This window comes from Sinohyriopsis cumingii, chromosome 14 (genome assembly GCF_028554795.1).
Source record: "Sinohyriopsis cumingii isolate HCF-2022 chromosome 14, ASM2855479v2, whole genome shotgun sequence".
NCBI lineage: Eukaryota > Metazoa > Mollusca > Bivalvia > Unionida > Unionidae > Sinohyriopsis > Sinohyriopsis cumingii.
Window position 1 is genome coordinate 101,992,080 of NC_142974.1, and position 128,940 is coordinate 102,121,019.

Below are 128,940 nucleotides of genomic sequence, written 5' to 3' on the forward strand. Positions count from 1 at the left end.
CTTAAATAATGGCTCGCGTTGGATGCAGGATCGCTTGATAAATTAGTACGCCATGCATTATCGATGGCATCCTGATCGTGATAGGGGGGTTTAACAAATGGGTGATAATTTGGCATTTAAACCAATGCTTTGTGTAAATTAAAAATAAAATATAATTGCACTATAGACTGTATGTATTGCCATTTAAAGCATTTGAGATGACAATTCGTCGTGTCATTCACTGAATTCAGATTTTCCCTGAAATGAATGAGGCATCAAGCAGTAGAGTTGAAATCGGTGACTAAGCAAAGTTATTTAAGAAAAGAATATAACAAAATTATGCTTGCAAGTTCGAAAAATTTGAGGGATGCGCACACTTTAAAAACGATATATTTTGTGCCAAGGACAATTATCGTGTCCAGTCGAAAACTCGTGGACGTTCTGTCACTGGAAAAGCCTCGGGGTGTTACGATTTTGGATTCTTCAATTGTTTTTGTATACTTTGTTACTTTACATAGAGAACACAACGTCACCAAATTATTTCACAATGTCATTGACAAATAGAAACAGATCCAGTTGTAAATAAGATTGTTGCTTGTGGATTTAAGTAGAAACGGAAAACTCGTTTGCCAAATGATGTATATTTCGTTGATTTTTCCCCAAATCCCATTTAACTAGTGCATGTTTGTTTTGTTTGTTTGTTTTTTTTTTACCTAATTCGAACACATAGTAAATTCAAATTTTATTGATATGATGTGCGGTACAAACAATAAATATACCTTTCCATAAGTTAAAGTCTCACAAAACAATAAACAAGCATAAATACACAAATACACAGGAATATCAGCATGTATGTTTGCACGTGTGTATCAAGAATGAGCATACTATATGCATATAAATATTTATTATTTTTACAGACTGGACATATATTGGTCTGTCCGATCAAGCTGAAGAAGGACGCTGGGTGAGCTGGAATGGAAAGATAGTTTCTCCCGTCTGGGCTCCAGGACAGCCAGGCTCCATAAAGGAGGATTGTGCATGTATTGTTGACAATATAGGAATCCATGACGTCAGCTGCGACTGGAGACTTACTTTTATATGTCATAAAAACCATTTCTGATCCAAACCAAGCTAGGGGATTAGCTGGTCGCTACAACAGCACCTGATATTTAAAAAGGACCAATATAACTTTTTTATATTTTACACTACTTTATTTTAGCTTTCTTGGAGGTAAAGTGATGTCCATCTTGTATTTTCTCCCGCGAATTGACCGTCCGTCCACAGTTTCTATATTTGCTTCTCGAAAACCATTGATTCACATTTTATCAAACGATGCTCTAATCTGTATTTGGTTGAACTACATAGGAATAGCGGTTTCAGGGGGTACAACATGCTTGCACCTTCTCCAGATCGACTAAACCAATCCATTTATTGTGTATCTTTACTACAGGTTGTTTTACGTTCGTGTTAAACTTTCACTTCTTTGCCTTTACAACTGAACAATTTATGATCAAACATGACAGTATTTCTTTTACAAAAAAGAAGTCTTATAATAATGTATCTGAGATGGAGTCTCCATCAGTGGTGCCGATTCCATTATAGCAAGTGTAAAAGGTTTTTTCCTATTACTTCTTCTCTTCAACTGTTTGATAAAACCTGAACAAGTATACTTTAGAAGTTTTATCATTACAGCACGGGGTTTGATAATAAAAAATAACATTAAAATTACTTATAATTAAACGCCGCCCAGCCATTTGGACATCAATCTGACAATGAATATCTTTGTGACTTAAATTTTTGGTCATGGTCTGCCAGATTAATGATATTGCGCACCATTTTGTCTATTTGTTTAAAAAGATAAAATGCGATTTATCCATAGCATCTGTGTTGTTGTTTTCTTTTTCAAACTTAAAGTAAAAATAACGTTATTGCAGATTATCGTGTGATTTGGACAATGGTTATACGTGTGCTGTATGCGACGTACGAAATATTTGAACATCCGAATTTCTCGGTTTGCTTCAGCACAGTTTTGTTGTATATTTCTAAAATATTTTATGCAGATATTTGGTACATAATATATGTCATTGGTTATCTGATAGGTAAAAATAGTCATTAGACACCGTTTGCTATTCTCAGAATTGTTAGATTTTCTTTTATATTGTTCGATCCGAAGAGCACGTATGTATTGTGTAGTGTATGAATTGCCTTTCCGCCTCACCTTTCGAGAAAGGAACATATATTTCGTTTATAAATTAATGTAGATCTGCCTTGTGTTTTGCAAGTATTGTCCCATCTATTGATTGCTTAGCACATTGAGAAAATACTATTCTAGCAGACATCGTGTATGTTTGTTTGAGGTTTTGTTTCTTCTTCTGGCTTAGAACACGTTTTTGCGACATTAATTTCTTATTTTTCTTAACAAATTGATGTTAAGAGAATTCCATATTTTATAACAATACTTTGAATTGTTTGTATTTCACAAATTCAAAAAGATACTGTTTTAATTAGCCAAAATGCATAACAATGTAAAATTGTGGTATGCTTAAAATTTGAGTACCCCACGTAACTTAAAAGTGCTGCATTAGCAAATTAACAGCTTCCAATTAACCGTATCTCATTTCGAATATTGCAGAGGATTTTAAATTGGCTCTTCGCTAGTCAAGGTTCCAGTATGTTAACCCTATTTACACCTTGACGTATCGAACATATATTTCTGTGCTTCGGGTCTGTGCATTTCATTGGAAAGCCACCGCATCCAATCAAAATTAAGTTGTTCAAATTTAAACACTGTGTTCCTACAAGATCGAGACAAGGAGAGCACACATCATGAATGGACTCGTACATAAGCAATTTTCTACTACCGGTTCGTGCTTGTACACATACCTTTCACTCAAATAATCATGTAATGTCTTCTCTTCTGCTACGTAGTGATATTTTCTATGTTGAACTTACAAAGTATCATTTTATGTCAATTGCCTCCACTATCTTCGACCAATGCACAATGCACAGCTGTTACACGCTATTGGACACAACACTTAAAATATACGTTTGATCCGCCTATCTGTATATAGGTTTAACATATCGGAACCATGGCAAGCGAAACTGTTTATAGCGTGGATATAGTAAACCTATCCTTCTCAAAACGGCTATCAAATACACGTTCTTAGGTAATCTGTTGCAAAATTACTATACCAGCTCAAACGTTCAAATCCGCCGTTTCATTGTGGATGCGTTTACAATTCTGCTGATTTTATCACATACTGTTGTATAGTGATATATCGTAAGCCACTCATTGTCCGCTTATATATGTCATTAGATGTGCACTTCTATTCCACTGGCTATTCGCTTTCTGTCTATCTGTTTATATACTTAATGGAGAGTAATATGTTTATGGTGTTTAGGTGGACAGATCAATCGTTATTGCATAAATGTCAGACAATCACTTGATGTTTTTGTTTAACACGAATTGTATTGTAAAAAAAGAGCTAAAGCTGAATATAATTATACGATGGGAACGGAATCCTTAAAATGCTAAACTATGTAACATAATTCTATCATTATTTTTCATTTTGATTTACTTATTTATGATATGACAATTTCCCGATTGATTAGTCTCCAATATCAGTTGTGCTTTCCAGCTAAAGTTCACTCCTATTAAGGTTTAGGTTGAAACATCAAAGAATGAACTCCTGTCATAGTATAGGATTCACCACATTTAGTTTACCCCAAAGGGATAAATAGAATACAAACAAGTATCTCTTACTCCTTTCCGCCCATCCTCACTTCAAGTACCTCAACCACCAAAACTTGTTAGTAAAGAGAAGATGATACGCTAACAAAAACGCTTTTTGTTGTTGTTAATGATTGAGTATCATTATACAGGATTGTAAGGGCTTAAAAACTAAATTATATAATATACAAGATAATTCTATATAATATACAAGATAACTCTATATAATATGCAAGATAATTCTATATCATATACATGCAAGATAACTCTATATAATATATATGCCATATAAAGCTATATAATATATTTGATAACTCTACATAATATACAAGATGATTATATATAATATACAAAATAACTATATACACTAATGAACAGTGTCATTAAACAGCGGTGTAAAAGCTTGCAAAATAAATAACATCATATTCAAAACAGCAATATACACTGTATAATATAGCGGTGTGATACTTATAAAAGCAATAGTTAATTAAATAATACATTTGTAATGGTTGTATGTAAGGTCCTGTTCAAATGTTATCTCATACATACATACATACATACATACGTCTTTAACCTCTGTTTATTGTATTCTTCTGTCTTATCACATAAAGTCTTTTCTTCCTTGCTAATTCCAAAACATTTCACATAGACCCCGATCCATTCACCAACCACTTCTCCTATGCATCCATCAGATGCGGCGTTAGAAGTAAGATGGCCGACCATGACCGCGCGGGGCCAGAGTATCGGTATCTCGATTGGAATACTACTGCAAACACTGATTATGTCTAGACTAGATCAACTTTCGCGATTTGGAGGAAAATATAGCTTGACAAACGTAAGGACGACCTTAGGCCTAAAGCGCGGGGCCCCCTCAAGAGCAGGTCCTGGGCCGGTCGCCCCACTTGCCACCCTCAAACGCAGTTCATGGCATCCATTTATCTGTCACTTCTTCTTTCGATCCATTCATCTGTCACCTTCCTTTAGATCCACTCATCCGTCACTTCTTCGTTAAATCACCTCAGCTATCACTTATCTTTAGGTTCATTTATCTGTCACCTTCCATAGATCCCTTGCGTTTTCTGTTAGATCCAGTCATCCGTCTCTTACTCAGCAGTAAGTGAACCATATATATGTATCAATTTCTGAAACCATTGTACATTTTACTATGCGTCCACGGAACATTGTTAAAAGTAATGATTTTAATCATGTGATCAAAAAGGTATTATTATTGAAGTATCGAAACACCGTTTTGGTAAGGATTCATAAAATATAATACTAAGTATATACATTACACTTAGGCTCACCGAGCTGCAAACAGCGCATGACCAGATCTGACATCAAATAATGTGTCGACAGATCAGGATTTAAGATGTGCTTTTGAATACATGCGAAGAAGCAGGCGAGGAAAGTAAACCAACCGTGTAAAATGAGGCTCCACTTTTAATAAACTCTTCAATTTCAGTACGTACTCAACTCAAACCTGTCTTTTCTCAGGATAACCATTGTACAGTGTGTTTAGCTTGATTTTCTGGACATTGTTTATTCATGAATAAGGATGCAACGCATGAGATGATTTTTCACTCAACGCTATGATGTTTTATGTAAACGGAATCTGATTTAACCGGTGTAGCATCGGCTGATCTAGTCTACGACTGGACTAGCCGCTTGCGTTCATGCTTCAGCAAATACGGTATTTGATGTGTTTTAAAAAGCTAAGGCGATCTAAATCATTCTTAGATGGTTGTATTTTTGTGAACATTTCAACTTTATGGTGACTATTTCCTGCACAATATCAAGGGGTGAGGTGGAGTGGGCGAACTTCCTATCTACTGGTTCTTGCGTGTATGAGGAAGCCCCACCCGGTTAGGTACATTATTGTTAAGCTAGCCATACATCAATATGTGTGGTTTCGTTAGATTAAAGTTGCATTACTCGGTCCTCATCTTTGATCGACATGGATATGTTCACTTAACAATGAACACTGTAAGGGTTACAGCAAATTAGATCTGTCATTAGTACAAGAATAGATACATGAAATTAACAAACTGTAGTACATGACTTGGTACCCAACAAAACGAACCCCATCCCAACCCCATCCACCTCACCCAACCCAGGGTACCGCACACGTAAAATTGACATAATCTCCTGATGTGTTATATATATATATATATATATATATATATATATATATATATATATATATATATATATATATATCATACTAGATTATTCAAAGATTGACGTTATAAACCATGTATATAACAAGTATGAAGGACACTTAAGGAATTTTCAGAACCCGGATCTAATGTTGCGGATAAAGTTTTACTGCATTCTGAACAACATGTTTGACAAATTTAAAAACAGTCCACCGTACTTGCAGAGGGCTATGTCATGGATTATTCATGGACGTTCGGTAGACGCTAGAAGATAACAATATGAAGAGGCCCCCCCCCCCCTTCTCTCTCTCTCTCTCTCTCTCTCTCTCTCTCTCTCTATATATATATATATATATATATATATATATATATATATATATATATATGCTTTGCCTTCATTAACGTATATGAAAAGAATTTCTAGGTTTCTAAGTAGATGTAAGGAAATAATTTCACTCAAGAAGTGGAAATATCTTTGCATTGTCACTCGTGGCTTCGTCATTAGTCACGATATCATGTTTCCACTTCGCTTGTGAAATACTGCTTTATGTCTACAAATAAATGTGTATATCCAATAAGCATATGCAAAGCCAGCGAGTGTAATGTTGAATCTCTAATGAGTTCCCTTCCCATAAGCCCTATCGCGTGTGCTGTCTCTAAAGCTGGCAAATTATGCAACAGTATTCACATTAAGGCAGTATGGAAATAAAGGCATTAAACTTCCTTATTAACAGCTGATTTCATGAGCAAAGAGCATCTGAGTTATGTAAAAAGGAGAGTTGAAAATAAGGTAAAGGCAATGAAATAGTTACACGCTGTGAAGAAATGAAAGAGATAAATGGAATTGGAAACAAGTCTTTCGCACTACAAGTGAACGTGTTACCCACTTGAATATGGCCTCTGGAAATTCCCAAGTACAGGATCTCTATTAAAAGAATAAAATATTCTACATGATTGCGATGAGTCTATTGTCAAGCAAGTGCATCACTCGTCGGAAATTAGTTTTGATTACAATTATTGGTCAATATACACATCTAATGATGAGTGCCATAATATCTACTATATTTCACACAAATCAACTGTAAAGAAAAGAAATGTAGGAAAAGATTTTTTGAATATGTTCATCTTTTGATGACGACTATAATATTTATCAAGTTTCACAGTGAGTCATAAAAACGAACCCTGTATGACAAGTTGCATTTATAAGATACTTTGTTATTTTGAATTATGCGGTCGGATAAAAAAAAAGACCTAGAAGTATTAAAATAATTTGAAGGTACACAATGATTTGTCGATATTCATCTTCAGATGATGACCAAACATACAACGGTTTTTGGCAATCAATTGGAAGCTGTAAAACTACTAGCTTTCTCAAGATTATGCACTCCAGCTACAAGTTTGGAAAAAATGATCACTCTTAAAAAATAAAAAATAAAAACGAATAAACAATGCTTTGTCAATGTACTCTATTTTCATATATATCTCAGATGTCTATAATATTTAATATTTTTAACAAAGTTCCGTCTAAAGTTTGGGACCAGTCGGGTTCAGTAGGTTCTGTCATTCATGCATCCAGCTGTAAGACAAAGCGTGCAATAACTCCAACAAAAATGACGGTAGATTTGGCATACAATGTACACAATCACCAGCATTATTTATTTAAAGGTTTCTCCGGTGTTCGACGATGAATCGCAAATCCCTTACCTTGAAGTTGTAAATTATCCAGTCGAGTTTAAACATATCGATGTATTTTGACTGACGCAGTTTTCACATGAATGCTTAATTTAGCTTATTTCAAACTTATTATAGTCAGGTTATATCCAGGTTTTAGACAAAATAACTTTTAACATTTTTGGCCCAAGCACCTTATGCATTATTTAGTAATACTAGTTGGTTCGAAATACGTTACTGTGGATAAAGATCTATAGAGTCTAATTGCTGAAAGAACTAAAATGAACTGACATCCCTTATTGACTTACAGATATCGAATATTAATTTTTAATGCTTTAAGAATGACAATGCAAAATGATATTCTCTTGTTAAGGTGCCAAATTGTATAAACTTTCACGACAAAATCTTTGTTTAAAATGTATATTTACTCATAAGAGAAAGCCATATAAAAGCTCACACACATAGAAATATGGAGAGATATACATTTCACATTAGTTTTAAATGTGGCGACACTTTGAAAACGTACGGGAAATGCTATGTTAAAACTGTCCATCGGGTTAAAATTTGGAAGACACTTGATGGACCTACGAATATGTGCATCGAGAGGATATAGTAAAAAGCAACATTGTTAGAAGTGGTTGACCTCAAATCGGTCTACATTGTTAGATTGTTAGAGTTGCCTTCGATATGCTGCACTCTGCGAACGTACCAGAAATCCTTTGTTAAACCTGCCCATGTGTTTAAAATGAAGGAGACACCCTGGTGACATATGGGAAAATCCTGTGTTAAACTATTTAGTTAGAGACCGTTTCCATGTTAAACAAATTTTGGAGACGTGTCGGAAATATAATACTATAATTGTCTGATTCGAGTCCGAAACACACCCGACTATTTAGTACCCGCTTTTTATTACAATACAACACACACACACACACACACACACACACACACACACACACACTATTATCCAACAGAAAGTTTAGGAGTGATAGTAGACACACTATACAAGTATACTATATCACACGCTATCCTTAACACCTGGAGTGTCTTTCGGTTAATATTTGAGAGGATTTATTTATTTAAATTATTCACTGGAATTACAAAGTGTGCACAAAAGTGTACCAAGAGTGCATATTCCTACATCTTGGACTAGATCACTATTTTGGGATAATTGTGAATTCATTCAGGGACATTTTCGATATTATCATTGTGACAGGAACTAGAGGAGGTACTGCCGCTAGACGGTTTCTCCTACTACTTTTACTTCTTCTTCGTTCATGGTGGTGCCTTGCAAAACTGATTTAGGACCAGTGTTTCCTAATTTGGGGAATACATTAAACCCATTTCTAAAGAAATATCTGCTTCTCCGGCAATGTTTTTTTTTTCTTCTTTTGTTTTAGCGACTACTACTGCAGCCATTAAAGAATCATCTCATTATACTGATCATGTGTGTTACATAGCTTACTGTATTTATCCAAATAAAGACTGACAAGATTTAGTCCGTTGAAAACACCTCAGAGTTGAGTGGTGTCCACAGTGAAGTTGATCCGAGAATCAGTGTTGATGAATTCCAGTATAAAAAGGTATGATTTTCTTGCACGATACACTTCAGTGTTTTCGCTCCAGCAACAATGAAGCCACCAAGAAGTTCACACCATCATCATTAAAGAAACAACTTTCATCAAAGAAAGGGCACGAAAGGAATCCCCTCCTCATTTATCTAACAAATGAGATGATTTTCATTCCTGATAAAATCCAATTATCTAATATATAAATAAATCATTCAAAGAGTTTGTTGTTACATGAAAATAATCTTGACATCAGGTACATCAAAGGAAAGGACAATTTAATAGCAGACGCACTTTCAAGTGTATAACAAGGTATTATTTCGTGTACACTTGGTGTAATTTATATAAGTTCTTTTTAACCTCATGTATAATTAGTCTGTGGTAAAAGGAAAGCTTTATCATATAAATGTTTCTTTTCTTTATAGGGGAAGTGTTATGTATATTTGATTTAATTATATCTGATTTAATATATATTTATTTCAATTTAATTGTTTGCTTGTCAGTTTTTTGTTTTAAATTATTTTTCATTACATGCTAATGTAATGTAAATGTATTCAGTGGAGATGATACTTTTTCCAGAAAATAGTTTGACCTTGACTGTTGGTTTTAGTAAACACCAGGTGTTGACCTAGATCCTGGCCTTGTTTCAAAATTAGTAGCAACCACGAAAATAAATTTTATTTTCATTTTAAAATGATTGGTTATTGTCGAGTTTATGATGGGACTCCTGATTAAAGATGTAAATAATTTAATTTTATTTCTTAGAGTAAAATGATTGATTTCTGTCAGGGCCACACTGGGTGTACGTGATCTTTAACAAGTAAATAATTTCGACGAGGATCTGGAACATGATCACGTGACCCCCTTTTGCGTTTTAGAATATGATATAACCTTTGTTTTGGAGAGATGGTCTCAGTGGTTGGGATATTACACTTGAAGTTCTATGTTGTGCTGTTTGGAGTTATTTCAAATAACTTGGATTCAAAAGGATTGGTTCTTGTTTTCCTGGAAAATAGTGTGCTCATATGAAATTGTTAAACAAGGACAGCTTTTATAAACATTTCTTTAGATTTCCGAAACCGGAGTGATATTTCTTGTTTCTACAAGGAACTGTAGACTTCAACCCTTCAGGTTACAGCATACGTCATCAGCTTTCAGCTTGGATTCTTCGTCGGGACTCGAACTGGAAATCATTAGAACATTTTGTTATTACGACTTCTAAAATTGTATTTGTGGATTATTCTTGGGTTATTTTTGGATTTGATTCTTAAAACCGTACATTCATATTTTGTTCTTCATGTTTACAGAATTTTTCCAGGGAAATAAATTATTATATTTTTTCAAAACTTGTTGTTTTCACTCTTTCTTACGTTACTGGTTATTCGAGCCTAAACACGTAGCATAAGAAAAAAAAAACTCCAAATAAATAATAGAAACCGTATCTGAATGTTGTTTGAGCGTTTTAAAAAGGAACTGTACCTTTGTCCAAGATACAGAAAAGCGGTTAGGAAAATATTGGAACGTTTCTCGTCAAACGGTGAAAGAGAAACTATGCATGATCCGAAATAAGACAATATTCAACGACAAAACTTTCTACCCATACTTATATAATCGACTGATGGACCTCTTTTAGAAAAGGTCATGAGATGAGGAAAAAGAAGATAGAAAGGACACATTGTTATGGAAAGATATCACTCTTGTTACTTTGGACTTTACGGAAGGACATACAGTAAGTTAGTTACCTTAACACGATGGGTAAAACTCCATCGTTGGTACGAGACACCATATTTATCTCCTAATCCTATTCTCACCAAGATGTCACAGCTAAAACAAGAATTACGATTGGTGATGGATAAAACTGATTTTGTCAGAAAGAGAAACATTTATTACGGACACTTATTGCAACGTCTTCAACCGCTTCACCAGAAAGATTTACACGAGACAGGTAAAAACCTACATTGAGATGTCAAGAATATCACGAAAAGTGAATAACAGCAACATATGGATGTAAAAAATACTGGACAAGTACTTATATATGATCAGTATGTCTATAAGGTGGACAACATGAATGGAGAAATGTTAAAATGAGCCTTGCACATGCCTCGGTTACAACAAGTGAATTGTCACACGTTGACTTCAGGAAGTAAAAGTTAGATGGAAACGATATCCACCTTGTTTCAATTCATGGCTTGCGTTGAATGCAAATTGAATACCTCAAGGAAGGTAATGTAAAATACAACTTGCATTGTTATATAAATGGCATAACATTTACCTGTAAAAAGACGAGAATGAAACAAAAAGTATTACCAACACTGTTTACCTTACAGCACTTAAATATGTTCTCACACTTGCCTACAGCATGATTTTGTAGACGGTTTTTAAGATGCCAATAAGTCCACAATAAATAATTGATATTAGGAAAGTTTTAAAACCAGTAAATCCGCCATTAAACACTGATATAACGAAATTGTAAAATCAGTTACACCATTTTCACTCAGTTGTCACAGTACATGGGCTCTTGCCAGAAAATATTGTTAACACTATACTGGCTCAACATCAAATGAAACCTACAACACTAAAATTACGTAACCATTTTAGCCAATGAACGGTATAGCTTTTACAAGCAGACAACTGTCTAGTAACAACAACAACAACAAAAACTACTATTAACACAGTTTACCATTCCACAATAAACGCTGGGGTTTTTTTTTGGGGGGGGGGTTGTACAGCATGTTTAACGAAGCTATTAAGTTGTAAAATTGGTCCACCATAAAACATGTATACTGTAGAAATTGTAAAGCTAATTATTCCATTATGAAATTACAAAGACAACTACTGCAGTCGAGTTGTGATCCAATTACCCAAATAAATTATGACTTCATATCCTCACCCCCACTAGAAAAAAAAGATAAATAGCTTTTCCATTTCTTAATATCTTTACTGTCCAGTTAGTCACTTTTAAAAGGTACATACCGAAAATGTCCACATCTGATTATTATATTTTTCCATATTAAAACATACCAAAACAGCTATGACAAACAACTTTTAAAATGGGTGACCCAAAAATATTTCACGCTTTACATCCATGACAAATGTTGACATCAGAGTTCAGTTTGCCTCCTTATCTCTTTATTCCGTTTACATAACGCCCAAAAATATATTTTTGTATCTACATATATTTTGTTAAGTTGTACTATGTATTCGCAGGATTAGTCTAAACCTAAATGTCTTAGAATGGTATTCGCTCAAATAGCATAAGTTATATGTTAGTAGGGTATTTATAACACTACTGTTGTACAAGTCAACAATATATTCAAGATGGCTTCTACCTTGTATACAGCAATGTTTGCTAAATCTTTTAATCAAGTTATCTCCAGAAGACTAGCATTTTCTCTTGTGAGACGAACACTAAGGAATTATTCTCAAGTACATGTACGTATTGCCTAACATTTTTCCAAGAAGGTATGCCATGTTTGTTCCAAGATTTACATGAAACAGCAAGTAGATCCTAATTTCGGGCTGTGAGTCCAAATTTCGATAGAATAAATGCGGTGTCGGTATGCACAAGGTATTTTGAAAAACGCGTTTTAAAGCTCTAACGTTAACTTCTTTGCATTTATCATGGTCTCATTATTCCATATTTTTCTTTTCCCAACATTAAGATATTACGCCAGGAGCTGGTCAAAATTTGAAATCTAAAAATCGGTCGCAAATTTTTTTTATAGAGATCGACATTTCTTATTCAACAAACGGGAATTTGCAGAAATCTATTTATAATACCTTAAACTTTTTATAATACCTTAAACTAAATAAATGTTAAGATATTAATGAATTTATTCGAGTAAATAAAAATAATGTTTAAAACGTATTTAAATTTTTTCCCATGTACGGTATTGGAGCAAATTGCCTCTGATCTGAATTAGGATTCATGTCACTTTGATTTACTCCAAAATATAAGTACAATCCGAGTGAATCAAAAATGCAAAATGCACATTACTCTACATTGTTTCAATTTCATGGATATATTTTCCTAAACACTGAGAAGCAAATGTATACTTAATGACACTTCATGAAGATGGCGAAGGGTTAAGTCATATTTGTGTAGGTTGGTGCTGAATATCACCAAAGTAACAGTCCAGTTCATAAGCTGATGATCAGTCCTATAAAAATTTCATATCCGGTGTTTGAAAAGTTATGAATTTGCTATATGGTATGCATCTTTCAGTCAACAAATTTATATAAATTTGCAGTGTAACATATTTTTGAGTCTTGGGAACGATGTCGCTAAGTACCGTTACTACTTTCGTCATGCTGGCAGTGCATCTTCCAGTTTGGATTATATGTCTGACCCACTTAATTCAAAACTCAATTTAATGCAATGTGCGTGATCTCAAATTTTCAAAAATATCTTTAAAAATAGTTGCTTTTTATATAAATGTATGTGTAGAACAAATATTTGGCTGAATAAGAGGATAAAATGCAATCTAAATACTTTGTAATACCTTTACTCTCCTTAAAACATGCAATACAAATAAAATAATGTCAGATACACAAGATTTGTTTTTTTTTACTTAACATAAAAACCAATAATTCCATGAAGACGTTATTACTTTAACACAGGGTATGGTGTTCTGATCTCTGGGCCAAATGCTAATTTCCAAAAGCATATTAGAGTTATCCTTGGCTGCGCATAGCTATGTGGTGTCCTGTTAGTACTAATATTATTACCCCTAATTAATTCATGGATGGGGTACTAATTTGATCATATATCTTTCAACAGAGCAGCCAGGTGTGATTAACACCCAGTTGTATTTTTGCAACAATTTTTGCTCATGTTCATGTCAGTGCATATTATAGTCACACGGGTCATATATAATTCATTTTGTTTATAAATTTAATCATGATATGGTTATAACAAACTTTATTCAGTCATGATTTTTGAGTGATCTACAGGTTAATTGTCTTAATAAAATTACCAGATGAAAATTATCAGTTGCTGTTGACTTTTACAATGGCAGTTTGGCATTACACTAGGTCAAGAAAATTGATATTGGATTGAACTATTATTAATGCAGGGTGAATCTAGGTATGATTGCATGAACAAGTCGTGTGCAAATGCATCTCCTATATGGATGTTCAACTTTGAATGGGATAGAAGAGTAACATACAGTAAGTTTTATTCTTAGCTTGTACATGTAACATTTCTTCAAAATGATAATTAGCATAATGTAAAATTTAATTAAAATGAATCGGAACTGACAGCCATCTTTTTAGTCCTTTACTTGTATGAAACAACATATTTAAAGGATATCAGATACCATACAGAAGATATATACAAAGTTACATAATTGCCTCCAATTTATTGGACTTGTCTGCTAATTTTTGTTTTCCATTACCTAATGGAAAATAACCTTCTATAATGATCCTGATGTTTGCATACCTATGACCTGGATGATGTATAATTCACTTTGGACTAGATAAACATATTTACCTTTTCGATTAATAATGATCTTGATATTAAGCCCATACAAAGAGAGAATAATTTAGCTATGTATTAGTTGCTTACAATGAAAAAGGTCAATCAGGTCAGGCAGAGATGAATTCATTTTAGGACATGATCAAGTACACCAAACAATGTTATATTACAATAGCATGTAATGAAATATTTTTAAAAAAAGATTTTAAAACTAACAAACAATTAAATTAATAATACATAACAGTGTTGAAAAACAAATTACACTGCCCAGCTATTTGTTATGACAGATTCAAAATCCTAACTCCATAGTGATCAGTAATTTTTGTCTGGAATTATGATATTTATGGTGCACAGCATGGAACAATCAGGATTCAATTAAATTTGATGAAATCATTCTAGTATTAATTTTTAAGAACACCAATTAATATTTAATTTAATGCACCCACATGACCACATTAACATACACCTTAAACAATTGCAAGGTCTTATCCAGAATTACTCTAAGTATACTTTAAACAATTGAAGCACAATAGGTGACCATTTAAAAGAAAATATCTCATTGGATGAGCATGGCATGGATTAGTCCTACAATATAAGACATCAACCCTGATATGTTGTTTGTGTCAATGTCTTATCTCTAAATTAAATGGCATTGTATAGTGTGTTCCCGGTCGACTGACAAGAGAACTCGATTATACATTTCAGGAATATCTCACACACTTGCCAGCCCATATTAATACATTTTCACAAATTGAAGTTTTATTATTTTAGTCGGACTATATTTACACTTGTGTCTTTTTCCTGATGGAATCCAATTTTAACACAAGCAAGTGCCGTGTTTTCAAGTTCTATTAACATACGTTTCATTTTATTAAAGTTGATAGTAGCCAAGGAATGATGAAGTCACTTGAAGTTTTAATGAAATTAATAAAAACATAATAATGTTGACAAATATGATTAGATAGCTTCGCGGTGTTAAAGAAACGTAACTCTCATTTAACTGACTTTGTTTCATCAGTTATGTATTTATAAACATATCTATGTTTACTTACAAGTATGCTAGGTACCAATCACTGTGAAACTTAGAAGACTGAATTTCATGAAAACTGATTATCATGGGACTGCCATATTTTCTTACTGGTCTGTCAGGTCCATCTGTAAGTGAGATAGACCCAGATCTCACATTATGAAATGGCAAATATGGAATAATCAGAGGAACTTGTTATTACATTTGTTCTGAAGTCAGAATAGTTATTTGACTGGCAGATGTATTCAGCGGTTTTCAAGGGCTCAGTTTTTGGTTGTATAAAGAAATTTTATTATACAAATGATTATTCATCAATATGTATAAAAAAAATTATCTTCTTTGTCAAGAAAAAATAATTAATCCTTTGCATCATATTCTCTGTTGAAATTATAAGAGACAATAATTACATATCAGTGTCATAATCTGATGTCTTTTCTGTCTAGGTAGAAATAAGTAATACATTAGAACCTGTATTAAAAGACCACCCCTTCTGCCAAAAAATAATGGTCTCTCAAGACAGTTGGTCTCCCGTAACAGGTCATAACACTATATAATCAATAAATATGTGCATGGAGATTCTGGTCTCTCAGAGTAGGTGGTCTCTCATAGTAGTGGTCTATCCAGAAAGGCTTTACTCTATACTCATGTATAAATGAAGCTCAACTGCAAACAACATAAAGCATTGGCAGATCAGGGTCTATGTTGTTTGTTCTACTATTATTCCTTGCAGTCTGCCTTGGCCCATATCTGACAGTGCATTTTGTAATGGCAGATATGGATCAGTGCAGTTTGATGAACTCAGCATCTGTGGGAGTATATATAGTAAGTGAAAACATTGGTTTGACTGATTCAAAGGTGAAAGACATTAATGAATTACTTCAAAGATACATACGCTATAGGATTTGTTGTTTTTATTTCCATATATTTTATTCTTAATTGATCCTTATCGCTCAAAATACAATTTTGTTATTTGTCAGTAACCTTTGGTCAAACTTGCTAGGTGGAAACTCAAGTTAGCCATCATCATAGATTAACTTAAATTATTAGCATTATTTACTTTCCACTTATGCATGTCTTTTCTAATCAAATATACTGCAGGCCTGATAAAAGTGTGTCTCTTCTTTTTTAGATAGCTGGTCTTCCGTCTTTTGTCAAAATTGTTGAAGTTGGTCCAAGAGATGGATTACAGAATGAAAAGGTAATCAAATTAATTATTATAAATGCATCTCGGCATAGTATATGCAATTTGAGAATTTGATATTCATTTGTGATATACTGTAGTATAATTTATTTTCGTTGGGCTAAATTTGTCATGGTTTTGTAGGAAAAAAAAGGGTATTTTCATGGGTACTTAAATTTGTGGTTTTGCCTTTCAAAGTTTGCATATTAGTAGGTTTTTAATTTCATGGTTTAACCTCTACAAATACCCAAAATAAAGAATACAAAAGAATAAAACAATGCTGATACAAACAGCGGTAACTTAAATGTTTAAAACAATACTGCCACCTGTATGAGCACAAATCAAAGACCTGGCAAGTTCAGTAATTGGGGCCCCGAGTGGCCGAGTGGTCTAAAGCGCTCTCCGTTACGAATCACTGCCATCTCACCTCTGTCTGCATGGGTTCGAGTTGAGGATTTGGCTAGTGTGGGTATGTGAGAAAGCTTGCCAGTAGCTTCTCGTGGGTCGGTGGTTCTTCCCAGGGTTTTTCTGGGTTCTTCCTCCACCATTAATACTGGCCACCATGCATAGCCTATCATGTGCTAAAATATGGCGTTAAACCCCACAACAACGACAAGTTAAATAATTACACTGTCTTTTCGACAAGGTGAATAACATCAGTCCAAGCTGACGCAGCCAACAACACTAAAATAATACGTCCATCTCAATGAGTGCAAATAAGACACCTGTCAAGATTAATGACTTTCGCCATGTTTTGTTTGAGTGCTCAACATCAAAGGAAGCCGACGCAGCCAACAACACTAGGCCAGTCAATTATTAAAGTACATATGAATGATCTCTTACTTAAACCACTGTCCATCAAGTTGTACCATCAGTACTTTCTGACGATCATGGCATTAACACATTGGCTTAAGAGTGGTAAAATTCAACTTAGACCCCCGTCGGTTCCTGGACTTCCTAACCCATCAGAAGCTCCGAACACGTCTCAGGCACTCACTTGCCAGGCAATTAACGTTTGGGCCTGCCTCTTCTACAGACCGACTTCAGCCACTAGACTTGATGGTAAATAAAGAGTACAAAGCAGAATTAAAGTCACACTTCCACAATGGTATGCTAAACAGATCATGGATGCCATTATGGAAAAAGATGTTACTGATGATGATCAGTGCATGGTATTAGTAAACCTTGCAACCTCATTAATTGAGCCAATTCATGCTGAATCAATAATTGCAGCTCACGTGACAATGAATGAAAGATCGGACCTAATTATAAGTGGTTTTGAGAAAACTGGGCTTATTTAATTCAGCAATTTGGGGATTATTTACCTGAGAAGCATTTCTGGGTACCGTAAGACTTGTTTGACATGATGTTGATACAGTGGGTTTGTCAAAAAAATCTGTGAAGTGTGAGCTTTAATACTCTGCTGTAATTAGTGTATACACATAGTGTTTCATTAGTAATAGTGTTTGGATTAAAAATGCATGGATAAAATGAAATGTGCTTTCACAAGGATTTAAACATTTCAGCAATAGTTGTACTCGAATGAAGGATGGATTTGAATAAGTATTAAATTTAATTTTCATATACTGTTATTTTGTGTTATTTTTTCTTTCATTTTCAGTATTATTATTGTTTGAATACCTTATGGTTTTTCTCTATTTTCTCTTTATCCTTACTTACCTCACATATCGATTTAAGGCAGTCAGTAAAAATTACATCTATCGAATACCTTATCAAATGTAAGCATTGAAACAAAATAAAATTATTTATAATTCTTGTTTCAAAAGGTTCAAGTAAAAAATTAAACAAACACATGTAAAAGCTAATATTTAATTACCAGATGGACGTCATTACATCAACTAGAGCAGCCATCTAGAAATTCTTGTAATCACCAAATTACCTGAATGAATGATCATATTGACATGTGGTTTTCACTAAAAGACTAATCATGATGTCTAGTTGGTCCTAAATAAAAATGGTGCCAATTTGACTTCCACTTTGGCTTTCACAGTGATCATCTTGAAAATATTGTTATTACAAACTCCTTCTGAATGAATGGTCATATTGGCACAGAATTGTTACTAAAGACTTCTTAGAGTATCTAGTTTGCCTCAGTGAAAATGGCACTGATTTGAAATCCATTATGTCTATCACGGTAACAATCTTGAAAATCTTGTTACTGCTAGCTCTCAATGGATGATGTTATTGAAATAATATTTTCACTAAATGAAGTGCTCAAATGATCCGATAGCATGATTCCCAGTACCCCTCTAATTTCAGATTAATCCCCTCCTTTATTATAAGAGAAGTGTCCATCCGGCTTTTTTTTTTTATAAAGAAAGAAATAATTTGCTTGAGAATATTTAAATTGCACTGACAAAATGCATAAAATTTTATTCTGAAGTTGTTGGAGGTCTAATAATTTATTTATATTTATTTCCAATATGTTGCCTTTATTTTTGTGGAGATTGTCTACTTACCAAACATATGTCAAAATCTATGTTCAAAGCAGATTATGAATGGGGAACATATTACCTGGATGACCAAAACAAAAATTAATCCTCACTTGGCTTTAACATACAGTTGATTCTACTGGCAGTAGGACACAAAATACTGTTTTCACGGGCCTATATCACACATATTGTTTTACTTCTGAAATCTGCTGCTTTGAAATTTAAGATTTTGTTATAATAATAATTACTATAAAAGACTATTATTACAAGTTCTGTCATTGCAAACACAGAAAAGAACCACACTATTGTGGACCAGACTTTTTAACAGTCATTGTGACCAGTTCAGTGGTACATGTTTGAGGTACAGAATGAAAGCAAACATGTGTAAACATCAAGCTATTAATTGATTACCTTACTGTGTAACCTGGAGAGTCTAGGCCAAATATGGGATGGCTTTTCTTAGGTGTTAAAAGTAATACATGGATACAAAGTGATCAGTGATGGTTTGTGAGTCTTTGATGAAAAGTCAGCCTTTGGTAGTGGTGAGATGGAAAGGAAATACTAAACCAAAAATTGTATCAGCAGAAAGTCTTGATTTGTTGTTGTTGTAGAGTTTAACGCCATTTTTCAGCACGTGATAGGCTATACATGGCAGCCAGTATTAATGGTGGAGGATGAACCCAGGAAAACCACGGAAAGAACCACCAACCCACGAGAAGCTACTGACAAGCTTTCTCACATACCCACATTGGCCGAATCCGAGACTCGAACCCACGCAGATAGGTGAAATGGCAGTGATCCGTAACGGAGAGCGCTTTAGACCACTCGGCCACTAGGGCCCGAAAGTCTTGAGTAAGTAGTGCAATACTGCTTAAACATGTAAGGTAGCACCTGTAAATAACGTCAGAGGTGCTGATGTAGTGAGTAAATATGACCTTCATAGGATAACTGGACAATGATTGACATCAGGACCTGAAGAAAACATTGCTTTGTGTAAAATATTTTGAGATCTAAATAAACACACTAGTCAATTTAATAAAACAAAAAAATCACATTTATTGTACAGCAGTTCCGTCATTGTGCAACAAAAAGTAGTTAAAAACACATGGAATTGGAGTTGGGACTTGTGGAATTTTACTGCAGGTTTGTGATATATTTTTTTTGAGTCACCATTCCCGGACCTGTGTCTGAAAAAAATTATCTTTGAGCACTGAAATGACCTCACATGGCATCCAGTTGGTCTTAATGAAAATGGTACTGATTTGACACCAATATGCTTTCCATTGTACCCATCATGAAAATCTTTTTAGCATTACCCATGTTGAATGGATGGACAAATTGACATGGGATTTTTGTTGAAAGATTTATTATGATTTGTAGTTGGTCCTAAATGAAAATTACACCAATCTGACACTAAATAAACAACAGAGTTTCCCTCAGATGTCCAGTATAGCTGCCATGATGACAGTCTTGCAAACAGTCTTGCAAATCTTGTTATTGCTACTTCTCCTGAATGAATGTCATATTGGCATGGAATTATACCTAGAAGACTTGTTATGGTGTCCAGTTGGTCCCATGCAGTATGTAACTAGCTCTAGAGAAATGTTGCTCATCTGGTATCCAACCAGGATCTATAGCTGTCTTTGAAATTTGTATCTGTTCCTCATGCATGAATGATTGGATTAACAAAGGGGTTTCATTGCAATACTTATTGGAATATATACATGTAATTGGTTTTGAATGAAGATAGTGTAGATCTGACCAACAACATATCAACACATTTGTGAAGAAGTTCTGAAAAAGATGAACCAATTGATTTCGGGATCTCCACATCAGTGGTCACCTCCTCTTCATGGCCAGTTCATTTGGCACTGATGAGTCTGCATCCACAGGAGCCCACCCATCTGATGCTGCATTTTAGGCCCCCAAAACATTAAATTTAGCCCTTATATGCAGCCACATGTTATCTGTGTTGGGAACCAATATTTAATTCATACACTAAGGTAAGTAGTCTGATAATCTCCACCAATGTCTGTTTCCCAATGTCAGGATTGTTACTGAAAGAAATGTTGGCCATTGTACGGTCGATTATAATATGGTACCATCAGATTTAATATTATATCATTGTCTATAAATACTTATGTTTACAGGCGATGGGTTTAACAATGTTGTGATAGAGTTTTGAGCCTCACACAGCTGTTGAGTTCTTGTCCTTGATGATTGTGACTGAATATAATTGTCATATCATAAAATGGTCAACATAAGCTAAATATAGGCTTTCTGGATTCACACGGAAAAGACATTTACCATGAACAAAACATGTACCAGACAAAGACCCAAAACTAGTACTTGTATTACTTTTTTATATAAACAAGGCATTTTGTCTACCCTACAAAAGTTTTAACTGCATCTTAACAAAATTTTAACATACATGTATCACTTAAACGGAAAATTTTACTTTAGAAAAAACAGGAAAAGTCTTTCTACTCATCAGCAATGGGGTGAGTTCAGGAGTTCTTGCCCAAAAATATGATGCTGGAAAGACTCAAATAAACAACATCATAACAGATAAGGTGAATATGCAGCAGCAGTGGGAAAATGGAGCAAGTGGAAAGATGATGATTCTAAATGCCAAGTAATATTTGTACCAAGATTTAAATTATGTGTTTTAGTGGTTTTGGAATGCACATGCCAGCAAAACCCCACTTGCATTTCATGCTTAAGAATCAAGAACTATTGAACGATGTACATGTATGTTCACTTGCAATAAGTCTTAATCTTAAGTGAAAAAGAACCTTTCATTAATTAATATTACTTTTAATAAGGCCACCTTACTGGTGAAAAACGGGTGGCCATATAAGAGGAGTCCACTGTACAAATAAGTTTGATGAATTTTTGTCACAAAACCCAGTTACTTTATTTACCAAGGAAATACCCTGAATAATACTACTTAAGTGAATTTGTATTCTTTTCCAGAAAGTAATACTTATGGAGTTTATTAAACTTAGCCTGTGGTTACATTGTGACAAAGTCTGAAGCAAGTTTATTGATTTTCAATCCAGGACGTCAAGTTGCAGGGTGGGTGGGGGGTGAAGTCCATGATAAAAAATACTGTACTGCACTTACATATATCTAGTGAATATTTTATCTTAAATATAAGATACTAGCATTTAAAGGAAGAAATAGTCTTATATTGGATTCCTGGAAATTTATTGTTGCCAGTTGAGCATCAGTGCCTTCAAGAGACTCTTGCTTATATTGCTGTGAAAACATTTGAACCACATCATATCATCCAGAATATTTGGAATTTGTTTCTATTTATTCTAATGCAGCCTTTCCTTGTGGAAAAGGTCAAAATGATGATTTGATTTTTAATAGAGTTTTCACATTGGTGAAACATGTACACATATGCATATATATAGTTTGCTGAACCATGACTTTTTTCTTTTTCAGAACACTGTTCCAACTGAAACAAAAATTGAATTTGTCAACAAATTATCAGAATCTGGTTTACCTGTGATAGAGGTCACAAGTTTTGTTTCTCCAAAGTGGGTACCACAGGTAACTGAAAATCTAATGAATATTGCATTTCCATTACCTTTTTATTGATTTTATTTACAAAGTAAAATATTTACTTCCAGTACAAGCAAAATTATTTTTGTTTTCTTAAGCATTCAGGTGCCATTTCATCAGGAAAATTTGTCGTTTCACATGGTTTCATGGGTATTTCTCATTTAAAATGCATGTATGTTTGTGACACATGAAATGCACTGCATTGATTCCATGTGTAAAATTGCACTACCTTAACTCAGTATGTAAAAGTACACTACATTGACTCAGGATGTAAAATTACACTATATTGACTCAGGATGTAAACTTGCACTACATTGACTCTGTATGTAAAATTACATTTCATTGACTCAGTATGTAAATTTACACTTCATTTACTCAGTATGTCAAATTACACTACATTGATTACTTATGTAAAATAACACTACATTGACTCAGTATGTCAAATTACACTTCATTAACTCAGTATGTCAAATTACATTTCGTTGACTCAGTATGTAAAATTACACACCTTGACTCAGTATGTAAAATTACACTTCATTGACTCAGTATGTAAATTTACACTACACTAAGGATGTAAAATTACACTTCATTCATTCAGTATGTAAAATTACACTTCATTCACTCAGTATGTAAATTTACACTACACTAAGGATGTAAAATTACACTTCATTCACTCAGTATGTAAAATTACACTACATTGATTACTTATGTAAAGTTACACTAATTTGGCTCAGTATGTAAAATTGTAGCATCTATTTAGTAGAATCTTCTGTCAAATTCTGTGACATTCAAGAATAAATATTATGCTACTGGTTCTTATTTATTGAATTTTTATTCTTCTCTGCATTCAGCAGGGCCAGTTTGAATTGGTATGGTCATTCCATCCCTACATCATTTTGTAAGGCCCTCCATCTATCCAGAAAAGCTAGTTTGCAAGATTGAATGCGAAAAAATGTTTGACATAACGAAATGAAATTTAAGTAACATACTTATTATGTATATATATAGCTGACCTGATTCAATTTTCAGGCCATTATAGCAATGTTTAGCCCTACTGGTCATATAGTATAGGAGCTGATCAGATGACCTGTGGTTTGTTGGCTGGCTGTCCATTAGCACACATATATAATGCAACTGTATCTGATCTTAAACTACTTTGAGAAGTCCCAAGAATCTTCGCACACATATTCTATGGTCTGGTTGGTCCTAAATTAAAATGGTACATATTGGTAATCAAATAATTACTTGAAAATCTGTTGATCTTAAATGAAAATGGTGCCACTTGGTTATCCAGTATGGTCAATACTGTGGCTAGCTGTATCGAATATGGCCACTACTATGGCTAGCTGTATCCAATATGGTCACTACTGTGGCTAGCTGTATCCAATATGGTCACTATGGTGGCTAGCTGTATCCAATATGGTCACTACTGTGGCTAGCTGTATCCACTGTGGTCACTATTGTGGCTAGTTGTATCAAATATGGTCACTATTGTGGTTAGCTGTAATCAATTTGGTCTCTACTGTGGCTAGCTGTATCCAATATGGTCACTACTGTGGCTAGCTGTATCCAGTATGGTTACTACTGGGGCTAGCTGTATCCAATATGGTCACTATTGTAGTTAGCTGTATCCAATATGGTCACTACTGTGGCTAGCTGTATCAAATATGGTCACTACTGTGGCTAGCTGTATTTAATATGGTCACTACTGTGGCTAGCTGTATCCAATATGGTCACTACTGTGGCTAGCTGTATCCAGTATGGTCACTATGGTGGCTAGCTGAAAAATAATGTTATTGCTTCTCCTCCATGAGACTTCTTGTGATGTCTAGTTAGCGTAAAGTAAAAAAATTGTGCCAATCTGACATTCCATTATGGCTGCTCACTTAAAAATATTGTTATCACTATTCCTCCTAAATGGAAATTCATATTGAAATGGGGGTTTTATGACAAGACTTCTTATGATGTCTCCTTCGTCCTAAGTGAAAATAATGCTGGTCAGACATCAAATATGGTCACTATGGGCTGGGAGCAGTCTTGAAAGTGTTGTTGTCACTACTTGTCCCAAGTGGGAAGTCTTGCAAACATCAGGTTTTCATAAGACTTCTTATGGTACCTAGTTAGACCTAATGAAAATTATTCCATTGTAATATCCAATATCTAATGTAATATCCAATACACCACTCCTATGATAACTTGTGCCCTGATAACTTGATGAACCAACTTATAATGTGTGGTCAGGCATGGATCCCATTTTTTTAAAACTAGAAATTACCAAAACAATTTACTCCATCTGTTGAACTTAAAGAAAATTGTGATAACACAAACTTTGATATGCCGCTAGTTTTATCATCGAAAACAGTAGATAGGACCTGGAAATTTCAATCAACATCATGAAATTGTTAACTTTTAATAAAAAGTCAAAAAATTTTAACATTTTATTTTCAAACAACATTCTTAGTATATGATAAATAACAATATTCAATGAAATTAACTCACTGAAAATGTCACTTATGCCTACTGGAGGCAGTACTTTAAAAAATAAAAACCAGTTAAATAATTTTTTATCAAGTGAAATTTCTGTTTTAGTTACCATTTAGCTAGGTTTAAGTGTAATGATCATAAACACAATGTGCTCTCTTGTATTCAAACGTAAGAACCTAATTAAGTGTCAACACTGTTTTGATATCTGACTTGCAGAAGTATTTGTTGTATTGTTGCACTGAATTAAAAGCTGGCCTTATATGTACTATCACTTTAGTTGTGTCTTTTCTATCAAATAAAGGATGTTTTGGTTTTGTCAAGCAGAGATGGTATAACATAATGTTTTCAGAGGTCCCTCAGTAACTCCCTTCCCTCAGTTTTAGTGTGGTATATGTTTGTGTGCAAGTTATCGAAGGAATGATGTATCTTGAAAATCTTGATTTCACCTACTGAATAAACAATCATATTCACATGGTAATTTAAACAAAACACTTCTTATACTGTCTAGTTAGTCCTAAATGAAAATCTTGTTAATTTTCCATTCAGTACTGCATCTGTAATGACTAATTTGAAATTCTTTTTATTGTGAGAACAATCAGAGATGGTTGAAACACTCAGCATTTAAAAACTAGAAATGGTATTATTTTGAATTCCTGAAAACTCTTTTCAGTCAGTATTTGTGTACATGTACTATGGAATAACATTTATCAGATGTAGAGAAATGGAATAAAAGGGAGTCAGTGTACTATTGATGTGTTTATAGATGCAGTTTTTATCCCTCTTCTTGTGTCAGGGTTGGGAATGCAGGGCTATATGTGTACATTTAGATTCTGCATTATTGGTTATGTTGTACAGCTTCTGCACAAAGATTGAATTAAGGTCAAAATGTATAAATACTGCAACTAGTTAAGTAAAGAGTAAAAGTGAGTACATGAAAAAAATCCTTTACTCTTCTCTGCAGTTTTTAAAGTGGTTTTGATGTTTTGTTTTCATGTTTATTTTCTTTATTATTTCTTTATCAATTCATTTATTTTGTCAGATGGCTGATCACTCAGAAGTTCTAGCTGGAATCAAGAGGTATCCTCATGTAAAGTATACTGCCTTGACTCCAAACCTCAAGGGTTTTCAAGGGGCTGTAAGTTGACCTTTCTTAATTGTTACTCAAGCGAAGCAAGCTTTGAAAATTATGTTTGTTAAAATTGGAAAAGAAATGCCAAAAAATATTGATATTTTATAATGGCAAATATAAATAATATCTGGATCTTTGCAGTTTGTTAGGATTAAAAATTACATTAAACAGCATAGACCCTGATCTACCAGTGCATTATGTGATGGCAGATCCTTTTCTGTATTGTTTGCAGTTGAATTCAACTTATATGCAAGTATATACAATAATAAGCAAAGGTTTAATAAGTATGGTTGGTAATAAGCAAAAGGCTAATTGGTATATATGGTAATAAAAGGTTAATTAATCAGTATAGATGGTAATAAACATAGGTTAATCATTATATACAGTAATAAGCAAAAGGTTAATCTGTATATATGGTAATAAATAAAAGTTTAATCAGATTATACAATAGTAAGCAAATGGTTCATTTGCATATGTGGTAATAAACAAAAGATTAATCAGTATTTGGTAATAAACAAAAGGTTAATCAGTATAGATGGTAATGAATAAAAGTTTAATCAGATTATACAGTCATAAGCAAGAGATTAATTGTATATTTGGCAATAAAAACAAAAGGTTAATCAGTATATGTGGTAATAAACAAAATGTTAATTAGTATATGTGGTAATAAACAAGGTTAATCAATATATGGTAATAAACAGAAGGTTGGTCAGTATAGATGGTAATAAACAAAAGGTTAATCAGTATATGTAGTAATAAACAAAAGGTTAATCAGTATATACAGCAACAAAAGGGTTAATCAGTGTATGTAGTAAAATTCAAAAGTATAATCAGTAATGACACCATGGTAGGAAAGTTTCTGTTCTAAACATATCATTTTTGCCTAATTAATGACCATGTAGTTGTAATTTTTTAATATTGTAAGCATCTAGATCATGTTCAGTTAACTGTAGGTAAAATCTTTAGAATTGTTTTTACAAGGAACTTTTTAACTCGCACTGAATCGGCCAGTTTTAAGCATATCTGTGTCTATTTCTTGCAGTCACTGGTAAATGTAAGATATCCTTACTAGGAAAAGAGTTTACATTTAAAAAGAGATTTCATTTAATTTGAGAAGTTTTTAACGGAATCGGTCATTGACCAGAAGAGCGTATGGGATGGTCTGTGCTCTGTCGTCAGTTAGTTAGCATAAGTTTATTATCAGTACTCCTCATAAACTTCTTGCCTTGAAACTTTATACTCGCATTCATTACAGGGTCTACTTGGTCCTTAGGGACAATGGTGCTGCTTGGACATCCAGTATGGCTACCACAAATTGTAATAATGGCCATCTTTGAAAATATTTTTATCCTAACTCTTCCTGAATGAATGGTTGTATCATCATGGGCTTTTATATAAAAGACTCATGATGACTAGTTGGTCCTAATGTGCTGATCTGATGTCAAATATGTCCACCATGGCAGCCATCTTGAAAATCTTCTTGTAGCTTCTACTATGAATGGATAATTGTATCAACTTGGGATTTTAGCTAATAGATTTCTTATAATTCTAGTTTGCCTGAAGAAAACGTCATCTATCCAATATGGCTACCATGGCAGCTATCTTAGAAACCCTATCACAACTCTATTTAAACAGAATGTCATAGTGATGTGGGGTTTTCAATAGAAGGCTGCATATGATTCCAGTTGAAAATTTTGCCAAGCTGATGTGAGGTATGGGCATAGCAGCAGCCATCATAAAAATCTTGCTATTGCTACTCCTCCTGAATTTAAAGTCATGTCTTCAATCACTTTTTGTCTCTAACAAATGATGATATATCTCTAAATGGATGGTATTGTGTTTTCACCAGTAGACTCATTATGATGCCAAGTTGGTTTGAAGATGGTGCCAGTCACAAATCCAGTATGGTGGCCATGATGACTGTTTTAATAATCTTTCTGCCGCCTGAATGGATGATCATTATGATAGGGATTTTCATCAGTCCTAGATCAAATTGGTGCCACTATTCAGCCAGAGTGGATGATCATAATGACGTACGGTTTTCTGCAAAAGACCTCTAATTTCCATTTTGCCCTAACTGAAAATGGTGCTAAGCTGCTATCCAATATGTCTACCACAGCAGCTAATTTGAAATTCTTGTTATTTCTCAAGAATACCAGAGCTGGTTTCAACACTCGACAGCTAAAAGTAAGAAATGATCTTGACTTAAATACCTGGAAATTCTCTTATGCCCAATAGAGCATGAATGCTTTAGAGGGATTCTTGTTTGCTTGTTTTTGGACACAGTTATGCCATTTATTTTGCAATAAACTTGAATCAGAAAGGTTCATAAGCCAACTTTCAGTCAGAAATTTTGGAGGAAAGAATGTGTGTTGCACCTCAAATTGTCATTTTTAATTTCAGTTCAAAGCTGGTGCAGATGAGGTTGCTATCTTTGGTGCTGCATCAGAATCATTTAGCAAGTAAGTTGCAGTGATCCCCCATGAAACTGGTGTTATGTATATTTAATTTGTATTGTGCATTGTCTTCGCTTCTTAATTACATTTGGGCCCCGAGTGGCCGAGTGGTCTAAAGCACTCACCGTTACGGATCACTGCCATCTCACCTCTGTCTGCTCGGTTTGAGTCTCGGATTCGGCTAATGTGGTTATGTGAGAAAGCTTGCCAGTAGCTTCTCGTGGGTTGGTGGTTCTTTCCGGGGTTTTTCTGGATTCTTCCTCCACCATTAATACTGGCTGCCATGTATAGCCATCATGTGCTGAAAAATGGCGTTAAGCCCTACAACAACAACAACATCAATTACATTACCCAATCATAATACCTTAGGAGAACTACCACTACCTCACAAATCCAGCCGTGAGCTCCCAAATACTACTTTTAGCTAAAGGGAGCTTCCAGGGGTTTTCCAGGGTTCTTCCTCCACCAATTATACTGGCCACCATGTATGGCCTATCTTGTGCTGAAAAATGGCATTAAACCCTACAACAACAACAACAACAACAACAACCAATCTGGGGACGAGGACAAATCTGACCTAGTACCCTCCCAACAATTGTTTGTCTAGAAATGAAGTTCAATAACAGGAAAACATGGTTCATCTTCTCAGGATCAGGCATTGAAAATCTACAACATAGTGGCTTCTTTACTCTTGGAGAGAACCCTATCAGCATTGAATTCCTTTGCCACCTAGGTTTACTCAGTGCGGCAGCAGACCTCCTTTTCCTAGGTCATCTTTTTATGCACCCATTACAAATGCTTCTTCTGTCTCAATGGAGACCCTAAGTTTGCCTTCTGGACCAACCTCTAACCAACTGCTCACAACTGAGGCACCATCTGCAGCCTTGGGGCAATCTTTCTTGGCTCACAGCGGGTATACTTCTTCACTTACCACCACCCGAGATTACAGTTTGTACCAACACCTGTACAGAGAGCTGGAGAGCCCACCTGTTACCATCATTTTGAGAAGCTAGCAGTGCATGGTCTCCCCATGAACGTCTTTTGCACATCAGTCTTCTGGAAATGATGACCATTGTGAAAGCCTTTCACTGATGGCAGTTAACGCCTCTCTGGCAAGGGAGTCCTGATTCTGTCTGACAACTCTACAATAGCTACTTATCTCAAATGACAGGGAGGAACCAAGTCCCCAGACCCATGGTGTGGGACTTTATAAACTGGTGTTGTCAGTAACAAATCCACATACGTGTTCGCCATATGCCAGGATGCCTCAATGTTCCAGCCAACTCATCACGAAACAGCCAACTGATTCAGCCAGAATGGTCTCTTCATTCCTCGGTTTTCACCCAGATCTGTACCTGATGTGGTTAACCATTGGTGGACCTATTTATGACAAGGTGGAATACCAAACGCCCAACCTTTGTCTCTCCCATCCCAGAACCAAAAGCATAAAGCACCAGACATAACTGTAAACTGCCACATTGCAGATATTGTAGTGATATGACTGAAAGTGTTTTAAAACTACAATAAAAATCCAAATCACACACACACGCATAGTATGCAATGATGTACTTAATAGCTTAACTAATACATGGTGATAACAATGTTGTGAACTTATGGAAGCATAGCAACTTAAACCTTTGAAGTATATTTAAATAATAATAGCTGTTTATTATGGCATTATGGGCCTGCATTCCAGAAAGCTGCTGTGGAAAAAAATGAATTTAATGTGTGATAAATTGTGGTTTTTAAATTTATCATGAATTACTTTGTCCTGTCTCGTATTAAGACAACTTTACAGTGCTGTCTCGTGGTCAAATATTGTCATTTTAATACCATATATTCTAGCTTGGAAGACTTATATAAGTCAAACCTCCAGCAACATAATGGATAATGCACCAGAAGTCAGGAAATGTATCATTTGTTCTATTAATTACTCTTAGAAAACTGTGGCCTCTTTAATTTTGGCAATATATATATTCCATAAATTCAGAAACATTTGACCCAAATTGCATGGCAGCAACCTAAATTCCTTACAGTGCTATTTATATAATTTTAAAATCTTTGTAAGTTAAGAAATTTACCAGAGGACTGTAGATAAGACATGTTAATGATATGGGGAGAGATATCAGTCTGGTCAACAATATAAAGTTACTGATAAATATTATTGATTTTAATCAAGCAATTTTCTCATTTTTCAGGAAAAATATTAACTGCAGTATTGAAGAAAGTTTAAAAAGATTTGAAGAGGTCATGACTGCTGCAAGGATAGCTAAAATTCCAGTCAGAGGGTAAGATTAACACTACCAGGCAATAGAGTGTGTATTTCAGGGCTTGGTCAGAGGGTAAGATTTGTAATAGCCAGGCAGTAGAGTGGGCATTTCAAGACTTGACCCATGCAATAGAGTGGGTATTTCAGGGCTTGGTTGGAGGGTTAGATTCACACTAGACAGGCAATATATTGGGCATTTCAGGGCTTGGTCAGAGGGTAAGATTTACAATAGCCAGGCAGTAGACTGGGTATTTCAGGGCTTGATCAGAGGGTAAGATTTACAATAGCCAGGCAATAGAGTGGGTATTTCAGGGCTTGGTCAGAGGGTAAGATTTACAATAGCCAGGCAGTAGAATGGGTATTTCAGGGCTTGATTAGCGTGTTAGATTCACACTAGACAGGTAATAGATTGGGCATTTCAGGGCTTGGTCAGAGGGTAAGATTCACAGTTGCCAGGCAGTAGAGTGGGCATTTCAGGGCTCGATCAGAGGGTAAGATTCACACTAGCCAGGCATTTCAGGGCATGGTCAGAGGGGAAGATTAACAATAGCCATGAAGTTGAGTGGTCTTTTCAGGGCTCGGGAATCAGAACACTAAGGCCTCTTCATGTTGTCTGATAGAAGCTGTTATGTGACAAAATTTGCTAATTTGATGAGTGGATCGAACGTTTGGAGACAATGCTTTGTGTGACTTGGTGTCATTGCATCCTTTTGGGATGGAAACATTGGGGTTAGGAAAGTGAGATAAGTTTGTGAGAAAAATTATGGGATAAATAACCACAATCAGACTATATTTGAAAGTGTTGAGGATTTGACCTATGCTTTGGATTAACAAGATTATTTTTAAAATTACAGTTGATCAACTTGACAAGAATTTGAAAGAATGTCCATTTCAGTTCAGTCTTTTATGTCAAAAACTGTAGAGAGTCCAAATATTTATATGTCTGGAATTTACTTCTTTTTAAAGACAAAAACATTGTCAACTTGATGTTCAAATGAGTCATTATTTTCAATTAGATATCAGTTGAACTTCCTAGCAAAGAATAATACTATTGCACATTTTGAAAAGAAGACACTGCTGTGTTTTGGTGTGTATGCCACACACTAATGTATAAAGAGCACCTTACTTGTGATGCAACACGTCGTGAAAATGTTTTGCCATATAACACATGCAATATCTTGCATTTCAAAACCTTTATGATTTTGGTCCATTTTTGTCCTGAAGTAACATCAACTGATTTGGATGCCATTTCTAACATGACATTTTATTGGTTTTCAGTAAAATAATGCTTGACTGTATATTTGTTCCTATGTTTTTAATACTTTTATGCTGGTGTAATGCTAGCTTATCTTCTGTCAGTATCTGAGTTTCTTACATGGTATTTTGTCATACAGTATTTGTTTAGATTGACGATCAAACACAAGATGCTATGTGAAAGTACAGGTCAGGCATTTATACTTTTGGACTGGCATGACATCTCTGAAATACATCAGTGTTCAAGCAAATTTACCCAGATGGTGCAGCATAATTATGATGAACGCATCAGTCTTTAGCCAGTGCAAATTACCTTGAAAACAACATGCCAAGTCAATAAAGCATTGATCTTTGTTTAGTCGCAAAGAAGTATGAAGCACTATGATTTAAGAAATAGAACAAGGAATCAAGTTTAATATCTGAAGAAAATCAGTAACCAAATCTTTAGTTTCACAGTTGTTACCATAGTGTGTTATTTTGCACAATGTGAAAGTATTCATGACAGAGAATTTGAACAAGTTATTGGCCTCTTGTGTGTATTCCTGGTTGAGTTACAGAACAAGAATTAAACAGTGAAATGAGTTTTTTAACATTAGCAATCAAAGAAATAGACAATGTAGGTTATTAAGCACTATTATTTATTTCTTTTAAAAGGTTAGTAACAGTGAAGTTACAATGTAAGTAATTAGTATTTCATAAACAGGGATAGTAAGAGTGTAATCTATGCAATTAATTCAGTATTTTACATAGAGTAAATGTAATGTATACATTTAATGCCATAATTAGAATGACCTGGTTGGTTTTTTTGGTTCTACCGAATAAACAAGAAAAGTAGGTTTTAAAAGTACATGTTATACATACCAAAATATGGTACTTTTCTTCATTACCATCAGTCCATAAACAACAAAATAGCCATGCCATATGTTACAGCTTTGAATAAGATCCAATATAGAAAAGAGAAAACACCTAAAATCTATCACCTGTTGACTGGTAATGACACCTACTGTACATTGATTATGATCACCTAATATGGAAATGCTACTGTGATCTATGTATAGCAGTTCGTTGTAAGGATGTCATTGCATTATGGAAATGATACTCTGGCCTATTTCTAGCAGTGCCTTGTAAGGATGTCATTGCATTATGGAAATGACAGTGACCTATTTCTAGCAGTGCCTTGTAAGGATGTCATTGCATTTTGGAAATGACAGTGACCTGTTTCTAGCAGTACCTTGTAATGGTGTCATTACATTATGGAAATGATACTGTGATCAGTGTATAACAGTGCCTTGTAATGGTGTCATTGCATTATGGAAATGATACTGTGACCTATTTCTAGCAGTGCCTTGTAATGGTGTCATTGCAACATGGAAATGATATTGTCACCTGTTTATAGCAGAGCCTTGTAATGGTGTCATTGCAGCATGGAAATGATATTGTCTGTTTATAGCAGAGCCTTGTAATGGTGTCATTGGAACATGGAAATGATACTGTGACCAATCTATAGCAGTGCCTTGTAATGGTGTTATTGCAATATGAAAAACAATAAAGACCTTCAGGTTTTGAGTATAAAGTCTTATCTCCAGCAAAAGCTTATCTTTAGTTTTTGCTATGGCAATATTTGGGATGGTTTAATAAACATTGATTTTGTTTTCTAAAAACCATAATTATGGAAACTGAATATTCCAGACGTTAACTCCTGTATTCAGTTTAGTGTTTGAAGACAGTTTTGTCTTTATATTGGTACATAATTTACTGAAAATACCATTTAATTAAATCTCGTTTATCGAACTTCACCGAAATAGCTCCTACAATCCCCTGATTATACCGTATATTTATGATTATACAAATTGCATATTCAGTATGTTTTCTTGGTCTTTTTGTGTAACTGTCCTGTTTCATCAGTGTTCTTTTAAATGCCTGGAAAACATTCATGTTGAGTATATCAATTTAGGAACTTTATAATGATGTACCACCAGTGGAAAAGAAATGGACTTTTTGAGGAAATGCGTTTTTTTTTTGTTGTAGAAATAAAGTTTTGACAATACATTTTAAGGATTTATATTTTATACCTTTTTATTATATTTTACATGGTTATTACTTTTTATATGCTTATTATACTTTATTTACTTCTTATACAATTTTAAAGACTTTACATTGTGTATTTTTATTTCTGGAATGGTTTATGGTTCCAGAGGTTTGTATAATTCTTCATTTTTACATTTTTTATAAGTCTATTTTATATAGGCACCATGTAGCCATTATTGTGCTATGATCATTGATATATACACACATCGATTACTATAATGCTGTGTCAATTTGGAATTGCAACTGATTGCATGGGCATACTTGTTTATAAAAACTGTAAGATGTACATGTATGGTTCACTTAAAGTACTATACCTAGTTTATTGGTAATTAAAAGTAAAACATAACATGTACAGGCTTTCAAATAGAAAATTTGCATTCATTCACTGTTTCAGCCCCAGAACTTCTGGGGGTCAGCATATCTTGGAAACATAGCAGGAAAATTCAGGTGGTTAGCTAATTAGTTTTCCTCGTTTACCATTATGTGATATTACTATAAATTGGTGATAATAGGAGTGAACACATATTTTATTCCTGACAATGGAGCATATTCTTGTCAAGTGTGTTAACTTGCACCATGTTTGAGAGAAATGTTTTCATGTGAATTCTGTTAAGGAACTTCATGTCGATGCACCACTAATAAAGACCTTTTGAGGTAGCATTCCATATCAGGCAGTCATACGCAGTCAGCATTAGGTGTGAGATGGCCAATGAACATGATATAATTAATCTGATTGGATGTCTGTTGATGCAAGGCCAATATTGCTGGATACAGTGCATGTCCTGAGCGACCCATCATAGTTTAAGGGCAGAAGATAATTTAGTTAGTTAAGTAAATCTTGAAGCCACTTTCTCTCAATATTTTGCATAGTTTGGGAAATATTTGTCCTTCACTTCAGGTATGTGTCATGTGTCTTGGGATGTCCATATGAAGGTGATGTTTCTGCAGAGAAAGTGGCTGAGGTAACTCTTTTTTTTCTTAGATCATCCAGCATTTTGGTCATCTGTATGTGTGTGTATGATTGTGTATATGTTTTTGAGGTGGTGTCTGTTGACAGTTTTGGTAATTCACTTACCATCTGGAATATATAATGTACTCCCTTTTCTCAATGTCCCAGGGGCTGCCCCCTTTGTGGAGTCATGGGGTTAGGAATTATAATTTGGAAAATGGTTTAGTTTTTTATTTCATCACATATATTTCCATAAATCCTAGTCTGATTCTCATCATATTAAGGATATAATATATTCAAATACTCCAGTTGTCTCAGTATCTCTCGTGCCTCGTAATTCTGCTTCATGTTAGTACCATGGGGTCAAGAATTATTTTGGGAACACAATTTTATTTATGGTGAATGTTTTCCTTTATCACTGATGTTTATGTAGCCCCCCTTATGTGATTCACTTTTTATTTTGTATATATCATTACATTCTCCCTTCTACCAGTGTTCTCCCCTCTACCAGTACCACTCCTGATTCAGGGTGGGCAAGTGGGGTCAGGAATTGTAAAGTGGAAACAATTTATTTTATGTTTTTTTGGGGTTTTTTTGTTTTGTTTTTTCTAGTTCCATAACCATGATCACTTTTATATTTGGAATATAACATCAGCACATACAGACCTCATGGATTTTGCTGCTCCTACTCCTGTGTCAAGACCCTGTGGTTAGTAGAGCATCAGTCACTTTATGGGTATTATTTAAGTAGATGGTATAATGCCACATCAGTACGGTACTGACAGTATGGTGCAACTGTTCTGAAAAAATTATTAGGTCCATATACATTTTAGTAAAAAAAACATCTTACCTCAGTATCACTCAATATATCTTTGATTCCCTTTTATCCCCACATTTCAGTCTTGCTGCAAGATTGGGAATGTAGAACAGGCCCATTGTCCCCCCCCCCCCACATGTCATTAGAGGAAAATGATTTGGGCAGCCTGGTTGCTTTGGGTTGCATTTCACATCATTTGAAGAGATGATCCAAGTATCTGAGCAAATGAGAGGCCAGTTGTTACCACTCCTGTGACAACACACTTGTTTGGCCATAGTTACAGATGGATGGGTGGTCAGAAAGGTTCAGTCTAATCAATCAACTAGCTACACCAAGCTTTAGGCTAATTGTTAAAGACATTCAGTTAAAGAAAGATTCAGCTTTGCTAATCTTAATACACTTTAAGAAGCATACTGTTATGCATGGAACCTTATGAGGGATGTGGATTCTGTGGGTTCTGCTAATGGTCAGTCAAGTAAGGTTTCTTCTTTGCTCAAGTATATCACTTTGTGTAGCCCAGGCATGAGAGTTGCAACAAACTACCCCTAGCAAACAAATTAGTGTAAATAAACCATTCATACACTTAGTGAGATTCCTATTTTATAACTATGCATACACTTAATAGGATTCCCATTTTATAACCATTCATACACTTAGCAAAATTCCCATTATGTAACTATTCATACACTTAGTGAGATTCCCATTTTATAACCATTCATACACTTAGTGAGATTCCTATTTTATAACCATTCATACACTTAGTGAGATTCCCATTTTATAACCATTCATACATTCAGTGGGCATGGATAAACAGATTTATATAAGGATTTAATATTCAACCCAGAAACCATTCCCGACACAGGGACTTAATTCCTGAGTTATAACTTGGAAACTATTGAGATCCCCAGCCTATAACTGTATAATATACTTTCTAGCAGTGGAAAGGAAAATTATACATACAACTGGAATTTATCTCAGGGTCTATTCATACTTAGTCATTGGGTTATAATGTGGAATCTACCAAGATTCCCAGCCTGTAGTGATTTATACATTTACTGGACATCAAAAGACAGATTTACACATGCAACTTTCATTGGCCTTAGGGTCAGTCTTCAACCACTAAGGGTCTATGCCTCTGAGTCAAACTTGGAAACTTGATAGCCACACCATATATGCATGCATGTCAATCCTTATAGGACATGAAAAGACAAATCCATGCACTCAGCTCAAAATAAGGAATGCAGGGAAACATATTTTAGCAATACAGAATTTCAGTCTTTGCTGTTTGATGACACTCTTGATTCTGCTGAAAAATAAAATGGAAAAAATCCTGTACAGTTGTATAAAACAAAATGCATGCTATATTATACAAAATTGAGTAATAAAGTCAAGTACATAATGATAGTAAAACTATGGAAAAGGAATTTTAAAAGAGTTGTACATCTATATGCAGTTTAATTACATACATAAAGATAATTTTTACAGAAGTGTATTACCACAAATAGTCTTCTCACATAGGTTGCCAAGGCAATGTATGACATGGGATGCTATGAGATTTCCCTGGGTGATACAATTGGTGTAGGCACACCTGGAGCCATGCGTCACTTAATCAACACCGTCAGCAAGCAAGTCCCTTTGGAGAAACTGGCTGTGCATTGTCATGACACGTATGGCCAAGCCTTAGCCAATATATTTGCAGCTTTGCAAGTAAGTAATTATTATGGCATATGTTTAATATCATATTTCTCCTTCGAATACATTCCCAGATCACATTAACGTTACGAATATAAGCCCTAATGTCTCCATTATCCAGTCCTCCCAGTGACCAAAATTCATCTTTTCTCTCGATATTAGGCAGTGGGCAATAACTCTTGCCCATTACATCCACTTGCTATTGACAGGTGGTGCTAGTTTTAAGCTTTTGCTGTGAACTGACAACATTGTTCACATCACCTCCTAATATCACTGGGATAGCATTACATTGCTGAAATAGCCCCAGTAATAGACATCACTGTAAACTGCCACACTGCAGACATCATAGCAATATGACTAAAAAATTGTTAAAGCTACATTAAAAATCCAAATCACACACACACTATTGTAATAACATCAAGGGCACATGAATTTGACATGGACTTTCTTGTTCTAATCACTAGGACAGCATCACGATGCTAAAATATTATCAATGGCACATGATATTGACATGGACTTTCTTGTAATCACTAGGACAGCATCGCGGTGCTAAAATAGTGTCAATGGCCCATGCTATTGGCATGCATTGTCTTGATGTAATCACTAGGACTTCTAGTGAGAACAAAAGCTTAATGACGGCAATCACAATGGTAGGCAAAATTATTACAGTGGAAGTAAACTTGTATTCCTTTTGTCATGGATAAAAATGATAACTGACTTTTAATTGGATCATTACCTTTTGTCCAGAATGAAAATGATGAGTGACTTTTAATTCAATCGTTACCTTTTGTCATGGATGAAAGTGATAATTGACTTTTAATTGGATCATTATCAAGTTGTACTCTAGACATATAAATATGTACCACATTCTCCAGGTAGATTACTTCACTAAGGTCCAATACTTTAGAAAATTTAGTAGTTTTATCTTTGCATTTTATAAATTAATTTATGGTCAGTAAAAGTTCAATCAAGTATACATTTTTACTCTGAAAACAAAAACCTGCCATTATGTTTTATGTTTTCACTGGCTAATATGTATTGTGCTGCTGCCATGGTAATCACTGTCTAATTTGTATTGTGATACCTCCATGGTAATCAGTGGGTCATTTGTATTTAACTTCTTGCATGGTAATGTGTGATGTGTGATTTAGATATTTAATGTTTCTTTAACAATTTTCCAGTCATATAGCTACGATGTGTGCAGTGTGGTAGTTTAAAATGATACTGGGGCATCATGCTGCAGACATGTAGCATAATGTCCCACCCAGTCATATTATCCTGACACCAGCAGCAGAGGGGGCGAATCCGACATTTTGTCCAATCGTTATTTTGCTTAATTATTACTTTCTGCACTCAACGATCTAGTGTCGTCAGCGCCTGGTAAAAAAAAAACGACGACGTCGTTGGGGGATCGTCCAAACGTCATTTGGTTTAATTAACACCTTCTGCGCGTCGATCCCCAGCGTCGTCAGCGTCCGGTAAGCACGTCGACGACCGCGTCGATGTCATTGCCCCCTCTGCTGCTAAGTGGTTATTTACAATGAAAGTCTTTATGATCTTACAAACAGAGTGATCACTAACTCCTCCTCTTGCAGATCAATTAGGTTATTTGACTGATCGGTAATTTTAAAATTAATTCTCGTTAAAAACCGATCATGGCATCGCATATAGACCGGATTAATCGGACTCTCAACGATTAAAAATCCCGGAGGGGCTGTTGGTGAAAACGAATAAAGGATATATCCCTGTTGAGCCTGATTTGATTGCTTGGTATCTACCTGGTAACTTCCTTCGATAGCATCACACACTAGATTAATCGCTATCACCGATGCAATATTTACGTTGTATGGAGCAATATGCCTACCACCATCTCCGTTATCGTGTCTGAGGATAGTTGATGGGGGGGTGTCCGCGGGTGGATTCTCAGGCCATCCTAGTATGGTTCTTATTGAACTGTTATAAATATCAACCATATACCCCGGTGTGCTTATTTCAATCGTCGACGATAACGTCGGTTCATGAACCGTAATAGCGATTTTTGATTCCTTTCCTGTGATCGATTTTATCCTGCGTTGAAATTCTTTATTGATTTGCTCTATTTGGTATGACCCAGTTGGTATTGTAACCTCCTCCCAGTCTGGGGTCCCATCGGGTTTATTTGTCCGTGCAAAAACCAGCGAGTTATTAGGTTGTTGTCCGTTAAATGCGTCCGCTCGGATATTAGGCCAACTGTGATATACTCGCAATTTTGCCAGTGCTATTTCCTTTACTGGAACCGGTGATGGAAAGTTTACACTGAATTCGGGTTTCGTTGATGTTATCGATATCATACTTGTTTGTACCGGAGTGGTGTTCTCCGCGATCCGCTGAAGTAATTGAGACCCTTCGGGGTTCAGCGACATTATTATTATTCGTTGTCTTTAGTGTCTAATTTCAACAACCAGGTGGTTCCGGCTTCCAGTTGAAAATCCTCGATTTTTGACATCGCGGAGCTATACAACTGGACCATCGTGGAGAATTCAACATCGGATACGAACAAATTATCAATCGATAACGAGATCAACCCGGATAATTTCGAGTATGCGTCGGATACTATTTGATGTTTTACTGTATACTCGTTGAGTTTTTTCTGAAAACACGATGATATCTTCCTAGTGATTGCGTTGGCAACTCCAGCAACTGTTGTCATTGCGGAGACAGCGATTGGAACAGCGATCGGGGTTATCGTGGTCACCGTGGATAAAATAACACCGGCGCCGGCTATTATACCCGACACCGAGTACACGACCGCGTCGATGGCGGTTATTTTACGACGGTATTTTTTTATTTTTACACGGTATTGTTCGGAAAGCGTTTTCAAGTTCGCGGAAAATTCTTTTGCGGTATCGAATCGATATTGATGTGACGTCGGTGATACCTCTGATTCAACTTCCTTGGTGGTCATTTTTATTTTAAAAGAGCTAGTGTTTTTAATTACTTAGATTCGCTGCAAATTCCACATACCATGTAATGTTTGCCCGGGCTAGATTTCTATCAACGGCATAAATTGTAAACTGTTCAGTTGCGTTCTTGTCTATAATTGTTGATATTGTATTGTTAAACCCGGATGAACTCGACGATAATATATTAAACTGCATCATTGAAACCAGTGTCAATCGATAAATACCCTTAACAGTTGCGGTAATATTTACTGTATTCTGTGTAGGAGTCCAATCGAATGATCCATGCCGAATTGTGTATACTGTGTTGATGATGTTCTCATGAGGGATTTTTATTTTTTCGAATTGCTCTGCTACTCTCGGTAGTCCGTCTTTAATCGCTTCAACATCAGTTTTAATCGTTCCTATTTCCTGTATATGCGTGTCCACATCTTTTTTGTTCGCTGCAACCCTAGTAATGAGTGTATTTATTTCCTGTATATGCGTGTCTATACTTTTTTTGTTCGCTATAACATTAATTTTGAGTACTTCTATTTCCCCTTCATGCACGTCTATACTTTTTTTGCTCGCTATAGCATTAGTGTTAATTGTTTCTATTCTCTGTCTATGCGCGTCTACATTATTTATGATCGTTACAACATTAGTTTTGATTGTTTCTATTTCCCGTGTATTCTCGGTCATACTTTTTTTGTTCGCCGCAACATCAAGTTTGATTGTTTCTATTTCATATGTATGCACGTCTATACCTTTTTTGTTCGCTGCAACATCAGTTTTGATTAATCCTATTCCCCGCCAATACGCGTCTACATTTTTTTTGTTCGCTTCGACATCAGTTTTGATTGTTCCTATTTCCTGTGTATGCGCGTCCACACCCTTTTTGTTCGCTTCAATATCAGTTTTGATTGTTCCTATTTCCTGTGTATGCGTGTCCATATTATTTATGATCGTTGTAACATCAGTTTTGATTGTTTCTATTTTCCGTCCATGCGAGTCTACATTATTTATGATCGTTGCAACATTAGCGCCGATTATTTCTATTTCCCGTTCATGCGCGTCTACACTCCTTTTGTTTGTTGCAACATCAGTTTTGATTGTTTTTATTTCCTGTCCATACGCAGTGATATCATTTATAGTTATTGTAATCTCATCCGGCTTGGTATTTTTTTTACCAAAGAATTTATCAAAGTTGTCATCGATCCTGTTAACATTTTTTCGCAACGGGGGTAAATTGGCCGACATCTCCATAAGATCCGAAATAGCATTTTTTATTTTTACAAGATTTGGTTCGTCTGCCGTCGGGGGTCCCCGAAAAAATCTTTCGACAATGTCTCGCATTTCGCCGATGTGCGTTATTATCGACCTGAACTGTTCTCCCTGCAAGTTAAATTCACCACGTAAACCCTTTAACGAATCCGACATGGTTACATAATTGTTGCCAAGTGTACTTATTTTTCCATTTATCGTCAAGATGGATTCACCCGGTTTGAGTCGTCCGTCGCTGGTATACAGCGCGATAGTGTCCTCGGCGGCATCACGCTGTCGTATTAAAACATCATTCAGTGACACATTACCGGATTTCAATTTACCCTGGCGGTCTTGAAATACAACTATTTCGCCCGGGTCAACACTTGTTAGATTCAACATATCAGCGATTTCATCCTCAATTAGTTTTTTTATGTCGGCGGCGGTCGTTTCCGTGGATTCTTTCAGCGCCGAAACCGGTCGCCCCCAGATATCAATCATTATTATTGTAAATGTTATTCTCTAAAATCCGTTGAGCTTCTACGACCCCACTAGTGTATTCGTTTACAACCACATGAGGTGGTTTCCGCGATGATGAAATCGCCGCAAGTACGTTCAATACCTCGCGGCCACATATCGGTGGGTCACTTAATCGCTGTGTTGGCAGCGTGGAATAAAAAACCCGGGCTGAACACGCCCGGGCTGAACACGCCCGGATATACCGCATGAACTCTTTCGGCGGGGCTAACCCGTATGAATCAAAATAGACGATCGCACGCGGATCAATCGCGTACGCAACCCAATGAGTTCCCGCTCCGGAGGATCCATCGAGGTTAATTATGCCGGTTTCAATATTCCTTGGTGCCGCCGGTAATTGATCCCTCATAAAAACACCTCTGAAGTTTTTTATCGCTAGCGCGTTTGCGGCGTCTATTAAATCAAAATTAGACATTGGAGTCATTGACTCAGGAGTCATTGACTCCCGAGTCAATAAACGGTTCCCGGTAGTCTTAGACCCTTTCCCGAGTACCATGAATACGGGGTTCCCGGTAGTCTTAGACCCTTTCCGGCCACGGGTCGTTTTTTTTTGTAGCCTTTCCCGGTTGCCTTCTTTAATGCCATTCCCGCCGCGGTACCAACGGCTCCTAACGCCGCCGCCTTAGCCACTGCTGGGGCCGCCGCGGCAATCAATGCCGGAATCGCAGCTAACAGCGGAAATATCCCACCGGTCTTTTCCATGTTTTTAATTGCTGCGGCTGAAAAATCTATTTGAACACCTTTTTTATTCTTAATCGCGTCATTGAAATGTTTTATTTGACGCGCCGTCAACGATATCTTATGATTACCACCCGCCATCTGTGACGGCTTCAGCGTTATTGTGGTCCCGCATTGTTTAGCCGACTTTGATCGTAATTTCTTGACTTGACCATCAGTCAACTCTACACTGACGACACTATACGACATTTTATTGTAAACGCGTTTGTGTTTTCAATTACATGTTTTCCACTGGCGCATCAACGATTCTCATTCGTCCACCAACACCTTCTAGCAGCATTGATTTATCGCTGAGAATGACGGCAACCGCTCTATAATTAACACCACCCGGGGCTATACGAGCTCGGAAGTGTATATCAACGACGGATTGTCTCGTTAAATCAAGATGTTCCAGCGAAAAATAATAAATCGGATACAGGTTTTTAAAATCAAGTTGTGATATTTGCAAACCAGTGTCGACGTTTTGATCACGACCCATATATGACAGCAATCGATGATACACACGTGCGATATGGTTGTCGCCGTAATTAAGCTGTATATCCTCGGATGGTTCCTGTTGTCCGTTTATTCTCAGCGAAACATCCCTGACTCCTAATTGATCAAATATCATATGGCTGCGTTCTTGACTGCCCAATCGTTCCCTATTCTGTAGCGCTATGAATATATGACGCGGGGCTGAAACACCCTGTTTTGACGCCAAGTGCCATGTAAACGTATCGGCGACGTTATCCTCTTTAGCATCAGTTGTTACCGCTAGCCAACTCAACAGCGATTTCCCTCCCTGTTCCATAAATGCTAACAATCGTGCTTCCGTGGTAACTGATGGAGTCAGCACCGGCATCCACAATGCCATTTTAGTTAAAACGACTTTACCGGCAGCGACGCCAGCAGCACGCCATATTGCATTGTTATCATCGCCCCTTCGCGTCAGCGCGATTGTATGCTTAGCCCCATAGACAACTTTTCTGACATTTCTGCAGAATCCAAATATGTGATGGAGTGGAATCGCGCATGAAAACTGTCGGCGTGGTCCTTGCAACATTCCTACTCGTGCTGCGAATCCTAGATTGTAATCATTGTTGGTGCTTTTTATAATATTGAAATTAGCGCCTGGTCTTGCTCTGCGGTCTGGATTGGCTGCTTCAGCCTGTGGGTCAACTGCGGTATCTCTTTCCGCCAGCACGTTAACGTACTGAAGATGGTCAGCGTTATTGGTGGTATCCTTCGAAAACATCATAGATGGGCCCGCCGATCTTGTATAATCATCCGAGTATCTCGCCAACCCAATTATCGTTGTTGCAACATCAACCTCGCGTTCTATTGATTCAATTTCTCGCCCGTCAATAAGATATCTGGCGCTCTCAAATAACGCCATGATACCGTTGTTGACGAAGCCAACTCGAACACGATGGTCATCTGCGTATGGTGCATTATCGGCGGCATTTGTCACGAGTTCTCCCTCGATTTCGATAAACGCTTCACACGGCAAAAAATATTTACTGGTATCTTGGACTTGAAGTTCAATTCGCGATCGTAGGTCAGGTTGCGCTGCATAATAAGAATAATATTGATAATCACGGACAGAATCATCCCTGCGTACTGGGGCGTCCATATCAAACGCGGGATCAGCGGTACGCGCAAACATTCTATTATTTATCATGTTGATGTTTTCAATTGCGATTTTTTCGTCGTAAATTCTTTGAATTTAAACCACTCCCCGCTATCGCGTTCATGAGCGCGTTGGTTGCCGCATCGGCGGATGGCGAAGTCGTCGCCAACGACTCTAATTTTTCTTCCACGGCGTTATTTATTACTTTACTGACATTTGCAGGCATCACTGTCGTTGATGGCATTACCGGTGGTTTCTGTTTTCTTTTTGAGAATCTCTTGGATTTTACCAACGACATTAGTTTGTCTCGTGCGGCAGAAAACGCCCTTCCGGCAACATCTCCAATGGCACTAATACCCTTATCACGAATAACATCAATAGCCTTCATTCCTAATTGTTTGGCTAACGGCGCTACTTTTGGAGCCATTCTTGTAAATAACCCCGCAATGGTGCTACCGAGACCATCTCCATAGTACGCGCGGTAAACAGGCAATCGCGAGTTTACCACGTAGACGAGTACTGGTTTATCATGGTTGTAGTGTATGATCATCCTTATTAAAAACACCAGTTTTCCAATTAATCATCCACGAGTTCGTCTATGAGCGTTCGATATGCATTAATGTCCATAATACCGCCTGCAAATAACCGCTTGCAAATATCAGCGGCCTCATTGATTATTTCCGTAGAGTTATTTCCGGCTCGTTTTCCTCCAATTAATACCTCTAGCCGTGATATATCACTGAGAACACTATTAGGGCAGGTAACGCCGTAGGATTCTTTACCAACAGAGTATCCTTTTCCTTTTTTTGGTGTTCTACTCTTAACTTTCTCGAGGAATTTATCGTAATCGGGATCACCACGATGTGGTAATGCTTCTCTATGTTTACTTGCTAAATACACTATTCTTGCCCAGTTCTCCGTCGAGGTTATTTTTTTCTTGTAACCTTCATTGATATACTCATCTCGAATGTTCTTAGTTGATGTTGTAGCAACAAAATTAACTAATTCTTCATCGTCGTCGATGTCTCTAATTTGATCTATTGCGGACTTTTTAAGAACATTACGGGGTATATTTCCCTCTTTCTTTTTTTCTTTCGATGTTTCTTCGGGTGTTTCTTCGGGTATTTCTTCTTCTGGTTCTTTCGCAGTAGCACCTAATTCTTCCTCGTCGGCCATTGTAACATAAGGTTCTTGTGGTTCGGTTATAGCGAGTGGTGGTGGCATCCGTGTTGTAGCAGCCGCTATTTTTGCAGGGAGTGTTTCTAAGGACCTTTTTGTTTGTTTTGTCTCTGCCGCTATCTTTTCAAGCGCACCAAGAACGGGTACAGTTGCCGCTGTAACATCCTTAGTCGCTTTAGTTACCGGGGCAAAGAGTTGTTCGCTTCCAACAGTAAAATCGGTTTGCATTTGTTGTCGCGTTTGAAGTTTCTCTCTCACTCTGTCTCGTAACGGTATAAACTTTTTAAGCGCTGCTAGCCGCTCTCTGGCTAGCCGAGTAGTAAGTGATTCACCTACCATTATTGTAAATTGATCCGCAATTTTCTAATTTTCCGCCGAGTGTACCATCGGGGGTTCCACGGAGTTTTCGTCTATAATCCTTCTAATGTTTTTGATCTTACTAGAAATCTCCCGGCGTCGTTCATAAACACGTCCGAGTTTTTTTCGTATTATTTCAACGGCAGTGAATAGTCCAATGAATGCATTTGCGTCATTGTGGTACAGGTTCTCATTAATCGTATGTTGTAATCGTTTTATAAAAAAGTACTCGCGGGCCAGGGTAAAACGCCCCCGTTTCGACTGTTCGTTAATAATCTCATAATCGGATAATATTTTTTCACTGTCGAGACCATCAGATAATTCAATTCCTTGATTTTTTAATTTTGAAATCTCAGTTAATATATTATTGATGTCTTCGATATTCATTATTCTTATAAAACATCTTATTTCTAATATCAAAAATTTTAATAAAATTTAAGTTAAAATTTATTAAAATTATTGGGGTCATTTTTGACCCCGTTTTTTGTATGGACAGTACAATGCCGTAAATCTCCACTCGAGTGTTGTGGCAGATTACAGGCATACATGGACAGTACAATACCGTAAATCTCCACTCGAGTGTTGTGGCAGATTACAGGCATACACATATACTTAATTAAGGACATTCACATCTTGGAACCCTAAACATACATCTCCGGGAGGGAGGCCTAGGGTGACAAACGTCATCGTAGACCTCCCAGAAGATATGTTTAGGGACATCACTACATGGATAAATATATTTACAATGAAATGATTGATGGATGATGGGACGGCACAAGACAGCACAAACATAAAACGACGGGGCGGAACTCTACGGCCAATTCAACCAATCAAAAGCAACCCAATTAAATTAACCCGGTTGCATGATTGTAAACAAAAGACAACCACACGCCCGGGTTAAGAGCGTGGGTTAGTTTTGATTAGTTGAATTGGCTTTCGAAAGCCCCAGGCTTATAACGAGTCATCTTATATATAAAGTGACTAATACAGTGGCGTCAGTCACAAGGTGTGTGTTAATTTGAATCCCCTTGAATCGTTAAACCCTTAAATACTTATTAATGGTGTTTCACGGCATTTAAATGAAACCAAATACTCAAATAAAACATTAAAAAAAAGAATACAGCTGTTAGATAATAGCGTGTATTTTATTAGTTTTCATCGTAAAATGATTAATTAATCGCAACATTAATTGGACTTCAAGGGACATAACTCTTGTCATGAGACGCTATCACAAAACGAGTTATCTCCCTTTGATGTTATATATGAAAATCGAATTCTGTGACCCGTCTTTTTTGAGATCGCTGTTTTAGTTATATTCTCCGCAACATCTAGAACTGATTTACTACAAATATCGAAGTATTTACCAGCCGCATTCATAGAGCGAAATATTTTTTCCTCGTGCGTTATTGTATCAAATGACTTTACGGGTTTTGCCTTTCTCGTCCCTCCTGTTTTTCCAAATTTGGAATTTTGACTCGGTGTAACAGCTCTTAGATTACACAGTCTGTTATTTTGAGGACATCCATCAATGTGATCAATAACGAGACCGTCGTTGATCAGTCCGTTAAACGCTTCATACACCATCCTGTGAATAAGACAGATTTTTTTCCCAGCATTAAATCGCAAGTATCCGTGATTATTTACGGTACCAACCGGCTTCTTCAGTCTGCGGTTTCTAACAATACCGTCGCGAGATGCCTCGTAATTAACAAACACAGGGTGAGATCTGAACTCTTGGTCCATTTGTATAATAATACTACTTGTCTAATTTATTATTTGGTTTAATTATAAACCTTGCAATGTAGTCCTGAGGAGTTTTGATGACGAAGTCTGCGGTGGGGTCAATGACGGCGTTTTTAATTCGCTTGTCATAATAGCGTTTTAGTTCCCTGTATCGCTTTCCGCCACAATTGATACACAACTGCGATTTTCCTCTTACACCGACGTGGCAAACCAAGCACGGTAGGGGGCCAAGAGAGCCATTACGAACGCTTTGTAAATGATATCCGCAGAATTCACCTCTACATGATTTATTGCACGGGGTTGTCGACCCAATCATCAACCATTTGCATTTATTCATTATACTATATTCTTTCATTTAAATACTTGTTTTAATTATATGGATGAGTTCGAGAGATTAGCAGTAATTAAGCCCCGGAAAAATATTAAGTTCAATCTCGATAGAGTCCTCAAGGACACACCAAAAGCGTTAATAAACGATAGAACCCTGTTGAATAAAATACGCGATTGTATCGATGAATTCAAACGTGATGGTGCATCTCATAGTTGGTCAACATTTCGAATTGATGGCGTTGTTGATGCTACCATGAACGACAACCGCGCAGCAATGATAATATCACAACTTGACGGTAAAAAGTATTTCTTCAGAGTAAAATTCATTGTCCGGGTGGAATCAGGTGATTGGATCATACGTGATAAATTTGAACCAGTTCTCAGCGACAAGAAAACAGTCACTGTCAGCCGCGACTCCAAGCCGGGGTTGTTAACCGGAATTGACAGACCATACTATGAACGAGCGTATCCTGAAACATCAGTTGTTTATGGAATATACCCGTTAAATAAGAAACCTGATATCGGAAAACTGAAACCGATGAAACAGTCAAAGGGGATAAATTGTGTAGCAGAACGAATAATAGAACATTTTACAAATGCATGTCGAGGAATCAAATTGACTGATTTACGACGTAGCAAAATCAACCAGTGGGAACTAACCGTAAAAGAGCGTGGAGCGACCATCAGCGACATAGCGAGATTAGAAACGTCGTTGAGATTTCCAATAACCGTTACAACGATAACCGGTGAAGTATTATACGAATCAAAGTACAAATCAAATGGGGCCCCAATCAAAATTATTGATCATAACGAACACGCATGGACGCCCGCGATCACAATATTTCCACGGGATAGAACAGTAAAGTATATCCCGGGGGAATTTTTAGGAGAGGACGGTTTTCTCGCGGAGAGGAAACTATTTGATGCTATTGCTTGCTTGTGTAAAAATGACCCTGTATCAGTGTGGTTACTTCGCAGCGCTGAAAACGACATGGATACCTTTGATCAGTTTGTAAGACCAAACGGCGAATTATATCGCACTGAAGCATTTCACAACAGGATGAAAAAAACCGCCATGGAATTTGAAGAGCATGATGAACAACTGCTAACAAATTGTTTTACGATTCCATCGGTTGTAGCTCATGTTGCAGCAAGGAAAAATGCGTGGAGACCAACGCGCAAGGAATTTCTACCGGATGTACAATCCAGTTGTTTGGAATACTATCACGGTGGACTATGGAACACTGAATACAACCGCGACGCTATGATTTCGGTTGATATGGTTGCCTGTTATCCAGCGAGTTTTCTCGGGTATGGATCCGCCGTTGAGTATTTCAAACGATTTGGACACCCCAGACATGAAATGACTCGTGTTGCTATTAATGGACCACTGCCTGATTTTGATTTAACCGGATTCGCTCGCATAGTATCATTTGAGTTCGCGGCAGGACTTCATCGCTGTTGTTATATTTGGATCGGTAGACACATGGCTGAAAAGAAGTGGTTGCCAATAGCGCTGCTACGGTATATGATTGATTGTAGCATGCTAGTTTCGTTGATTGTCAGTGACGCGATTATATCATACCGGGCGCAGACTGAAGTCTGGTTACCAGAACCGGAGCGTCTAGATAGCATAATTGACGAGTCCAGAAAAAACATTGATGCCGACGAGGAATATATCATCGAATGGTCCAGGAGGATATTTAACCAACGAAACCGCGAGGCAAAAGATCTCGGTAGAAGAATAATTGGTAAGTTCACACAAGGTGGAAGAAACTGCGACTACAAACGATATTGCTCACGGCTGATTATAGATGACGCAGAATATGATTTCGTAATCAAGGACGCAGTGGCAAAAAATAGATACGTGAACTGCAAAACAGCTTTCTTGTCCAATGGAACGAGGTTGGGTACAGTTGTTACCTACAGCGATGGAGACAGCCCAGCATACCCGCATTTGAGGGCGTCTATGCTGGGTTATGCCGCTATCAATTTATTCTCGATGATAAATAGATTCCCCGATACCGCGGTTAGAGTAGCAGTTGATTCGTTTTATATTGACGTAGCGTATAAGGGAAACGTAGCCGAGTTTACTAGTCCGGACGAGAGTTGGGGTACATGGAGAATTAAAAATGAAATACGACGCGATTATTCCCCGTCAGCAGATGTCACCGTTGAGAACAACTACTTACGCGGTGATAAATTGTCAGAATGGTCTAATGCACCATCGTGTTCTGATCCAATTTGTAGACACAAGACGGTTTATTTAAGCGGCTGTGGCGGGTCAGGAAAGACGACTCGGGCAATTGAATTATTTCGAACGCGGGCAAGTATAATCGTGCTTACACCGACCCATAGACTAGCGCGAGAGATAAAACAACGAAATGTTGACGCCGTTACTTATCACAGCTTTTTTCGATACAGCGGCGGTGAGTGGACCCCTGATCGAATGGGTGAAAAATTTATTCCCGATATTATCATCTGGGATGAGATATGTACTGTTTCGTTAGATACTTTACAAATGTTTCTTGAGTGGTTGCTGCGCGCGAATACAGCGGTAATCATGTGTGGCGACCATGGCCAACCACCACCATTTGTCGGCGAGGGTCCACATGATTGGTTAAGGGGTTTTGTGGACTATTATGAAGAAACCGATACTGATTACCGAGCACTTGATGAACAACTGCGCGAGGTTAAAAAACTAATCAGATTACAGCCGGATAGAGTTCAGTGTGAAATAATCCGCGAGGTAATTCCGGAAACGCCGTTGAATGAATTCTGGGAAACATGGAGACCAAACGATTTAATTGTAGCGAGTAGAAAGATAGTCAGAGACACACTTCAGCGGAAGTTGTTTACGTTGCATAAGGAAAAGTTTCCAACGCGTCCAGTACCGTTATGTTATAGACCCGCGGACACACGGCGGCAGAACATTGAAGTTGAAATTCCAGCCCCGACAGCGTCGGGGACAAAAAAACAAATTCTCGTGCTGAATGATATCGTGCTCGTTGATATCGGTGTCGTCGAGGACGCGCTACGTGCTGATAAATCCCCGTGGACGCTAGGATACGCAACAACAATACATTCCTCGCAGGGACTAACCATCACGGACACAATTGTTTGGATGGTTGATAATCGCATCGAATGGTCGAATCTAGTCTATCTTGCAGTGTCCCGAGTACGAAGGATAAATCAGCTTCGAAGAATTGTTATTGACGAAGCCAGTGACGGAGTCACCAACGACAACGACATTATCGATGCAAGCGTCATTGATAGAAAACTCTCGGGTTACCGCCAACAGGATAAAAAAAAACAGCGGCGTTTTGATATTGATGCCGAATTAATAATTGCGTTACGACAACAACAGAATAATCACTGCGCGAGTTGTAATTGTGTAATGCGCTGGCGTTATTCGGATAAAGACGCTCGCCAATTTACCGTGGACAGAATCGATAACAGTCTCGGTCATGTTAAAAACAATGTGAGGTTGACATGTCTTGAGTGCAATAGACGCAACGGCGCTAGTTAAGACCACGCGGGGGTAATTGAGTATCGTCAGGTATCACTTGTAGTTGCTCGCGTGTAAATCCGCGCTGAGGAGCAGTTGAATCCAGTCTGTAGATCGGTGGTCTACCAGTTGATCGTGTTATCGTTGATATGTTATGTGTGGTAACACTCCAAATAGGATCAGTAGCTCTTTTTTTACCGCCTTCAAGCTCTCCTGGTTCATATAGATATCTAACAGTGACATCGCCAAGAATCGGCTTGGAAACGCTATTTATTTTTGATTTTCCGGGTATATACTCGTATTTAATCGCGTCGCTGGGCTTCATGTTGATTGCTCGGGTAATCTCGTTATTTAACGCTGCAATTACGCCTGGCAACCTTTTAACCCATTCACGAGATCGTTTTTCTTGGATGAATTCCTTCGCGTATTGATATCCAAATAACCGTTCAGCGAGAGTCCGATTGAATCGTTCAACAATTGCCTGATCACGATGTAGCGCAGTATGACCTCGTCGTACCGCGACGCTATGATGTTTCAGCGTTGATAAAACAGCGCCGCGAAATTCACTACCGGGATCAACTTGTAATAGATTTGGCCAGCGCAGAGGGCCTCTTCGATAAATTCTTTCAAACGCAGCGGCTACTTCAGTTGCCGACTTTGTTTTTAACGGTTCCGCTTGTTTGTATCGACTCGCAACATCAACTACGGTTAGCGCGTATTTATAACCGTTGTCATGCGGCAAAAATAGTATATCAGCCTGATGAACTTCATTAGGTACGCTGACATCAAAGCGCGAAAAGTTGATTTGTTTAGGTGGCGGTAGATAGATTTGCCATATAGCCTGTTTGGATAACCAATTAGCCGCAGTGGTCTTTGTTACCTTTGCAGCGCTTGCAAGCTTACCAATTGCGGCCTTCCCCTTCCAGTATCCTCTCGGAGAATAATAGATGGATTCCATGTTGTTATTATAAACGCTATCGTTTTCAATTACCAGCGCCAGAAGCTCCGCTTCCAATCATTAATTTACCTTTCATAGCCGATTTTACCAACCATGAGGCCAATTTTTCTTTGACGGATTTATCAGGAATAGCATTTAATGCGTGAATTAATTTTACATCCGCGATATGACGCTGTTGCAGATCGCTACTTTTGTAAGCAACATCATGAGCATGACACGCCTTATCGATAGCGTTTATTGGATACTCACCGGGTTTGGGCTGATTTTGATCATCGAGTCTAATATCTAATCGTGTTCCGGGGCCACAGTAGTTATATCCTGGGAGGTGTTTTTCTCCTGGATACTTTGCCCACGGTGTTCCGGGGAGTTTTGCCAATTTGGCTGCGATGTCACCTCCTCGCTTTTTTTTAAAACATCTCCGGGTCTAATAGAAATAAATCTAAATTTCTTTGTACCGCATTGTACACACTTGCCAGTAAGGGCCGATCTGTTATTTCTTGTTGTAGCGGTTGTCATATCATTTGTGCCAGTACGTACTCTACACTTCACACAATATAGATCCATAATTTATGTATAGAGATATGAATATAATTGATTTTTCGGCGACTAAAACAAGAGAACCAGTTAAGCATGTTGCAGCGTTACCAAACTCGATCCGGATGATTATCATCGGACCATCTGGATCCGGCAAGACGCAATTGTTACTCAATTTAATAATGAGATGGATGAAGTGGGATAAGTTGTATTTGGTTGCTCCTAGCGTAGATGATCAACGATGCTACGAGGTGTTGAAAGATTTCAACGAGAATGCATCAGCGATCGCTAAAAAAAATGTTATTGAGTTTATTACGGATATCAATGATGCACCGGGTATTGATGATATTGATGGCGACGTTAACAATCTAGTCGTGTACGATGATGTTATGTTAGACAATCAAAAAAACCCAGCTAGGATATTTTCCAGAGGCAGGCATAAAAACACTGACGTGATATATGTCACTCAACGATACACTCAGATTCCAAAAGTAATTAGAGACAACTGTAATATTCTTGCTGTGTTCAACGGTGTTGATACACACACGCTACGAAATATTTGGCAGACATGGTGCGGCGGTGACATGGACTTTAATGTTTTTCGAAACTTTTTTAGTCATGCTCAGTCGACCCCACATGGATTTGTAACGATAAATTTACATGATCCTCGGACACGATATCGTATCGGACTTGACCAAATATTCGGTTAGTTGTAAATAATTTTCATTGTAAATAACCACTTAGCAGCAGAGGGGGCAATGACATCGACGCGGTCGTCGACGTGCTTACCGGACGCTGACGACGCTGGGGATCGACGCGCAGAAGGTGTTAATTAAACCAAATGACGTTTGGACGATCCCCCAACGACGTCGTCGTTTTTTTTTTTACCAGGCGCTGACTACACCGGATCCGCTGAGTGCAGAAAGTAATAATTAAGCAAAATAACGATTGGACAAAATGTCGGATTCGCCCCCTCTGCTGCTACACCAGGCTGACCAATGCTAACCTCTTAATGTTGAATGCCAAGCGAGGTAGCTGTTATTACCATTTTTAGAGGTCTTTGTTATGACTTGGTCAGGGTTTGAACCCACGAACTACCACATCCGAGGTGGATGCTCTAACCACTAGGCCACTGAAGTGGCCCCCCTCCATGGTAAAAATCACAGGATAATTTGTTTCATGGTGATCACTGACTGCCATGGAAAGCAGTCTATAACTGTTGTTTACACATAATTAAATTTGTTAATAATTTCCAGTTTATTCAAAGTGTCACAAATAATTGCTGAAAATTAATTTATTGTTCAAGGCATATCTAAGGACAATCGACAGTGAAAAGTAATTTTTTAAAATTTATATCAAAACTTTGTTACACTGACTGATTAGAAGAAGAAAAAATTCACATTTGAGAAGGTGACTGATGTCTCAGATGTATGTTCAATAATGTTGCATGCATTCATTGCGAATGAAGATTTTTCCTCATATGTTTTTTGTCATGCTTGGGTTATTATAGATTCATTAAGGAAATTGTTCTCTTTTGGAAATTGGAAGATAAGGATTTTGGTTAATTGTAAATTAAAAATAGAAACTATTTTCCACCATTACTGCTGTTCTATTGAAATGTTTTACCCAGGGAAGGCATTTTTTAAAAACTACATGCCAGGGTACTCTGATTATTTTCATAGATCATATCAAAATGATATAAACTTCTAAATTGCATCAGGGGAATATTACATGTTGAAAGTTCCTTCCCAGGTCCCAAATATGTTTTCACTGGATTATCCCTTTCTTAGACTATATTTGCTATAATTTAGTAGTGTTTTTAGTCATAGATTCATCACAATTTCTCTACATTCTTCCTTGTGTGTATAAATTGCTTAAGAGCTCTCTGTAGCAAATATCCTTGCTTATGAGACCAACACTTTCTTATGGATTCTCAATTTTCCAAATTTATTCAACAGTTTTGGCCCTAGACTTACATTTTAATAATTTTACAGAGAGCTCTTCCCATGCAATATACAAATTTAGCATCATATTTTTGAAAAATAATTTTAATGTATGTTGTTGTTGTTTCCCCAGCTTGGTGTAACTGTTGTTGACAGCTCCACAGCAGGACTGGGTGGCTGTCCCTATGCCAAGGGTGCCAGTGGTAATGTTTCCACTGAGGATGTGGTGTACATGCTGCATGGACTAGCAATAAAAACGGTAAGGCCTTAGTTCTTTAATACAGCCATCAACTTGTTTTGTAATACAGACCAACTTAAATATGTGATCTTTTCCACAACAGTTACATCTCAAATCTAGCCATGTGTTGGTATTTCCACAGGTATTTTTGTATGCTCACTGTAAGATGGAGTGTATTATGTTATGATGTCTGTTCATCTGTCCATCCATCTATCCACCCTTCCATCTGTTACCAGTTTCATTGACCCACAATAATGCAAGTTGGTGATCATCGACATTACCAAACTTTGTAGTCAGAGGTCAAGGTCACCTTGACCAAAAGAAGAAAAATCGTTGTTTGCACAATAATGTGACCGTCTTCGATTTCCAGACTTTGTGGATAGCTTGTTCTGGAAGTAAGGAAGAATCCTCTTTAGAGTAAAAAGATCAAAGGTCAAGGTCACCAACTAAAAGGAAAAAAATGTTTTCTTTTCAATAGTTCAAATTCTCCACAGTTACAAAACTTTTTGGATGGCTTGCGCTTGGGGAGAAACTTAAAGGTTATGGAGTCTAAAAGTCAGAGGTCACAGACATGGTAAGTCTAAAATATATAACGGTTTTGACACATAGTTTTACTTCATGACTGCATACCGTGATCAAAAGCTTCTAGCTCTTTCAGACCCTTTGGTCAGTTATATCCAGAGTCAATCATACCCTCTTAGTGCCTGCCAAAGGGGAGTGTTAAGCATGGATTGGCACATGCGCCTTTCATGGTGATCTTGGTTGCTGCATATTTTATATCACCTTCATGGCTCCCTCCAAATAACAGATCTTTTCCTTTTAAATGGACAGCTTGTTGAGAGGGGATGTAATGTACTTAACACATTAACCCCTGGATGTTTTTGTCGTTTCCGCCTGAATTTCGAGTAGGAAACACATTTTGAAAGCTATTTCTGAATACATCCGAAAACACTAAGTCCCAGATGATCTTTCAATAACATACTGCCTAGTTGTGTTAGAAACATCGATTTTCATTGGCTATTTGGTTTGTGCATGAGCAGATAGGTAAAAGTTGGATTTTTATTTTTATTATTATTGAATTTTTTGCTAAACGGAGCCATTATTTTTGTATCGAGACCACTCTTTATTCCAAATGCCCATCTTATCCTACTTTTTGCAAAGATTCATCTGTCTGTTTGCAGTTCATACCAGTTTGCCTTAGATCTGAAACCAAAAAGTCTTAAATCCGAACACAAAATCGGATTACGACCACAGGCAAATTTCTGGTAGAAAAAAAATCGGGTCCAAAATATGAGGTTTTTCCATATGTATTTTGTAGTGCAACTAGAACTTTCTATAATACCTCCCACTTTAGTGTATCATGATTGACCATGACGTTACAGAGCTCGGCAGTAGGCTACTACCTCCTGCCATGTTAATTTGTTGCCAGGTGTTAATGTGTTAAACTGTATTATATATCCCACTGTAGTATGGACAGGAGATGCAATGTACTTAAAGTGTAATATATTACCCACTGTACTGTTGACAGGGGATGTATTGTACTTAAAGTGTAATATATTACCCACTGTACTGTTGACAGGGGATGTAATGTACTTAAGTCTACTATATTACCCACTGTACTGTTGAAGGGGGATGTAATGTACTTAAAGTGTGTTATATTACCCGCTGTACTGTTGACAGGGGATGTAATGTACTTAAGTCTACTATATTACCCACTGTACTGTTGACAGGGGATGTAATTTACTTAAAGTGTAATATATTACCTACTGTACTGTTGACAGGGGATGTAATGTACTTAAAGTGTGTTATATTACCTACTGTACTGTTGACAGGGGATGTAAAGTACTTAAAGTGTAATATATTACCCACTGTACTGTTGACAGGGGATGTAATGTACTTAAGTCTACTATATTACCCACTGTACTGTTGAATGGGGATGTAGTGTACTTAAAGTGTAATACATTACCCACTGTACTGTTGACAGGGGATGTAATGTACTTAAAGTGTAATATATTACCCACTTTACTGTTGACAGGGGATGTAATGTACTTAAAGTGTAATATATTACCCACTGTACTGTTGACAGGGGATGTAATGTACTTAAGTCTACTATATTACCCACTGTACTGTTGACAGGGGATGTAATGTACTTAAAGTGTGTTATATTACCCACTGTACTGTTGACAGGGGATGTAATGTACTTAAGTCTACTATGTTACCCACTGTACTGTTGACAGGGTATGTAATGTACTTAAAGTGTAATATATTACCTACTGTACTGTTGACAGGGGATGTAATGTACTTAAAGTGTGTTATATTACCCACCGTACTGTTGTGAAGGGATGTAATGTACTTGTAGTGTAATATATTACTCACTGTACAGTTGAAAGGGGATGTAATGTACTTAAAGTGTGTTATGTTACCTACTGTACTGTTGACAGGGGATGTAATTTACTTAAAGTGTAATATATTACCTACTGTACTGTTGACAGGGTATGTAATGTACTTAAAGTGTGTTATATTACCTACTGTACTGTTGACAGGGGATGTAATGTACTTAAAGTGTAATATATTACCTACTGTACTGTTGACAGGGGATGTAATGTACTTAAGTCTACTATATTACCCACTGTACAGTTGAATGGGGATGTAGTGTACTTAAAGTGTAATACATTACCCACTGTACTGTTGACAGGGGATGTAATGTACTTAAAGTATAATATATTACCCACTGTACTGTTGTCAGGGGATGTAGTGTACTTAAAGTGTAATATATTACCCACTGTACTGTTGACAGGGGATGTAATGTACTTAAGTCTACTATATTACCCACTGTACTGTTGACAGGGGATGTAATGTACTTAAGTCTACTATATTACCCACTGTACTGTTGACAGGGGATGTAATGTGCTTGAAGTGTGTTATATTACCCGCTGTACTGTTGACAGGGGATGTAATGTACTTAAGTCTACTATATTACCCACTGTACTGTTGACAGAGTATGTAATGTACTTAAAGTGTAATATATTACCTACTGTACTGTTGACAGGGGATGTAATGTACTTAAAGTGTGTTATGTTACCCACCATACTGTTGTGAAGGGATGTAATGTACTTGAAATGTAATATATTACCCACTATACAGTTGAAAGGGGATGTAATGTACTTAAAGTGTGTTATATTACCTACTGTACTGTTGACAGGGGATGTAATGTACTTAAAGTGTAATATATTACCTACTGAACTGTTGACAGGGGATGTAATGTACTTAAGTCTACTATATTACCCACTGTACTGTTGACAGGGGATGTAATGTACTTAAAGTGTAATATATTACCTACTGTACTGTTGACAGGGGATGTAATGTACTTAAAGTGTGTTATATTACCCACCGTACTGTTGACAGGGGACGTAATGTACTTAAAGTGTAATATATTACCCACTGTACTGTTGACAGGGGATGTAATGTACTTTAAGTGTGTTATATTACCCACCGTACTGTTGACAGGGGATGTAATGTACTTTAAGTGTAATATATTACCCACTGTACTGTTGACAGGGGATGTAATGTATTTAAAGTGTGTTATATTACCCACTGTACTGTTGACAGGGGATATAATGTACTTAAAGTGTGTTATATTACCCACTGTACTGTTGACAGGAGATGTAATGTACTTTAAGTGTAATATATTACCCACTGTACTGTTGACAGGGGATGTAATGTATTTAAAGTGTGTTATATTACCCACCGTACTGTTGTGAAGAGTTGTAATGTACTTAAAGTGTAATATATTACCCCACTGTACAGTTGAAAGGGGATGTAATGTGCTTAAAGTGTAATATATTACCCAGTGTACTGTTACAAAGGGAGAATAATGTATTTAAAGTGTACTATATTACCAACTGCACTGTATAGAGATGTAATGTACTTAAAGTGTATTATATTACCACCCACTGTTTCAAAATATCTGCTTGGAAAATTGTATTGGACAAGAGGTTGCTATTAATATGTCTCTTCAATAAATCCGAAGTTATATAATTATATGTATTTATTTATAATATTGAGAGCTAAGGTACCCAGTTATTTTAAAACCATTTTTTTAAAACCAAATTTTATTAATTTTGAAATTATAATTTTTTATTTCAGCATATCTTTCATGTGAAAATACTTATGTATTTGTGCACTAGAATTTAATTTACAATCTTTCTGAACATCATATATCAAAAAATTTAAAAAAAACACTGCACATATTATTATTATTATTATTATTATTATTATTATACTGGAAAGTACAAGATGACTCAGACAACCTTTATTTCTAACAATATCAAATCTCGAGTCATAGAAAGATACTTTTCTGTCTACATTACGTTATCATTACATTTTGCAAACATTATTATAGTTGTTGTCACTGTTATATTTTAACTGCAGTCTTTTAAAATAATTTGTATTTCTTTCAGGGTGTGAATATACAGAAGTTGATAGAAGCAGGCCAATTTATATCATCAGCACTAGGGAGGCAAAATCATTCCAAAGTTGCCATGGCAACAAAATCATCATTGTAATAAAATTATACATAGTCATTGGTAATAAAATTATCTAATAATTGTTGATTTTAATATGTAGAATGCAACCTATTTATAATTATTCTTTTTTGTTAACCAGCAAAAAATACAATAACTTTTTATTATACCTTCTCTATTGAAAGAAAAGAGAGGGATTATACTATTCTCCATGAGTGCGCTTGTAATGTCATACAACTTCTTGCATTGAACAGACCACCTTGAAAATTTGAGATATGATTAGGGGCTAGTCAATAGATGTGGATAATAGTTTTAAAAATAGATTAGTCCCCTTGGGTGTAAGGATTGGTGGGTAGGGACAATTATTTATTTCATGCTGTATACACTGTAGAAATGTAGGGAGTTTTGAATATCTTGTAACTTGTTCTTGATTCAGGACAGATGTGAAATCTTGGGATACAGTTTGGGGTGATCCATTAATGTGAAAATCGGGTTTAATATGTTGATTTATTCATAAAGGCTGGGATTGAGGGTTGGGGATTTCTTAATTTTTCAGTAGTTGAATAGTTACATAAACTGTGAAATAATTTAGATAATTGTCATGCATATCATGAATCAAGACAGGGATTTGAAACCCTGTGATATGGTGTTGGTGGAGGGTTTATGGGGGTATTGTACATGTGCGCGACAGTTTTAGAATTTTTGTAATTTCCAAGTGAGGTCCTAGTGTGGCAAAGGTGTACCCAGAAATCCATGCCAATTGCATCATTTAACTCCCCTTTATAGTGCCAATTACATGTATGTATGGTAAACATGAGAACAATGATTTCTCAAAGAGTTTCATGGGGGGTGCAGGGTAGTGGTGGAATATAAGCTCTAATATTTAAATAAAGGAGCATTTTCAAATTGTTTAAATGGGAAGAGAATGAGTACAATAACAGTGACTATGTCACTTATAGTCTCACAAACATGTGATAAATAACTTTTAATGAATAAAGATACAGTCATCAACTTTTATTCTACACAGGATGTATTATAGCAATGACACTATCTTAGAACTGATGTAGGACATAGCAATCAGATAACAAATCTAGACTATTGTCGTTGGCAACTCACCAAGTGCAGTTGTTTAAACAATTTTTAAAACTAGATAATTAATGAAAGCATCTCATTCCAGTTGCCAAATATCACGTAAGTAAGCATTTGATTTTGGCACATGATCTGGAAATCAAGAATCTGCATGATATGTATGAGCATTTAATATTAATAAAAGTTATGGATTTTGTTAGGTTTCCAAATATTCATGCACTCTACAAAATCAAAGAGGGAGGTTCATTTAAAGTTAGCAGAGATTTTGCACAACTGTACCAGAGGAATGGATTATAATTAGATCTTCGTCTCTCAGTATAACCAGTCATGGCTTATGTCTGCCTCCTTGTGCTTCATCAGAAAGTACTAAATGTAATTAAATTGTTCTGTATCAAGCATATTGGCACCTTAAACCTTTGTGCAACCTCCAGCAAGCTATAGTTTTTATTCATGGAATCAGGATGCTGGTTGTCCCGATTCATCAGATGCATTTTTCCCTACTAATAAACATTCAACTCTTTATTAAAATATTGTTGGATTTTAACTAAATTTGGTATGTTGATTTATAATAGTGATATCCCAAATGAATTTTATTTCATACTGTCCACATTGAGATTCATGGGGTATTATGGCCACTGATTTCCTATGCTCCTAGACATTTGCATTTCACATCACAACTTAGCCAAGAATAGGATTTCAGCCAATGTGATGCTTAATACTGATGAGACCTCGAATGAATTTAATTTCCAAATATCTATTAGTTATGAGATTTTCATAAGAATACAATATCATACCTTAGTGGAGTGATGGCCCTTTTTCACAGTTTGGTTTTTGTACCCCAACATTAGCAGAAATCATTGGATTTGAAGTGAATTTTATTTCAAGCTTTAGACTGTAGAATTTTGCATGAGTTGCATTGTAGGCATTTTACATTATCATTTTATAGAGATTTGACTCCCTCTTTTTACACCCCAATTGTTTCTATCAAATTCCTCTATTTAAGGTCATGTAAACTGCAGGACACTGATGCATTTGTTGCAACAAGCTGTAACGCAAAAGATAGATTGTCTAGAAATGGCAATGCAGAAACAGCTCTGTCAATTGAATGAGATTTATTATGAGGTATATTGTATCATGTTGGTGTTAGTGAATGTGAGAGAGACTTGATTGTGTATGTGAAATATAGTTGTTGAAATTTATTGTTGAGAGTGTTATTATTGTTTTATTTTGTACATTTTAATATCCACAAATCTTGCATGTTGCAGTGATTTGGGTATTTATTTTTTAAAGAGATGAATTTTCTAGGGCTTTTTATTGGTAGAAATAAAATATGTGCACTTGTTGGTGTTCTATTGATATTGTCAGTCATTAAAAGAAGAAAATTACTTGAAACTAAAATAAATCATGCCAATAGATTATAGATTCAGTGAAATTTTATAATATTTGCTAAATCTGTAAAATTTTTGGATCATGTTGCATATAATTGAGCTGTATTTTTGGTTCATGTGTAATGGTAACTAAGTGACCATCAGTCAAAGCATATGGGGGACAAAGATTACTAACAGATTCATTATATTGAGAGAGGCAATCTACTTGATTGCCCATTGTCTTCATTGCTTAAAAAAAACAAAGAAATTTAATAAGTGTTCTGTGAATGCTTTTTGATTAAAGATATATGCTGATACAAGACTTTTTCCCTTGTTATTGTTATAATGTGGCACAGCATATCATGTTATGATGTTGTCTGTCTTTTCCTTCTGTCATTTTTGCACAATATTTACAGCTTACCACCATCTAACAAAGCCAAACTTTGTAAGTAGCTAGTATTTGGGGCAAGGACAAAACATATCAATGTCAATATAGACCAATTAGGATGAAAAGGTCAAAGATCAAGGTCATATAGACTGCAGAAGGAAAACTGTTTCTATGAAATTACTTGTATACCAGATACCTTGGCAAAACTCTTGACATGTTTTGTATTTGAGACAGGAGAAATAGCGATTTATTTTGAGGTCAAAAGATCTGAAGTCAAGGTCACAGGCACTGAAGGAAGGGAAATTGATTTCCACAAAACTAAATTCTGCTGCACATGCCATGACCAAACTTTGTAGATAGTTTGCATTTTAGACCAACATGTATTAATTGATGCTAAAAGATCAAAGGTTAAGGCCAGCGACACTCTAAGAAGGAAAATGATTTCCACAAAATAGCTAAAGGCTTATGCTGCAAATCATGACTAGCCTCTGTAGATGGCTAGCATGAGAAGCAGGTGGTATATGAAATTAAATTTGTCTATCAGTTGCTACATCCAGCCAGTCTAGAGCATGATATTGTACTACTTCACCTGGTCAAACTTGCAATGTGGGTGCAAGCATCTTGAGATGAGCATACGTTGTGCACCAAACTTGTTACTGCAGCATGCTTTCCAAGATTTATAAAGAATTGGTTTAAAAATACTGGATACAAGAAAACCTGCAGAAAATGTTGTCCTGAAATTATACTTAATACTATATTAAGGTACAAAACAAGAGGAGGTCAAATAAAAATTGTGAGAACCAAGTACTTTGTCGATACACATAGCTTCATGTGATGACCGTAATATTACTGAGTTTCAAGGCAATACATATAAAAAAAATGCAGGTCTAGATACACTCGCAAGACAGTGTCATATACTGCTACAAAATACAATGGGCAATAACTCCAACATACATTGAGTGAGCTCAGTGATTTTAATAATGATCATACTATTTAATATGTCTGATGGCAATCCGTCAAAAGCTATGGGACTAGTTGCTAATGAGTTTGTATCCTGCACTACTACAGTCAAAAAGGGCACTTCAGTTGATTAACAGCATGGACAGACAAAGAAATTATGATATATCCCAACTGGGGTTTACAAATAATACTAACAACCTCATTCTTGTAAGAAAACTTTAATTTCATTTTATTTTATAATACAAGGCAACATATTTTAAGACATTAATAAAGTTGCAAGTAAAAGCATTTGGTGGGAAATTTTGCATATACAACTTCAAAGTTAACATGAAGAAATATATCACATACAGTTGAATTGCTGCTTGTTTGTAAATGAGACTGTGAAAGAATTAAGTTTTCTGATATATATATATATATATATATATATATATATATATATATATTTACACATATGTATGTATATATATGTGTGTATGTATGTATGTGTATATATATATATACATATATATATATATATATATATATATATATATATATATATATATTCAGAAGTAATCATCTATTACTGGGTACAAATGCAGTTAGATCTGTTGCACACATTAATTTGATGTTTCATTCTTGCAATGACATAACTTTCCTGCAAACAAGTATAGCTATATATAAAGAGTACACCATTTTTAACTAAACACAAATGATATACTTCCTTCCTTCCTTTTTACTCCCATCCTGCTGAACATAATTTGTTCTTCTATAGAGAGGAAAACGTACAAAGAAATCACTGGTAGAAAACTTCTGATATTTGGTCCATTTACAAGTACTATCACAGGATCTTGTGAAAGGATTTTGCATAATAGATCCATATAACTAATTATTTCTTTGGTGCAATAATGCCTTCCAATTGTGTCTGAAAAAGAAGGAAAGAAACATTAAAATCTCAAAATTTGGCATCAATATGACTTTAAATTTTTTCCATGAACAAATAAACTTCAAACTAAATGCCTTATTTTCTTCTCTGCATACCTAATTGTCTGAATTAATTGTCTAAAATTGACAAATTTAATAAAGCATATGGTCTGGAAAGGTAGCAACTTGTATGATTATAAATTTTGCTTATATATAGAAAAAAAATTAAAATTTCACATTTTAACCATTATTTGTATATTTACATGAAAGATTACTTTCATTTCAGCTTCTGCTGTTAATAACACATCAGAAGATCTCAGGTTTGTTGACCTCGAGATATACCTTCCATAGAAACAAGCATTACACCAAAAGAATCAACAGAATGTTTTACAAAATAACTTTTGATTTATGTAGTAATGAATCTTCAAAGCTATATTAATAAATTTGTTATTTTAAATTAATATCCTGACATGACATAATGTGAAAAATTTTTCTGTAACAGAATACAAAATAGAAGCATTAGACTTAAGCAAAATTTGTTCACGTTTATTTGCCAGTAATGGACAGTGTTCACATAAAGTATCAATAAAAAGGAAAAACTTGTGCACACAAGAACTTTAATAAAATGTTTCACATATATCAATGTTAAATAGTAATTTACATCGTAAATCTGGTATACTGGTATAATAAGAAAGGGAAAATAAATCAGTTATATATATATTAACAGAATATATATTAACAGAAAAATAAAGAGAAATGACGAAGTTTCATTTGAAAAGGTGTGAAACTTTTTACAGTTCTGAAGGTTACATAACTGAAGTAATAAATTAAACAAAGTTAAGCTTTTGATGTGGAAAATTCTGTCTATTCTTACTTTCTCTATATCTTAAATGCAATAAAATTGAAGGGCAAAAGAGACAACATGTTTTAATCTGAGCAGAATCAAACTGAAAATCAGTTTTGTCTAACTAGTTTTCAAACAGTCTTGGTTAGTACTCTGGCTCCTACTAACATTTATGCAGTATCTTGTTCAACAAAATAAAAAAAGAATTTTGTAGCAATAGTCCAGGCAATCAAAAGTGGCAAGTGATACTGGCAGCTGCCCAGGCACCATTTTGTGGAGTATGTAGTATATATTTTTAGGTGGAGTGGAGCCAAAGGTGATGCTCCCCTGAGGCTTCCATTATGCTCAGCACAAACTTACATCTGCCCGTGCAATAGTGTCAAAACATTAACATTTTGGGGTTAAAGTTCATGCGTTTTTTAACAATAAACTTTTTTACTGATATGAGACACTCTTCCGTGGGACCCTTGTAAGTATTGCAAACTGAAATGCACTGTGTATGTACCTTGAGTTGCTGGTTTGTTCTCTTCAGAAACTGGATCTCCTCTTGGTGCTTTTTCTCCTCCACTTGCCTCTGTTCCTGAGCACGCTTTTCAATCTGTTCACACTTGGCCTTCAGTTCATTCACCTGCTTCTCCAAGTCACGCTTCTCTGTCTCCAGTTCTGATATCTGATGAAGAATAACGTCAGCTCTCATCACATGACAATACATATGGCAATTATACTGAACATATTTTTTTACTAATTTAATACATAATGCTCCGGTGGCCTGGTGGTTAGAGCATCCGCTTCGGATGTGGGAGGTCGTGGGTTCAATCCCCAGCAGAGTCATACCAAAGACTTACAAAAATGGTACTAACAGCTGCCTCGCTTGGCGCTCAGCATTAAGAGGTAAGTGTTAGGACTGTCTGGCCTGGTGTCAGGATAATGTGACTGGGTGGGACATCGTGCTACATGTCTGCGGCATGATGCCCCAGTGCTAGACATCACTATAAACTGTCAAGCTGCAGACATCGTAGCAATATGCCTGAAAAGATTCCCTGTCAATTTTTCATGTAGTATATTTCTGTTTAGACATAAGACAAAGGAAACACTTAGTTCTTGTACTGCTTAGATATTACACCTAGAGTGGCTTCCCCTGAAGAAATCCATGCAATATATAGAAATGATTAACCGGTTTGAATTATCTGGGGTTTTTTTCTTCAGTTTCTACCATGTATTTGTTATCACACATGTGAGGGGTTTTGTCCTCACTTCTACGTTCTTTCCAAATTTAAGTATAGCAGTATTTAACAATTTTGAACTAACTGAACATCTGGAATGGTATAGTTACCCTTACACTTGTTCATTATCTCTTCTTGGATTAAAATTTCTTAAGGATAAAACATTTGTGAACACCTGTAAAAGTACTGTCATCTCCAACACACAGGACGAAGGTTAGGTATATATGATTATAACCAATTGTTCCATTTTTACTTGTGACCCCAGATCACAATGCATTTATGCAAATCGACTTTTCCATGTTACTGTAAAGATTTCAACGTTTAAATTGTTAATTATTGCATTTTCTATACACATGCTAAGCATGCTGTCTTGTATTCAAAGGAAATAAGCAGTGTTCAAATCCTTTGTTTTTATCATCTTATGAAAATTAGGAAGGTCTCACCACAACCTTGTTTCACAAACTCTAGTCAAGCATATGTACACAAAGATAAAAATCATCAAATAGGACAGAGTTGATGAAGTTAAATAAATTCAATCATTAAACAGAACATAGATGCTAAACTTAAATAACTTCAATGTAGAGTTAGGTCTCTGAAATTTTTTGATGACTGCAACACAACGAAACATGAGGGAAGGGGTGGTGTTTCATTTAAGAACAATAATTTACCTTGAGTGTCAAGCCCAATGTTTTCACCTTATAAATTAAAAAAACCTGAGCACTGAAAGATCTGTTTGAATTAAATTAAATTATGATTTTATCAAAAGTTCAGCATTATACAGCACTTGTAAAAATGGAAAAAATATCGCATTAATTCTCTGTGCTCAGAATTTTACAGAATTCAAATTTTACCATATCTTGATGTAGTAATACTTGCAGGTTTTATCTAACTCAAAGAATGTAAACTGTACTGATGTGCATACCCTTTTCTCCATATCTGCTTTGCCTTGCTCTGCTTGGAGTGCTTTCCTCATGCCAAAAGCCACACTACTCTCATAAAGTGTCTGGTAAGCTGCAATTGTCATTCGGATTTCATCACGTACCCTCAGCAGAAGAAGTCCTCGTTCTGCACAGTTGATGGTAACTTGACGGATCAGTTCATCTGGAAAAGAAAGGAATACTTGTACAGTAAAACCATACTCTATTATGACCACCCCTGACACTACTACACCAAAATAACTATTGAAAATGTAACGAAACTTTGTTTTCTTCAGTATTTCTATGTACTAAAATCCAGGAACTAAGACCACTGCACATCTTTCAACATTTAACCATAGTTTATACCTCACTCAGTAGCAATTTTCCTCAAGCCCACCTTGGCAAGAACTCAACAGAGCAAATACTTTGGCATTTATATGTGTTCATATCTCTGTCCACTCCTTAAATTAAGTTCAATGCTACTTTTTTACTTTCCTTTTATGTACATCTAAATATATCGCTAAATATAAAGCTGGTTCCACTCTCTAAGGCAGTGAAGCATACATACATACATACATGCATGCATGCACGCACACACACACACATACATAAAGCCCAGAGTGTCCAAGTGGTCTAAAGTGCTCACCATTACAGATTACTGCCATCTCACATCTGTCTGCATGGGTTCGAGTCTCAGATTTGGCTAATATGGTTATTTGAGAAATCTTGCCAGTAGCTTCTTGTGGGTATGGGGTTCTTTCCTGGGTTTTACCCGTTTTTTTCTCCACCATTTATACTGGTCGCCATGTATAGCCGACCTTGTGCTGATAAATGGCATTAAACCCTGCCTACCTACCTACCTACCTACCTACATATATACATACATACAATAATGAAAATGGAATCCCGATATTCCAACCACCCTTGAAATATGACTCTTTTCTTATGTCCTGCTGGTGGACTTGCTAGTGCATGGGTTTAACTGTATTTTTTAATAAGACTTTTTACAATCAAGTAATTTGCACGTATTATAACTTAAATGCTTGACATCATCAAATAAGTGGCAAAATGTTCTGTTTTGACAGTAAATTTCAAAATCAATATAATTTAAATTCCAACTGGAAAGCAAGACTAAAATTTGCCTTGTTTCTGCTACACCAAAAGAATACACTTAATTTTCCAATCTTGTCAGGATTTGTCCTTGGTATATTTACAAATGTTTGGAACTGCAATATATCATAAATTCCACAATTACTCAACATTATAAAAATCTATCATGAAGGGTCAAAACATTTAAAATAAAAATAAAAACTTAGAATCATTATATCATTTACAATCTAATAATAAACATATCTCCAGTGTCCTACTTGGAGATTGTTGTTGTTGTTGTTGTTGTTGTTCTAGGGTTTAACGCCATTTTTTAGCACAAGATAGGCTATACATGGCGGCCAGTATAACTGGTGGAGGAAAAACCCAGGGAAGAACCACCGACCCACGAGAAGCTACTGGCAGGCTTTCCCATGTACCCACACTAGCCAAGCCTTGGACTCGAAACCCACGCAGAGAGAGGTGAGATGGCAGTTATCCAGAATGGTGAGCGCTTTAGACCACTCAGCCACTCGGGGCCCCTCATACTTGGAGATCTGAAGGACACTAATAAGAGGTCATAGTTTGTTAACACTGTAGTTCACCAAAAGAAATTACATATGTTTTATAAGTAGAACACATCATTTGAAACACTATGTTACTAATGACAACTCTCCATAACTTGTGACAGGCTATAAAACAAATGTGGACTGGGAATTCCAAAGGTCACCAAACACAAACTTTTATCGGTGTCTGTCAGACCAAGGACTACAGAGATCTGATTTTAATCATGTTAAAGATTCTTTACTGCATCATAGTAATCATCTAATTTATTACTAGACTGAATGTATTTGAACCATTAAGCAATCACATACCAAAGCACTGGGAGTACAGTTCTCTTCTGACAGGACAGATTCCTGTCTCTCTGGCTTGCCGCTGTTGGAGCCTTCTGTCCAATTCCTCTTGCAAGTTGACCACATCCAGACGTGTGGCTGGAGTGCTAGAAACCTGCTGGACCCACAACTGACCACTCTCTGTCCATTCTCTGTAATAGGTAAATGGATTGTTAAATTGCATTGGAAACACAACGTTACAGAAATATAATTCCAGAATATCTGGTTTCATCACACACAAACTGGAAAATTTATGCCATTAAATAAAGTAACATCTTTTTTATCCACCATGTAAACTGTTTTATTTTGTATAATTATGGAAGAGGAAAAAGAAGACAATGAAGATGAGTGTTAACGGGATATTTTATATGCGAGGAACTTGTATATCTAGTCTCCTTACACATTAAAATGGAAAGCTGTTTGTTCTGTTTGCCATACATAATACTAATGCCATATCAAATCAACCTGAAGACACTCGTATAGCCATACAATTTTGACAAATGAATGACAAACAGATTCTTGTGAACCTTGAAAATGCTAACCAAGTACTTCCTTAATGTATACAATTTTAAGGGTGAAACCATCCATACATTAATAACAAAGTCTGCATTATATATCAAACCTTGGAGGTAAGATTGAATTCAGGATTTCATCAGTCTGTTGTGCTGATTTGGCATCCATGGGCTGAAGCTTCTGTTTAGCTGGTGCATTTGGAACTGGACCTGTGGCCGGTGGAGGTGCTGGAGATACCTTCAAGGATTTAGCCTGTAAACAATATAACATTTAAAATCATTATATGAATTCTTTTCTAGCAAGAGATTTGTTTAGATTTTCAGGAAAGTCCTTTAAACTTGCAACACTACCATAGACCAAGGCATTCTGATCACTGTCACATGGTCAGTAATATTCTTTTTACGTCTGAAGCAAAATCATTCATCAGTACTAATTGGCTGCAGATTATTAATTTGAAATTTTTTGTATACCCCAGCAATTACTAAATCCATACATGTATTTTCCTGAATAAGTTTTGAGTATTTACCCAATTAATAAAGAAAGAAATGAAAACTAAAAGTGAAAAAATATATAAAAGTCAATTATCAAGAAAACACAAGTGAGAACTATGCATATGTATGCTGAAACTCTTGGGAAAATATCATAAGTTATTCAGCTCACCTCGATGATTTCTGACACCATTAATCACAGGGAATACACTACAACAACCAGACCTAAAAATACTGTTTCCTGGAATTCATGTGAATAGTTCACACTTTGCTTTAGTAAAAACTGTTTTTTGCAACTTCTCTGTTGAAACTGGTACTCAAAATATTGTATTACCTTTATAAATTAAACATAATAATAATACAAATAAAACTACAAAAGTTATGATTCAGAAAGTTATGATTCAGAAAGTTCTTGCTTTAAATGTGCCAGGTCAGGATGCACAGTTCATGTGAATACAATGTGTTAATAATCTTTTGAGGCCTGCATTGATGAGAGTGTCTGACCCAGTTGTGATATTGATGAGAGTGGTTGGCCTTGGTGTGACTGGATGCATTCTGAAGCAGGAATATCCACAATATTATTTACTATCTCACTCAGAGACTGTTTTTGTCTCTTTTGAACTCGAGTGATTCCAACTAATATTGGATATTCCAGGACTGAGGTAACTCTGCTGATGTTCCTGCACCTACAAACAGTGTATCATGCAACCCTGCATAGCACTATAATGATTTGTCAATATGTATGAACAATATTCATGACTTGGTGCTCCACTCAACACCGATGCTGAATCTTATGCCACTGGCTTGGCATCCACTATAACTTGTTGTGTCTTGCCTTATAAACTTTCTAGGTCTGAATTCAATGTTTGACTGCTTAATTATTCCATGGTGCTATAACTTGGCTAGAGGTATCCATGCAGTACATTGGTGAATGGTCTTACAGAAGTTGAGGACTTATGTCATACTGCTTGTCTCTTCTGAGATAAAGACAGTGTTAGCAAGAATCTGAATATATGCATGTAATCAGGAAGGATATGGCGCTGATCACAATATTTCATGATGATGCATATACATTTACAATACTGTTCTTTCGCACTGCATCACACATTCTACTGGTAAGAGATAGTGGGGCCCCTAATTGCTGGTATTATAAAAAGAAGTATAATGTGTTTGAATATGAACAATATTTATATTCTATTGAATTCATTCAAAATCTGTTCTAAAAAGTGGTCACTTTCTATGGTCAAGTGCTAGTGACATTGTCAACCACAAGGTTCCACAAGACAAGACAGTAGAAAACTGAGCGAAGCCACAAAGACAAGTAAAGCCCATGTGGGATCTAGGACATGCATAACTGAAAATTTTTGGACTACTGATAAACACAATGAATAGTCCAACTAATACGCAGCAAATACAAGAATCAATTCTGAATGTGTTGACTGATACATAAAGGCCTTGTAAACTTTGACCTGACACCCCTGTTCCATACCATGTTCTTCATCAGATAGTACATATCTCGTCAAGAGCACCTTAACAACAGTGAGCATGAATGGCAGTAATGTGACTATTCAGAATTTTTACATTATTATTACCATGTCACAGGGTATTTAACCTACCTCCACAACAATTATACTGGCTGCCATGAACAGTCTATCATGTGCTTAAAAGTTACATAAAACCCCAAAAGTCAAAACCAAGGAGTCCTACATGTAATGCAGACAGTTGGTGCCATCTATTTAAATGCAATTTTTGAAAGTTTGATTACACATACCTTAAATGAGGACTATTAAATTTCTTTGCTGTGATCCGGTGTATACTAGATGTCTGACTATAAAAGTACCTCATAACATACTGTATGCACTGGTAATGATTTGACTCAATGTCTGGTTTTCTGAACACATCTTTAGATTTTGTGATTACAACTAAAGTGCAGATCATGCAGCAATCAGGAATAATGACATTTTGGTGAAACTACACATGGCAAATTTTAACAATATTTACTTGTTTCCTTTACAAAAAAGGGGAAAACATCACAATGAGAATCTACGGTCTACATGGCTGACTGCTGAGCATATGTGTTGGTGTCACATGGTACAAAAATAATATTCAAATATTCGCTAAAAAGAAATGTATTCTGTTTGGAATACCCTACGTAAGACGTCCACTCTAATATGTATGGTTGGGGTGTCGCACTGGTAACTGTTCGCTGGCAGTATCTGGTCAATTGCCAATGGGTGCTCTAACCACAACATACTCATGGTAATGTAATCTCACTCAAATGGGTAAATTCAACGCAAACAAACAAATAAATGCTCACATATTAATCTATTAATAAATGTGCAATGAATATGCACGGTCTTCTGTACATTTTATGATTTAATATAAAGGACTTAGACACTTGTCAAAACATGGAATACCAGACGAATATAATGTTTTGATTACGTCGGCTAGCGAGTTGTTTTAAACTTACCCTTGGAGTTTTCTTGTCAGTATTTCTACTGACAAGAACAGGGTTGTCATACTTCACCAAAGATGCGTTTGGAGGAATCATTTTGAGCTCTTAAATGTGTAAAATCTGGCCTATACCCTATCTCTGTATCTTCCCAGTCTGCGTAATTTACACTGCTGCTATGGAAACAGTTAACTACGCATGCGTAAATGTAGTCGAGAATCTCGTTCACTTCCGGCGAGAATTAGTTTTATCAACAATGTCGAACACCAGATGGGAAGGTAACTTTCAAACATCGACACTTTATTCGGGCCTCATAGCTCACAACAAGAACGAAAAATGTTTTAAAACCTAAATACTTCGTGTACATGTATCATATACGTTTGATTTAATGCATGTACTGGTAATTTTATGTCAATTTTAGCTTCTGCTGTCACGATACCTAATTTCGTACGAAGACATCCGATTTCGTTAAACTAAAGTTTAACCGAGACCCTTTGCGATTTGTGCTTCAGTAAAGATCCGCCTAAATATGAGCTCACTGTTGCCAAAATATGGTTTGAAAGCTGCTTTGTTTGACCTACCTACCCCAGACTGCAATTTGAATGGAATAATGTTTTCACTTAAATCTTGTGTCTAATCAATATCAACCGGTATTGAATAGAGGTATTAGCAACCCAAGTCTAACACAGCCACAAGGTGACAGTTTACCTGGACATCTGATGAAACTGTTGACCAAGTGTAGAAGTTTCATTGCAACATCAATACATATCGACCGCTCTGGTGGCATGGTGGTTAGAGCGTTCGCCTTGGATGCAGGAGGTCGTGGTGGGTACATGGGAAAGCCTGCCAGTAGCCTCTCGTGGGCCAGTGGTTCTTCCCTGGGTTTTCCAGGGTTCTTCCTCCACCAGTTATACTGGCCGCCATGTATAGCCTATCTTGTGCTGAAAAATGGCGTTAAACCCTAGAATATCAACAACAATTCACCGTCAAGTCGGTGAAGCAACGTCACCAACCGTAGCTGCCATTTCTCATACTTGATATTTACAAGTTTTTTGTCTGCGTCTACATCACTAAGTCATCTGAAATTGATAATTTATAAAAACTAATTGCTGCCTACATCAATATCAGAGCCTTTACCTAAGTTATTGAAGCTTTCATACTTGTGATTCTGATTGTGAAAACTTCGTATGTACTGAATGAAATCCACAATCTCCATTTTAGAGAGTGGAGAATATGACCCAGTTACTTTAAATAGTGTGATCTGACGTAATGGTCATTTGCAGAAGTGAATGTAGTTATCTAATAGGGTCTTTTCCCTGAAGGTGGCTCTATGAAAACCCACTTAAAATAGCTGATGTTTACAGCAGGCGTTAAATGGCACTTACATGCGAATGGAGTAGAGGCTTTAAAAGGTGCTAACATGCGAATGGAGTAGAGGCGTCCAAATGCGCTTGCATGAGGTAAAGGGTTAAATGTCATAAAAGTTGTGAAATGTTTATATGCTTTTCATTTATAAATGAAAATATTGATGTCAGACAAGAGATTTAATGAGACCAATGAATTCACAGGAAAAATGCAATCAGAATATCAAATTTTATAATAATATCTCAACATTAAAGAAAGTTATAACATTTTTTGGGGAAAGAACATTTTACTTTGGTTCCATGACTGCCACATAATCTGAATACATTTATATATAAGACAAATTCTAGAAATTTGTAAATATTTTGGAACTTAAAAGTTGCGTAACTGTTTTTCTATTAGAAATATTTTAACAAATAAACAAACATATATGAAGCATAGCTGCCTTACAAATTTGGTGTAAATTTCACGACTTTTTCAGCGATTCACGGATTCACACCGTAAGCCAAAATTTCACGAATTTTCCAATCCTCGATTATTTTAAATCTTTAAGAAAATAAGCGATTTCCCGTTAAGTGCTTGTCGTGATATTCACAGTTGCCGAAACGGTCCGGTATTGCTGGTCACGATATTAGTAGATCTACAGCCGATTAGTACAATTGGCCCGGTTAGCAAGCATTTTAGCCTATTTTAATCTATATGTATAAGAGTAGTTTTACAAATGCTTTTGAGAGAAACTGGGGCCTAACCGGAAATTTGCTCCGCGCATGCATCAAAACACTGATTTGAGTTACCGTTCAGCATCGCATGTAAGATCTTGAAAATGTCTTCACCACCAAGGAAAAAGAAATGTATTACTCAAAAAGCGAAGTTTAATTTGAAATATATCAAAAATTGGCAGTGCATTCTGCCATTAAACATTGATATTCATTCATTCTTTTTGCACTCCGTTTGCCATCGCAGAAACGATGTGAGGAAGAATGTCGCTTGCAAAAAACATGTAGAAGTTGGGAAAATTAGGAATTCGCAGATTTCAACTCTGGAACCATTGGCAGAAGACCTGCAGGCTACCAACGCTGAAGCATTATTTGTGAGTTTTCTTGTCGAACACAATATACGTTTATCAGCTGGAGACCATGCTAAACGGTTGTTCTGACAAATGTTCCCGGACTCGAAAATTGCTTCCAAATTTTCCTGTGGAAGAACCAAAAATGCTGCAGCTCCTGTGCATTCCTCACAGCAACAGTGACAGCGAAAGAGTATTTTCTTTAGTGAGAAAAAATAAGACAGAGATTAGGGCCTCCTTAGCTGCAGAAAATTTGTCAACAATTTTAGTCCCCAAATCAACCGGCAAGCAAGAAGTTGGAACTGTGTAGAAAACAAATTTACGATCAATCAGTTGAGGAAGTTCAAGTCTGCCACAGTATCGTGTCTTGATAAATAAATATTTCTGCATATATGTAGTGTGTTATTTTATTTTGCGAACTTGATATAGTGTAGTATTGACGGTCGGAGTGGATGGAGTTATTGTCATGGTATTTTTCACGAATTCTTGTCCAAATTCACGACTTTTAACCCCTATTTTCACTAATTGTGAGCCTGGAAGGTTGGCAGCTTATGTATGAAGTAATCAAGTGTTTGCAGTTATTTCACTATCAGAAAAATGACTGGGGTTGCTAGAGGTATGTAATTCATAATTAATTATGGAGACTGACTGATGTTTTCGGAAATGTTTGCTTTTTGTCTTCTTTTAATTGAAAATAGTTTTTTTTCGTGAACTAACACATTGGAATTTGTTTCATTTTAGCGTCACTCCCATGCACCCAAAAATTTAATTTTTGGTCCCTTACGTGTCAGAGTTTAGAATTAAATATGGTGTAATGCATGTGTAAACTGATCACTCTTGTATTTTGAATACATGAAACAGCTGCAATAACATCAAAATATGCATCTCATCATTTTATTTGCAAGATAAGTTTTATTCAGCAAAAATATGTATCCACTACTAATAGCTAGGCAGATCTCGGTAATCATATAGATCACTGCAAGCAGGATTTGACTATACATATTCGTGAGATCTTTGTTTCTTCAGGTCACATGGAGGGTCTTCAAATTTATATCTATTTCCCATATTGCACAATACATGAAGGTTCACCATTTCATGAAGGTTTAAAAGTACAACGGAAAGCCTGGAATGTAATAAAATATTTATATTCCATTCCAATCACAGTTCAAGATTTAGCACTCAAATGTTAAGAGTGCATGGTACTGGAGAACCAAGCCTATTGTCTCATATTTGACTGTTGCATTCTATTTTATATATTTAAAAATGAATGACCTTAAAGAAATAATAAAACACCCTGAAAATTGTGCCCTCAACTTAGTATATATCTTGAACTACTTCATGTATAATATGTATAATAAAATGGTACCAATAGTTAGTTAAGATCTAGCCTACAGCATAATCAGCTCTACCAGTCCATTATTCTGTGTTCATTATCATGTCCACAAAATGAAATCCTGTACTCTGATAGGAACATATACAACCAACTGGATTAATGACACCCTATCTAAGTGCTTTTATTTCCACATCAGACCAATGGGAATAGCATATTACCAATCCTTCTATCTTGTTTTAGAGTTGCATAAATTATTTAAAGTGTCACAAATACTTTCAAAATTTTGTTTATATATGTGCCCAGCAATTATTGCTTTGGACATATTACATAGTTAACCCTTTGCCTCATAGAGCGTATGAATTTTTAGTCCTTCAGTATACATGTAGCAAAATTACCCAGTGCAGTATGCTATAAATAGAACACCTGTTACCTATTCGACTCCATACAAATATTTCTGCCTGTTAACTGTTAAGCAATGTAGTGTATGTTACATTTAACATCAGTTTTAACTATTTTACATTTTTGGTATTATGTATGGAAAGAGTAAAATCTGATTGTTATAGCTGTATAATTATTTTTCATGGAATAATTTTTTATGTGCTTTAAAATCTTGAGAGAACTTGTTCACCATCAAGTCGGTGAAGCCGCCTGACCAATCATAACTGCCATTTCTCATACTCAAAATTTACAAGTTCTTTGTCTGCATCTACACCACTAAATCATCTAAATTTGATAATTTATAAAAACTAATTGCTACCTACATCAATATCAGAACCTTTACCTAAGTTAATGAAGCTTTCATAGTTGTGATTCTAATCATGAAAACTTGAGTAAGTACTGAATGAAATTCACAGCCTCCATTTTGGAGAGTGGAGAATACAACCCAGTTACTTTAAACCGCAGATTTTGACCAGAGCATAAACAGCAGCCATGTGATTTGATATAACGGTCATTCACACTAATGAATGTAGTATCTAATAGGGTTTTTCCCCAGAGGTGGTGCTATGAAAATCTGCTCAAAATGGGTGATGTTTACAGCAGGCATCAAAAGGCTCTTTCATGAGAATGGTGTAGAGGCATCGAAAATTGCTTTTATGTGCATCGGGTAGAGACATTCAAAGGTACTTGCATGAGGTAAAGGGTTAAGGTAGTGTAACACATAACTGTCAGTGTGCAAATGCAGTGCATGTAATATATTGTTACAAATTTTACATGAATTATTTTCTTCATGGGATAGATTTGTTGTGATTTATTGATATTTAGTTTTCTCTTATCATTTGTGCATGGTAAGCACATTTCACACCATATGTTTACATCGTGTTCATGAACAAATGTTTTTTTTAAAGAGTATATTTGGTACAATATTTTGCCAAAGAATGTTCTGTATGATTTACAGATAATGTTTATTATATGATACATTCAGTATCGTACATGTATTTTACAATGTTCTTTTGGAGGCAGTTGACATATTGGAGGCACCTCATTTTTTTGCCATGTAAAGCATATTTGTACATTGACGATAAACAGTTTGTATAAAGACACTACCGAATTATGTAAACATCCTTGATCTTTATATGGATGATTATTAGGATTAACAGAACACGCCTTTTTATCAGGTCTTCCATCCATATGATTAAAACAAATTCTTCAGCATAAATAACACCAGAATGCTGTTTCATAATAATTGTTGACTTTAATGGTGCAGATCTGTTAACATGTTTTGTTATACAGTCAGCATCCTTACTAACATATTGACTGTTAATACAGAGAGACAGAGTTCATGCACTATGGTCAAAAAGCTGTCTCCCACCTTCGTATTTCTTTGTCATCTTCATTTGTATCGCCAAATCAATTTCTGTTTGTTTATGAATGGGTTTAGCAGTTATGACTACAGCTCTCAAGATCATTAACAATATAAAAAAAAACTTATTATGAAAAAATATGAGGGTATGCATTCATTACAACTAGAGAATGAAAGCAAGTATCACGTGACAGCTGTGTATATTGTGCAGGCTCCCCTCCACGTGGCAATGGCAGGGATCCCCTGCAGTTGGTTTTTAGCTGATGCAATCTACACATACACAAGAGTCAAATTGAAAAAGGCTAAAAGTGTAACATAAAATTCTTCTCTAAAATGTATTACATGTACACTGCACATTATTGGGCTTATGGGAAAGGGTGCATAAGTCAGAGTTTAGGTAAGTCAGGTATTATGTAAGTCAAGGAGTGCCTGTAATGAGTTTTGCTTAACAATAAAATAGTCAGTTGAGCATCTCCTGCAAATTTTCCTGCACCACCAATCTCAGCCAGTGGTAAATTTTACTGTTACCATATTTGCCGGCCTTTAAGCCGATGTGAAGTATAAATCAAATCATATCTGTAACTCAAAATGTTTTCATGTCAGGATCATTAAATGTAACTAAAATTACCTAATTTGTTTAAAATGAAGTATTTTAAATGTACTTTTAGCTACCTTTGATGCTGACTTGAAAATTTATTGAGTTAAAGATAGGATAAAATGTATGATGCTGTGTGGTATGAAACTATAGACACATCCAGTTTCTATAATATTAATATCACTGTTTAACAGCAATACAGAAATTGCATCACTGATGCTTTTTCCATTTTTATTTTGAAGGGAGAGAGAAAGAAAGAAAGAGGCATATGAATTCCATCACATTTTTCTTGTTGCGTCTCATGAATAAATTAAATTTTGACCCAATATGAGAGAGAGATATGTGCCATCTTCATGTTATTTTGTACCTTAGTACCCCTGTTTAGCCGAAGCTTTTGTCAAAGAGAGAAAGCTATAATAAATTAAACCTATGCATACCATACTTCTTCAGTTTCAAAGTTTAAATATTCACAATATTTATATTCATAAAGACTCCATTTAAGTTAAATCCCAAGAATGACCATTTAGCATGCGGTCTAATCTTTGCAAGTAAAACAACTTCAACAAGAGTATTTATTTATCAGTAAATTCATATACTCTTCCTATAGTCAGGCTCAAGATAGTTGTTACTTTAAATTGCTCTTGCAGTTCAAATGATATCACTGGTTTCCAGTAGATGAGTCAGCACCTTTTATTACATGCTATCTTACATATTCATAATATCCGTAACTTCTCTATCGGTAGCCTAATTTCCCTATTAGTAGCCTAATTTCCCTATTAGTAGCCTCACTAATTTGACCTGGTCTGCTGAATCTTGATATTAAACAAGTGTTTGCTTGGATAACCAAAGCACAGCTGTAGCATTTTTAATTACCATTAACACTACAAGGCCACTCGGTTCTTAGCATAATGGGTATGGTAACTAAGAGCTAGAAGGAATTGTTTACAGTGGTATTAATTTGTAATGGAAAATAGTGCTGCACTTTTACAGGAGTAAGATCACAATCATAAGGTAACTAAACTATATAGATTACAACTGTCCTGAAACTTATCTCTCTTTCATATCAGGGTATATTTTATTCGATCTCAAGGTTCAAGTAGAAAAATGTGATGGAATATCTGTTTTTATCATGGTTATTCATTTTCTGACTTGTCTATTCTAATGCAGATATAGGTAATACAATTTAAACAGTGTACTATACTGCATCTACTAGTGCATGTTGCTTGAGTGCAGTTACATCTGATGTAAGTTAATTTAATGCTGATGATCAAGTCAGTATTTTAAAATCCTCATGAATGTGGCATACTATATTTTCATACACAATTTCCTCAGCAAAAAGAAAAATGTTTTTGTTTTCACATTGCTTGTACTTTTGGAGATTTGTTTTTACATACAAAAAGTACATGATGTAAGTCAATTGTGAGTATAAGATGAAGTGCAGATTTTCTGTTAAAAAAGTATCGACTTATAGGCTTGCAAATATGTTATACATCTCACGCACTGATTTTAGTGTTTAGTCATATATTTTGGTAATTGAAAGTGGAATAATATAATTAGCATTCATTATTTGTATTAAATCACAATATTTTAGTAGTAGTTAATATTTATTGTCTTCAATCCCTGTCAGCACTTCAAGCAGTATTATATGATATAGTGCAACAAAAAGTTATAAATATGAGTATGATGTACACCTATCAGTTTTTCTTTGACCAGCATTGGGTTTGTATGAAATCATAATATATGCTATGTTCCCATTTTGCAAATGAGCTAAAGAAGTGGTAGGGAATGTTATCAACACTATTTAATTTAGTTCAATCATATATATACATATATATATATATATATATATATATATATATATATATATATATATATATATATATATATATATATATATATATATATATATATCTGTTTAGTAAACATTGAGTATTAAGAAAATCTGAACCAAAGATATTATTGATAGAATACTTATATGTAGATGTATTAGGCATCAGTAAAACTTGCATTGTGCTTAAGCTATTTCAGTACACTAATATGACTCTGTAATTTTATTATAGCAAATGATCATCCATTTCACATAATTCTGTTTATGTGAATTTGTTTGTTATTGGGACTTTAATGTTACTCCTGTGAATATTCTTATATCTTACTAATGAGTTGTTTCTGATCACTATTGTTATTTAATATTAGTTGTTGAGACTATTGTTTTTCCATGATGTGTCATGAAATTATAAGAACATAATAATAGAACATGTAAATTATGTTACAATAATTTATTTATTTACAAATATAAAATGTTAAGACTTGAATAAATCCTTTATTTGTTACATTCATAGTTTCTGTTTATATATTTGGATCGGATGGTTTCACATATAAGTAGCTAATGTAATAGCACAATTTCTATTAGGACTTTGTTATCAAATGTTTTTTATTATATATACAACGTTATTATATTGCAACCGATTTATAGTTCAATTTAATGATTTGAAGAAGCCATGAAACAGGAGGTAACCGTCTAAATTTAAGTGAATTTGCTGCACCTGGGTAAGCATGTTAATCTTCCCAAAATTAAATATTTGGTATATATTTTTTTGTTTTGTTTTTTAATTGAGGCAATTTCAAAACCATATTAAGTTATTTCATTTGTTTGAAAAAAGTTTGTAAAGTTCGGGAAACAGAAACATACACGTTTAATTTCCACCTTTTTATGAGTATATAAAAATACAGTGAAATACAGTAAATATCCTTGTAAAATCATATTTGTGATTGTACATAATCCTATTTGTTTTTATATAAAAAGGGAATCATCATTTGTTAAACCATACCAGCTTGATTTCAAAATAGGATTTATTCATCATCACAGTAAGCCCATACCTTCGTGTACAGTGCTGCACTTAACTAGTTATTCTTTGAAGATTTCATGACTTATTTAATTCTTCTTTTTTTTTAGATGCAAGGGACCAGTTACGTAAAATGAGGGAGGAACCGGTCAGAGATGCGCTCCTGGTGATACAGCTATATGAGGAGACCCTTTATGATCACATCCACAAACTTGGAGATGAAAGTGAGTTGCTCGTTTGCAACTGATCTACTCATTTCTTGTTACTTTAAGGGTTTGTGGTAGAAAATAGTAATTTTCAGACATGGTGGTTGTGAATAATCCAAGGGCAAATAATCCTGAAAAAACAGTATCTTTTTATCATATTTATAATACTGGAATGATTGATTGAGGCAGTGATTTTGTTTTTGGAGCCCATTGTGGTCGTTTTAGATTCAAAAAATTAATAGAATTTGATGTCACCATTGGGAATTGTATCTCTTTAAAAAGATTGATGTACAGAGGAAATTTTAAGTTAGGGTAAGAATTCAAATGTTACCTTAAGCCATCAGCTTTGCAAGCCCTGTCACCATATTTAGGAGGTTGAAAAGAAATCATTATGTTGGATACAACAAAATCTTCATTATTATTTTGTCCAAAGTTAATTTAAATTCTGCACAACATAATAATTTGACAAAGTTAATCCCTGTGTCACAGTATGTGTTAGACATAATAATAGTGTTTCCCTCTGTGCACATTTGTGCATCAGGGATGCACGCTGGAGAAAATTGATGCACACATTCTGTTGCCGTGCATTTCTTTTATGCAAAGGATTCACATAGATCAATCATGATTTATTTTTATTGGATGAGGTATGGCATCGTTATACTTCAAGCATAGGCATAGTCTGTTTCCCTGCTTTGTATGCTCCCTGCATTGCACTCTGCTATTTGTATAGTGGAGTGCAATGCAGGGAGCATAGGAAACATGGAACCAGACTAGCAAAGGCAATGTTATGATAGAGTAGCTTTCCCTAGCTCTCACATGGTTTTACATCAAGCTTGTCCAGATGTTTAATGTTAATGCCTGTTTGCACAAGAAAGTGATCACCAGATCAGAACGGCTGGGATTAAAAATCATTTGAAAGAAGGTGAAAGAAGCAGAACACATATGAGTAACTGTGGATCTAACTTTAATGAAAAATGGAGAAAATAATTAACTTGCCTAGAATATGGCACATCCATTAGGATTACCGGTGTGACTTCTGATTTCATGATTGCGAAGACTGCAAAAGTGAATAATCCTTTTGTGACAGGGTTTAAGAATTTGAAAAAGATCTGCCCTTGTTCGCCACAAGATATCTGGAGAACACATTATCACCCAAGACATTCTTTCACAACAAAGAAATCAGTAATCTTGCTGAGACAAATGCATTATTTGGATTACAAAGTCAGCGGGTCATTGCATATTTTGTTGGTTTTTAAGTTGCTGCGATAAAATAAAGATCTTAAAGTTCACGTGTAACTTATTAGAGAGAAGATTAATCATTCGCCTTTTTGATTTTTGGATAAATTTGTTCTAGAATGAAGTACAATGTAACCGATGATAGTACAAATTTTATGACAGGCAGTAAATTAACTCCCAGTTGGTTAAAAAGATTTAATTGGCTTTTTGTATTGGCTTATATGTAATGTGTATATCTATAATATTGCTACCAAAAGATTATAAGGAGACCGTTAAAAGTACAACTTTAAACTAAAGGAAAAATGAACTAATAAAATTATTCTTTGAATGGACAATGCATTTGTTTGTTAATTGAGCATGTTGGTTTATATTTATTTTTAGAGTGAGTATGTTGTGCAAGTTGCAATTTCCTATTTCAAGCTGAAAAAGTATGGGAGATGAAAATTTATCAGTACATTTTTGACCCCCAGTTCTGTCACCAATGGTTTGTATTTACCCTCAATTTTACACCCCAAGGGGATACACTGAATAATATTAATAATAATAATTATAAATCTAAGATACAAAAGCCAGATGCAAAATATGAAATATGGTACAAGCAGCGAGAGTGTGCAACTGGTGTGTGGATGAATAGACCAGTTATTTTGTATAAACGTTATCAAATAGATTAAGTTTTATTTTAGGATTCTTCATAGAAATATTATTAGGGCCCAGCATCATGATGTGGCATCCACTTATATTGTAATTAATTTCTTTGCCCATCCGTTCAGTCCTTGCAAACAGTACAGGACACATTCATTTACATTTGGTAGGTGAATTGATCAATACAATATAATAACATTGTGACTTAGGATTATTAATTTCATCAGGTTTTGTGATCATCATAGATTAGGAGGTGTTCATATTTTGATGCAACCTAGTGAGAAAATAGTCTGTTAGAAATAGATGTGCCTTTTAGGAGTTTTGTCTCTTCAGTTCTATGTCTTGAATTTGTTAGAGGTTTTGGCTGTTTCAATCAGTTTCATATTTTTATTCAGTAAAGTCAGAAGTGGCATCTCTCAGGAACTACTCAGCATATTCTGATGCAGATCACAATGAAGGCTGGCTAATAATATGTGTGTGGTTTTTATTTTAAGATGTTTTTTTTTTTCTTTTCTACTTATTGTTTTGGATGGAGTTGTGGGCCTTGTCAATATGTTGTGAACCTTTCTCAGATCCTTGCTTTAGTTAATGTAGAGTCTTTTCTGACTCTGTTGCTGATTGAAATCAATGGAGTTTTGTTGAAAAAATCAAGTTCTATTTAAAATAAGCTTTTCTGTAAGCTCGTGTTTAATTTGTTTTTGTGGGGTTTTTTTCAGTGTGGGTTGTTCAAGAGCAGGTTGCTATTGCTGCCCTAGACTGCAGGCGTCTTGACATAGCAGAGGTTTGTACTGAATACATTCAAACCTTTCTACAACGATCACTAAAGGCAATGGAAACCTGCCTTTGTGAACATTTTTCCTTCAAATACATTTGAAGTTTAGAGTTTTTATGTCTCTAGGGGTGGAGTAAGGGTGATGTTACATCAATTTCAAAATAACTCTTTGAGTTGTGTTTTCCCATGTCTGAGAATTGAAATGTATCATCGATGAGCCAAGTCAGACTGGGACCCACTGATTCTTTTCCCATCCCCCAGGAGCTTAACTCCAGGATCATAAACAGAAATTATTAAGATCTTCAGCATTTTGTTATATATTACTACATCCACAGACTTGGCCTCTGTGTTTCAACTTTGAAACTAAGGAGATTCCCACCCTCTACCCTATAACCATGTATATGCATACAGGGTAAAAAGGACTAAGTACAGTGTCACCCCACTATCGCGCGCTCTGTTATAACGCGAATTCGGACATAATGCAGTTGTGACGTGGGTCGCAAAATTTCATATACATGTGTTTTTCTTGTGCACAAAAAATTTCTTATAAAAGTTTGAAAATAAAGTAAAAGGTTGCTTATCATGGGAAAGAGATCATGTATGAATAATACAAGACAATCATGGCCTGGCTCCTGAAATTTTATGTATTTTTCTAGTACACGAAAAAGTTTTTTTTTTTTCTTAAAAGAAAGAAGAAAAAATGCATAAAAAGTTTTTTCTGCGATCGCGTAGGTCTTTGCCAATGTCGCAGACTTGGATTGTTTTTCCTTATTGGCTGCAAAATATACCATGTGGCTTTTTTTATTTGTTGGCAACATTGTTGTCTGTTTAAATTTGTTTATCCAACCATTGGTTTGAGTGCAAAAAATTCAGAGGCCCCATGAAAGGAAGCCGCAAACTGGATATAAAATGCAATGAAATTTATGTATTGTTACATAAACAAATTCTTTGTCCATACTGACAAACCATCTAAACAGTGCATTGTTACAGCATAATCCACTTATCCTGACATCTAGCATGAGTTCTGTATGTTGTGAAATATCCGCTTTTTTGTTGTTGACATTTCTGGTAACGGAGATCAACCGGACGAGGCATTGTCTCGTAATCTATCTTGCATCGGATTTGCGGCCGCTCGCTAGTAATTAATATATTTACAAAGACTGACATTTGTATGTGGATGGTAAGTAAAATTCCTCTTCGTTTCACTCAGAATTAAATCCTTTAGAACACTCACGTTTTCTGTAATAATCTCTTTCATCAAAACACCTGCGCCTCTATCGTCCGTTACCTCTTTGTTAATTTTCAGATGCATGCTTCGAAGGTAGCATCATGCTACTACCACAAATGTAAAAAAAAAAAAAAAAGATATACATCTTACTTATTATTCAGTAGGCATGGAGGGGCAGTAACTAGAATAGTCTAAACAACAGCCGATAACTTTTTTAAAATGTACCCAGATAAAATAGTTTGCTGAAATATCAAAGGAAACAGATTACCTTTGAAGCAAATGGAAGAAATACCAGTCTCAATCATGCAATAGTTATTTGATGTTGCCGCCACAATAAGAAATGGGCATTAGTTTGGTTCTCCAAAGCTGTCCTTTAGCGGTGACTTCAATAGCGCATGCACCCTTCATCAAAGAAAGCTGACTACAATCTTTCAATAACAGCAAAGAACTTTTCTTCAAAGAAATCAGTACCAAACTTAAATAAAAGTGATGGAATCTGATGGATTTTTGCATTTTCCAACGTGACTGAACACATTAACTGTGCTGTGAAAGTTTCCTTTTTGTAGGGAAAAAGTTTATGCCGACGGTGGCTTAAAATGCAAACTAACTTTTACCGACTTGGAACGTATTTTAAAGTAAATGTGCTTTGTCATTCGTTCCGTTATTGTGCTGTTTTTCCACTGAATTCAGACCAATATGACCTGTTACAAAATTAATGAATATTTTAAAGCTGTGTGTGCATATTTTTGATCTAATCACTTGTATTGTGTATTCAATGTATATGATGAGGTTCGCAGGTGAGTACATGGTGTTGATACTCTATTCATGCTATACATCAGACATTTATATATAAACAGGATTCACGTATATGTACCAATCCATGGTTCTCTAAATAAAGTAAACTATTATATTATGTCTTCTCTGTTTTCACTACAGGTGTATTTCTCATTTAATATGCATCAATTTAAGATGGCAACTGTGCTGACAAAGCACGTATTTTACTGCCCGCATTTATTACCCACACACACCACACAGTTTTTTTATTGGGGTGGGTACATTTTCTTCAGTTAACTGAGTTGGTTGCATATAACACAGTTTGGTATGTAACGCGGTCGGGTTTTGTAGCTCCCAACTACCGTTTTAGAGCGAGGTCACATTGTACTTGAAGGGACAAATTTGACCCTACCACAAAAAGGCAGCAACTTTTGTACTAAGATACTTTGGGTTCGATTTTAGGCAGAATAATAAAAATAATTGAATTTGGTCAGATTATGAATGATGTATGCATTAATGACATTACCACTGGTTCCAAGATGTTCTCAGTTTTTTAATGGCATCATGTATGCAAATTGTTTTCAGCACTTATTTGTTCTGATATTTATGTGTTATTTATTAATTTGAATATTGACCCCAATAGACTATCTATAATTAGTGATATGAAATACATTTAGAGTCTTATTGTTGTGTATATACTTTTTTCTAGCACATATACTTGTATCTAGTACTTTTTTGTAATATTTTTCCTTTGAAGAAATACATTTTTGACATTAAAAATAATGAGCTTTCTTAAGGTACCATCTTTAAGAGTCAGCCATATTTTCATGCACCATATCACATTATCTCCTTACTCGTAAATTTTGTCTTTACATTTTGAAATTTACTGCTTAAAAATAATCATAGAGTGATACTATGTGCACTTAGTTTTAAAAAAAAAATAAGTGGTAACTTTTAAAACTGTTTTATATCCATCTGGATGATGCATGTTATTATCTTTCCTTACAGGCGGTACAGCTATTTAAAATAAAATAAGTGTTGACTGTTAAGATTTTTTTTATAGTAGACATGCAGGTAATATTCAAGAGCAGTTTAGAGTTATGTCCCTTTCCTTTCATTGTGATACTAGGGAATTTAACACCAGTTACTACCACACTGTCATCACTTCCTATGGTGTATTTTTGTAACTTGCAGAGACAAAATGTACCTCTAATATTGAATGTTGATTATTTATTCTGCCATGACATAGTCTTGAATAAGCTACAGCCATGAGGTAGGCTTACCCTTGTCCCATGCCACAAATACTACAAACCCTCTGTACAGTAGCATCAAAATGCACATTTATGTGAGTCACTTACTATGATTGGATGTTTTTTTAAATATATATTTCCAGATGAATTACCAGTTCACCAGTTTTGCAAACAACTGTAAATAATGCTGTCATCAAATCATATTTGTCCATAATGTACATTGGATACACATATTTGATAAACCAAAACTGGATTTTGTCTGTATCATCATACAAAAAAGATCATATGCAGATCAGCACCTCATTGAATTATTTCAACTTCGAACATTTTACTTCATTTCTAAAGTATTTCTTTGATAAAGTAAAACTGCATTTAATTTGAATCATTATTTTTTTAGTAGGGCATAATAATTGTAAAATTAAAATTGCCTACTTTATAAGTTGTTGCTTGTTTAAAAGCATTAATGTTGCTTTATAGTGTATGATATTTTCAAAAATATGCAACAGGTATCAAAATAATTTATAATCATTCCAGTTAAATTTTAATATACATTTCTTGCATATGTTTTAAATAAATTTTGTTTCCTCTCAAGCCTGTAAATTACTGAAATTATTTATCAGATTCAACATCGCATCAGTTATAAAGTTACATGAATGCAAGGACACTTTAATTTGTATAATAAAATTATTGTAAGACAAATTTTTCACATTTTCTGCATTCTCCATCTCATGTGCAGCTGCTCATGATGTCATCACTTGTGGTAAACGTGAATTATTCAGTGTATTTTTCAAGCCAAAATGTACATACAGCTTTTAAAAATAAACAAGATAAATTTTGGACATTATTTGAGGCAGTTACAGAGATAAGAGTCCCTTGTCCTTTTTGTACACAGAACTGACATGTGCCTTGTAGACTATTCTTAACCTCCCGAGACTTACCCTCCAGGTCATGGCTTGAAAAATTTTGTGATCCACACCTTACAAACATCTACATACATACTTACTGGGCATGAAAGACAAATGCACTTACAAATCACATTTGCTTCTTGGGTCAGTCCATACATTCAGCAATCTATTTTGGATAGAGATCAAAACTGGGAATCGCAGGGATATGTGTTTTGAAATTCAAAATGCTTTTTTTTGTATTTGTCTTTTTCTGTATTCGTCAGCAGGTAAATCTCATAAGATGATGGTCAATTCTATGAAATTTCGTTGTGATGTATTTGGGATACCTTTTATAACACAGTAGACATAACCAATGATAAAATGATAAACTGTCATAATTGACTAGAGGAGAAGGAGAGGGCAGAATCAAATTTTGCTGCATCTTTAGCCCAAAGTATCTTTTAAATGATTATTTAGAGAACAAATGAAATCAAAATTAGATATCAAATACATTTTTCAAAATTGTCATTTGTTAGTGATTCAAGGCAATACAAATTGACAGCATTTATTCAAAATTGTCACGCTTGACATTCCAAAGCAATACAGTTGACAGCCTATTTGGCACATGGTCGGATAGCGAGAAGCTGGAATGGTAAAAATTAATAGTATATCTAGGCATATGTCACGTAGATTCTGTATAAAAACTTATACAAATAAGCTTCCAATGACCCAGGTTAACAAAATATATCCATCTTGTTTTGCTGTTATTTAAATTGAAGCATCCAAGCATATGCATGTTGGCAAGGTCAGTACACTTGGTAACCATGAGTAGGTGTCACACACACACACACACATACTTGCAGGCTTTGGGATGTGGGATAGGCTTGATTTTCCCTCCTGAATGTTGTAAGGTAACCATTTTGCCCTAGGAATATATATTGCCATGATGTTGCAGATCTTTGTGTTGTCTTCCTGTTTGAGGATACCTAAACCTACTCTGCACTTTGTAGCCTTGATTGTGCTGATTTGCTGTTATACCATATACATTTGGAAATCCCAGAATAGACTGAAGTAATTGAGAAATTTTGAAGTTATGCGAGAATACATCGGTTGGAAACTGATCAATTTGTTAACCAATGTTACTAAAAACATGTCTGTTGATGTGAGTTATAAACTTACGTAAAATACATTCATTGCAACTGAAAGACAATTATGTGAACTAGTAAAAAGTTTATACAGTTCATTCATATTGGACAAAAAAATTCATTCTCAGTATGTAGCAAACCCTTACTTGCTCATTTTTTAAATCTCTTATCCACTTTAATATACTTTGTTATATGTTCAGTCTGAAAGACCCAGATATGTCATCACTTGATGCATCAGCAGATCTGGGTCTGTGCATTTTGTTTAAGAGTAATCAGTTAAACAAACATGGACCCAAAACTGCCAGTGCAGTATGCAGTGGCAGATCAGTGTCTACGTTGTTTACAGTTGGACTATTAATTTTAGCTGAAGAAATATAATATTGTTCTTAGGGTACTATGATAGTCAGATAAAAAACATATTTGTACCAGTTTAAGTTCCACCTCTCTCTTACTCTTTTGCAGGAATGTCGAGATAAATTAAATGCCAATTTTCCTCATTCCAACCGTGTAAAGCGGTTAAATGGCATGCTTCATGAGGCTGTTGGAGAGTGAGTATCAGCAATCGATATTAATCAGCTAAGCCTACGTATTTCCTTGATAATGTCAGTTTTAATCTTGTGGAAGATCTTATTGCAACACTTTCAATGTTTTCTTTTTTATACCTTAATATGGGAGGGTGATTTTAGTATTAATTTGAGAAATCATTTTATTCTTCCCAGCGCATGCTGATTTTTTGGTCATTTTTTATGGCAGTTTGACTGAATGTGTATGATACAATATATCTGGGATTTACTTTACAACTTGATAAATAATATGAAATCGTCTTAGATCAAGAGACCTTAAAAATGAACACAGTTTTTCTTTGCTTCAGATATGAGGAAGCTCTCAAATTATATTCAGAAATATTGAAGGATGACCCAACATATACAGTAAGTATATCTAAGTTCATGTCTCCGATTTGCTTTTTAAGTGCTTTTAAGTACATATTTCAGTGCCTTTTGTACTTTTGTTTTGTAACATTTATATGTTTTATACATTTTTTTCATTTGCTGGCCATGAAACAGATCACTATAATGGCATCATGCCATCTGTTTTGTACACTTTTTTCATTTGCTGGCCATGAAACAGATCACTATAATGGCATTATGCCGTCTGTTTTATACATTTTTTTTTCATTTGCTGGCCATGAAACAGATCACTATAATTGCATCATGCCATCTGTTTTATACATTTTTTTCATTTGCTGGCCATGAAACAGAACACTATAATGGCATCATGCCATCTGTTTTATACATTTTTTCATTTGCTGGCCATGAAATAGATCACTATAATAGCATCATGCCATCTGTTTTATACATTTTTTTCATTTGCTGGCCATGAAACAGATCACTATAATGGCATCATGCCATCTGTTTTATACATTTTTTCATTTGCTGGCCATGAAACAGGTCACTATAATGACATCATGCCATCTGTTTTATACATTTTTTTCATTCGCTGGCCATGAAACAGATCACTATAATGGCATCATGTCATCTGTTTCATACATTTTTTTCATTTGCTGGCCATGAAACAGATCACTATAATGGCATCATGCCATCTGTTTTATACATTTTTTCATTTGCTGGCCATGAAATAGATCACTATAATGGCATCATGTCATCTGTTTTATACATTTTTTTCATTTGCTGGCCATGAAACAGATCACTATAATGGCATCATGCCATCTGTTTTATACATTTTTTTCATTTGCTGGCCATGAAATAGATCACTATAATGGCATCATGCCATCTGTTTGATACATTTTTTTTCATTTGCTGGCCACGAAATAGAACACTATAATGGCATCTTACCATCTGTTTGTTGCCAGTTTCATTTCCTCAGTATAACTTAAGTTTCCAACTATTGTATATGGCTTGCACTTAGACCAAAAAAGAACCCTATAGATTTCAGTGCCAAATGTTCCAAGGTCATGACCACAGAGAATAAAAAAAGAAAAATGTTTTCCACTTAACTTGAGTTTGCAACATATACAGTTATCAAACTTTGTGGATGGCTTGCACTTACGATAAGGAAGAACCGAGTTAGTTTGGGAGTAAAAAGGTCAAGGTCACTGATTAAAAGAAGAAAAACATTTTCAGCACAATAACTTGAGTTCTTCGTCATCTGCAGGTTAAGGTCAGAACTTTGTGGATGACTTGCACTTCAGGTAAGGAAAAGTAAGTCAGTTTCTGAGTCTGTGGTAGGCTTTCACTTGGAGTTAGAGCAAAACCGATCAGTTATGGGATCCAAAGGTTGCAGTCACTGGAATGAAAGCAGACAATAGATTCCACACAGTAACATTAATTCTACGTCAGTTATTTGTACCAAATTGTATGTATGTCTTGCAGTTGTGGAAAGGAAGAAGCTAATTGATTTGGGGGTCAAATTGGATAGGAAAGTCATCTATTGATTATGTCTGAATTATACATTGGGAAGGAAATACATCTGTTGATTGTGTCTGAACTACGCATTGGGTAAGAAGGCATCTATTGAATGTGTCTGAATTACAGATTGGGTAGGAAAGACATCTATTGATTGTGTCTGAATTACACATTGGGTAGGAAATACATTTATTGACTGTATCTGAATTACACATTGGGTAAGAAGACATCTATTGATTGTGTCTGAATTATGCATTGGGTATAAAGAAGACATATATTGATTGTGTCTAAATTACACATTGGGTAGGAAAGACATCTATTCATTGTGTCTGACTTACACATTGGGAAGGAAATACATCTATTGATTGTGCCTGAATTACACATTGGGTAAGAAGACATCTATTGAATATGTCTGAATTACACATTGGGTAGGAAAGACATCTATTGATTGTGTCTGAATTACACAGTGGGTAGGAAAGACATCTACTGGTTGTGCCTGAATTACACATTGGGTAAGAAGACATCTATTGAATATGTCTGAATTACACATTGGGTAGGAAAGACATCTATTCATTGTGTCTGAATTACACATTGGGTAAGAAGGCATCTATTGAATATGTCTGAATTACCCATTGGGTAGGAAAGACATTTATTGATTGTGTCTGAATTACACATTGGGTAGGAAAGACATCTATTGATTGTGTCTGAATTACACATTGGGTAGGAAAGACATCTATTCATTGTGTCTGAATTACACATTGGGTAAGAAGGCATCTATTGAATGTGTCTGAATTATACATTGGGTAGGAAAGACATCTATTCATTGTGTCTGAATTACACATTGGGTAAGTAGGCATCTATTGAATGTGTCTGAATTACCCATTGGGTAGGAAAGACATTTATTGATTGTGTCTGAATTACACATTGGGTAGAAAAGACATCAATTGATTGTGTCTGAATTACACAGTGGGTAGGAAAGACATCTACTGGTTGTGCCTGAATTATGCATTGAGTAAGAAGACATCTATTGAATATATCTAAATTACACATTGGGTAGGAAAGACATCTATTGACTGTGTCTGAATTACACATTGGGTAGGAAAGACATCTATTGATTGTGTCTGAATTACACATTGGGTAAGAAGGCATCTATTGATTGTGTTTGAATTATGCATTGGGTAAGAAGACATCTATTGAATGTGTCTGAATTACACATTGGGTAGGAAAGACATCTATTGATTGTGGCATCAAAAGATTATAGATCAAGGTCACTGACTAAAGCAAGAAACATTAATACTAGTTCTAAATCACATACCATGACCAAAATTTGTGGAGGACTTGCACTTATACTATCAAAGATCCCAGTTGATTTGGAGGTTAAAAGGTTAACAGTCAGGGTCATTGTGGTTTTTAAAAAATGGTTTTATGTGACACTTTTTTATATTGAGTAAGTTCCTTGACCAAACTACAGATAGATTGTACTTTGGGTAATTAAAAAATTATCTAGGTCACATGACACAGTTTGGCAAGTCTATGAAGAAAATAATAGTTTCTGCACATTAAGTTGACTTCAGAACTGCACACCTTGACCAAAAGTCAAGGTTATTGAGACGTGTTGTCAATAATGTCCAAATGTACCTTTCTAGTTTCTACAAAGAGAAATATTAAACACAAGATGGGTTTGTATTGTGCTGTTAATGGTTCCCTTGTTATATACATTATTTTATTGAGTGCTGCGCTTTATATAATTTAACTGCTGTTTGTATGAAAGTTAAATTTCTTATAATGTCTTCTCGCTATATTTCCCTTCAGTATTTTAACATTGTTTCAACTGCATTAGCAGACATGAAAATGTGGATATTACTTCTTCATCAGTGTCATCACTGTTTTCAAAGTAAAGGTTTTGTAAAGTATTGAAATACAGGTGTTGGTACACAATAAAGGGGCTCCATATAAAACATTCCTCCTCTGAACCGATTCCATCGATAGCATTGACATCTAGACGTATAGGTTCATTACTGCATTTAGAAGGAGCTGATTATTCTAGGTGTACATTATTTTAAGGCTGATAATATATATTTATTGCCCGTGAGATATGGAGATTTGTCCCCTCATGGCAAGTTGTGTTCTACAAGGGCAAAACTTGAGTGAAACATGACTTGTCATAGTTGAACAAATCTTCATATCATCCCCTGACAAGGGCAGTAAATTTTGTATTGTACCAAATTGTGGAATTTTATGAGGGTTCCAAATGGGGGCATTAAGATCTAGACATACAGGTACAAATCTACACATATAATGAGAGATTGTTCCGGGATTAAAATACTTTAAGGCTAATAAGTTTATTTCCCATGAGATATGGAGATTTGTTCACCCAAGGCAAGTCTTGTTCCACACTGGTGAAGCCTGAGTGCAGCATTACTTGTAGCAGGACAATAGAGCTTCATATCACCCCTTAATAAGTTCATGCAATTGTCTATTATACCAAATTGTGAAAGTTATTGAGAGGTTCCACATAGGGTAAACAAAACAAGGAAACATGATTGTATTAGAGAGACAAAATGAAATGCAGGAGACACAATGTTTTGTTCCCCGACTCATGACACTGTGTATGCCAATCATTGTTAACTATATGAAGGTTTTTTTCTTCCAGTACTATAAGATACATTTCTGTCAAAGAGAACCAAAAAAAATCCAGATGTATAGTTTCATGCCTTATCAAGAATATAAAGTTAGACATGACCAGGAAAATGCAAATTATGAACTGTTTTATGTATGTGTTCATGCACATTAAACAGTGATTTTATAATGTGACAAAATTTTTATTTGTTGATATTTCAGATGGCAAGAAAGCGGCAGATTGCAATATATAAAGAACAGAATAATATAGAAAAGGCCATTGAAATGTTAAATGACTACCTTAAGACGTGAGTATTCAATATATCGCAGACCTCTCTTCAAACCTGTTATTACTGTATTTATCTTGTCTCTTCCATTAATTGCCAATATGACTATTTTCCTCATATTTTTGCTAGTTGGACCCATCTTAATGCATGCCACCTAAGAAAAACATTCCTATTTGAATAAACATAAAATTTGCTTTTGAGGGTTTAGAATTTAACTTTTTTCTACTTGTATTTCCTTGCATTTGGAGAAAAACTCAACTTATCCTCTTGCCCATTACTTCCACTTGGCAATGCCAGGTGCACTGGTTTTTAGCTTCTCTGCTGTACAGACCACACATCATACAGTTTATCCAGTGACCGTCAGTCATTTTTGTGTTCCTATGGTCCCTTCCAATGTTCCCTTGGTATTGTGTGGATTTTGTGATCTATAGCAGGTTGTATGCATTATTTTACAACTTCTGCCAATTTTGAGTGTTTTGTCAACTTTCAGGACTTGTCTTTTAAGACCACCATCCCACCATGCTATCCAGCTATAGCCATGCCTGGGATGCGAAAGACCAGGATTGCTCAGATTCTTAACCGAGCAGTTCAACCATACTATGGCCAGTGCCTTGATTGCTTCAGCCAATTTCACCCTAAACTGACAGGATGCATGCCTGCACTCAACATCACTTAAACCACACCATCTTCTTGCTGTATGGATGACCCACATTTGGGTCTCTGTTGTATTTTGGAGGAAAGATCAAAGATGAAAGTGTGTAGGCAGCTCAGGAACTGCCCCTCCAACTCACCGCACCCCCAACACAAGCATTTGGACCATCTAAGCTCCCACCAGTGTGAATAGATTCTTAGCGGCCCTAAGACATGGGATTTCCTCAGATGTACCCCAATGCTGATGCCAATCTTATGCCAGGAGACCTTAACCTAACCAACATAGGAGGCATTCATACAGAGAAAGAAAGAAACAAACTTTCTCCACCTTCGAACCTTCAGACCGTAAACATTTACATACTGCTCTTCCTGCAACTTAGGTGGGTGATCCAGGTCATATCGGAGGAGCTTCAGGTTTCTTTCTTCCAACCCACTCCCCACTCCTCTCCTCTCTTCGTGGAAGTCTCGGCAGATTGAGAGAAGGATGTCTTCCTTCAACAGGAGATATGGTCGCTCATCTGCAGCTTCTTAATGTTCATGTTACCAGAATCATATAACTTCTCAAGTCTGTTTCCAACAAGACTTGGATTTTGGCAAGAGATTTGTTGCAGCTCCTTGGTTTATTCAATGTGGCAGCAAACTAGATCCTGCTTGGCCGGTTTCTTCTGTGCAGACATCGTGAGCACCATCGCACCCATATTTATAGTTCCCCTTGAGCAAACAGTCTTGATCACACCTGAAATTTGATCATTCCTGCATCAGTGGGGCAACCCAGGTTGGCTGACCATGGAGATCCCTCTGGAGAAGCCCCAACCGGAAATAATGGTAGGTACCAACACCAGCACATGCAATGGGGTGCTCACCCGTTACCGATCCTAACAACTGTCAGCAACACTTCGATTATATCTTTAGCTGTTTGAGGAGAAACAGTTTGCCCCTATTTCTTTCAAAAGGCTACCGCCCACATGATATTGGACACGTTCCATGATCATATGATAGCAGATATGATTTTTGGCATGATTAGATGTATCAGATCTTTTAGACATTTTGGTCTCAGTCAACTGAAATCCCTAATTCTGTCTCCAAATGGAACCAGTTCTGTGTTTTAACATGGCTCAGTTTTAATCCTTTTGAATCTCATGACTACACTTCACTAAAGTCACCATGATACAAGTCTTGTTTCCTGATAGCTTTATCCTCTGTATGCATGGTATGGGAGCTGCATGCCCTTTAGGTCAACTCGAACTCTCTTCAATTCAGATTGGAGTGATCGGTGGTTCTCTTGACACAGTCAGGTTTTTTAGCCCCAATCAGGTTACCATCTGTCGGTAATCAGAGTCATCACTCTCTCTCTCTCTTACATAAACAGGTCAAGAAAAGCAGCCCTGCAAGATCCTGAACCAATTAATTGATCAAACTGAAAGAACAAAACTCACTTGACTATTTAAGGCCCCTTGTGGTCTAAAGCGCTCTCCGTTACAGATCACTGCTATCTCACCTCTGTCTGTGTTAAAGTCACGGAATCGGCCAATGTGGGTATGTGAGAAAGCTTGCCAGTAGCTTCTCGAGGGTCGGTGGTTCTTTCTGGGGATTTCCCGGATTCTTCCTCCAGCATTAATACTGGCCGCCATGTATAGCCTATCGTGTGCTGAAAAATGCCTTTAAACCCTACAACAACAACAACAACACTTGACTATTTAATTGGTATTTATTTCTTAAAGTATTGCCACCAGTGGGCAGTACTGACATTTTCATTGATTCATATCTTCACCATATATTGCTGTTTACAGTGTACTGATTATTATTTTGATTGCATGAAAACTTAAACAAATTGTATGAAATTTGTTAGAAATTGTGAATTTCATGCTTTTGAGTCAAAATTCCAGACAGTAACCATGTTTTCAACAACAAAATGATCAAAATATCATGGTTTCGTTTACCAGTTTTGATAGCAATTATATTCGCATTCCCAAGGGGTGATTTTTATTTAAATAAATTTGATCCACACCTACATTTGCATTATAAGCAGGTTCAGGAGTAATCCTTTGCATGTTATGAAAGAGCTGTGTTTTCTTGAAGGAGGAAAGTTTTACATCTGATTTTTCTCTTGTATATTTATGTAATTTTATTGGAGACATAAGTATTCATCCAGCATATTAAATGGGATATATTTCAGTTAAAAAGTTTGAATCGGCAGATATTTATATTTCTTTCAAAGAGAATTTTATGGAACCACTGGTACTATAAAAGGTAAATTAACACATTAACCCCTAGCGACAACATAACGGAGCAGGAGGTAGAATAGCCTACTGCCGAGCTCTGTAGCATGCATGATACACTAAAGTGAGTGGTATTATAGAAAGGTAGACAGATGTAGTTCTTCAATGATACCAAATAATCTGGAATATCTAGTTGCACTACAAAATAGATTTTAAAAAAACACATTTTTTGGACCCGACTTTTTTCTACCCAAAATTCGCCTGTGGTCGGAATCTGATTTTGTGTCTGGATTTTAGACTTTTTGGACTCAGATCTAATGCAAACTGGTATGAACTGCAAACAGACAGATGAGCCTTTGCAGAAAGTTGGATAAGATGGGCATTTGGAATAAAGAGTGGTCTCGATACAAAAATAATGGCTCCGTTTAGCAAATATGCGCAAGTCAAATAGCCAATGAAAATGATGTTTCTAATACGTCTAGGCAGTATGTTATTGAAGGATCATTGGGGATTTGGTGTTTTTGGATGTATTCAGAAATAGCTTTCAAAATGTGTTTCCTACTCGATTTTCAGGCGAAAATAACAAAAATCCTCCAGGGGTTAATGTGTTAAACAACATCTGATCCACAAACTTTTAGCTATGATTAAATGATGATCAAGGCACAAGATCCTTCTTTGTAATTTCTATAACATGAAATATTTGTATGATGCAGGTTTATGACAGATTTTGATGCCTGGATGGAGTTATGTGACCTGTATCTTTGTAAACAAGAGTATTCCAAAGCCTGTTTCTGTATGGAGGAACTGATCATGTCCAACCCACAAAATCACCTCTTTCACCAAAAATACGCAGAGGTAAGTTGCTTTATTGTCCAACCCACAAAACAACCTCTTTCATCAAATATATGCTTAGGTAAGTTGCTTTATTATGCCCAGTTTTATTGATCATCCAACATACAAAATTACCAGAGAAAACCAATATTTTACTCCATTCCTATTGAGTGGTATGTCAACTTGTATAAAATGGATGCTTTATTTGGATACTTCATTGGCACCATTGGATATTCAGTGCAGATTTTGCTATATTTGTGCAAGAATGTTCGCGTTTTAAAAATAGCTCCTATATAAACTGTAAAAACCACCTTATTAACTAAGTCGCCTTTGTCCGAACTCTTACAAACCAGCAGTTTAGAGTTTATAATTAAACAGTAAATGCATGTGTGTATAAAAAAACGTGCGCAGCTGTGTATTTGAAAACATGGTAAGTGTTGATGTGCATATAAGTCCAAGACATAAAAATTAGTTTGATCATATTCAAGTTATTTGTTCAGCTATTGAACTGTTTACTTAAATCAAATTCTGTCTTTTAATTCTAGATATTGTTACTTTCATTGGCCTGCCATCTGTCTGTAGTATGCTCTTGAATTTCACTCATCTGTGATTGGTCTGAAATATGCTGTTGAATTTTACTCTTCTGCCATCAGTCTGTTATATGTTGTTAAATTTCACTCATCTGCCATCTGTCTGAAATATGCTGTTGAATTTCATTAATCTGCCATCTGTCTGAAATATGCTCTTGAATTTCACTCATCTGACATTGGTCTGAAATATGCTCTTGAATTTTACTCTTCTGCCATCTGTCTGTAATATACTGTTGAATTTTACTCTTCTGCCATGTGTCTGAAATATGCTCTTGAATTTCACTCATCTGCCATCAGTCTGAAATATGCTCTTGAATTTTACTCTTCTGCCATCTGTCTGTAATATACTGTTGAATTTTACTCTTCTGCCATCTGTTTGAAATATGCTCTTGAATTTTAATCGTCTGCCATCAGTCTGAAATATGCTCTTGAATTTTACTCATCTGCCATTGTCTGTTATAAGCTGTTGCATTTCACTTGACTGCCATCTGTCTGTAATATGCTCTTGAATTTTACTGTTCTGCTATTTGTCGGTAATATGCTCTTGAATTTTACTCATCTGCCATCTGCCAGTAACAGGCTGTTGAATTTCATAAGTCTTCCATCTGTCTGTATTATGATGTTGAATTTCACTGACAAGCAAAGGCATAAAAAGGTACATCATGCTATCTATAGGCACATATAAAATAGAAATACTTAAGACTTTAAGTAGAGCATCCTGCTCATAATCCACATTTGCAGAATCATTTCCTCGGAATGATAGAGCCAGTAATGTGTTAAAAGAGTTGTTAAACATATGACACTAATTTGAAGTATAAACATAGAATTTAATAAATAATCATATGCCAGTTTGTTTGAACTCTTTAAATTTTATTGCTCACCTGGCCATAAGGTCATGTAAGTTTATAGAATGGAACTTTGTCCATCATGCATCATCCATTTGCTTACTTCTCAAAAAATGCTTGACCAATTTGTTTACAGTTTATTGGAGCATTCTGCCAACATGGCCTTTCAGACTTGTTGAATGGATGCCAATCTGACATCCAGTATGGCCACCATTACTAAAACTTGAGAAACATTTAAACAACTTGTTCCTTAAAATCACTATAATACTGCCAAATCACCAACAGATATGGCTTTCATTTTAAAAAGAGGAAACCTTTAAATGAGTTATTCTCAGAATTTATTTTAAAAAAGTTAACTTTAAAGTTTGTACCAATGATACAAATCCAGCAACAAATATGGCCACCAGTATAAAAGCTAGAAAAACATTTAAATGTACAAAACCTCGCAATACCAACATTTGACAAAGTTTTATAGAAAGTTTCCTGGCATTTATGATTTTCAAAATGATGCTGATCCACCATCAAATATAGATTGTTACTAAAAATAGTCAGGCCTTTAATCGTGAGTATGTGAGAAAGCTTGCCAGTAGCTTCTTGTGGGTTGGTGGTTCTTGCTGGGGTTTTCCAGAGTTCTTCCTCCGCCAGCTATACTGGCCACCATGTATAACCTATATTGAGCTGAAAAATGGTGTTACACCCTACAACAACAACAACATCAAGCCTTCACACGACAAGATCTAAAACATCCTGGCATAAAATCTTTCAGTTTTATACAAATGCCAATACTTAGTCAAATATGGCCAATGTTACTAAAACTAGAAAAACTTTGTATAACCTCTCAGAAGCTGCTTAGCTGAATTTGACCAAATGTCACAGATCTTAAGGTCTGACAATTTGTATGAATGATGGCCAGTTCACCATTAAATATGTCCACCATTACTACCACTAAATAGAAATTTGACCTGATTTAATGGAAGTCATATCCATATTATCTAATTTTAAGAATATTCAAATGATGCCAGTCTGAAATCAAATATGGCTACTTCTATAATTAAAAAATATAATAACAGATTCTAAAACACTAATTGCCAAATTTTGACAGAAAGCCTTCTAGCTTGAAGACTTTTCATATTTATAGAAATGATGCTTATCTGCCATCAAATATGGCTTCCATCCTATAAAAAAATAAACAAGACATATACACAACTTCATTACCAAAAAACCATGCTTAACAGAATTTGACCAGCTTTGTCAGAAAGAACACTGACATTGAGACCCTATTGGACAAAGGATGCTGATGTTCCATTGAGACCTTTTATTATTGGACAAATGATGCTGATGTGCCATTGAGATATTTTATTATTGGACAAATGATGCTGATGTGCCATTGAGATATTTTAATATTGGACAAATGATGCTGATGTGCCATTGAGATATTTTAATATGGTTCAGATGATGCTGATGTGCCATTGAGATATTTTAATATTGGACAAACGATGCGGATGTGCCATCAGATGTGGTTTGAAGATACATAAACGAGACAAACCTTGCAGTAATTATTTTCTTAAAATTACAATCAACATCATTTTAAGAAATTTCTTCAGAAAGCTTCCTAATGACTCAGATTTCTTAGCCAACTGTTCTTGTGTTTGACAGTTATGGAGATGTCAGTCAGATGAGTAGCTTTAGCTACAATTGATCCACTTGTTCAAGACCTAAGATTAATGTTAATATGTTTTCTTAAAGTCCTATAACTTCTTCATAAGTTGTTGTATTCAGAATGAAACTTGAGTATAATATTATAATTTGCCCAAAGGTTTGCACACGGATCTGCTTGGGTTTCTTATCTCAACAAATTAAGCTGAATTCTACTTTCATCATAATGTCATTCATAGGAATAAACCACTTTTAAAAGAACCATTGTATACAAGTTTATCTCTTTGATGTTATAACATTTTTACAATGCATTGCAGCTTTTGATGGTTTGATATTTTATCTGGCAGTCCTGTTTTCTTTGTTTTCAGTGGCAATAGTTTGAGATACATTCCATTTATTAGACTTTCCCCAACTGTCCATTTTTAAGCATTTAAAGTTTTTTAGATGACAAGTCTTAAATATGTTATTTTTGTTTTCCAGATCAAATACACGCAAGGTGGTATAGAAAATATGGAATCTGCAAGAGCATATTTTGCTCAAGCAGCTAAACTTAATCCCAATAGCATGAGAGCACAGTTAGGTTTATTATTGGTAAGTACTTGTTTTATGACAAGCATTTTCTGTTCAGTGCAGCTACAGGCATGTACATACATGAAAAGTTGTATGATAAAGGACCCACACCAAGATATAGGAGCCCAGTTAATATCCACCTTAGCTTTTGTATGTCTGTTTGTCCTGTCACATTCATTGCAATCTTCATAGCTCTGCCCCCTTGCACATAATTATTTGTCATTTTGGTAGATGAATCGTCTGTTACATATAGGTGAAGCTACTGGTTTCGTCATTGTCAGGTCAAATTTTAATGGAGTTATTGTCCCTGTTTGATACCCTTTTATATCTCCACAACAGTAGATCCCTGTAACCAGTATAGCTCAGGAACCATTCAATTTTAGACATAGAAGTGCATTTTATGGGATAGGTCTTTGTTTGTGAGAACTTCATTTTTATTACAGTGGATATTGTTTGTAACAGCATAGCTTAAGAACCATTGTACATTTTGTGATACAATTTTAAATGGACATCATGGACTTCGATGTGTCTTTATGGGTTTAGTCTCATGCAATTGGGACAGAGTTTTGACACTTAATGTTATTTTGTTACAATGCAGGGGTCCTTTATGTCAGTCTTGTTTGCACTTCTTAAGAATCCATTAATTAACCCTTGCCATCTTGAGCTTGAGTTTTAGTTTCACTTGTAGTCAGTCTAAAATAATGTTAGAAATCAGTTCTTTTCAGAGTTATTAAGTGCAGGTTCTGAATCTAACCATAGAAAGGCCTTCCATATTTTCCTCCCCAAAGGCCACTACATGTCACTACATTCATCCAGCATTATCATATTGATCACAAATATTGATTCTTCATGTGCCTTACCTGAGAAAGACTGAATAGGAAAGGGGATGCCACAAACACTTCACTGTTCCTTTATTACTGTGAATCAACTGTATTTCTGCATAAATCTTAGAATTTTACAATTCAAAACTAGATTAACTATTGCATCAGAATATATTAAATAGTTCCATCAGAGTAGGGAAAAAAAAGAAAAATAATATCGTTATTTTGAAGGAAAAAAATTATGCATTCAGCAGTATCCCAACTGTCCCATTAATTTCACTGAACAAGAAAATTCAATTAAAAGAAGCTTTCAAAGCTTTTCAATTACAGGGAAATTCTTAAATTGGACAAGTTATCTGAAGAATGAAAAGCATTCACTTACTAGTTTCATTTTTATATCACAATTCTGTCATGATATCATGACAGATTATATATATATGTATATATATATATATTTTCGTTATGATTTTTCTTTTTCATAAAAATTGAACAGATCAGATGTACTTAACATAATACAGTATTTATTAAAAACATAGGCTTATTTGTATGAGCTTGTTATGAGAGTTATTTTGGGAAACACACAAGATTTGTTCATACTGTTTATGACAAAGTATAAAGGTCATCGTTTTGCTTACTAACAGTATATTAATCTGATTTACAAAATGCAAAAACAAAATGCATATGTTGGGGTCACAAGTGTTTTACTCATCTGTAGTTCTTTTCTCACATTTTTTAATTTAATTGTAATAAAACAGCTGTCACTTTAGTAAATGGCTTTATTCACTGGAAAATATGTAAGTATACTGAAATGATGCAAATGAGACTATCTTTTCATTTACTTCTTTTATTCTTTCCTTTTGGAATATAATAAAACTCATGCAATATCATATGAGTATTGTAAATAAACCAAAGTCTTGGATAGGCAGCACAGTTTATATCACTATATATACATATTTGACGGGCATTATTGTATCAAATAGAATTTTATTTAGTAACCAATTAAGTATTGTAATTTTTTGTTTCAGTTGTTAATTTATTAATTCATCATATCTTTTGTGCACCTATATTTAGTTAACTATACCTACTTTAGTGATATTATTAGTAAAATATCTCATGAATGACAATTAAGAAACAAGACCTAAGACCCATTCATAGAGGCATGATTCATAAGAAAAAATGTTGTCAAAAATAAATTTGAAAGTAGTTTGATAAAATTACTTAAAGATTTCAAAATTTTGAATTATTATATAAATAACTGAGAAAAATAAAAAGTATACCTTGAATTGCAGCCTTGGGGTTAAAAAAATGAGCTAGACAAACCATGAAGCTTAAGGTAACGAGCCAACCAGATCGTGTTTTATAGCTGTGTACTGTAAATTTTAGTATGTGTGTTTACAATGAAGGTGTACAAATGTAGCATTCATTGGACAGTGTGTTGTGAGATACTAGTACCATAGTTGTGGATTATCACATATGAACATGGCCTTGCTACATAACACCATAATGGAAAGGGTAGGGCCTACGGGACAGGAATAAATGGCCAAAAGAATATGGCCTTGCTACATAACACCATAATGGAAAGGTTAGGGCTTATGGGACAGGAATAAATGGCCAAAAGAACATGGCCTTGCTACATAACACCATAATGGAAAGGGTAGGGCCTACGGGACAGGAATAAATGGCCAAAAGAACATGGCCTTGCTACATAACACCATAATGGAAAGGTTAGGGCCTGTGGGACAGGAATAAATGGCCAAAAGAACATGGCCGTGCTACATAACACCATAATGGAAAGGGTAGGGCCTTGCTACATAACACCATAATGGAAAGGGTAGGGCCTATGGGACAGAAATAAATGACCCAAAAAATTTGTTTAATATAGGAGCATAATATCAATAAAGCAAAACTGAAGACTACAAATGTTACCCATTCTGGACCCATATGTATGTCTAAGACACAACTTCATAGAATTTTTCAGCATTGACTGAGTAACTGTAATTTTTTTTTGGGGGGGGTGCTTTTAGAAAATATGTCCATAATAAAAGTAGCAAGCTGGCATAATGAAAACATTGATATAGAAGTTGAGATTTTTTTCCCTGATATGATACTGCATAACTCATTTAGAAGCTGTTTAACAAAGATTTTTAATTTTGGTTTTGATTCTTGGTGGTATTATTAATTGGTTGCTATGGACAGAATATGATTCTAAAAATTTGGTTGCATCCATTGAGTAGTATGACTACTTGGGCTGCTATGTTGTTGTAGGGTTTAACGCAATTTTTCAGCACACGATAGGCTATACATGGTGGCCAGTATTAATGGTGGAGGAAGAACACGGAAAGAGCCACCGACCCTCGAGAAGCTATTGACAAGCTTTCTCACATACCCACAGGCTGCTATGTCATGAAATTCAATTTCATCAGATCAGATGTATGGTACTGATTAAATTGCTCAACTATCTCACATTGATTAGCTTAGATAATGGATTAGTGCCTTAGATTAATTTTATTATGTACCTGGTTTAATGCCTCAGAATAATTAAGCTTAGATAATTGATTAAAGCTCTTGTCTTGAAGGGAACTGGAAATATTGAATACTCTTTAAATGATGTATTTTAGTTTGAGTACTCTTTATATCATTTGTGTATTGTATAAATTATAAAACTATTCTATAAATCACATGAGTGCTCTGTAAATTATGTATATGAATACTCTATAAATGTCATGTGAGTACTATTGATATTATGTATGCATTTAGAAATCATGTGTGAGTAATCTATAAATAAAGTATTAGTATTCTATAAATAATGTGTGAATACTTTATATCAGGTATGCATTTATTGTATAAATCGTATATGTGAGTGCTATATAAATCATGTATATGAGTAGTCTATAAATCAGGCACACAAGTACTCTGTAAATAATGTATATGAGTACTCTGTGATATATGAGTATTCTAAAGCACATATGTTAGTACATTGTAAACCATGCATGTGATTTTGAAAAAAGAGGTGGAAAATCAATTGTCACATATTACTTTTGGGGAATTTTAGAAAGTTAACATAAATCTGATAGCAGCAATAATTTGAATCCTTTGATTTTGGCTTTATAGTTACATTTTATTTATTTCTGTTTGTAATTATTACAGAGTTCAATTGCTTTGTCCAAGAAAGATCCAAATAACAGCAAATATGCTGCATGGGCGGCCCAGCAGATCACAGATAAATATCAGGTAATTTTATGACATAATTTAATTAGGATGTATTTTTAATGAATTTAGTGAAAATACTTTAATTGCTGAAAGTGTTATGTCATACGATCAAGCAGATAAGTAATTTACTAGAATATTGTGTCAGACATCAGAATGGTGATCAGAGGCCCCAGAATTCTACTTTTAAGTTGAGAATGTAATGAAATGGAGCATCAGAGATTTCTGAATTCCACTCTTTGGTTGCAAATGTAAAAAAAATTGTTATAACTAGATTTATACTGTTAGTACATTTATGAAGTAAACTTTCATCAAGATAAAATCACATTAATCTTCTCATTCATCCACTTATCAGCTAATATATATAACCACATAGATCTATACTCAGTTAATCTTTTATGGTTGATCTGGACTTCAGTCTGGATTGTCAAATCAATATTTACCTATCAATCACCCAAACTACAACAGTTTAGGTGTTTCCAGTGATGTCCACACATCAGTATTCTTAAAATATACAAAATGGAACTTTCATAAATTCCAGCTTGGTTTTAATTCCATTTGCACTGTATGTACCACTAAAAATGTCTGTGAAAGAAAAGAGTATTAATAAATTTAAAACCACATTTTATGCCAAGGTGGGCGATGGAATTCATTTCATATGGCATATGAATGTGTCTCAGTACAGAAGCATTAATGTATCCCTGTACAATATCTCTATTTTCCTGCTAATTTGGAACATAGATGTATCCCTATGCCACATCAACCTCATTTTCCCATCCAATTTGGAAACAAATATGTGTGTAGTATTGTTAAGTACAGGTCATAGATTTGGCTGAATCTAAATATCAAAGTTTGGTCTATCTGGAACAGTATTTATCCAGATGTCTTTGAAAAGTTTGTATGCACAAGGTGCTGCTTTATATATATATATATATATATATATATATATATATATATATATATATATATATATATATATATATATATATATATACAGGTAATAATCCTTATTTATGCCTTATTTACTTAATTAATCTCTCAAATTGGTGTTGTTTCAAATATTGAAATTTTTTTAATATTCATAGAAGTGATGAATCGCTAGTTATAAAACACTACTTAGACAAGCCATGAAGTGTTGTAACCCAAGTACATTTGTCTGTTGGTTTATGTAGGTGAAATGTTGTACAGTTTTGGTCATTGAGTTCATATTAATTGGAAATAAGACATTGCAGTCATTAATGGATTTTGTGTATATATTTGATAATTCAGTATCAACCAGGGATAATTCATTCTGTATGATGCATCCTTGCATATTTGATATTGAGGGTCAAGGATAGTCATAGAACGTGTGTTGGGCTTAAGTTTTCTAAACCCTTTGATGGTTTCTGTTCTTTCTTTGAATGAATCATTATGAAGCTAAGACCATTCATTCTGTGACAGACTCTTATGGGGCCTCGAGTGACCAAGTGGTCTAAAGCGCTCTCCGTCATGGATCACTGCCATCTCGGATTCAGCCATTGTGGGTATGTGAGAAAGCTTGCCAGTAGCTTCTCGAGGGTCAGTGTTTCTTTCCGGAGTTTTCCCGGGTTCTTCCTCCACCATTAATACTGGCCGCCATGTATAGCTTTTCATTTGCTGAAAAATGGTGTTAAACCCCAAAACAACAACTGTGACAAACTCCCTTGTCCCATTGATATCAGGGTTGATCAAGGTCACAGTCTTAGAAAATTTGGTAATTGTTTTGATTTTTTAAATATTTGCTTCCAGGTGTGATTTCATTTATCAGATGAATCATTATGGAGCTAATACCTATCAATAGGTGACATACTTATTTGACCTTTTCACCATGGGGTCAAGTTTATTTATTTCACAGCAATGTGATTGCTATGCAGGCCCTGTTTGAGCATTATTAGTCGATTTTCCTTTTTATGTTCAAATATTTGTTTGGGAACTAAAGCAGTTGAGTGATCAGCATTATTATTGCTATCAGGTTATGGTTCTGAAATCAAGTAAAATGTTAAGTATTAACAAGCATTGTGAAAGAATTTCTTTTTCAGTTAATAATCTTTCCAAATTGGCAAAATCAGACCAGACATATTTTAATTTTATTCCATGGGTTTGACTGAACAAAAAGTGTTCTTCAGGTTGGACCAGAAATGTTTCAAGGTGTCAGAAAGTACTTTGTTTACTGACCCCACTGTCTATCAAATTTTATTTGGATTGGTCAACATAGACACTTAGAACAGCCTGGATAACTCCCACAACCAATATTGAATTAAAATAAGGATATTTGCTTGTATCAGATAAATAGTGGATATTTTATTGAATATGTGAAAATTCTTTTTGTTTTTAGCCCACAGGATGAAGTATACCAGTTATTCACATGGAACAAGCAAATTTTATTTTTATTTTTTAGCACAGACATATTGACCTAAATGTAGATTTCTTATGTTACCCTACTTAATAATATCAGCTGTTTATCATTTATGTTCTGCTGCATTTTGCATGATTGTCTTGACTAATTCAGTCTAAAAAAGTACATAAAACAAATTGAAGGTACAAAATAAGCACAGTATGTGATTTGAACCTGATATGCTTACCACTAGTCGAAGCAAATGACCAAATGATAGATCAGATTTTTTGGTTATAATGTTTTTTATGTATATTGACAATTGTGAATGCATATGTTTTTATAATTCACTCAATTTCATTTGGAAAATTCACTGATGCACTGACTAACATGATCTAAACTTGGTGTCTTACACTCTTACTCCACTAACACATATAGTTTTGTGATAGCTACTATATACAGTAGTCCCCCTCTTGTAAGGCCACCCCTAATGCAGCAGGGAAGTGGCCTTATAATGCGGGTGGCCTTTCTAGAGGGGAATGACAAATGCGAATAGTAAATACATATGAAAAAAGTCACAAGTACATTTAATTTTAAATATTTTATATTTTAATTAAAAAATCACATGCATGATGTGAAATAAATGTAAAACAAACTTTGTCATCATTTGCAAAAGAATGCTATGAATAACCATTGATACAGTTTTAAAACTGTCTTTTTAATTATGTTACAGTTCACATCATGTCACTTTGTTGGTAACAGTCTAAAAAACAAACCAGTCTCATCACATTAAAAATATCCTATATCCTTGCTGTCATATCCCCTGCATATATCGTTTAGTCTTTTGTTCCAATCTTCGACAACTTCGTTATTAACATCAACTGATTCGCCGCTAATGACACAACACTTGATATTGTGTCGCACTTGAAATCTGTGCAACCATCCGTTACTTGCGGTAAAGTCGTCATATCCCAGTTCAACTGACAAAATGTTTGCTTTTTCTTGTCTTTCAAATCAGGATACAAACGTCTCCTGGCTTAAACAATCTTCCTTTCTCCATCCATTTCACCTTTCCACTTTTGCAGAATTGTTTCATTGTCTTTCACGATATTGTTTATCTGAGTCTTCCCGACGTTAGTTTTCTGCAAGGATCCTCGACGAACCCCCCCCACCCCACCCCCGTCAGTTGAACTACTTTCACGTTCTCCTCTAAACTGAGAATTTTTATTTTCCTCGATGACATGTTGATCCTTTTGCAGTAAGTTATTCATGTTGCCAACTACAATACTGATAAAACAATTTTGTATGCATCTAAACAAATTGCCGTGTGTTTTTAAAGGAAGTGATCTTGTCACGTGATTTGTTAGTCGCAGTCTGGTACCCAATTGTTTTTATACATTTCTTGAAACTAGGTGAGGGAAGCCAAAACGGCTTCGATATGTACCATTAACATCACGCTGATTTGACCTCGCGGCCACTAGGATTCGTAATTTTGACAATTATTGTCAGTAGTAATAGCCACTGATTACCAAAGTGAACAAGCTCAACATCTTACTAAGGGAAGCCATAAAGGCTATTAAACCATTTTCCTGCTGACTTGGATATTGTACATCGATGCTGCCACTTATCATCTGTTACTACTGTTCGATAATTGTATTCTTAACAATTATCAGAGTGACTAAACCGGACATCTTATGATAACACAGCAGTAAGGCTAATTGGATTACATGTACGTACCCTTTTATATGGATTAAAATTTGAGTCTTTCTCGGTTTTTATGGAATAAATTTGGTTTCTCGTGAGGCGTAAATGATATAATATTAACCTTAGTGGTAAATGTACTTTACTCAACACTTCTTTCAATAACGAAAACCTGACATCTGGAAACAGAAATCGGATTACTTAACACACGTTTTGAATACAATACTGGTTCTGGATACATATTCAAATAAAATGCGGCCGCTTGTGAGGGGTAAATTTTATAATTTTGCACTAATATGCTGGCCGCTGGTCGCGTTAGCCGGGTGGCCTTTCGCGAGGGGTACTTTTGAACACAAACTCGTTGGTGCCAACGGATTCTGGCCGTAAGGAGCGGGTGGCCACTGGTCAGGGGGGCTGTTCAAGAGGGGGACTACTGTACTATGTAAGACATGTTTGTATATTCATGTTTCTTCAGATATATTATCTAATCATTTTAATAGTGCATCCACTGTCTTGCAATTCTAGCCCTCTCAAGTGACAAAAGCCATTAATATCATCATTTTTCTTGTTTTAGTAATAAAAGCACTGAAACATTATCTGAATGCCAAGACAGTCTGAAATAATTGGTCTTCCCATGAGTAAGATTGTTACCCATTTTTCTGGTCATTTTAGACTCCTTGTTTTAGTGGTCTCCTTTGGACCTTCCATCATCCACGACTGTCCAGATTTGCATGGGATTGCCAACAAGTGTAATTCAGTAACTAAGATAAAAAGTAATAGTGCATTATGTTACCAGATTGCATGTGCAACCTTTAATAAAAGAAATAAAATTTACAATCATTAGTAACCACATATAGGCAACATATATTCATTAAAATTTAAGTAAAACATAATTACATGATTTTTCTTATCATATAAATATCAATAATTATGAAGCAGAATGCATGACTTGATAACGATGAAGCCAAAACATTTTTAGCATTAAGAAGGCGAGTTCTAATTCTAACTCGCAACGATTAAATTTGAATATGTTGTACTTATGGTCGACACATCAAAATAATTTTATTACTTTTGTTCTCCTTAAGAGGGACCAGAGTAGTAGGGAATACTTAATAAGGAAATCCTCCTCTAATCCTTAATTCTCTGCAAGGGTCCATTTTTCCTGAGTAAGTGATGGCAAGACACAGTGAGAGAAGGACTGTTTTTGGCCCATGCCAGCCCACTCCCACAGAAAAGGTCATCATACTTGTGGCTCACATTTCCAAGAATGATGTAGGTGGAGGTGGGGGGCTTCAGCATTTTACCATGAAATGGGACTCTGTCCCAGGCACTTGTGGGTGTTTTACCATGGAATGGGATGCTGTCCCAGGGACTTGTGGGCATTTTGCCATGGAATGGGTCTCTTTCCCAGGCATTTGTGGGCATTTTGCCATGGAATGGGTCTCTGTCCCAGGCACTTGTGGGCATTTTGCCATGGAATGGATCTCTTTCCCAGGCACTTGTGGGCATTTTGCCATGGAATGGGTCTCTGTCCCAGGCACTTATGGGCATTTTGCCATGGAATTTGGACTCTGTCCCAGGCACTTGTGGGCATTTTGCCATGGAATTAGGACTATGTCTCAGGCACTTGTGGGCATTTTGCCATGGAATTTGGACTCTGTCCCAGGCACTTGTGGGCATTTTGCCATGGAATTTGGGCTCTGTCCAAGGCACTTGTGGGCATTTCAAATCATCTTGGAGGGCCTTCAGATTTTTCCTTGTTTAGTCTCAGATATCCAGAGCTCTGTTTGCTAAGTATGTCCCCAGAAACCTATGCTGGGCAGACATTCTGCTGCAGATAATGAATCTTCTCCGTATGGAAAGGTTGGTAGAAATATTTCTCAACACAAACTCACCAGGATTTTACTTGAGACTTTATCTTGGTTCTAATAGGTCATCAAACTATGCTCCTATGACTAACACACGTTCAGAATGGAGACCAGTCCTTGACATTGTTCAAGAGCAAGATTTTGTGGTCATCCTAGACCACCAAAAAGCTGTCCACCATATTTCCATTCCAGAATTGTCTGAGGTTCACTTTCCAGGATATAAACCAGCTCCCTTTGCATCTGAATCTCAACTCCTGTGTCCTCACCATCATGATGGACACAACTTTGTAACACTTTAGACCCACCTCCATTACATCCATCAAAAACGCCATGTGCACAATCTTTGGAACATGTATATGAAATGCCATTTCTCTCTTGCTTTGAATCAGCTTAGCAACAAGGAAAAGTCTGATCTCATTTACTCGAACACTTCATCTACTTGTGGAGTTAACAATTATTTTTTTAGTCGAATTTACTTTTCTCAGAAATGTGTCTGAAAGAATCTTAATGTCTTCCATCCACTTAGAGAGTCAAATTTCATTTTGTAAATTTCTTTGCTGATTGGGTCTCATCAATACAGATGCAGATCTTCCGGTTTTGAGCTTCTTGCTCAAGAGATGCCAGAGATGATCCCATTTGTGGTCAAAACTGTACCCAATAGATCAGTTGATCAAAGTTTTGGATTAAATGAAGTTGGACAGCTCAGATGTTATCAATTAGTCATAAGGCAAGGGAAAACCAGGTCCCCAAATTTCTGTCTTCTTCTTTGGGATTTTTATCAAGCGGTCAACATCTTCATCCAATCCATCCAAGTTGCACTCTGCAACATACCTGGCAGACTCAGTGTAGACTTGCTGTTAGGTGAAATCAAGAGATTAACACTGATTGGTCCTAAAGCTGTACTGATGTCACTTTTTGCCGATTATGCCGATACCGCATATATCCGATTATTAAAATTGCTGATACCAATTATGAGACCGATTATTTCATTATTATTTGTTTTATAACAGTGACTGGTTCAGAAAGATAAACATATTAGTGTAATGCAAGCAGGTATTTTGCCGTGTGAGTTATAACAAGGTTGTTTATGCGGCAAGTGAATTTGAACTTCTATACAAAAACAAATAGAAACTGGTGAAGAAGTACATTGCTATTTATAGAAAACAGTGATCACACAAACATAAAACTTGAAAAACTTTTAAACTAACAATGATACAACTTATGGTTTGCCTATTCAAGATATAAATGAATGAAAATGTATTAAGCTAGTCTTCTAACTTATGTTCAGTGATGCAGGTTGCCATTACTAGATTTCAATAAATGACTAAAAAATGTTAATAACGATAGCCCAGTAATAATTAAAATTAATAATATGCATGCTTTAAGACTAAAGTTAGAGGTCACTGTACGCTGGCCACAGCTAATACCGAAAGCCTAGTTGAGGTAGGTTGTATTTAACAACAGTAACATTTCTCCCTTCTCTCCAAGTAACGATCCACGATGATCCGAAAAAATCTGTCCTGTGCCACTAAACAGCTGCTCGCTCGGAACGCTTGAAACTGGTGCAGACAAATAGCATCTAGCCAATTTGGCCAAGTTGGGGAACTTAAACCTGTGTGCATTCCACCAGTCGTATATGTCTTCTTCTTGTGGCAACAGAGGGCTGGCCAGATACAATTCAAACATTGTGTCAACGGCGTCATCCACGTGGGTTGTTTCATTGATGGTATGGACAGGTTCGTCACAGGCCGCAGAAAACATCCCAGAGATGCAACATTAATGGTCCAGTGGCGTTTGTTTCAGTTTCAGTTTTTCAGTTTTTGGTCAGGGGTTCCTCCTGCTTGTCAGCTGATGCAACTATGATGCATTCTGCTCTAAGTCATTCTTTGGATCTGGTCACAAGTAGTTCTTCGCTGAATAGGCGATGTTTAAATCGTGGATACAAGATGGTGGCCAAGAGAAGCTTGTTGTTGCTGGCAACATAGCAATGTGTGTGTTCAGTGACGTCAACATATCACAGCGCATTGTCTTAATACCTTGACTCGCTTCATGTTCTCGAGCCAGCAGCATTCTGAGCATTTTCAGCATAGGAAGAATGACGGATACTGATGTTTGGCTATCACTTACTTCATTGGTAATGTCCACGAATGGGCCTAATGTGTCCACAATATTGTTAATCAAGACCAACTGTTGAGCTGTTAGGCTAAGCAGGTCATAGAGAGTAGCTATAACGAAACCAACATATTGCAATGTATATAGAATTCCAGCATGTCTGGACATCCTGGACAAGTTTCTTATGGGTATCGGTAAATTTTCCTGCTGCTCTTTGAGCTGCTGTTGTGCCAGGATGGAGTGCCTGAACTTGCTGACTATGGATCACGAGATCGCCAGCACATCTTTGACAACTCGTTGCAACAGAATGGCATCACTGACAACGAGCTGTATCATGTGCAAAACAGCTGATGCTGTCAATTTTCAGTTAGACACATTGCTTTAACCATGTTTGTTCCTCCATCACACAAAAGAACATGGATATGAGTTTTGGGAATGTTGTATTCCTCGCATAATTTGTCCCATTTGCTCGCCAAATATTCACCTGTGTGTGATTCATCGAGATGCATTGCTGCTAAAATCACCTGTTTCCACTGAAAGTCTTCCGTCAGCCAGTGTGCCATAAAACTCAACAAGGCTACGCTGATGGACGGGTCTGACCACGCATCAGAGATCAATCTGAGGTCAGATTGGGCAGAAACTAAATCATGCACCTTGCTTTGTATTGCATTATGCATGTCAGGTATCAAAGCTGTGGAAAAGTACTTTCGACTTGAAATTTTTAGCTCGGTTCTACCTTGGCCATCAGAAGTCGAAATCCACTGTTTTCAACAATGGAAAATCATTGTACATCTACTACCATGAATTCTGCAATAGCTTTGTGCCAATTAATAGTTCTTGGGTCATCAAATGCAAATGGCAGCTTTCGGTCCAGCATGGCGTCAATCAGAGTACGAGGAGTTGCTGCGGCTGCTGAGGTTAACTGCGCAGCATTCTTTTATTTTTTATCTGGCGGAAACAGGCCATGTTCGACGATGTGCTTGCAATACAAGTGCTGGACAAGATTTGATGTATAGTTTTTGGAATCCTTTCCACCTTTGGAAATGTATGCTTTGCAAAGTGTGCAATTTGCTTTGGACTCGTCGACTGCATTTACTTTAAGTAATTCCAGACTTAACTTGAGTGTTTCGAGTTCGACATAATGCATAGGCTTGGTAGTATATTTAATAGTGTACAATTGCTAGTCATTTTTAATAATCCAATCAATTCGCGCTCTTGAGACAATGTTTTAAATCAAGTAAGTTACTACTAAGTTGTTCACATGGCTGGATGGATGCACGCACCACGCTGCAACTCACGAGCTGAAGCAGCTCAGCAGATGGGGTATCCTGGGGTAATGTTGCTGGTGTTGGCATGACAATATCAATGCTGGATAATATTTGTTATGTCAGCATTCAGCTACTTCAGTATGTGAGCACTGTTTGTTGATTATCAGCATTGCAGGACTGGCTAAAGAACAGATTAACTATAATAAATCATAGTTTCATAGTAGTTGGAAATTTTGCTAGCTATCAAATCTGCCTAGCTATCTGCTAATGCGTATGCTGGAAGTTCAACATGTGATTCGGATGAGTGCAAGAATAGTATTGATGATTTGTTGTTTGCAGACAATCAGCAGTAGTTTACATCTAGTGTGTTAAAAAGCATTTACTTCTAAGAATATATTGTCTTTCAATTAATCCCTAAATCAGATGTTTATTCCTTAATTTCCACTATTTAATTCTGATTTAAAATTCAAGCCATGTCAAGATGAATGTTATGACTGAATTTATATTTTGGAAATTTGTTTACATCGGCACCAATTATTTCTGCCGATTCTGATTATAGTGATTGTTCTAATAATCGGCCCAATTATGAGTATGGCCAATTAATCGGTACGGCTTTAATTGGTCCATTGGTCCCATGGTATTCAGTCTAATCTGCACCTGTTAGAGACCATGCAGACTCTTGCTGTGAGGTGGAATGCTAACCTTTTTCTCCCCAGTGCCTGATCTGAAAGCCTGGACAGTCAGTGCCCCTTTTCACTAAACTAGAACAATCTCACTGTATATTCCTTTCCACCAACTCCTCTGATTCACAAGGTCATTCACAAAGCACGTGGATCCAAGTGCAGATCGATAATGGTTGCTCCCCTGAAGTGTGTAAATCATGAATCAGTAATCTAAATCTATAAGTAGAGGTTACCTGCTGAAACAATGGCAGGTTTTCCATCCTAACCCAAATATATTAAACATGTCTGTCTGGTACATATCAAACAGTCTTCAGAAAGATACATTTTTGTCAACGAGTGGTGGACAGAATTGCTGGGCTACAAAGGCCCATCATCTTGAAAGCTTATTCTCCCAGTGGTACAAGCAGAGAATCTTTCACTTCAAAGCCTTGGTGCCACAAATAATCTCCCAGATTTTCAAGAAGTTAATTCTAATCACAATCAAGAGTTATCTTTCCATGATTTCCAAAAAATTTCATCATTAAGGTAGGATATAGATCAAGAACAAGGCCTGCCTGTCCTTACTGGTTTGGATTTGTCTAAAACAGTGGCCTTGTTCCTTTGTCCTAAATGGAATATAGAATGGGTTCTGATGCGTTTGAACTACTGCCTTGACCTTTCCTTCAGTAAACCAGAACTGTCTACAGTTCGTCAGTGATAGCTCAGACTGTTCTCCATCACAATCCCTTGTTTCATTGTTGCAAATAAGCTCCGGCTACTTTGTACTGAACCTGCCATCTTCTTTGGAACCGTCTTTCCAAGGCCATACCATGACATTGAAATTGTACCTAAAACTTACTAAGTCAGTCATTAGTCTGCTCAATGAAAAAAGCTATGATCATTCTACATATGCTCTTTCATTTTGGATCCATTGGATTATTCATTCAGCCTACAAGAAATTACACAAGGCCAGATAATTTTCATTACAAGCATTGACTCATGAGGTTAGGGTAAGCAGCACAAACTTAGTATTCAAGCCAAACATTTCCATGACATAGCATTCAAGCCATCAGATAAAGAGAAAGGTCTGATACAACATTCTCCAGCTTCTGTGTAACAAAATTTTCACGAAAGAGTTCAGTTGAACCTATATCAACAGTGCAACAAGGTCACTCAGAAGCTTGATAATAATGCAGATTAATCTACCTTTAAGTTAATGCTTTATTCATGTGAGCGAAAGTTTTTTTCTGCAGGAAAACATAGATCCATTGCTCTGTGCTAACCCAGGCCCGTGTCACACACAAAGACTTTATTCAGGTTTACTTATGTTAGTAGACTGGAGTCAGGATAAGGGATTAACTCCCTCCACAACTTACCCATCTCCTTACATATCATGATCAGATAATGTATTTGAAGAGGAAGCCAAGTTCAGGACATTTTTTGGCTAAAACTTACACAAAAAACCAGTTTCTGGACATTTGTTTCTAATGTTTACCCAATCATAATACAGGCACTCCCTCCCAATCCCTCTGCACAGCTACATCCCAGGAAGATCATGTACTTCCCCTCCAGTAGTATCTGATGAATGATGTGATATGTCATTACACCCTTTATCCAAGGGTAGATCACTCTCATCTGACTTCATTCTCAGTATGCAGGTGGTATTTTAGCAATTTTATTGCTAAAACAAATAGAAAGATGTTAACATTTTGTTTCACATGGGAGAGCTGAAAACAAAGTAGTGAATATTCTAACATGATAAATTAGGTAAGTATTATTGAAGAAGTATGTTTTACTCCAATAATTGGTGTCATTGATTTAAATGTGCAAGAATTGGTTTATATTTTTTGTATATTTCAGACACAGGAAACCAAGGAGCAGATCAAAGAAACCAAAGTATTGGAATCTATACAAAACATGTTAGCAATGCTAACCTCAGGAAATTGAAATCATTTGTCATCAATCAAACAAATCTTTTTCTAAATGAAATTCATAGTCGGACTTGAAACAAACCATCAAAGTCACTGGTCATTTAGTGTCATGGTAATACATCAATATATGCCATCTCAGATAGATCTAGTACTTTATGCACCTATTAACTTTGGCAACAGAGGAATTACAATTTCTAAGAATGGAAATGGAATTTTAAATATAATGAGAACATTTAGTACAGTCATTTTTTTTTCCCAGTAACTTTGTAAACATGATTCATCCCAGTCATATCATTCAAGTCATCTATGGTGCTTTGAAGTATAATGTCACTGGAGGACAAAATTTTTATTTGACAATTTATTTCACTTTTCAATTACATGCACAAAAAATAGAGAAAGCTAACCTGAAGCTTTCGTCCTTACACTAAGGACTTCATCAGCAGACTGATGTGATCTCTACTGACTGTCAACATCGCTGGATGGAATGGTGAGCAATGTTAACAGATCGTCCCAGATATGCGGCAGGTTGTAACAAACCCCCATCCCTGTTCAGCATGGGTTTGTGCACATGGATGTAAATTGATTCCTTAACACTCCCTGCTCAAGCCAGGTGTGTTCTCAATCTAGCATTTTTATGGAGTTTCAAGTTATTGTATGACCAGGGCAGACATTGTGGATGTGCCATGATACCTCAGATGAGCTTGAACTGGACAATCTGTTAACATCGTTCACCATTCTAATGAGCGATGTTGTCAGAGATCACATCAGTCTGTTGATGAAGTCCTTAACATAAGGACAAAAGCTTCAGGTAAGTTTTCTCTATTTTTATTGTGTATGTGATTGAAAAGTGAAATACATTGTCAAATATGAATATTACTACACAGTTAAGCTTCATCAAAGCAAAAAAGGACAAAAATTTTATAATTCCAAAGGAGATATATACTTGTAGTTGATTTTTATGCAATTCATTTAATTTAATTTTGACATAGGCCGAGAAGAGAAGCAACATAATTATATGCCATGAAAAAATGGCAGAGAGAAGTTAGCAATTAAATGTTGTTAAATGGGGTTTCAGCAAGAGTTAACTCTGTTACATTTGCGAGGAGGAATATGTAAAATGGTTGATATTGTAATTTATAAATGTTTTGCATCATGTATTCAGAGACATTGTGTAGTTATGTAAAGTAATTTATATTACAGAATATAATAAATGTAGAATGATAAGTGTTTTTGTTCTTGTTGACTACTCATTCTCAAAAAGCTTGGATTGAGACATACATTCAGTTTTTAGCTTTTGTTTGTATGCAGGGCTTGAATTTTACATACTGTTAGGTTTCAGAATCTTCTTGTCCACTAGAAATTCTGCTAGCCCCCTACCCTGAATCACCCCCACCCACAAATGTGCCTAAGATTCACTCATTTAGCAACATATTGGTTAGTTTCCCATTCTGTTAAGAGATACCATCCCACTAAACATTTTGATAATATGCATGGTAAAAATATAAGATCTCTTTATTTATTTTAACTGATAATAGTTGTATAAAAAATACACAGTTGTATTATATATACTTACACAATTTTATATGAATGCATTCAGACCTATTTATTTAATATCAGTTTAAACTCTGAAAAGTTTAAATTCAGCTAAATAATATAAAACAATACAATGAGGAGGCAATTCATTCTGTAACAGGAAGTAACTCGTGCAATATATAAATAGGGAATTGCTACGTCAGTGTAACTGATTAATATTAATAAAGCATGAAGAACATTCAGCCATATCATGGTAATTTATAAGAATTTTGCCTGTCATTTGTGATTACAACTAATTACTCTAAAGAAGGATACAAAATTTATTAGTAGCCATTAGGACTACTACAAATTATGGACCTCTCCGTTTGCCTAGTGGTTAGAGCATCTGCATCAGAAGCGGGAGGTCATGGGTTCAAACCCTGGTGGAGTCATACCAAAGATTTACAAAAATGGTACTAACGGCTGCCTCACTAGACGCTCAGCATTAAGAGGTTAGTGTTAGGACTGGTTGGCCTGGTGTCAGGATAATGTGACTGGGTGGGACATAATGCTACATGTCTGCGGTATGATGCCCCATTACTGGACATCACTATAACCTGCCACGCTGCAGACATCATAGCGATATGACTGAAAAATTGTTAAAGCTACATTAAAAATCCTAATCACACATACACACACATAAATTATGAAATTAATAGTGTAATGGAAAATCAACTTGACTTGGACCAGGGAACTAATGGTAATCTTAAGCCCAGTCAAGAATCTGTGTATGTACAGACACACACACAGATACATACACATTATCATGAATCTGTGTACAGTGTATGTACAGACACACACATGGATACATACACATTATTTTCTACATATTCTAACTTGACAACATTTTTAGCTCACCTAGCCACCAGGCCAAATGAGGATATGGTATGGCATAACATTGCCCTACATTTATTCTGCCTTGTACACCCATCAAGATTTGCTATTTGAGCTTGTGATGAAAAACTACTGGACCCGTTTCAACCAAATTTGGCACAGAACATATTAGAATAGACATTCCAATATATACTATTCTGATTCACCATTAAGTATGGCCACTGTTACTAAAAAAGAAAACTTCAAATTGACTCTTCCCAAAAACTGCTCAAATAAATTTTATCAGATGTGATGGAAGATTTCAAGATTTATAATTATGACCATCATTACTAAAAAATAAAATAAACTTTAAACAACTTCTAAGTTTCTATTCAACAAAATTTGACAAAATATCCTGACAGAAATACTTTTCAAGCTTATACAGATGACAGCTTCAAATAAACAGGCAACAGAACTTTACCAGATTTGGCACCGCTCCGGTGGCTTAGTGGTCAGAGCATCCACCTAGGATGTGGGAGGTCGTGGGTTTAATCCCCGGCCAAGTCATACCAAAGACTCACAAAAATGGTACTAACAGCTACCTCGCTTGGCACTCAGCATTAAGAGGTTATAGTGTTAGGACTGGTTGGCTTGGTGTCAGGATAATGTGACTGGGTGGGACATCATACTACATGTCTGCAGCATGATGCCCCAGTGCTAGACATCACTATAAACTGCCACACTGCAGACATTGTAGCAATATGACTAAAAAACTGTTAAAGCTACATTAAAAATCTAAATCACACACACACCAGATTTGGAAGAAAGTATCTTCACATAAAGGCTTTTTAGATTGTTTACAAATGATACTTATACACTGTCAAATATAGCTGGCACCATTAAAAATATAACACACTTCATGTAACTTTTTCTTGAAAAAATGTTCAGCAGAATTTGACCAAATTTTGCACCAAACATCCTGGTACAAAGGCCTTTAGATTTTTACTGATGATTTTAGTTTGCAATCAGATAGCCTCTGTTACTTTAAATTTAAAAAAAAGAACTTAGATTACTTCTTTTAAAAAATCACTTCACAAAATTTGACCGGTTTTGACAGAGAACATCATGGCATAAAGGTCTTTCAATATGTGCACACCTGGTCACCTATGCTAAGTGAGCTTTTGGAAGGTATAAACTGCTCTTTTTGGCTGGGTGCCAAAAACAAATAAAAGGTCATGTGTTTCTTCACAAAAACAGTTCCTTATCATTAATTATATCATGTTAATCAAAACACATATTTTCAAAAGAACCATCTACATGGCCAGTGGGCTATGTGATTTGAAATACTGGGCTGCATGAGGCCTATGGGCCATGGGTCATACACACCTGGCTTATGGCATAACCCTATATCAGGCATGAATTGCCTCTAGTCAGTGAACATTTACTATCTTAAACTTCTCAAAATACCACTGGACCAATTTGAACCAAATTTGTCAGTTGGGATTTGTACATGAAGTGCTTTCAAAATTGTGTAAATGATGCTGATTCTCCATCAGATATGATCACCATTACTAAATGAGTTCCTCTCAAACAAAGCTAAGCAGAATTTGACTAAGGTCAGCAGAATGCATCCGGGCAGAAAAGACTTCCAAGTCTGTATAAATGATGCTTATCTGGCATTAAATATGGCCACCATTACTAACAATTGAAAAACATTGAAATGACTTCCCAAAACTTGCTAAATAGGGAAGTTTTGCAAACTTTACAGAAAGCATGCTTATTAGGAAAGGCCTCTCATATTTGTACAAATGCAGCTTATTTACCATTACTACTTCTAAAAAAACCTCAAAAATCACTGAAGAAACTTTATAGCTAAATTTGAAAGCATCTTGGCATGAAAGCGTTTAAATTTTATCTCAGATAGTCATAATGATAAGTGAGTTTTGGTAAGGCTTCTGCATTCAATATGCATTGTCTGTCAACATTTTCTATCTTGAATTTGTCAAAAGCCAGTGGATTAATTTCAATCAAACTTGGCAGAAAGCATCCTGGCATGAAGAGCTTTCAAATTTGTGGTTTGGATGATTTTTTTTCTTCAGAGCTTTTAGCTATTTTGCTGATCACCTGATGTTATTTTTGTATGTTCTCAAAAATGATGAAACCAAAGTTTACCATATTTGACAGAAAGCATTCTGGCATTAAGGCTTTCAGACTAATGATGCCAGTCCATTACTGTATCCAGTAGAGTATTGAATTCCCGCTTTACTACAATGCACTCCCCATGCAACTTACCACAGTTGTGGTAATTTCATTTGTTGTGGTAATAAACATCATAACTCACATTGTTGTATGATACCAAAAGATTCTCACAAAATAAACAAATGCTTAATTACTTTCAGGTGTGAATTATATTTGCCCTAGTTGATTCCCAAGCCTCATTTTCATTCTACAGTACAGGTACATTTCATCTTACTGTTGTATAATTCTTTTACAAATATTTTATCTTGTATAAATGCATTCAGTTGAATTAAATAAAATATACCATATAACAAATTTAAAAATTATAGATTTGCAGTTTTTTCAAAATAAAGTGCTGAAAGCAATATTTGCAAAATGCATACTCAGCATTTTACTCAGTTCATATATTCCTGATTTTATAATTAGGGCTTAAGCTTATTTTGGGATGATGAATGTACTAAGCTTATCCTGCCACAAATAACCTGGTCGGAATGATTTCGATTGGTAAAGCAGATGGTATAACTACTGTTGGAAACTTTTGGCACATTGTTGTGGAAGAAAGATATAGTTGTAAAGTAAAAGTAATAAGGCAGTAATGAGTTAACTGAAGGAAATTTTTTTTTAAATTTATTGATGCTACTGTGGTTTCCCTCTTGGAACTCTTGAACTTTCAATGTATTAAAAGAAGAGGGGGAGAGAGTGAAATAGGATGGGTATAGGTGGAAAAAAATAAATTCAGTTATTGTTTTCTGTGATCCCATTTTACCACCATCTTGTGAAAATAGTAACAGAGCATGCTTTTGAATTAACATGAAACTCCTGTTCATTTTCTTAGATACACTGGTTATCTTAGATGCATTCATGCTCCATGTTCTCCAACACCCTCAGCATCAAGAAAATGTTTTTTCTTGTTATGGTGTTTGACACCATTTATCTGCACAAGATAGACCATACATGGCAGCCAGTATAACTGATGGAGGAAGTACCTGATAATGACATCAGCACCTGCATTAGAGAGGTGGCCACCACCTTTGGCAGATTCACAAAATGCACCTGGGATAACAAGAAACTTATCAAGACTAACACGATGATCTATCAAGCATCTCACCTCGGTATCTTGGGGCTACAGGTGGCTGAGAAGTTTAAGGCACTCGCATTTACCATGTCACATCTCTTTTTGTGGGTTAGAATCTCCACTTGGCCAACATGGGTACATGAGAAAGCATGCAAAGATATGATGACCAACACTGACATATTTGCTCTAGCTCTCCATAAACAGACATGGCTGCACTGGCTTAGACATGTACACATAATGCAAGATGGACACATTCCAAAAGACATGTACACAGGATGCAAGATGGACACATTCCAAAAGACATGTACACAGGATGCAAGATGGACACATTCCAAAAGACATGCTCCACAGCAAAGATGCCAATGCCCAGAAACCAGCAGGCATTTACAAGCATGATTAATATAATTTATGTTGGGGTTTGCACAGAGACAACGAAATCCCAGTCAAGGAGTTAAATTATGTCTCCCCATGAAACTGCCTCATGAGGAGCCAGTGACTGGAATTTCCTTGTTTTGGTACAAACACCAACATAGATTATTTTTTGACCCAATGTTTTTCCAATCAAATTAAAATAATCCTGCAGTTTTGCAATATAGTTAGCAGATTCAACAAATTCAGTATTAATTTATTGCCTCTCACTCTATATAGGGGTCATCAGGTCTTGTATGCTTTTTATGAAAATCTGTATAATTATGTAAGTAGAATCTAGCTATAATCTTAGAGATGAAGAACACTAAAAAGTTATTACTGTTACGTGTTAGAAGTATTGTACCATGAGTAGGAGCAATGTGTTTAGTTTGTAAACACTACACATTAATATGAATGTGTTAATGGCGGCAGTAGGGTGACCTGTTGATCCTAAGTACACGAATTCTATGCATGGGGAAAATAGAAGCATTCATTCATTATTGTCGCATTTTATTGATGGCTGTTATGAAAATAACAATCAGTAACTAACATCTTTTAGACAGTATTAACTTTCATTAGTTCTAATTTAGAAAAAGTTCAATGGTATGATACAATACTGTGTACACAGCTCTAATGAAGTGCGTAATCACTGAGGATATTTATAATTCATGATTTTCTTGGAAATTTATATTTTTGGTCTTGGAAAGTGTTGCTATTACTACTACAGTGATATGCTACATGGATCTCTTTTATTGAATAACAAGATGACTGATGAATGAACCACTGGTTGGTAAGTGCAGGAGTTTTCAGTTGCTTTGGCATTATTATGTTTGATTCAACTGCCGCAGATTGGGGGGATATTTCACAAAGTTTGAAGAAGGCAGGTCAGACATAACGCATTTCTAGTTGTTGCCAACTTTGTGGTTGCTCTTGAGAGAGTTTTGGAATTTTTTAGCTGTGTCTGTTTTCTTTTACTTTCTTGCATAAATATTTTCTCATGCTTGAGAAAATATGATCTGCAGAGAAGTCAACATGGGCAAATTTGTTTTTGCAGCCTTTTTTTCCTTATGGTACTCAGCTTTCCTAGCCCAACTGGTGCCCATATAAATCCATTGCTTATTTGGCAGTTTCATCTAAATAGGTCACATGAGCAACATAGAATGTTGACCAGGTTTCAAAAATCACAGGAACATTTGATAATGTATGCCTCCACATCATTTCAGTTTTCACTTTCTTACAAAAGTGATGCCTGTCCACCATCAAGTATCACTGTCACTTCCAAAGTCTAAAAAAGAACCACATTCTAACAGCAGCTTTCAAAAACAGCTGAAAATATTTTTACCAAAATTTGACAGTATAGATCATACCTGAAGGTATTTGATATTTTTTGAAATGATACCAAACCATGATAGAATATGGCTGCATTATTAAAAGTTGAAAATATCTGAAACAACCTTTTGTAATAAAAGGTGCTTAAATGAATCTACTCAACTTGACAGAAAACAACGTTGCATAAAGACCTTACAATACATAACAAAATGAAACTTTTGTGTTGTCAAATATGGATGATAAAAAGACAAACATTGAAACTTGTTTTCATAATATATGCATTCAAGAACATCGTATATCTCAACAAAAGACATCCAAATGACCCAGATTCCTTGGTCAACTGCCCTTGCTTTAGGCTGTTCAACATATGTCTGCCATGTGTATTCAGCATTGCTTAAATTGTTTGATTGCGCTGTGTTTGGAAATATATTTTAACTACTGCCATCAAAGTGACATACACAATGAAGATGTGCATTCTATGTTAGCATTAGAAATAGTCATGTTGATTTTTTTTAAAATTTGCAACAGTTGAAACTTATTGATATTAAATGCTGTTGCTTATTAGTTATATTTGAATACTTTTTATTAGTTATATTTGAATACTTTTTATTAGTTATATTTGAATACTTTTTATTAGTTATATTTGAATACTTTTTATTAGTTATATTTGAATACTTTTTATTAGTTATATTTGAATACTTTTTATTAGTTATATTTGAATACTTTTTATTAGTTATATTTGAATACTTTTTATTAGTTATATTTGAATACTTTTTATTAGTTATATTTGAATACTTTTTATTAGTTATATTTGAATACTTTTTATTAGTTATATTTGAATACTTTTTATTAGTTATGCTGGAATACGTTTTCTTATTAGTTATATTTGAATACTTTTTATTAGTTATATTTGAATACTTTTTATTAGTTATGCTGGAATACGTTTTCTTATTAGTTATATTTGAATACTTTTTATTAGTTATATTTGAATACTTTTTATTAGTTATATTTGAATACTTTTTATTAGTTATATTTGAATACTTTTTATTAGTTATGCTGGAATACGTTTTCTTATTAGTTATATTTGAATACTTTTTATTAGTTATATTTGAATACTTTTTATTAGTTATGCTGGAATACTTTTTATTAGTTATATTTGAATACTTTTTATTAGTTATGCTGGAATACGTTTTCTTATTAGTTATATTTGAATACTTTTTATTAGTTATATTTGAATACTTTTTATTAGTTATATTTGAATACTTTTTATTAGTTATGCTGGAATACGTTTTCTTATTAGTTATATTTGAATACTTTTTATTAGTTATATTTGAATACTTTTTATTAGTTATATTTGAATACTTTTTATTAGTTATATTTGAATACTTTTTATTAGTTATGCTGGAATACGTTTTCTTATTAGTTATATTTGAATACTTTTTATTAGTTATATTTGAATACTTTTTATTAGTTATATTTGAATACTTTTTATTAGTTATGCTGGAATACGTTTTCTTATTAGTTATATTTGAATACTTTTTATTAGTTATATTTGAATACTTTTTATTAGTTATATTTGAATACTTTTTATTAGTTATGCTGGAATACGTTTTCTTATTAGTTATATTTGAATACTTTTTATTAGTTATATTTGAATACTTTTTATTAGTTATGCTGGAATACTTTTTATTAGTTATATTTGAATACTTTTTATTAGTTATGCTGGAATACGTTTTCTTATTAGTTATATTTGAATACTTTTTATTAGTTATATTTGAATACTTTTTATTAGTTATATTTGAATACTTTTTATTAGTTATATTTGAATACTTTTTATTAGTTATGCTGGAATACGTTTTCTTATTAGTTATATTTGAATACTTTTTATTAGTTATATTTGAATACTTTTTATTAGTTATGCTGGAATACTTTTTATTAGTTATATTTGAATACTTTTTATTAGTTATGCTGGAATACGTTTTCTTATTAGTTATATTTGAATACTTTTTATTAGTTATATTTGAATACTTTTTATTAGTTATATTTGAATACTTTTTATTAGTTATGCTGGAATACGTTTTCTTATTAGTTATATTTGAATACTTTTTATTAGTTATATTTGAATACTTTTTATTAGTTATATTTGAATACTTTTTATTAGTTATATTTGAATACTTTTTATTAGTTATGCTGGAATACGTTTTCTTATTAGTTATATTTGAATACTTTTTATTAGTTATATTTGAATACTTTTTATTAGTTATATTTGAATACTTTTTATTAGTTATATTTGAATACTTTTTAT

The 128,940-nt window shown here is 35.4% G+C and overlaps 3 protein-coding genes across 3 annotated transcripts; 2 read left to right on the forward strand and 1 right to left on the reverse strand.

The window, feature by feature from the left end:
• Nucleotides 1–12,412: 12,412 nt before the first annotated feature.
• LOC149784501 (hydroxymethylglutaryl-CoA lyase, mitochondrial-like) lies at nt 12,413–63,105 on the forward strand. The gene is made up of 10 exons (XM_089932579.1): nt 12,413–12,536; nt 16,737–16,805; nt 22,694–22,801; nt 26,337–26,432; nt 28,830–28,888; nt 31,081–31,170; nt 35,392–35,455; nt 37,778–37,966; nt 55,702–55,827; nt 60,267–63,105. The coding sequence occupies exons 1-10, from the start codon at nt 12,423–12,425 to the stop codon at nt 60,369–60,371; spliced, it is 1,020 nt and encodes a 339-aa protein (XP_089788705.1). The 5' UTR covers nt 12,413–12,422; the 3' UTR covers nt 60,372–63,105.
• A 1,230-nt stretch (nt 63,106–64,335) lies between these two features.
• On the reverse strand, nt 64,336–73,624 carry LOC149784502 (33 kDa inner dynein arm light chain, axonemal). The gene is made up of 6 exons (XM_089932580.1): nt 73,471–73,624; nt 70,622–70,764; nt 69,982–70,151; nt 68,026–68,204; nt 66,386–66,550; nt 64,336–65,037 (listed from the first exon to the last, which is right to left on the reverse strand). Exons 1-6 carry the CDS (start codon nt 73,549–73,551, stop codon nt 65,002–65,004), a joined length of 774 nt encoding a protein of 257 aa, XP_089788706.1. The 5' UTR covers nt 73,552–73,624; the 3' UTR covers nt 64,336–65,001.
• A 62-nt stretch (nt 73,625–73,686) lies between these two features.
• LOC149784503 (ER membrane protein complex subunit 2-A-like) lies at nt 73,687–120,424 on the forward strand. The gene is made up of 10 exons (XM_089932581.1): nt 73,687–73,730; nt 82,563–82,676; nt 85,253–85,317; nt 91,052–91,137; nt 91,461–91,518; nt 95,854–95,939; nt 99,502–99,643; nt 103,191–103,301; nt 107,249–107,332; nt 119,130–120,424. The coding sequence occupies exons 1-10, from the start codon at nt 73,709–73,711 to the stop codon at nt 119,214–119,216; spliced, it is 855 nt and encodes a 284-aa protein (XP_089788707.1). The 5' UTR covers nt 73,687–73,708; the 3' UTR covers nt 119,217–120,424.
• Nucleotides 120,425–128,940: the final 8,516 nt, after the last annotated feature.

Bases quoted from the DNA above. Each gene is read 5' to 3' on its own strand.
- LOC149784501 (XM_089932579.1), top strand. From the start codon at position 12,423: ATGGCTTCTACCTTGTATACAGCAATGTTTGCTAAATCTTTTAATCAA. The intron at 22,802-26,336 runs GTAACTGAAAAT...TTATTTTGTCAG, and splicing joins CTCCAAAGTGGGTACCACAG to ATGGCTGATCACTCAGAAGT. The intron at 31,171-35,391 runs GTAAGATTAACA...CCTTCACTTCAG, and splicing joins GCTAAAATTCCAGTCAGAGG to GTATGTGTCATGTGTCTTGG.
- LOC149784502 (XM_089932580.1), bottom strand. From the start codon at position 73,551: ATGATTCCTCCAAACGCATCTTTGGTGAAGTATGACAACCCTGTTCTT. The intron at 70,152-70,621 runs GTTTGATATATA...TACCTATTACAG, and splicing joins AATTCAATCTTACCTCCAAG to AGAATGGACAGAGAGTGGTC. The intron at 66,551-68,025 runs GTATGCACATCA...ATTCTTCATCAG, and splicing joins AAGCAGATATGGAGAAAAGG to ATATCAGAACTGGAGACAGA.
- LOC149784503 (XM_089932581.1), top strand. From the start codon at position 73,709: ATGTCGAACACCAGATGGGAAG. The intron at 85,318-91,051 runs GTTTGTACTGAA...ACTCTTTTGCAG, and splicing joins GGCGTCTTGACATAGCAGAG to GAATGTCGAGATAAATTAAA. The intron at 91,519-95,853 runs GTAAGTATATCT...TTGATATTTCAG, and splicing joins AGGATGACCCAACATATACA to ATGGCAAGAAAGCGGCAGAT.